This window comes from Magallana gigas, chromosome 10 (genome assembly GCF_963853765.1).
Source record: "Magallana gigas chromosome 10, xbMagGiga1.1, whole genome shotgun sequence".
Lineage (NCBI taxonomy): Eukaryota > Metazoa > Mollusca > Bivalvia > Ostreida > Ostreidae > Magallana > Magallana gigas.
In genome coordinates, this window is record NC_088862.1 from 16,436,723 (window position 1) to 16,580,901 (window position 144,179).

Below are 144,179 nucleotides of genomic sequence, written 5' to 3' on the forward strand. Positions count from 1 at the left end.
ATGCACCAAAAACATCATGTTTGGTTATAATATAAGAAAATCCAATGATGGTCATAAAATGTAATATTCTTACTGATTTTCTAAAGAAAATATTGCAAGAGATATTGCATTTATTCTTCACACAAACTCCAGATGACACAAAATTTCAAAATTTTGAAAATTTTCCAAAGCTTGTAGAGTTTACAAATTATTTTTACTAACAATTATTTACAGCTATATATTTTCTTATCAAAAAGAGCTCCCATAGTTTATAAAATTTGACCAGCTACTGTTATGTGATAGTGTCTTGCACATGTATACGCCCTATTGTTTGATTTAGTTTTACAAGTTTTTGTTTAAAAATATAAAACACAATTCTAATGTACCTAAAAAGACATAATCTACTCTATATTCGCTAAAAAGCACAAACTCATTCAAACTGTATATTATGACTATGTAATATTTAAATTTTGATCTTAGCTGGTAAATCTGCAAAAACAAGTGAAGTAGTACCCACTCAGCTTTTCCGGCAAGTAGTTTCGACACATCAATAGTTTTTCTCTCCTTCTGAAATAAATGAGTTATACATTTGTTCTGAAGCCACCGAACCATACATGTACAATATTTCAAATCAAATGCATGTCATTTAAAAATGATTAGTGATGTGCCCAAAACTATAACCGAAAAGTTAACATGCTGTAAAAAAAACCCACCGGATTCAAAAGCCACTGCAATAACCTTAAACACGTTTAAACCACGATGAAATAACCTTAAACACACTAAATAATGGCAAAATAAAACAGGGTTTTGGTTTATGAAGGTTCATTGTACACGTACATGTAGCTAGTAAAGCAACTAATCAGATTTTACAGTAGAATAAACAATTTAAACAGTGTGAGAGAAAAATAAAGCCAGAAATAAGCTATGTATTTTTCACAAAAAAATGGGTTGTTAAAAAGGTATTTTTCTATATTTGTATGTATAAGGTTAATTTGCATACATAACAACATGTAGAAAAGCCTATTTATTGCTTTTTCATCATTTGACATCAGTTTTGGCCAGTTTAGGACAAAACAAGCCAGTTCAAAAAATCTTAACATTTTTATTGTCAAATGTACAAGATGGCCGAGCATCCCACTTAAATATTTCTGCTTTCTTCCAAGGATATTTTGGCGTTTCGCAGAGTACAGGAGTAAGCCTTACTTGAATTAAGTTTGCATGAAGTGTTTTCTATAGAAATACTTGTACATTAAGGTCAGTTTTTCAAATTTTTGCCAGATTAAACTTTCAAGAGAATAGTACCTTTTGTAAAGGAAATTCACAGATGGTTAATTCTATTTTTTCAGTACCAATATGGAAGGTAAATATCACAATTATTCAATTGATCGGTGTAATGCCATGATGATGGAATTGATGAAAATTGAAAAACAGAGAATGGAAACTACGAACCAATATTTACCAATTACTATGTACAATGCCATTATGCTATTGATGCAAAATGAAAAACAAATTCATTTGGAAACTTTATGTAACAAGTTTCCATTTTTTCTGTACAACGCAAAGATGCTATTATTGGAATATGAAAAACATTTTAAGATGGAAACTACTTGTAACAATTTTTCAATTACTTTGAACAATTCCATGACGATATTGATGGGAAAAGAAAAACACATGAAAATGAGACGAACTGAAATCGACATCTATGACCAACTTTACAATGAGGCATGCAGGGGATATAAATGTCGTGTAAATACCGGGAGCAGAAAAGAAGGATTTATGAAATACTTTTTTAAGATTTAGATTTCTTCTTCTACCCGACAAGACACCGTGTTGTGTTGAGTTTAACAGAAATGCATAGTCATGACCCTCTCACTGAATCAGTCATTCTTGCGGAATTCCATCCATCCATTCCTGGAACGTTTTATCTCTGTTTGAAGGAATCATTTTCAGAAAGTGGTGACATATATAACCAATTTAAGTTATTTCAAAAACATTTTCGCGGGAAAAAGTATATTCGGCACTATGGGATATTTCAAATTGACAAATCAAAGTTGTTCAACTGTGGTGCTGTTTTTGCAGATGGCTTTGCATGTGGGCAATGGCCTCTGCAAACAGATGATTTCATGGCGAGATGTAGGAAATTTGAATGGCCTGCGAAAAATACTCTTGAAAACATGGTGTCCTCTGGCTGCTTCTTTGCACCGATTGGCAGCAGACAGTCACGCCATGACAATGACCCTAACAGTGATATAGAATGTTGTTTGTCGTTTGTACAAGCTGAACAGATATTAGTACGTGCAATGAATTACTGTCAGTTTCTTTGTTACGCGTTATTAAAAATGTTTCTTACCGATATTCTCAACAAAAACGTAAAAGAAGAAGAGAAACTTCTTTGTTCGTATTACATGACGACAGCAATGTTTTGGTGCATTCAAACAGATCCTGGGTATAAATGGTCAAAAGAAAACTTCTTTGAATGTTTCTGGAAATGTTACAAGTTGCTACTGACCTGGGTGTACGCAGGATATTGTCCGAACTTTTTTATTCCACAGAACAATCTGTTTGTGTGCAGAATTGTAGGATCTAATCAAGATAAACTTTTCACTGAAATGTACAAGCTCTACAATTTCTATCGTTCCAGAGAAAAGGTCTTGTCTATGTTCCCAATTTTAGAGCAGACAGTGGTATATGGTTCTAACTCCCAATTGACAAAACTAATATTTAAACAAGTGCACTTCACGGATCGTCTCATTGCAGAAGCAATTGATGATATCAACAGCCTCCAGGGCCAAGACATCATGTATTCTTGGAAATCATTATACTTGTACAAAATTTCACCCATAGATACCTCCAATATTAGGCAAATTTTAATTACAATGCATGTCTTTAATATTTTTCATGACATAGCATTGTCTAGGCAAAGCTCATGTAGCTGCAAAACAAAGTGCAAAAATAACAGACAGATTTATAAAAAGCATAAAAAAGTAGGAATGAGCCTACTAAAACATACATCAAAATATGGTCCTGCATCGGACCCTTTATATTTAGCATTACTTTGGTATATTGATGGAAATTATTCGCATTCACTTTATATTTTGGAAAAAACTAGTCGTAGACTTCATCAAAATCATGTCTTCTTTGCCGATAAAGATTATGTCGAGCAGCCTTATACAAGACAAATGCAAGGCAAAAGTATGTCTGTAAGAATAAATGAAGGTATGGCTTTTTGGATCTATGTTTATTCAAATTCAGCATTTTCTGAATTGAATATTGAAATTAGTTTGCTTAGGAAACAGGAATTTCCGGCATGTATAGTCATATCTCCGTTTGTTTTTACGGAGTTCTTAATATTTTTGTGTCACCATAGACTAAAAAGTTCGAGGGCTAATCGTTCCATCCAAATGCAAACATTACATTCTTTCCTCAAAAGAGACAGTGACCGATATGTTGGACCCGTCATGGGTATCGCCTGGGACATTCTGGGAATATGTCATCACCTGTCAGGGAATCTAGGACAGGCTTTAAGCGCATATGAAGAGTCAATAAAGAACAGTCACAATGACAATTTAACTAAAGCTGTAGAGAAAAGAATTGCACAGACAGTAAATGATATGCTTCTGATGCATGCGCTGATCTGGAGTTCGGGGTCCCGTTCTTCCCTAGTATTGTGTAATTCAAAACTTTCAAACACAATTTCCTTTTTAAAAATACCTTGAACAACCCCTCCTGCAAACACCATTTTCCTTCCCCTTCGCCTTGAAAAAAATTCCAGATCGGGGCATATTGTAATAAACGAAAAAGAGGGTTCAGAGTTTGGAGTTGGTTTTGAGTTAGTTGTAGAACAATTAAATCTAAAAACATGTTTCGAATGTGATAGTTTCTACTTCTGTCAATTTCGATTATATTCCTGTTGTAATAAACGATTTTATTATACTTTTATGTTAAATACTGAAATCTGATTGGTTTAGACGCAGTTGATAATCCGTTCTATTACCCTAAGCTTTAGCAACACACTTAGCAACGGGTAACACAACGAATTGTTACATGCGCGTAAACTATGCGCGTACGGTTCGCCAAAGAATTCACGTCATTCATATACAAAAGGAGAAAAGTTTTCTTTAAAATTAAGAAATTCAGTATAATAAAAAAATAGTGTCTGTTTAGGAGGGTAAGAGTTGAAATTGACACCCCTCGAAAACCATTGTAAACTTCCGCTTTGCGTCGGCTGACAATGGTTTCCTCGGGGTGTCAATTTTAACCTCCCAAACAGGCACTATTTATATAGTGTCACCTTATAAATGATTGTACATGCATACTGTTATTTATCCCTTTCATTCGTATTATATATGAAATGGTTCCAAGAAAGGTTTTTAGTTGACCCAATTTAGCAAGAGTATTAACACAGATAACATTACATAGTTAAGAAGTATTCCATTTTTAGAGCCTCTTTGAATAAGTTATTGGTATATTTTGGTATATATCTGCCTATCTCGTTGGAAGTAAATTACTCAAACAGAGTGAAATTATTCACAGTCTCTACTTATGATATGGAAAACCATCTATACAGAAACTAAATTTAATTCAGTTGAAAGTATAGTAATGTTGATATTCACATAATACGCACCAATATCAACATGGTGCTTTCAGTCAATAAGAGTAAAAATTGTTTTGGAAGATGTACAGCTTCTCGATTTGCGTTGGTACTCAACACTGGAAACCAACGTGGACAAGTCAATTTAGTGTCACCTCCATATAGCAATACTAGTATGAAATCCATCCAATTCACAAAAGTAAGCTTTGTGATTCAGACAACCTTCAGTTACCTCTCGGTCAAATTGCAGTTGACTTTAAGGCAGAACCTCATCATGTTTTTGCTCAATTATACTTTTCCCATAGAGGCCAATTTACAAATTCTACCATGGTTTGTAAAAACGGGATATTTTAATTTTAAAGTGCATAGTAATGTTTTTTTGTTTTTCACCTCATAGAAGATGTGATTTCAAACGAATATTTGTTCTTAATTTCGAAGGTGGCAGTTATTTCAAAGTACGATTTTGTGATGGTTGAAAAAAATCTTTTGAAACCTTACCTTGCATGAAATGGTTTTTGTATAATTGTTTTGTATAATCGTCGATCAATGTCAAATTGTACAGATTTGACAATCATGAGATTTTATTTGAAGATATAATTAATTTCATCTCTGAGCATAAATTATAATGTAATTTTTCTGTAAAAAGTTGTCAATTATACTGTACAAGGTAAAACACACAAAGTGAACTTCAGATACTTATCAGGTACTTTTAAGCAGTTACCACTAAGTCACCTGTCACTTACCTGTCAGCCACCTTCAAGCTGACTGAATGGCAGAGCTTTATCTTCGCGGAGGTGTTAAGGAAGCATGTGGGCAATTTAGCGTCTTATTTTGACTGTTAAATTCACAATCATAAGATTGAATAACTGTTTTGAATCAGATCAAAAGCAAAGTATTATCCTTTTTACGTACCGGTATGTTCCTTAACATAAAATGAGATAGAACAACACTACCCAGCAGTTTCCAAAATACAATAAACAAACGAAGTGAAGGCAATAAATCTCAGTTTGATCAAAACCACTGCTAGATACCTCTGTTCTTCTTTATTAAATATTCATTTTTCCGGTTCTCGAAAAACCTTCCCGAATTTTATACAGTTTGCACGTTAAACGGTATGTTGCATCAAAACAACACAAAACATAGCATTCCAGCAACACTTTTCAACTTAAACATTGATCAACCTATCGATAAGCGTAAAATTGGAAGTTCAATATATAAGGGGCAGTGTTGTTCTAGTCGGATTTTACATCGTAAACAACGACAAAGGAAAGCCTGGCCGAGAAATAAAAGCAAATTTACATACCTTTTAGCGAATGATTGATAAAATTAACATCTCTCCCAGCGTTCCTATGTTCAATGCTCAATATATCACACCAAAATACTTTAATAGAGGTCATAGATTACTTATATTTTGAATCTGTTTACAATGTTCTCCGATCAAGTTTAAGTTTCAGATATGATTTGTTCAGCTGAAAAACATTACTAAGGTAAATAAAAAAAACGCATACATTTTTTTTAGCTTTGAAATTTGAAAATGTTGATTTATCTTCATACAGAACTCTTCTTTTTATGAAGATTAATATAATTTAAAAAAAAAAGGCAACGACCATCCAGCCCTCTTAAGCAATTACGTATACTTTAGTATGTATATGATATTTTATTTTTACTTATTGGAAAAGACCAGGCTCCAGGATCATGAAACGGTCTTAAATTTAAGTTAGAACTTGTCTTAAATCTAAGATTTAGACTTAGTTAAGATTGCTTACTTAAGTGGATCACAAAACGATCTAAGAAAAAACTTAACTAAGATTTGTCTTAGCTAAACGTCATAGTAACTCGCGCGATTTTACGACAGAATTTGTTAAAAGTGGAAATCTTCTTCGTTTGAAGATTCCTATCGGCTGCATCGTAAACTTTATCATATATCACAAAGTTTAAAAAATTATATTTAAAAGATGCTTCACACAAATATTAGCATAGTTTCTTACTGGATAACATGTCAGTTATTATACAGACGTGTTTACACACTTTCACTTTAACAAAGGGAAATAACTTTAATAGCAAGTCCACAAAGGGGAAAACCTAGACTATAAATAGAAAACCCGAGGACGAGGAAGCCGCCTTCTTTGCTGATCATTTCTTCTTAAAAATCCAACGAGTGTCGCCATTTTGAACTTACTTAGTAACAATCTATAAACTTAAGTCTGCCTAATAGCAGTCTTAAGATTTAAGACAGTATTTCAGACTTAACCCCAAGTCATTTTTTTGTGATCCACTTTAAGAACAATCTTAAAATTTAAGTGCAAATTTATTGACTTAAGTCTGACTTAAGATTTAAAACAGTTTCATGATCCCGTAGCCTGATCCCAGTCATATTGAAACTGTCTTAGAACTTGTAAACTGTATTAAAGCTTCATTGTTTCCTAAAGGTATACAAAATCAAAAATACAACATTTAATCGGTTTTGCTATAATGTTAATATCAACCTTTAATACATAATTATATGGTAAATAAAGAGCTTTCATGATCTTTGGAATAAAAATAGTGTTACGTGTCACGTAAATTCAATTACATTTGAAATTTTGTTTTATGTTAAAAAAAAATGAGTTCACTTTGCAAACATACTGTTATTTTTCCGAGGAAAATGTTTAAATTGCGCCATTTTACCAAGCATATCGCAACAAAATAAGACAGGTTTAACTTTTTTCAATTCTGAAATGATGAACTTAAATTAGTAACAAGCTTTTTATATTTTCTTGATGACGACGACATTCCACTAGTTCTTTTCAAAATATTCTTACTTTTAATAACAGATGAACATCAAATTGAAACAAACACAAATTATATTTATGTATACAGAACATCTCTTTTTGATTGATATGTAATATACACTATAAGTAATATGTAGTAAAACATCATAACTCCCAATAACTTCAAATTTCGTGAAGTGATCCATGGAAAACTAAGGCATTCTGGACTTTTTTTTTTATATATCTAAACTACCTTAAATGCGTCCTTTAAAATCATTTTGAGGCTAAAATTAACCAAGTTATTCCCTCTTGTTAAATGATATTGATATTGAAAATTATTTTCTCAACATGCGTATGGTAAGTTACGAATTGTATGATATTTTCAAATTGGGGAAAGCCTATGCAACTTTCTTAGATGAGATTTGTCGTAAAATAATTAAACAGATAAGTTTATCTAAGTATATATTTAGTGAAGTTTAAACAGATAATTTAACCATTTTGTATATATTAAAGAAGAAAGGCTGGTTTAAACAGCAGGATTGCATATATTAAAATAACACTAGCTAGCACAGATGGTTGGTGGTTTTTTTTAATAACTAAAACAGTTAAACCAACAAAGAGATATGTGCCACTCTGTTGTTACCCCGTTGAATGCAGTGTAATGAATATAAGAAACCCGTAAATTCTAACACTGTAAAGATTCTCAGGTCATTCATTTCCTTTGAAAGAAGGAAATAAAATCTTACATTTGAAAATCAATGGGGGGAGGGTGTGCTGATTACAGCACCGCAATAGATCCGCCACTGTCTTGTTAAAAAAAATTAATCCAACTCCTCTGTTTGTTTGAAGAGTGTAGTTGTTGCTAGCGACAAGAAAATATAACACAAAGATAAACTGTAACAGGACTTTAAATATTCCATTTAAAAAACTTATTTTAGCTTCGTATCCTTCCTTGTCCACCTGGGTTTCAAGACAGGTAAGACGTTTTTGTTTGTTGAGTTTAATTATATTTATACATATAAATGCTTGTACTATTATTGTATTTACAATAATCGTCAGTTATAACTATAGTTTAAGTTAATGTCAGATATGCGTTGGTTTTGTTTTGATAATGATCAATAAGTTTTACCTGTCAAGTCAATGTATTCTGATCTCTAACTCTTGGGCACGGCCATTTTAAAATTCAAAGAGAATAATTTTTTTGTTATTAGGCTTGTTTTCCACAGAAACTTCCAAAGATTCACAGAATTTACTTTCGAAAGGAGGGGACATACGATTGTTTTACAAACATCTCTTGTTAATATGTATTACGGTGCGACCGTTGGGGCGAGCGCAGCATGTGATAAAATAATCAATTATGATAAAACAATAAAAATAAAAGTAGCGACGTAAAGTAAATGAATTTGAATGCAGAATAAAATAAGCATGCCTATTTTTTCCAGTAAATTTTCATCATTCATAATTCATAAGATTTTGTTATCCATTTATGTATAGAATTTATCATGGATAAATTTAAATGTTGTTGAATAATAAAGATGTTAACATAATGTACATTACAGTTTATTTCCTCTTTTCTTGCAGCAGACATTTTTCTTAAACTTACATGAAAAATTGACTTATCACAGAGCCCCCCCCCCCCTCCCCCGTTTAAAAAAAAATCAAATTTACGTATAAAAAAACTTGCTGATTATATAATGAAAATGGATCCCCCGGGAGCATGTAATAAATGAAAGTGAAAATAAAGATACTATTGTCTGAGTATTGAGCAGCTAAAGAGCTAAAGGCATACTACGCACTCCCAATTCTTCACCCGGATTAGAATTTTCCTGATTTTGAGAATATTTTTTCTTTTTGCTTGCGAAGAATTTTTAAATGATGTTGCCACGCCCCCTTTTAGAAAAAATTCCTGGAAATAACCGTAAATATAGTGAATAAAATAAATGTGAGCATTCATCCAAATGAGAGCAAGTTATAGTTGTTTCCTATATCTTTAAAGACATGTCCCTATTCGTTAGCTCTGCAAGATTTTGAGAAGATTTTGGTATTTATATTTTAGCAGTTTTACAATAACTACTTAGAGTAATTTCCCCTTATTGTGACGTCAAAGTTCACGTCGGTCAAGTGTCGTCTGTCTCTTTGAAAACATCCTAAAAGAAATAACTCCGCGAAATATACTGTTTTGTTTACTTAAAAGCATTATGTTCTTGAAATTACATAATTTATCAGTTTCTCAAAAGTTTTACTTTGATTCTCGCGAGATGGTATCCAGTCTAGTGAGATCGTCCGACATTGAGGAATTGCATTGTGGGTCGAAATTTACTGACTCCGAAAAATTCTGTCGGATCAATGTGTAAGAAACCCATTGTGACGTCACTCGAAAGGACGATAACTCTGTTAGTCTTATGTAATGGAATTTGCGTTGTGTCGGCAGTATATTTACAATGCATGTACATAGTCTTTTATCTTGTTCTCGTGAGAGTGTGAAATGGGAAACCATAATTACAGGGAACTACTGGGACGATTAAAACAAGGCATTACTGGTCCGATTTACTGACACCAAAAAAATTCGTTGAATGAATGTGCAAATAGTCCGAATTTTCTATTCACATACGCCTTGCCGGTAGAGCTCGCTGCGCTCGCTATTATTGCTCTTTGTGTCATTGCACATCAAACATTATATATTTTATAACCCCTTGGATACACCCTGACTTTCTAGAACTGGACATAATAATGTATTTTATCTAATTCATATGTAGTGTTTGACTCATGCGGGTAATTTGATCCTAGCCTAATGATGAACCTGCTTTGTAAGGAGACTTAACAACTGTCGCGAATACATATAACTTTTTTGTTTATCTTAGAAATCTAAAAAACAGTTTCCAAAATCTTAATGTGCATCTAGAGAAAAAAATAATCAAGAAATAATTAATAGTTTTCAACTGTACACATGTAAGAATAAAAGGAGAATCTTGAGCACCAGGTTTGATTTGGGGAGGGGGGTTGAGTTGGATGTGGAGGATTAACACTTAAGCTTAATCATTTATAGTTATCATTTTAACTTGAATATTAGTTATAGATCGCCAGGTAGAAAATAGGACTTCTGATCATATCTCAGTAGATCATTTGTCAATTATGCAAGGCGTAATGTGATTTTTTAAAACACTTTTTACAAGCTTATGAAACTTTTTTGACCCCAAATTATATTGATGTATTTCTTTAGAAAGTACGGGTATAACAAAGTAAAAACAAGCCAGTAAAATGATAATTTCTTCCACGGGACCAATCCTGCTCGTTTTTACAGTAATTTGAATTTAACCATAACCAACTAAAAAACATCAACCTCTGAGCAATCAAGTAATTTGTATTTATTTATTGTTATGGAAATATAATTTAATTTGCATCATGATATTTCCATATTAATAATTTACCTCACTTGTTTGTTCAGAGGTTGATATTTTATGAATGAGTTTATTTATTGTTGAATTGAAATTATTGTAAAACCGGGCTTGGCAACATGATATGAGTAAAGAATTTGAGTTAGTGAAGCTAATTTATTTTTTCCAATGCCAGTATGGAAGCTACATATCGCAATTGTTCAGTTGATTTGTGTAATGCCATTATGATGGAATTGATATATATATTATAATAATAATAATTATAATATAACATATTATAAAGGCTACACTAGACATCTACCTATTTCTCAGCACAATGCTATTATGCTATTGATGGAAAATGAAAAACAGGTGAATTTGGAAACCTTATGTAACAATTTTCCATATTATCTGTACAACGCCAACATGCTATTTATGGGAAATGAAGAACATTTTAATATGGAAACTACATGTAACAATTTTCCTTTTTTTCTCTACATTGCCATTATGCTAATGATGGAAAATGAAAAACAGGTGAATTTGGAAACTTTATGTAACAATTTTCCATTTTTTTCTGCACAAAGCCAGGATGCTATTGATTGGAAATGAAAAACATAATAATAAGGAAACTACATGTAACAATTTTTCCATTTCTCTGTACAATGCCATGATGCTATTGATGGGAAAAGAAAAGCACATTAAAATGAGACGAACTGAAATCGGATCTATGACCAACTTTACAATGAGGCATGCGGGGGACATAAATGCCGTATAAATACCGGGAGCAGAAAGGAAGGTTTTAGGAGATTCTTTTCAGATTTAGACTGTTTCGGCTACTTGACAAAGCATCGTGTTGTGTGGAGTTTAACAGATTTGCATAGTTATGATCAAGTTACAGATTCCTTCATTCTTTTGGAACACCACTCAACCATTCCAGGAACGGTTTATCTCAGTTTGAAAGAATCTTTTTCGAAAAATGGTGTCAAAATCAACAGAATTAAATTGGTTGAAAACTGTATTCAAAGGAACATGTATATTCGGCACTATGGAATAATTCATGGATTATCATTGCGTTTTAAACGTGATTTGGCAGTTGGATTTGCATGTGGCCAATGGCCTTTGCAAACAAATGACTTTATGGCAAGATGTAAGAAATTTGGATGGCCCGCGAAAAATACTCTTGAAAACATGGTGTCGTCTGGATGCTTCTTAGTACCGATTGGCAGCAGGCAGTCACGCCATGACAATGACCCTAACAGTGATATAGAATGGTGTTTGTCGTTTGTACAGGCGGAACAGATATTAGTACGTGCAATGAACAATTGTCAATTCCTTTGTTACGCATTATTAAAAGTGTTCATTAAGAAAGTTCTAAACAGAAAAGCAAAAGAAGAGGAGAAACTTCTTTGTTCTTATTACATAAAAACGGCAATGTTTTGGTGCATTCAAACAGATTCTGGGTATAAATGGTCAAAAGAAAACTTCTTTGAATGCTTCTGGAAATGTTACAAGTTGCTACTGTCTTGGGTGTATGCTGGATACTGTCCGAACATTTTTATTCCACAAAACAATCTGTTTGTGTGCAAGATTTTAGGAGCTGATCAAGAGAGACTTTTCACGGAAATGTACAATCTGTATTGTTCTGGAAACAGTGCTTGTCTACTATCACACGTTTACAGACGGCATTGAAATATGGTGCTAGGCCCAAAATGACTGAATTAATTTTCAATCAAGTACACTTCACGGATCGTCTTATTGCAGAAGCAATTGATGATGTTAACAGCCTTCAGTGTCAAGACATCATGTATGCGTTGAAAGCATTACCCTTGTACAAAGTTTTGCCCATAGATACCTCCAATTTTGAACAAATTTTAACTACAATGCATGTCTTTGATATTTTTCATGACATAGCTTTGTCTAAGCAAAGCAGGTGTCACTGCAAAACAAAATGCAAAAATAACAGACAGATTTTTAAAAAAACATAAAAAAGTAGGAATTAGACTCCTAAGGCTGACATCAAAGTATGGTCCTGCAACGCACCCTTTATATTTAGCACTATTTTGGTACATTGATGGAAATTACTCGCATTCACTTGATATTTTGAAAAAAAACTAGTCGTAGACTTTATCAAGATCATGTCTTCTTCTGGGATAATGATTATGTCGAGCAATCTTACACAAGAAAAATGCAAGGCAAACCTATGTCTGTAAGAATAAAACAAGGTATGGCTTTCTGGGTCTATATTTATTCAAATTCATCATTTTCTGAATTGGATATTGAAATTGGTTTGCTTAGGAAACAGGGGGTTCCGGCATGTTTAGTCATATCTCCGTTTGTTTTTACGGAGTTCTTAACATTTTTGTGTCACTACAAACTAGAAAGCCCTAATGCTTATCGTTCCATTCAGACGTTACATTCCTTCCTAAATACAGACATTGACCGATATGTCGGACACGCCAGAGACATCGCTTGGGACATTCTGGGAATATGTCATCAGCTGTCAGGGAATCTAGGACAGGCTTTAAGCGCATATGAGGAGTCACTAAAGCACAGCAACGATGACAATTTAGCTAAAGCTGTAAAGGAAAGAATTAAACACTGTAGATGATATGCTTCTTATGCATGCGCTGATCTGGAGTTTGGGGTCCCGTTCTTCCCTATTAATGTTAAATATATAACTTTCAGATTAGCTTTACCTTTAAAAAAAAAAAAGGGCCTTGGATCCTCCTGCTTAAACCAGAATCTGTCAGTCCTCCTCTAGAAAAAAAATTCTAGATCCACGCATATTGTTATAAATTAAAATGAGGGCTCAGAGTTTGGAGTTAGTTTGGAGTTAGTTGAGGAACAATTGAATCTGAAAACATGTTGCGAATGTGAAGCTTTTTACTACTGTAAATTCCTATTATATTCCTATGGTAATAAACGAATATTTAGCACTTTAGTTCGTATGATATACAGAATGGTTCCAGATCTTATAGATGGACACAATATGGTAAAAGTTACCTTCCGTCGGGTATTTAATTTTAATATAAAGGCTCATTGTTATTGTTTTATTGTTTTGATTTTTCCGTTAAATTTCTGCAATACTCGTTTTATTGTAGTTTTCCAAATAAAGTGGACCATGCACAGTCTTTACTTATAAAAAACCACATTGAAAACCATTTATACATAAACCAAAGTTGAATCAGTTAAAAAGATATGAATGTTGATGTTCATAGGATGCGCACCATGACTATATTGCTGGTTCCAGTCAATGCCAGTAAATATTGCAAGATGTACAGCTTCTCGGCATGCGTTGGTTTACATCCTCGTAAACCCAATTTACCATTTCTTCCATTTTGCAATATAAAATACATCCTGAACCTCGTCATGTTTTGAGGATTTATACTTTGAGATTTACCAATACAACCATAATTTGTGAAATAAGAAGTTTTTTTTAGATGTATAGTAGATATTTTTTGTAAAACTTTATGGAAGAGCATAGAGACAAATACAAAATAAAAATTTGGCAAAATGTATTTTAATTGTTTGTTCTTAATTCGAAAGGCGGTTTTACCGAAGAATAATTTTGTGATTGTTAAAAAAATGATGTGAAATACACGTCGTATTATGTAAAGTACATGTATATCAGTGTTAAATATGAGCACAATGCCAAAATCGGATAATGAATAAAAAAATTACACAATTCTAGTAGAGATTCCATGAAATTCTAAAATGATCACTTTGGAAATGAAAGGAAGCCTCAGGTAATTATTTTTTGTAAAAATTTCAATCTCGTTTCAAAACGTTACCTGCATGAACTGATTTTATATAACTGTTCTTTATAATCGCCAATCTACATATTACATGTCAAATTTTACAAAATAAAAAATGAAATTACAAGGTCAAAACAGACAGAATGAACAACTGCCATTTAGTCAACTAAATGTTACGTGAAACTGGAAGATTTGACAAAATGACAGAGGTATGCCACTCAGTCAAAATTACCTGTTAGTTACCTTTCAACTTTCAGTTACCAATCAATGATCTTTCAGTCACATGTTTGGTATCTGTCAATCAACTGTCAGTTACCTTTCAAACACCTTTCCGTCACATGCCAGTTACCTTTTAGTAACCTGTCAGTTACCTTTCAAACACCTTTCAGTCACATGTCAGTTACCTTTTAGTAACCTGTCTGTTACCTATAAGTAACCTTTCAGTCACATGTCAGATACGTATCAGAAACCTTTCAGTCGTCTTTCGGTACCTGTCACTTTAAGTTACCTGTTTCAGTAACATCTTAAAAAATTCTTATTCCTTTTTTCAATTCATTTTATTGGTACAATATCATTAAAATGTGTAAACCTTGCTCCATTATCAATTGCCTTAACAAAGAGACAGTGTGTCTGTCTATATAAACTGTACTCCTCCACGCGTTTTACTGCTATTTTCAGCCTGCACTATTTCGCGGATTTTCACCTGAGAGCTCTGACAGGAAGAAATAAGCCAGTATGTCGTCATCTCACCCTTTCCCTGTTTCAAGAAAAAAATCAATTATATATTAAAGGGACCTAAACACGATTGCATATGAAAATTTTATTTTTGATTTTTATGTATATAATAGGTCTTTTTTTTTGTATTTTGAATGATTCACAAAATTTTGAATGCTAGAAGTCTTGTTACAAGCGAGAACCAGGGGGAAGAAGTTGTTGGTATGTAAACAAAGCTCGAGTCTTATATTTGTTTACAAATTATGCTAAGTACAGAAATTACAATTTTTTTGACAAAATAATTTGCGAAATTAAGATAAACCAAATCAATATGTTCATTAATAATGTTATCAACAAAAAAAGCAACATTAAATTTAATTTCATACCAATACAACACATATGTAAACAATAAAAGAACTCGAGCTTTGTTTACAAAACATAGAATTTGATTCTCTGTAACTTGCTTGTAACTCGATATTTGACTTTCAAATTTTGTCAAAGCATTAAAACATCCATATTGAAAATTCTAGACATAAAATTGAAAAAATAAAGTTTGAAAAATTTGAGCTCAAATCGTTTCCAAGTCCCTTTAAAAATACCCCTCATACTTTCTGAGTTTAAAAAAATTGGGTTTTTTTTCGCGAACATCTAACATTTAAAATGTGTGGGCTTATTGTATCGACAAGGAGAAAATAATACTTTGTTGAAAGCGGCGTGGAAAATTCTAGGTCGTATTTTTGGGGATAATTGCAGCTTTGCATGTAATTGGCTGAAAGACATAGATTACCTTGACCGTAACAACACCTCTAAGCACTGTCGTAAATATCCCTGTCTGTTTGATAAGCTTGTACGTGTCTGAGCTCAAATGAATACGTCCGCCTGTGAAAAGAGATCAAAGAAAGAGTTGATGAACCAAACTTCAGAGTATTGGTTCGATTGCCAGTTAGGACTTACGTTTACCCAACTTTGGATCGCTCGCGAGAATTTTGAAAAGGATCACGATAGCCTCGTTATCGCTAATGTTTTTCGCCGCGAGCCAGACATCAAAAGTCTCTGGTATTTCTATTCCAGACATTGTGGAATCATTAGAATTCTTAATGGCTAAATTTTCGTGGCATTCATGGATAGCCCTCTTCCGCGAATTCAAATCCTCCACAAAAGATTTTTGAAAGAAAACGTTTTCTTACTAAAACTGAAACCCGACGCATCCACAAAATTACATTCCCACAATTAAGCAAAAAACCCACAATCCACGAAAGGTGACTCCCATGAATTTAAATGATTCCATAGTAATCTACAATTTTGTCGCGAATCAATGTCGCCGCAAAATAAAGTTAATTTACAGGACCTTGATCTAACTGGTGAAGATTCTTCCAATATCCTTGATTTACTGAGGACATTCCTAAGAAATTGAGATTAATTAATTAATATTGAATACAATAAACCACGGTTATATCGAAGTCCCTGGGATGGGCAATATTACTTCGTTATAAGCGTAATTTGTTATATCCGTCAAGTTTACAACTTGTTATTAAGTCACGCGGAAATGAAATTCACTTCGCTGTAAGCGTCAATTCATTATAAGCGTATTCGCTATAACCTTGTTTTACTGTATATCCACATTCAGTGTATATTTTTCGTTTCGCCAATAAAGTACTCGTAGCAACCTGGAAATGTTATTACATATAACACTTTTTTGGTCACACGACATGTCCGTCTTTATGATAAATTGTTTTCCGATAGGTTGTACTAAGATCCCTCTGTAATATGGTCACAGGTCCCGCACCGTGGGTTTCTAAACTTAGTAACCATGTGTTTGTTTTCAAAATGGGAGGTGCACAATATTCGTATAAATATTAGGCTGACGTCTGCTGTTAATGAGTTTCACATCTTTGTAAATTTTCTTTCGTGGATTGGCCGTTAATGAGGGTGTTATTTAGTTGATGAATTATTGTAGTTATGTTCTGATTTTTTGGATTAAAGGTATGCATATATGGAATAATATCACTGGTTTTTTTCCCGATGTTTACTGCCTAATAATTCCGATCTATCGTATTTCTTGGCTTTACGAATTCAATCGCTGATGAGACCTTCGGGATAACATTGTTGTATATTCAATTTTATCTCAATTTTTTTTTTGATGAATGACTTCCGTAAATCAAACATAATGAAAGAATCGCCACTAATAATGTCGACGTCCTATAAATAATCTTGTTTTGCGACAACATTGATACGCGACCAAAGTGTAAATTTATAAATTACACATTGTCTTGATGGGATCATTATCCACGGACTTAGGAATACGTGAACCTGTGATGTTTATTTAACCCACGAAAAATGAATGCCCACGAATACTGAAACAACCGCAGTTAAGATTAACAATTATTCTCGCTTTCAAGTGATTAACTACATGTAGCGGTGAGATAAACTCACGCAATGACGTCGGCAGATAATAGAAAAATTAATTTGTTTTCGTAGGCATAATACTTTTTTGTTTAGTCTGTCCCTGGTGCTAATTATATTTCTTTGGACTTAAAATAGAATAATACATAGCGTTAAACTAATAAATATGATTTTTAGTATCGTGATATGTTAATATGTTTTTATTACAATATATCACCGAGAACTTAATTTGTTTTCTAAAGCAAAATCGGGTCCTAATGTACCATACCTATTCTGACCAAAGAAATAAATCCCGATTAGAAATTAATAAAACCTCATAAAAAGACAAAGAAATGAATTGGCTGAACCCTAAATGTGAATGGCATATATCGACCAGCTATCAAACCATGGACATTAACGCACTTTGATTTAAGGAGTTGTTTTCTTTAGGGTATATGCATTAGAAGTGGGTTTAAAAAGTAGCACGGGGCGAGAAAAAGAACTGTTTCCAGCGTTATTTTCGCTGAGTGTTCTTTTCGCCCTTCTACACTTGTGAAAATTTTCATTCCGTCTTAAATTCGAACTGACACAGTTGTGTAAAAGAGAGTGAAAAAACTCTGCCACTTTTCAGTTCACTCAGTCTTAAAACCACCCGCGAAAGGTGCGAAAGTAAAACAGTGGCAAATATTTCCCTGCATACAGTATTTATTAACGCAACAGTTGTTCGATTTCTGTGGTATTAACTTGTATATATACTGTACATAAACTTTTATTCGCTTGTAGGAATTTTTTAACGAGGTTCACTTTGTCATCACAAATATTTCTCGATGGCGACTAGTCCTTGTAGCATGGTTGTTATAACACAGGCGTCTGGATAAGACCAATGTTAAATATACATGCAAATTAAAATTTTGGAATTTCGGAATTTTCTTTTTCTTGCAAAAGAAAAGTACTGACCTTGACCTGTGGATTCCATTCTAGAGGCGGTGTTAACGGTGTCCCCAAAAAGGCAATACCGCGGCATCTTCCGGCCGACGATTCCTGCGACACAGGGACCTTGAAACAAAATGGTCAATAACACAATGACAGGTTAGTGTACAGCTGTGTGCTGTTGATCTTAAAAGAAATATGTGATGTTGGTTTCAATATCTTAATTAAATATCCATTGAAAGGAAAATATCATAGGAATCTTGCGAACGTTTCCCTAATTAAATAAAAAAAAAAACCCTTTCTTTGTATTATTCACATAAGTTTAGTTCAGTTAAAATATTGTGATTAAACACACCATTTTTAAAAACAAAATTTCTTCATTTGTTTCAATTTAAGGTCAAGTATTCGAGTTACATCATTATGAAGTGGAGACATAATGTAAACCATATTATAATTGCGTGCAAGAATTTTTTTACGAGATTCACGACAACCTTTTCGTCGCGAATATTTTTCGCTTCGACTTTGTCGTTGTTGTACGAGTGTTATATCAAAGTCCCGAAAAATTGTCATCGCGAACAAGTTTATCTCCGGTAAATGGCAAAATAAAATGGTCGCGAAAAATAGTTGGTTTACAGTATAATTAACTGTTCACCTGAATGAATGCCGATCCTTATCTTCACTTCTTCTTTTCTTTGGAATGACCCTGGAACACGATACTCTTTCATCAATTGTTGAAGGTCAAGGGCAAGATTGCAGATGTGGGATGCATGCGCATTTCCATTCAGAACCGGAACTCCACTGGCCACCATGTAAGCATCTCCAATGGTTTCCACTTTGTAGACGTCGTACTTTTCGATATGGTCATCGAACAGACTACAACACAAACACATCAGTACCGATCAGAGCCAACCTAGCACCAGAGTAGACCCCAACTATACCCCGGGTTTACTTTTGGCGTTTACTTGGGGTTTACTCTGGGTTCGTTTTTTTTTAAACATTTGCGTCCACTCAGGATTTACTTTTGATCCAATCGAGGTTTACCTTGGGTTTACTTGGGTTTTGCTTTTGGGGTCCACTTAACGCGCTGAATTAAGTAAGAAGTAGACCCGTCTTTTATCTTACCATCTTGCTGCCTGTAATTCCTGACCCATGTATATTCCGAATACACATGTAACGTCTGCTTTCAGGGGTCTACTTTTAATTGGGTTTACTCTCTGTGTTCTCTCTTGGTTTTCATTTGGTTTCCTCTAGGTCTGCTCTAGTAAACCCAGAATAATCCAAAGTAAACCGCGAAAGTAAACCTATGGTTTAGTTGGGGTAAAGTTGGGTCTGATCAATACTATAATATACTGTGGTACATTCCTCTCTTTGCACTTAATCACTTGGGGTTTGCCATTTGAAAACCAAAATTACCCTCCCCCCTTTTCCCTCCTCTTTCTACATCTTTGGACAACATTAAAATGTTCTTTGAAGCCGTTGTTCTAAACAGCAGTTTGTATATAAATGAAAGTCAGCTCATCTGTTTATCATAAGATTCTTGCATTTTGAAACCAAAAGAATAAAAACGAATAAATGTCGACATAGTTTTACTAAACCAGTTCAAATTATATGCTTGTTCACACAAGGAACATTGCTGATGACTCAAATCTATGAGTTGAAAGAGAACAGGACAAATGACCTTAACCATCAACATAAAATGATAATATGAAAATGTTTAATTAGCACGAATGAACATTTGGGTGGTATGAAAATTTAATATGTGGGAATCTCATTTAATTTCTTTTGTTTTGCCAATTTTCTGCAAAGTAGAATTACATTAAAACATTTTTGTTTTCTCTTTTTTTTTTATTTCAAAGCTATCCCACCTCAAAAAAGTAGAAATCGAGACGTACCCATATAAATCATTAAGCAAATCAATGATCTGCATCGGGGTACTTCTGGACCCCATCTCTGTGAAGTTGACAATGTCGCTGAACAAAATCGTCACTTCCTGGAAACACTCGGCTGTAACCTCGCCCGTTTCTTTCAGTGTGGTTGCTATGTTCCTGGGTAGCATCTGGAATAGTAGTTTCTCAGACAGTCGCTTCTCCACCAAAAGCTCACGGCTCTGAGATTTAATTGTCAGTGCGTGCTTGGCAATTTTAAACGTCAGTTTATCGATGCAGATGATGTACCACGTGGTCAGAACGAAACACAAAATGGTGGCGACGATCTGCACCGAGAGGTATAGATTGAAATCATACGCTGCCTGAGACTTCCGTTTGAGCATCTTGGTAGTTAGGATTTCCGACTGCCGTTGTTTCACACCGAAAGCAAAATCGATGAATTTTGTAATGTTTTTAAACCACAGCAATCCTAATGACAATCGATCTTCTTTTGACAAAGACACGCAGTGCTTTCTAAATAAATCATCCCAAGCCGAGTTCTTGACTTCGTTCAGGTATTCCTCGGTGCTTTGCTCTTGTTTTGAGAATGCATCCTTCATCAGACTGCTGTAAGAAGTAAAAACTATCTTGTACGCAACAGCCTGACCCGAAAGGAACATATAATTCTGAAGCGTCTTGGTATCGAAGTCGCAAGTCGCGTACTGGAAAGCTATTCGAGCACGCAAGAGTCCAATAATATCTGTCCATCTTAAAATAGACGAGAACGCAACGATGTCAACAAAGTAGTTTTGATCTTTGGAAATATTTATGTCTCCGAACATAGAATTCATCAATATATTATTCAAATCCGTATAGAAGTTTAAATGATCTTCGACAAGAACGGAATCATTGCCTATCCTTTCTCGCGCGAAGTACACGCTTTCTCTGAGCATTAACATGGTGTATGGAGTCCCATTCATGTCGACAGTATTACCATGCTCTTGCACATCAACAAAGGCCAAGTCCGTATTTTCTCTCGCAGCAAACATTGCGTCCGATGCTTGACTTCTGTTTCCGTTGGCGCTCAGAAACGTGGCCGAAATACCCCTTTCTCGTTGTAACATCTGAATTAAATTCGCTAACTTCTTAGCGCTCGTGACTTCCGTAATTGCGCTAACAGTCGATTTTTTAACTTCAGAAGCCTTCAGGAGACTGTTAGTAGTAAGATACAGAAGAGCTAGGACTGGAATTAGAATTATCAAAATCATTTTCCAGTATTTTAATACCCTGTGGAATGAGGATTCTCTGGCGTTGTTCCGGACAATTTCCTGAAAATCCCGCAAGGACTCATGGGATAGGTACGAGCCCATGGACTTTGTTTCGTCCAGGGAATCCGGATAAATAACGTTACTCCTCATTGTTGCTTCAGTTTTGATTTTTTTTTTCAGAACCTGTGAGAGAAAAATCAACAATATAGCACTGTTTTTCCTACCGTTGAAAGAAAGCCGAATTGTTTTAGCCACATTTTGATTATATGTTGATCACCTTAGAAAAATCAGTTCTGTACAGAGATAAAGTAAAACGTCCAAATTTTAACGCTATATTCATCTTGATTTAATAATAATGTATGGCTTCAACAATCAAAAATAGGTTTTATAAGGTAGATCTGAATGCTACTTAGTTGTCCAGCCAGCTTCCTTGACAGACTGAATTCTACATATATATATACCACTCTAAATATTAATATTTCTAAAACTCAGAGATCAATTTTCTCAAATAGAAAGCAATTTTCTGTTCATCTATATAAGTTGTTGGTCCTCTTTAGATGTTTTTCTTTGATAAGGAAATAGAGCTAAGTAAACTAACAAAACAGACGTGTATAGAATATGCACATTCATCTGATGTATTTTTGATTAAAGGAGTCTTGGCAGGTCAACAAATATACTAGAAACTATCAGATCTACCTAAAATTTTAAGACATCATTTATTTAACTATAAACTATTATCTACAAAAGAAAAAGTCCATACATTTACACTTGTAAATTTGGATACTTTCCTCTATGTTTATATAACTCTTTCTCTAAAGGAGATCGATACAGTCTAAAAATGGTAAAAACCATCGCGTCCTCCCAATCCTTTCCATCTCCAGCCGTTCGCTTGTCACAAACAATGACTTTGGATATTAATTATATTTTACACAGAGTCATTTTAAGAGTACAACACAATTATAAAAGATTTTTGTTCATCGTATGACAAGTAATTATAATGGGAGATATCATTAAAGGAAAGAAGCATGCAGGTTCAATTATCATACGCGTAAATATGAGGATTATTGCACTGGCGATCTATTGTACACCTGAGGTGTAGTAAATTACATGTAACATTAGTTATATTTTATTACAACGGTTCTCATTTGATAAAGAGTAATATTCAAGAGCTATGAACGTTAATATGTGTCTATATAAGGGTTAGTTCTTATAATTATCCACAGTGTGGGGTATTTCGTTGTTTTTGCCCCATGGCGAATTGAGAGAATTACGCGTCAAGAAAATGTATATGTAATTTCAGAGTCTTTTCTAATAATCATTCACAGCGTGGGTATTTTGGTGTTTTTGTCCAATGATGAATAGATAAAATTACACTGTACGCATCTTGATAGTGTATATCATTTTTCTCCTTTTTTTTTTAAGAGGAAGCTGGATGATCCACAAATTGATCATCATATCTACCTAAAATTTTAAGATATGATTTGTTTAGCTATTGACTATTATTTTATGAAGAAAAATTCCATATATTTGAGGGCGGTAATATGGTTGATTTCAAGATGATTTTTGATTTAAAGATATCAATACTGTTTAAAAAATGGCCACAACCATCGAAGTAAAATCACAGTATTACTGTAATCACTCAAATATGGTGGCGGAATTTCGAACGTAACATTTATAAGGAGTGATTAGGGATTAGAAATAAATATTTGAAATATTTGAAAAAAAAAATTACCTGCACAATTTAAAAACAAACAATTTTCTAATTCCAGATGAAATTGATAAGTAGAATAGTTTATCAATTTGTCCTTTCCGATAGATAGTTAGAAAGCGCCCACTGTAAATGAAATCACCGAAAACATTCTAAATGAAAATGGAACGGTTCAAAAATATTTATAATCTTTATACATGTATGAACACTGCGCCAGATAATTAATTATCGTGCTTAATTAAATGCAAGGTGGCAATTTTGCACCCGGGTAATGGTCAACTGTCATGAGGGACATTGATCTTTATGAAATTATTTCCAACTGGAAACTTTCTCATGGGAAAAGTGAATTGATTTTAAGAATTTTCAACCAAAATTCGAATACTTCTTTTAATAATTCTAATACCCGAAGGATTGGAACAAACCTTCCATCAAAGTTCCGATCTGAAGTCGCAGAGGGGTTCGAAATTTGAAAACAAAGCGATTGATTGAATGTTGAGTTAGAGTCTACTTACTAGGCATTTTCAGGGGAAACTCTCGCAGAATCTGATTCAAGAGCATAAGGATTTTCTCCGACATCATAGAGGAAAGCAATTTTAACTTCGAAGTTCTTTTTACGGAACAAAACTGACAGATAAGCACAGAGAGTTAAATTTGACCGTGATCCTTGAATGGGCCTAAACACGAAAGGTCTGTGATATTGCGTTTGCAATTTTGATGCAGGTGTGTAATAAAGTCAGAAATGAATTTTAACTGAATTAACTCCTTTGAAAAATTGCGATTGTAATTTTCAAGAACGCCTCGTTACGATGTCGATACATAAACATTATTCTGTTTACAGGCCTAACGCGTGTTATCTAAAATGAATCATTTATCCCCCCCAAATTAATGTAAATGAATGAATAAAACTTCGTATAACAAAATACAGATACGATTATTTTTTCATGCCTAAATCATGTTTTCATTACGATATCTAATAAGGTGTGTTTCAGATCTAGAACAAGTTCAAGTCGGTGAGTTTGAGCACATGGAAAAAGTAGTGACCTAGATTATTCATGCGCTACTTTGACCTCTTGACCCATAACGATGTTATGCAGGAATAACAGCGGATTGCGCAAATAGTGTTATATATATATGGGAAAACATTTGCAAGTGTAAATATTTGCACATAAACCCTTTTCATAAAGAATTATTTCCCCTTTATGAAAAAAAGAAGAAAATTTCATCTTTTTTCTTCAAAATAAGAGCAGTAAATGAGCCCTATTTATTTCAGATCATAAAAAAAAGATTTAATAAACCAATTTTCTAAATTATTTTATTTTACAATAACTAAAAAAATCATCTAGACTTGCTCAAATCTTTTAAAAATTTATAATTTAAGTGTTCTCTTTAATACTTTCAATGATGCCAGTCATAAACGCTTGAAAACATGAGAGCAAAATTTGAAATTTGTGTGAATTTTGCAGTAAAGTTAAAAAAAAACATGAGCAAGTTTTATATTATTAATAATGCGCCGCCCATACAGTATGTTAATCAATTAGACAAAAATAAACATTTTGAAAATTCCTCAGGTGGAGTATTTTTTTCATCATACCTTCAAAATGATGCCAAGATAACCAGTATCAAATCATTAATTAGTTAAGTACAGAATAGGGTCGCTTTTTATATTGAACACCTTAATTGAATTCTGCTGCCAAATATACAATCTTTACATTCTCATTATCTTCTGAGACGGGAAAAGGTACTTATACAAACTATAATCCTTAAATACTAATTAATTACATTCTTACCTGGTAAATCTCACTGCTCTACTACAAGTCCTTACCGTGAATCCGCTAGAATGTGGTATTATAGGACTTAGTCTTCACGGTGGTATTTTTTTTTTTCATTTTCCCATCTGTGATGAATTCATCGATTTTTTGCATGTCGCTAGTTTTGAAAAAGATCTTCTTATGTCCGGTCTAATCAGCGTATGTAGATACTGTATATATATGCATGTAGGTAGAATGAGATCTGATATGTAATAATCACTCCCCCATTTTTAAAGGTTTGTGATAAATTAAATTCAAACAATATGAAGAGTAACTTGCGTTAACTTGGCATTTGAGAGAGAGAGAGAAAAAAAAGAGAGAGAGAGAGAGAGAGAAAAAAAGAGAGAGAGAGAGAGAGAGAGAGAGAGAGAGAGAGAGAGAGAGAGAGAGAGAGAGAGAGAGAGAGAGAGAGACTAATACTCAAACATGTATCTGTCAAGTTAAAATCTCCCACAGTCGATTCTTTGTACATTTATTACTATTAAGGTACATCCATGTTTTGTTGATTTATCATTATTGAATGAAAAGATTATGTTGCAATGTTTATCAAACATTTATTTTTGACATCATAAAACTCAAATTAAGCTTTTTTTTCATTGTTTGAATACATCTGTATAAAAATTTACGTACATGTACAGGTATAATCTTATAAATATTGTTATAGATTATACAAAAAAACCCCAAAAAGAAAAAAGAAATGTGTATCTTCAACAACCAATGAACGAATAATGAATGAATATATATAAATGTATAAAAATAAATAACCAAACGAACAAAAGGTTATCATTTAAAATATAGTAGTATAGATGACCCTAAAATCCCGCCCCTCAGTTGAAGGGGCATGGTCACGATTTTGGTTAAAAATTGTTTGTCCGATTTTAATATTAACAATGCTTCAGAAAGGCATTTTAATAGGCAACCGAAATTTGATTGTCATTTGTTGAGTTATAAGCGAGTTACAGAGCTTGAAATTCTTCGCTATGTAAACAAAGCGTTTGTTTACATTTTGAACGTTGAAGTAATAATTTCAGTTTTAATCCCAAAACGAATGTTTAAACGTTAAGACTGTTTATCAATGCTTAAAACAAATAAAAAGACAAATAGCTGGAAAAAGGATTTTTACTGGTATATTGAACCTATGTAAATAAAAACAGGGCACGAGCCTTGTTTACATGACAAAGAATTGTGAGCCCTGTATCTTGCTTATAACTCTACGAATGACTCTCAAATTTTATTTGATCATTAGAAATGCATTTCCAAAGCATTGTAAATAATGAAATCATAAAAATAGAATTTGATCAAAATCGTGACCATGCCCCTTTAAGTTGTCGATATTAATGTGGATTAAAGTACATTATAATTAAAATACTTTCACCGGACTAGAGTTTTCAAATTAACATTATCTAACAACAAAAAAATACGTTTTAAAAATTTTTGGCAAGGTAAAAATATTAAAATCTCACGCGGGATTCAAACTCATGACTTACAGATCAGTAGTGAACCATCTAACCCACTGCGCTACGCTGTCAGATGAAAATTTTGGGAAAGAAACTACCTTAAAATCAATGTTATCTTGATTTTATTTTTTATTTCGATAAATATAATACGTCCCGTACGACCTTAAAATTACAAAAATGAAAAAAAAATGCACAGTTCAATTTGGCGAAATTCTATCAACAGAATAAAATCAAAGCTATCTTTTTGGTTTCTGATCATGCTGCTAATCTGTAAAGTCGAGAGAAGTTTTTTTTTCTTCGATACTGGTTTTTATTAAATTTTCACTCAGCCGATATCTTTGTTTTCAAGTACGGTTTTATCAAATGTCTTGCTTTTCTATAGAAGCAAAAAAAAAAAAAAAAAAAAAAAGAACTCAAGATAAAAGGACGCGGTGATACTAATACAAGTTTATGGGTTGAATATTATTTCAAACCAGCTGCTACTCTCTGAACACTGAATTTACCCCAACTTCATATCAGTGACGGATCAAAGGAAGTAAGTTATCAATAAAAACACACGTTACATAATAAACACGTGACATAATTCTAGGAACAATGAAGAAAAATTGAAATTGAAAAACAAAAATTTATAACATATGATAAATAAATGATTCATTATTGGCGAAGGATGTGTAGTCTTGTAAGCAAATATTTACATCCCCTCGATTTTTTTTACGGAAATCTGTAGAAACTGACAGGACTGAAATCTAATTTGTCCTGTTCGAACCAGATTATCGATCGGTCGAAATCTTTACTAATCTAAAAAGTAAAACGTTTTTACCTGCATTGTCACTACCTTCATTTCCCGCCTGAACATGATGAATCGCCAAATAAAGCAATTTATTGTTTTAAAAACGTGCTTAGTTCTAGTTTTAGCAAGACTTTGTCCTTTGAAAAGTCATATTTTAGAGTTAGGTTAATATCGATTTATGTACTGAAATGTATTCGGATGACATCGGGAACCCATCAATAAAAAGACTTATCTTGAAAGTAAGAAGATTAACGTGATCAGTTTATGACGTAATAAGCAAGAAAATTAACGTAATAAGTTTATGACGTAATAAGCAAGAAAATTAATGTAATAAGTTTCCATGATTAGCTCTGTAATCTTTAAATCATAACTTTTTATAGCATTATATTGATTTTCACACTAGTAAATGAGTGGCATCAAGATATCTCGGTTATATAAAAAAAACCTGGAATTTCCCGTGACATAAAAAAATATGCCCGAGTTTCAAAGTAATCAGTTGTATTAGCAGTTACATAAGCGGTCTTGCCGAACGAGCGAATCGATGTAACGGAAAAGAGCATCGTATTGAAAAGCAAAATGGCACCCAAGGACTCTCATTGATATTTGGGTACCTTGGAGTAATTAGAGCAATCTGTCGTTTGATTTAAAAGATAGTTTTTAAAAAGCTCTTATCTACAGTTTACATGTCATGATTTGCAATCAATTCAAGTAATCTGAACATTAGACTTGAGTTGATTTGCAAGCATTCTACCGATAGTTTATTGAGTTTGGTTACAGATTTTGATGTTTTATGTTTTACAGAATCTCACTTAGACTCATGCATTACAGACCAAAATTTGCTTATTGATGGTTTTAATACAATTTTTCGCAAAGACAGGAACAGTTTTGGTGGTGGCATTATCATATATGTATCAAACTCATTACGAGTGAAAAGACGTACTGATCTAGAACCAACAAACATTGAGTGTATATGGATTAAAATAAGTGACCCTACCTGCAATATTTTGCTTTGTTGTACATATCGGCCCCCAAATAGCGATAATACCTTTTGGAGAAATTTATCCTGGTCCACGGAAAAAGCATCTGATGATTCTGATAAAATTATTTTAGTTTGTGATCTAAATGTTGATTTTCTAAATATCCCACACACTCACTCAGTCCTTGATTTACTCTCTAGCCACTTTTTAGAAAACACAATCACCGAACCGACAAGAGTCACACAAAACACGAGCACACTCATCGACCCAATTTTAGTAACACGTGACATCCCAGTTTTTGAGTCGGGTGTATTAAACGTGGATCATTCCGTTGGTGACCACAAAGCTACATATGTTTGTGTCAAAACTAATTTAAATCTTAACTGCGCTTACAAGCGCAAAGTTTGGCTGTATAAAAATGCTGATTTTGACAAACTTAATTCTCTTATTACCAATACCGACTGGGAAACATTAATAATGAGGACCGATAATGTACATAATGCTACGGTTAATTTTTCACATACATCTTTTTCTCATAATAGGGAATCCATTCCAGAAAAATTAATAACTATACGACCAAAGGATAAACCATGGTTCGACTCAGCTTTACGTAAAGAAATAAGTTTACGAAATCGTTTAAGGAAAATTGCAATGAAATCAAATAACGCTCTAGATATGCAAAAGTTTAAAAAATCACGCCATAAAGTAAACAATATGAAAAAGTATGCCATTAATAGTTACTATAATAATTTGGAACTCAGCTTATTAGATTCAAGTAAGAATAATCCAAAACTCTATTGGAGATTATTAAAGAACGTTTTTAATATTAAAATGTCTACTGAAATTCCTCCATTGCAATTTACCTTGAAAACGGGTGAACAATCGATAGCTTATTTCAATGCAGAAAAGGCTGAAGTTCTGAACGATTATTTTTCTTCTATTTCATTTTTAGATGACAATGAAGCTAAATTACCCAAATTTCACTCTGTATGCAATAATGTTATCTCTTATATATGTATTTCAGAACAAGAAGTTATAGATATTGTATCAATTCTTCAAGTTAACAAGGCCGTGGGGCCAGATAATATAAGTCATAAAATGTTAAAAGGTACTATGTATACTATTGCTAAACCCTTATTTATATTATTTAATCGCTCTTTAAGAGATTGTACGTTTCCAAGCTCCTGGAAAATATCCCATGTTCTTCCTATATATAAGAAAGGTGATTCATCTCAAATGTCAAATTATAGACCTGTTTCTTTGTTAAGTTGTGTATCAAAGATAATGGAGCGAATTATTTTCAAACATGTGTACAATTATTTTCATGACAATAATCTTTTTTATAAATATCAAGCTGGACTTTTTTACCTAGCCACTCAACTGTTTACCAGCTTATAGAAACATATGATCATATTTTAAAAGCAATTGATCAAGGCCAATCATGTTGCATGATATTTTGTGACTTGTCAAAAGCGTTTGACCGCGTCTGGCATAAAGGTTTATTGTTTAAACTCCATACTTATGGTATCACAGGGAATCTGTTTAAATGGTTTAATAGTTATCTTGTTAATAGAAAGCAAAAGGTTATGTATCGAGAAGTGTTGTCGTCAACAAAGCCTGCGAATGCCGGAGTGCATCAAGGCTCTATCCTTGGGCCATTGTTATTCCTTATTTATGTAAATGATATAGCAGATAATATGTTAACATTCTGTAGACTTTTTGCAGATGATAATAGTTTTCAACATGCTGCAATCAATGTACAAGATATAGAATTTAATCTAAATCAAGATCTTTTAAATCTGGAAATTTGGTCTAATAAATGGCTTTTGAGCTTCAATCCTTCAAAAACCAAAGCAGTTCATTTTAATATTAAAAAAAATACTGTAAATCCCTTGTTAAAATTTCAAGATCGTGATTTGGAATTCGTGTCTTCTCACAAACATTTAGGTGTTATTTTTTTCTGAGGATCTTTCATGGACAGTTTATATCAACTCTATTATAGCAAATGCTCAAAAGAAATTGGGACTAAACTCATGGCTAAATCGGGCGTGGATGTGTCTCGTGGCTTCGGGATCGCCATGTAGAAAATTCCTTCGGTGAGTATTCGTTCAGCTAACTTGTACCTGTGAGGGAAGACTCACGGCACAGTAAAGAAAAAACCCAGGACACATTCAATGGCTTCCTCGAATAGCCCGCCCCACAAAGGCGATGTTTCCACGTGCTCAGTTTGCTTTGAACGATACAAAAACCCTCGATACCTGCCGTGCCTTCATTCTTTTTGTCACTCCTGCTTGGAATCTTACATAGTGTCTACGTGCGTTGCTAAGGAAGCCCCTGTTGGATTCCGGTGCCCACTTTGTAGAGAGTTTGTAGCTGCCCCCGGCACGTTTAGCTCACCAGAAAAATGGGCCAAGCAACTGCCACTGAACGAGTCTTTGATCACGTATCTAAAAAGCGAAAAGCCTTCGGAGGACCATGAAACGTGCGAAGCGTGCAGAAGGACGCAAGAGGACCAACCGGCCTCGTTTTGGTGCAAATCGTGCATGGAATCTCTGTGCGATATGTGTACGAAATATCACCGGAAGAACATGATGACGCAAGATCACAAGCTCGTGCAACTCAGCGAAATAAAACTGTCTGGGTCGGCCATGATTGCCGAGAACGTGTGCACGAAACATAAAGGGGAGATAATGAAGATGTTTTGTGCCGACCACAAGGAGGCGTGCTGTACAACGTGTGTGAGCTTTGAACACAGGAAATGCAACAATGTCGACAGCATCGATAAGTGCCTTACTGAGCTTCAAGAGGGGAAACAGATGGAGCGGTTATTGAGGGAGATCGACAAGCTATCGCTCAAACTGAACAACATAGCGAGAGAAGAAGACGAGAATGTTTCACAGATAGATCGGCAATCAAGCGAACTTATCCAGTCGGCTGAGAAACTGCTACAAGAAACGCAAGCTCATCTCGAGGAACTGAAACAAATTTATCTGCGGGAATTGTCGAAGATCATGAAAGACAGAAAAGGGAAAGTGAACTCTTCTCTGGAAGCCATTAGCGAAAAGAAACACTATGTTGAACATTGCAAACAGCTGCTTTCTCAGGTAAAAGACAGTGGCTCAGATATCGCCTACGTTTGTAAGTTTTACGAAGTGAAGCACAAAATTGACGAAATAAAGAAGACCTATGTCAATAAAGTGTCATTCGATATCCAAGGGAAATTATCATCCAAAATCAAAGAACTGAAAAGCATTTCCAAGCTTTCCGAGCTCTCTGTATTCCAGAAGTCTTGTTCCATGGAGTTTGGGTTTGACGTGAAATCGGCGCGCATGACTTTGGAATCTGAATTCACCATCGAGAACAGTTGGATTTACGGGGGATGTTTTCTTCCGAGCGGGGGGATTCTGCTGGCGGATTATCCAAACTTCCGATTTATTTACCTGGACTGCGTCGGAAAATCGATTCTTCAGGGAAAACTTGTCGGACCAAAACCAAGGGACATAATCGTATCAGGATCAGACATATTGATCGCGCTTGAGGGCCTAAACGCCTTACAAAAAGTCGCCATGGGAAAATTCAGCCTTGGATCCACCATACCAACCGGCGAGTCTTGCTTGGGGATAGCAAAATTCCAAGAATACCTTTACGTTACACGGCCAACATCTATCATCAAACTAGACAAACAGGGTAATATTCTGAAAACCTATCCCACCCGGAAGTGGACCTACTCAGTGACCGTGACCGGAAGTGGAGACATCGTGCACTGCCATTACGGCGGAAATTCCGTCACTGCCATGCGCGATGACGGTCAGACACTCTGGGTATACAAACACCCGCAACTGATTGGCCCAGTAAGCGTGACTGTGGATTTCTTGGATAACATATACGTGGCGGGAGAACAATCCAACAATATCCACATCCTGTCAGGCAAAGGGAAGCTACTCCGAATTCTTTCCGACGTCCCCAAGCCGTTCTGTATGAGATTTAAGGAGGGTAGTCTCTCATTTCTTGTGGTTACGAACGGCAATTGCGTAAAGGTGTACAATCTGAAAACTGACTAAAAAAAAAACATCGCTGAAAATTATACCGAAAATATAACCCCCTAACGGAAGCGTGGATTGTGAAAGTGCTATGCTTATAGATTTACCTGTAAAGTTCATTTGACAATTATCTAAGGATTGAAATTTGTATAAACGTGTTTATGTTAACTTTATTAAATCACTTTGAAACTTTTTCTTTGCTATTATTTTTATTGCCAACACAATGAGGTATCTTAACTGACACGCTGCTTTGCGAATTTTTTCAATTTTCATTTGATCGAAGCAATATGTTGTCACAGTTGGGACGTAAATAGTTGTTTAAGAAGAAAATTTGCAATAATATTTAGACTGTAAATATTTTGAAGTACAATTAACTAATATTCTAAACGAAATAGAACTAAGTTCGATATTAAGCAAAACTCATTCACGTGAATTTAAAAAAAGATTTTCACGTGGGTATTTTAATAGTATACTTATTAGTGTATACCATACATAATTATGATTAAGTAGCAATAACATTAAGTTTATCAAAACGGGGGTACCAAGGTTATACATAAGTTCATGCGTGCACCCCAAAACTAAAATTTGTATTGTATAATTATACCCCGCCTCAAACAAAATTATCACTGACCCCTATCCCCTTCAAATAATTTGGATGCGCTTACAGTCTTTTTGTTTAATATAATGATAACTGGAAACTTAAATGACGAAATAGGAACAATATTGTAAAATAGAATGAGCTGTTTTGTATTAATATAAGAAAGATAACTCTAAAAGAGACGTGAGAAAAACTATTCTATCCTTTTATCAAGCGTAGGGCAGGAGAGAGGACAATTATGGTTCTTTTGGATATGAAAATTTACAACAATCAAATCTCAACCAATGTGTTTTTAAACTGTATGATAACTTACATTGTAGTCTTTACTCATTTTCTTAGAGATATAAAAATCATAAAAACGAAAAAAAAATCACTTAAAATATTTCAAAACGTGTCAACTAGTTTGTAAAAAAATTCCACATACAGTCTATCAAATTATTCTATTGAATTGGGATAGAATAATTTTCTCTAAAATTTCAGTATTCTCATGTAATTTAAATTTCCAATTCTTTTAAAATAGTTGTACATTGCAGTCATACGAAAATACAAAAGTTAGATCCCCTCCCAAAAGCTTTTGACCTCCCCCATCCGCGCGTGCCAGCTATTTACATTTGATTTAAATTTGCTGCGCAATAAATTCGTTCGGAGATGTAAATTAATGTTTCCTTTTCAATGGTGTAAGGACCTCTGAATACGCGAGAATCAGCTTCTTTCTGTACATTCACGCATGGGTCAGTATTGGTGTTTTTTTATTATGATGATTTTCATAAAGGTATAACATTCCTATTTCCCACTAAATCCATTTGTGAATTTACGTTGTATATATGTGATAGTACATACAAGAAGAATGTCGCACATATGAATGATCTAGAAAACTCTTTGAATTGACCAGTTTAAAAATATCGATTTTTAACGAACATTAAAATGCAATTTATAAATCCCTTCAATGTAATCATAAATAAAGAGAGATAACTCTATCGGAGATTAATGACTACCGTTCCATTATTTAATAATTGTCCAATCAAAAAACAATTTCTGTCAGATACTGCTGAATTATTTTCAATTAAGTACATGAAAACAGTTTTAAAGCAATTTTTAATTTACCAGTGAAACAAAATTTTATTATTTGATTGTGCAGGTGATAAAGTTGATCACATGCAAACATTCGAGCATCAATGCCTCATATCACGTGATATTTGTTAAATACGTGAGAAATTATTCATTTCCATCTTACTTTTAAGTCTCAACATATGTACATGAAAACGTAATTGTAGATCGGATCCTTTAATGTTCCATATTACACATATCCATGTTGATATCTGTACATTTTATATCAGAAAATTTTTGGATCATTTTTTGACGAATTTTGGGTTAATTTTTGGATAAAACATCCTGATTTATAGTTTTCTTTTTTAAAACTTCATTGAATTTTTACGATAATGTGAAAGAGACTTTATCAAAACATTTAGTACTCTTTTTATTTTTTAATGCTATAATATATTGGACTCATTAAAAATCTAATTCTTTTGAAAGAAATTTTAGAAATATTCGTGTAGTATTAAAATGTCATGTGATTACATTTTTATTCTATCACGTGATTTTATGCATTTCGGATCTTGCCATTTTAAATTGATAAATGAGCAAAAGAAGGAATTATATAAAAATGTCTTATGTCACCGATTTTCTACATTTATTACCGTTTGTAAAACTCATAAAACAGAGAGATTTGTCATATGCAGCGAGCCAATCGGCTGCGACCTTTCAATCAATTCGAAGACCATCCTCACATCGCTCATTTAACAAATCTCCATGATAACGATTTTTTTTCTGATGTATTCATTCACCGCCTAAAACATTATTTACCTCAGTAAAACTACTGAACATGTACACATATAATTTATTTTATTTCAACTTTATATTTCTCGCGGGTTTTATATTCATTTTGATTTTCTAAATGAAGATCTTCATTAAAATGTGCCAATAAAAAGGGGACTGTTATATATGTATTGTATTCTCATTGCCTCAAATAAGACAAATATCAACTTTAATAAAAAATATTGATCACGATTTCCAGTAAATTTGATAGGGTTCAATTAATATCACTATGAAATACTGTCTCTGGCCGTACATGCGGGTATGAGCGTAGGAAGCGGCCTCAGAATTGGCATTAAAAAAACCACAACCCGCTGAAGCGATTTATGATTATCGATAACCCGTATGAACCACTAAAGGAAAGCGTTTTGCTGTTGCAATTTACATCAATATAATGGATATATGCCGAAAACAGTTTCATACGAAAAAAAAAGTTTCGAGGCCCGTTATCAATGGCCGAGAACTCTCCGATATTTTTTTTTTCATACAGAACTTTTTTGTTTGTTTGATTTACCCGACACAGTCCGATTTTGAAGGATATCAGTACTGTAACCACTGGTAACGGTCTGATATTAAGAAGCTCACTAATATCTGACTGTCACAGGTACATGTAAAGTTTAAAGACTTCTGGAACAAAGGAATGACATCACAATAGTTTTTAACTCAAAATATCTGTTTAATCATCAATATAAAGTGAGTAATAAATAGGTAATTTGCATGGATGTATCGTTTTGGAATGATGCGTTTCTTAGAAGGAATAGCTAAATCTTCTATATATATATGGAAGTTTATTACTTAATCGTTTGAAAGTATGACGTCAGTCTGTTCTACCATGATGTTGTTAAAACAAGGACCAATGAATTACCTAATAAACCTGGGGCAGTATAGTTATGTTTTACAGTGTCAAAAAAGATTCATTCCCCATAAACCAAAACCATGCTTATTTACTTGTTATTCTTGGTATTTCAACTCGCATTTTTTTTTTCAAATATATGTGTTAAAATCTGCTCACATTCGATATCATCAACCGAAGTCTCGACATATAATCTGTGTCAGTCTAACTGATATACAATGACAGAATGTGATTACTGTCTTCCTTGGAAGACGGTATAAAGAGTTGAAATAATTTACAGTCTCCGGATTGTGCACTTCCTTTCCTTTGTGATTGGTTGAAAATACATGATGTGAAAATTTACATTTATTTCATTGGTTGACATACTGTTCGGCGCAAGGGAGATAATTTTCGGATGATCTTTTTCACGTACGACTTAACAAATTTCGTAGATTTCAAATCTTAAAAAGTGAAAAAACGAAAAAGCAAAACAAATTGCTATAAATGAAATTCAGCCTTTGGTTTTCAGGTCCAACTAGTTGAAAGTAACATTCTATAATATCCATTGAAATTATTTGTTTTTCTTTTAGAATTGTTTATTCAAATATTTATACAAAAATGAAAAAAAAAATGATGCGGTATGCCTAATATCGGTAAAGATATTTGCACCCTAGATAGATAAATGCAGTGGTATTACTTTGATTTTATCAAAATAATACGAGTCTACGACCCTACCTAAGATCTCTTTCACCCTATAGTCGATCTCAACTTACAAGCTCGGGTACGCAGTTCTCAATTTTAGACACGCAGGCTTAAACGACACATGACACAAAAATGTTTGGATAAATCAACTCACCATGCTATGAAGAGGAAGGTGACATTTATATAAAAAAGAGTTAAACTGTCTTTGATAACTAAGTGCTATTTAGGGTTTGTTCTAAAGACGGTAAGCTTTTTAAAAAAAGCTAAACTTATGTTGTATAGCAGTTTTCACAACTGATCATAAAATTAGTTTTTGTATGTCGTCACTGAACTAACCGACCCCGAGGGAAAAAATTTAAATAAACATGTAATTCAACAGTTTGCGTACAATTATGCCGTTTGCATACTAAAATATCATAAGAATCTTAAATTACTTGTTATTATATTTCCACAACAAAACGGAAGACTTTTTTAGGATAATCGTAAAGTACCGTATCTAAATCCTCCAGCTTGTACGTCATCAGTCTGTCACTCTTTTCTACAGGGATTAATCTAAAGGGTGTGTAATGTTCAGATAATTACAATCCGTTCAACACAAAATTAAAAAAAACAACTATAACACAGCAATTTTCTCCACAGTTGTGTTTTTAATTTGTTTTTTCTACAACTCAAAAAATATAAAGTATTGAATATCATAATCAATAAATATGAATGACCAGAAAAATGCAATTTTGTTTTATGATCACGTATGACGTAGTAACTTCTGAGTCAGACAGGGATGCTCAAATCTCCAATGGATTTACAACTGTTTTCGGAAAATACAGAGCACGAGAGCAAAGGTTGTGTTTCTTTAAAATTTTACAATTTCCTCTAATTTTATTGACAAAAATTGCGTGCCAGTTTCGTTGTCTCTTGGTTTTTTATGTTTTCAAATTAATAATGGTGTTTAAAACTCCAACAAAAAACACAACCAATAGAAGAACTCAATCGAATGCACAATGAAAAGAGGTTCATTAATTGAATGAACAAAAAAACCCCGCTGAAAACAAATAATGTTCCAAATAAAAATTAATATCAAAATAGCAATTAACATTTAAAAAAACATAGTAAAGGAAACAGTGATCAATTTATCAATGAACATAATCTTGAACGAATATTTCTATAGAAATATTATTTGAATGAGTGTTCAATTCAACCAAAAGCTTCCGAATCAATAACATCATCGAGAACCAATGAATTTTTATATCCCACAATCGGCTATCATGGCCAAAAAAATATACATTTAATATAGCACAAAAAAAAATGAAATAAGTTCGTAGTCTACTTGACATTTCTCAAAGAAAAATAGATTCTGAAACAAACTGAAGATTTAAACAGTTAAAGCTAATGCTTCTTAATATAGCCCAAAAATGAAACAAGCTCGTAGTCTTCTTGACATTTATCAAAGAAAAATAAAAGAAACAAACTGAAGAGACTAAAAGCTTGCTTCTTTGCTCTTTTATCCAGTTGAACTGTATATACTTAACTAACACAATGCAAAACACTGTATGAGATCATCGGGAGAATATTAAACCTTGTGACCATATATTAGACTTTCAAAATGAAAATGAAACAAGGGTTATCGAGATGAGGATGTTTGAAAGTGATTTCCTCGCATCACTTCTGCATCCGTCTTAACAGTACCCCCTTTGCATCCAAATCTTCAGAGGGTATTTGTTTTTGGTGTGGTGAAACTCCGCCATTTTGATTTTGTGTTCACGCGAGATCTCGGAATCCCTCTTTTACTTCCTTCTTTCCTCAAGAATTAACACCGGAAGTAGATATTCCCACACTACACGAATGTAGCCTCATACTTCTGAAAAAAAATAAGAGTTTATGAATAAATATGTTGATTCAATGCAATTTTTTTTTTATAGACAATGCAAAAATCTCTGACAAAACCGTCATCTTAACAGAAAATATTAAGAGAAATTTGAAATATAAAAAATAGTTTAAAAAACTAGAAACAAAAAACAAATAAAAAACAAATAAACCATCATAGCTCATCTCGAGTTACGTTAAAGCACAGCTGAATTTTGAAGTGGTTTCATTTTAAGCAGCGTCATTTATAAAACAATGGGTGTTGTTTTTCATTACTGGTTAATTGAGACATGAGCATTACACTAGCTTTTTCGTTTTTCCGATACGGAATCTGTCAGGAACAACACGTTTTATTTTAATAATTGAGTAGTACTATCATTCAAATACAAAGAAACTACTCTTGAATTCATGTCCGGCCGAATAGATTCTTTCAAATTTAGTGCCAACCTTTATAAAAAAAAAAACCCACAAAAAATCCCACCCATAATAAAATGGGCAAAAAAGGACCATCTTTTCAAAATAATGATTACATGTAATATTTTATAAAAAGTGTCTCGTCACTACCAATGACACCCAAAAATGATCACCAACAAGAAAATGTAGTCTAGCACCGCTGGAGTAAATTATGAATGATAGATGTACAATGTTCTCCAAGCTATATCAAGAACTCCTTCTCGCCTGACAGTTGCTGAACACCGCTGAGAAATGTCTCTTATGTTCACACTTTTCTCAATTACGTGATGTGCAATCACTAGAAACTGCCAAGAACGATTACACAAAGAAGCATCGAGAAACAAAGCTTAGATTTGTTGGCAATATGTCATCTTATTTCCTCGAACTGTTCTTTCTCTTCTGCCGCTGTCTACACGTAGTTGCTTCCACAGACAGTGTATAACTACATGTATCTAAACTCTCCGAGGACCTTTAAAAATCACGTGGTCCGTACTTTCTGTCACAAAACTATGACTTTTAACATTATAATTTATCGTACATAAATTCTCTAAATTTCTTTCTCACCTGGCGTTGTGTACATTTTCTCTGTTATATAACGCGTACAACTATCTGAACACTCTGATCGGTCTTTTAAAAACCAAATGATCTTTATAACCTGACTTTAACAAAGGCCCTTTAAGATCTCGTCGACTATTTTAAGACCTTTGTAAGATTCTTGCTCTGAACCCTACGACCAGTGTCGACCACTAAGATGAACTTTTCATATCACGAGCTCTTTACTCGCTGACCATTTTGAAGACTTTAAAATTAGTTTTATGTTCTCTTACCAAGCAACACTGATATCACGTGACATCTAAAACAATCACCGGTTTACGTACTCTGCGAGAACCTTTGAATGTTTTTTTTTGGTCCGTACTCTAAAACCAGTCATGGAGTCTCTTATCTGACCACTATAAAGTCTTACATAAAGAGGTCACTGTGGTTCGTACTTCTTGGCGGTAAAAAAGTACAACGGACCGAGTTCGCCTATACCTAATGCATTATTTAGACCCATTGCAGTGAAAAGGACATCGTGAGCCGAACTAGTTTATCCAGCAGAAAAAAATTAAATATTTAATAAAGCTGTGAGATGTCTAGGGCCTGTCATTCATACACACCTTTTCGCGTGCCTCTTGCCATATATGCATGTTTGTTATGAAATGTTCATACCTACAAACCTGCACAGAACGAGACTCAATGAATGAAGAACCTGAGAGAGTTCGCGTTTGTAAAAAAATGAGAGAGAAGAAGAAAAAAAACAAAAAAACGGAGTCATTAAGAGGAATACCAAAGTCGGGTGATAATGAAATATTAATACGATCTCCGATTGATTAAGGTAACCAGGAAAGAAAGGCGGCGAAGAGGAAGAGATTGGACGAATTCGATTTATAAAGAAGTAGCAAATGGGTCAGTTTTCCCCGCAATGCTTTGCGACCAATATATATGTACAAGACAAGCAGTGCAAGACACAAGTTTCCCGACATCCCTTGTCTTAACGTGTCAATGCATCGTCTTTATATAACATTACCCATTACAGATACCCACATTTTCTGTAAGTGCAATGGGTCTCAGGCATGCACAATAGGCATCAGTGACCGAGCTCTGGCATGATAAATGACGGGGTCTTAACATTGCTGGCGTACAAGACAAGCTCTAATCAGCTTACCGTTCGAAATTAAAAGGAGGCCCAGGTATCGAGCCTGCTGATTTATGTAGCGCCATTGTCTCTCCATGGAATGTCTTCTTCGAATGCAAGCCAGCGTCTTATAAAAACGACCAATAAAGATTCCAGAACAAGTGAGGATGGAAAGAAATAGACGGAAGATCATGTATATTGGGCCATTGGATCGATGATCGATGCTGTTTGAAACCACAGGAACACTAGGACTACATGGGTCATTCTTTTCAAAATTTGACGCCTGACCGAAATAGGAGACTTGGGGTTGATTGTTAATCTTAATTCACTATGGAGACCCGCTGTCTAAAAATGATTATAAATACTTTAGTCGCACAGTCCTCAATTGAATGAATTTCTGCCTAATTTTTAAGTATAAGGTATAGATACATATTTGATGAAAACGTCTCTCTCAAATATCGTTTTTCGTAAAAGAAGAAAGATAGCAAACAGACGCAATTTAATTAATTAATTGGCCGAAACGTCAGGCGTCGACAGTTTTTTGGGAATCTTCGGAGAACGTGTTGAAAGGGGCTATCAATTTCTGCTTATAGTTCAAGCAATTGGTGAGAAAAGAACAGTGCTATTTGAATAGGGGGCAACATTGAAAGATTACCGAGATCAAAAGGGCCCAACACATCATTAAAGATAAAACGCTCGGTTGACTTAGATGGTCCGATAGTTCAAGCTCATCGCTGTCCTTAATTATATGAAACAAGATTTAGGGAACCCACTCTATTGATTTTGTTTCGACGCTTCAAGATTAACAAACATTTCATATTGAGAGAGAGAGAGAGAGAGAGAGAGAGAGAGAGAGAGAGAGAGAGGGAGAGTGTACAAAGTATTTACTCGACCTATATGTCGTAATGATTTACACAATCTCAATCCAAAATATTTGTGATTAGATGTACGTTCGGAATGGTTTATAAGCTTGGGGTTTTTGTTTTAAACTACACAGTGTTTTATAAAAATACGTAGAAGCCCTGGACTCACTCGCTCAAAGACAGTATTTTATCATATCTACATTATTCATTTTATTCAATAATATCAATTACACAAACATAATCAATAATTTTAAGCATTTTTATTATGGTGTATTTTAAGAAAACGCGGGAATAAATAGTTTACTCTTGATAGTTTTTGACCATACACAGCGAGCAAGCCAAGAAATTATCAAACCGATGCATTTGATCCAAAAAATGAATGTTAGGTAAATATAGACTTCGTATCGAATAGCAATATTTCAAGAAAATAATAATCGCATGCAGTGGAACAAAAGTAGCCCTGCGTCTTAAAATAATAACATGCTACAGAATTTTAACGACAACCCGTTCCTCTTTTTGGCTGATTTACGACATGCCGTTAAGAGATTAATAGCTCTCAAGTTTGGACATTCTCGGAGCACGGTCCATCATTTAAGGCTAATACGGATCAATTTCCGAACACTTATGTCTATCATTTTCTCTTCTTTTCAGCGGCAAAAAACTTGGGAGGAAATGTGCGGGATATATATATCCAAAAATGAGATTGATGGCACAGGGGAAGAAAAGGGCGATTGATGGTAACACTCGGTGTTCTGTCATTTTCCAGTCACCCTTTATGACAAATCAAGCCATTAACGACAAAACAGGCAGAACAGATAGATATCTCATATCAATAAAGAAGGAGTAAATTAATAATCCCTTTGTTGCGAAACCCAACATTAACGAAAGAGAGCGGGCAAATTTTCGTACGAATACATAGCTTGGAAAATTACCACCCAGAGATTGCAGGGACGGCGTCTAGAGTAGCAAAGACGTTGCTTGAATTAACGTATAGCAAAATTAGGAAAACGCAGTTCAAAAGAATGGGAGTCATATACATGTAAAGTCTAAAACCACAAACTCCTCATCCCCACCGTACCCCTTCCAACAAAATCCATAACGGTCTAGTAGCCTAAAAGTCCTTCCGGATTTACAAATACGTTTGAAAACAATATATTTGAGGGCTAACCAAACAGACAAGTCTAGACGTAATATTTGAGACATTCTTTGATTAAAATTTGATGTATTTTTAATGACCACCATTACTTAAAGAGGCGATATCTGGGATCATATACAAATACGTAATATATCACATAGCGATTATTCTAACTTTTTTCACCAATATTGCTAGCCAACACGCTATCCAATGATCAGAGACATACATATACTAGTATAAATGTTCATGGATAGACCAAGCTATTAACAAATTTTAAGATCATTTATTACACTATCGATAAAAAAATCAGATTTTAAACAAAATTAACGCATTCTTTTTTAAAATCTCCTAATTATCGATTCCAAATGACGCTTGAAGGATAAAAGAGCTTTAAAATGTTTGTTGTCAAGTCGAGAAAACATTCAAGGTCTTGGAGACAGTATTTGAAAAATCGATCGCAATTTAACTTCCTATCGAGAACTTTTTTATATAAGGAAACGATGCATACAGCAAAACATAGCCGATACATAATTTCATGTAGTTGTACTCTTGTAAAATGTTATTTAAAAAAATGATATTCAAAAAATTATTCAAGAAAGGTTACATAACAATTTAAAAGTGATTCATGAATTTAATATGTCGTTGTGGTAAAATTGGTTACCTCAACAAGTGTATGACACAATGCAAACAATTACAAGAGTATTGATGGAATAGGCGAAAACAAGTCAATTTATACCCTTTTTCAAAAGACATAAAATTTTAACATTAATTTGATACTCCTTTCTCCTCTTTTGTAATTTTGTCGTTGAAGAATCAATGCAGGCTTATCATTTATTGATGTTCACAGCGCGAGTCAGAGTTACATTTACTTTGAACATTTAGAAGCTTTCGTATAGCATCTTCAGTTTTAATTTATAGAGCAGCTCAATTCGAAAAAAAAAAACATACAAACTACAGATAATTGGATTGGTATAATTAAATCCAACACCTACCATTTTTAACTGATAAAAAAGAAAAGAAAACTAATTTCCTATGGACCGAAACATAACACAGCAATCATGTACTATATGGAGATTATCCTAAAATATACGGCACCGGCCGCGGGTACATAAAACTTAGACCAGCTTACTATAAATTTCTGTCTCCCTGTCTCAAAATAATTATATATTTATATAAGGAAAAGGGAGACTGAGATCAAATGAGCTTGTCTTAGTTTTTAAGGCACCGGGACTTGTTATGGAAATTCATAAGATTATATGTTCCGAGATTCATAAAAACACTGTACAAAAGAAAGTGTTCGTCCCTATTTTTTCGCCACATTTAACATCAAATTAATGTCTTTTTAGATATACTTATAAAATCCTGTATACTCATAATTATTTATAAAGCAAATGTATATAGAACAATGCGAATTGAACTATAATATGACATGATAGTAAAAAGCGAGCGAATTCACTAATAAGAGTCATTGGGCGAAAACATCCATGTGTACAGTATAACTTATAAGAATAAAGTGAACTAACCTGGCGTCAATGGGCCAGACTGCTGGGTGCCGCCCTCATATTTTGGGACACGATGGGGTACGACACCAGGGGCGCCGAGGGGGGTCCCTGCAGATTCTGGGGCATCGTCTGCGTCATGGAGACGACCGGGGGAAGTGTCTGTTGCATAGAACCGGAAGTCAAGGAAACATTCTGTGGAAGAGAGACCGGAACTATATTTCCTGGGTTTATTGTGACGGAAGGGTTAAGGGTCGCCCCCGCCAACCCTCCAGCGGTCTGCTGACCTAGTTCTCTCGCCAGATGCTGCTGCAAAGCATGCTGGGATGCCAGTTCACTATTAAGCGCTATTTGCTGAGCGAGGCTGCTCACAGCTAGCTGATTAAGAGGTTGCGCCTGGTTTGCGGTTGCGCCGATGCCAGCTGTTAGTTGCTGACTGACCGGCACGCCCGCAGGGTTAAGGGACTGTACAGCACTTGCCCTACTGACGCGGTACCTAGCGTTCTGTTCCAGTAACACTTCATTAGTTGCGGTTAAATCCGCCACTTGCTTTTTGAGCTCTTCCACTTTCCGTCGCAACATAGAATTTTCCTCTTCTAACAACTGATAACTAAAAGGACGGCTTGACGAATACCTGCCTTCGAATCCCCCGAAACCATCAAACTCCCGGTCCGACCTCCTTCGCTTCACCCCGCCCGCCGTGTGACCGTATTCAAACGCTTCGAACGTATTGAAATCGTCCTCATACGGGTCGTACATTTGATTGTTGTTATTTCTGTGGTCGGATTTCCGAAGTTCAAAGTCATACTCCCCTTGAGTAATGTGTCGGAATTTGCACTTGGCTCCGCGTTTGCAGTTTCCTTTAAGGTAGTCCTTACAAATGGGGATCTCTCCCCTTAACAGCGGCACGTCCACGTTTGGCGTCACGCCAAGTCCAAGCGCCGCCGCCTGCTGCAACCGGACCGGAAGTTGCCCAGTCTGCTTGTAATGTTCCTCTTCCTCTCTCGTGCAGTGTAGGAACTTGCAGTTACCTCTCCTGCACCCCGTGTTTTGAAAGTCGTGACAGAACGTGATGTTCTGCCTGCCGAGATCTCGCGCCTCGTCTGTGTTTGGGTGACGGTATTTGCAACGCTTGCCCCGCTTACAAACATTTCGCAAGAAATCGCGGCAAATGTCGTCATCTTTTCCATTCTGTTTGGAGGCTAAGCTCTCCTCGCTGGATGTGTCACTGTTTTCAGACATAGTGTTTTTTGTATATGTTAATATAATCGCACGTTATAATAATGTTTTTGCGTCAAATAATGTGGCTTTTTATATCAAATCACATTGGAATACACATGCACCTAATAAATACTGTCAGTCGAGCACACGCTGATAATAATATCATCCAAAGCTCATCTCTGATTGGTCAATCCTCAAAGCGTCATCACCAAACGACAACTAGTAGCCATGATCTGGAAAATAAAACAAAAGTTGACAAATGATGCGGGTTTTGTTTTTAAGACTGCTCCATCGACGAACGAGTTAATATTGCTACAATGGCGGAAGGTGAAGGCAATGGTTCTCTGGCAATAATGGCTTTAGCTACCAAAACACAAAAAAGAAAAAAATTACCAAGATTAATAATCGCGCGAAATCCTCTTAATCTGCAATAAAAACAACCATCAACATTAAGAATGCTCCAAATAAGGTTGTACAATCTGCGGATAAAAATCTAAATTGATGGGCCTTTACAACCAAATGGGAAAAGTTCGTGCTCGGTGGTAATCGTCAAGGGAGTCTATTGCAGGGGAAAAAATCGCAGTTCCTTGTATATATATATCTGCATAGATTGATTATATCCCGCATAAAACCTGTACATTTTTTTTCAGGAACTCGCTGCTCTAAGGTAATTTAACCCAACCCTGTCATTATATTATCATATTCGGTAATATTGAGCTAAAAACATTCTAGAAAAAAAAACACCAAACCAGTCAGCTGAGTCACAAAACTTGTAGGTATTGATTTTATTACCGTGCTCAAATGAGAGGAAAAGACGGGCAATTACACGATACAAAAAGCACACAAACCCTTGAAACCCGTGATTGTCGCAATACCGACGCTTTCCCTTTCTTCTTCTTCCTCTTGAAGACAACTACTTCTGTTTTAAATGAAAGACAAAAAAGGTCACATTCCATTTGCTCTTTGAAACCTTGATTTTCAACCTACTTGATTTTTTTTTATTTGCCATTATGTAAACTTTTATTGCAACAAATTGCTTATTGAACCACAATAACCAAAGAGGAGACCTTGACTGCATCGTGTAACAATAAACGCACCATTTTTCCTGTACAAAAAAGTAACAGACAGAAAGGAGGAGGCTCTAAAAGTAAATTTTAGGGAGATGTCCAATTATTAAAGGCTGCTTGAAACAGACGAGAGAATATTAAGGGGGCTTGCGCTCTTCTTCTCAAGGAGATTAATAAAGTCTAAAAATGGCCACAATCATCCAAGTCTCTTAACATGAGGAATTTACTTTAGAACACACGTTTTGTGTCCATTAGCCACAATATGATTGTGAAGTCCACCCAGCCCAAAGTTAAAGAAAAATCGAAAATTGGTAAACAGTAATCAAGATTCTGGCTACTTTTTGAGACACTCCAAAAATAGATGGCTTAAATCCATTCTATATGCTACCTTAAGTTAAAAACATAACTAAACAATACTCATTTCATCCTTATCCTTGAACGACAAATTCTAGAACAGATCGACATTGAAACTGTAACGAGAGACATCCGAAACCAGCCCAAGTCAAAAGCACCAAACTCCCCTACACAAAATCTGCAAAATGAAAACCTACCCTAAAATCGTTCAATCCGTTTTAAAAAGGAAAAAAATAAAATAAGATAAAAGCTTGATACCAATGGGGCTCTCTCATTAGCCCTGTACAATTACCGCGACATAATTGATGAGTGTTTGCCGAAGTGAATTGGCCGTTTGAGGGACTTTCAAGATTATCCATTACCATCTGTCAAGCAAGTAGCCGGTGATAGATTTGTCAACGTTTCCTGCGACTAAGAGGGTCTTGACAATTGGTTTTAACTTTCTCTTTCAATGCACTAACTACATGTGACGTTTTTTTGCAGTCTATAGTTGGTTTCTTTTTTTCTTTTCCGTTTGGTCCGAGTTTTTTTTTTCTAATCTCTCGTTGAATCATACTTTTCTCGTTGAAATGTTTTTGTTTAAAATAAACGAACCTTTTTCTGTAAAGCCTCTGGTGAAAGACTTTTCCAAAATACCTTTGCTCATTCCGATACATTTTAGAAAAAGGAAGTCACTTTTTTCTAAAGAAATAATCTTTTAGTTTAAGATATCCACGCAAATTAAAGAGTTATGCGCCTTGCTCTAGTAGTATTTACAACAACTGCAATTACACTGTTTTCTTAGCCTATCATAGCTAATACCATTTCTATTATGCAATAGGTCATTTTGTCAAGAACAACATCTCAAATGCAAAACACACAATTTCCAAATTCATGCATTACCTTTCAAGATAAAATACATCGTTATCCTCAGGTTTTTAATTAAGAATATTGCAGTCCAGATAGGCAAATTCAAGCGCAGATTAAAGGGGGGAAAAGACGCAATAAAGACTACAGCGTATGGATTCTCCATTCAGGGCCCGTGCAATCTCTTCGCATCCGACAGAGGAATACCGACAACATTAAGATACGATCAATCAGATATCAAAGAATTCCAATACATTAATTGGTTTCACAATCACCAATTTACATGCGCTCGGCCAATGGAAATGTCAACACACGTGATAAAACAAAATGAGATTCCAAATTGAAAGACTCGAAGTAATGCAGGGACCGGGCTAGTGTTATCTTTTCCCCAGTTTTACCAAGAGCCTCAGATTATATCCGGGCTCTCGTCAGCAGACAAAAGTCCCTCCTTAATGAGTCGCAAAAAACAAAGCCGCTAATATTAATACAATTTATAATAACGAGCAACGCTGTATCAATATTCTCTTCACAACGATTACTAGTATGCACAACGTTGTATTAAACGCTTCTACCACCGCGTTGCTGCTTTCTTCTTCCTCTTCCAGAATCTGACTTTATAGAACAACAAAAGATCCAAACTCCTTGATTCTTAGTAGAACCTAACCTGCCAAGATGAACCTGGCGGCAGTAATGAACGAATTTCTCTATACCCCCCTGATGACTTTACCACAACACACAACGATTATGACAGGGGCCTTCTTTTTCCCTTTTGTTTTGAGTTTTCCTCTAATCACCCAGGAGTCAGAGGGGGGAAGTCTTAGAAAACAAGAGAGGCATTTTTTTTTTCTCTCGATACGGTGCTTCGCTTCCAGTGCCGAGTAGTGGTGCATGGTGGGGTGTTTTTTTTTTTTAGAGAAACACACGGAGAGGCATTAGAAGAGATACCAAGTTCTTTGTTATAATATTAATTATGTTTTGAACGTCAATAGTGATTAAACTCAGGAGGCTTTTAGAGATAGATTATTTTACACTTTCAGGAGCAGATGTTTACACTCATAGCGCTGGGAATGAAATTAGTTGTGTCTTCGGCGTGAAAAATACAGCGAAGCAAGCGCTTACGTGGGGGATGGAATTCTTCCTATGTTTTTGCTGTTGAGTATTTAAGAGATTTTTTCATTATCAATATAAACATTGAACTATTTCAAGAATCTTTAACCACCTCCATGAAACCAAAGACGGACTTCACAAGAAACCGAGGGGGCAAAGAGGACATCCAGCATCACGTGACATCGGCCTAATCTCACCGATATTAGCGTATTACAAAAACAAGAAAGATAAAATGCATTATTGATGCTTCACATGCTTAGACAAGCTTACCAAACCAAAGGCAAAACGGTCAGAAAAAATATTCCCAGATCCCGATAATATACATACAGTACTAGTTTCTCCTTTCGTGATCCTATAATAAATCTGAGCCGACGGTTTCCCCCTCATTAACCGCGATCTGCATCTAAATCGCCCGGTGATGCTCTAATGATGAGTAACAACACTTCTCCGACTTCCTAGATACACTGCTCACCTGTCAGCCCTTGTACTCTCCATCAGTACACACACACACACACACACACAAACCAGGCACTCACCCCAATATCTGTCACTACGTGTATCAATACATGTAATAGGAACAAAACGATCTGGTACCTTCCCCCAGTATATTATACACAATACGTACAGAAACCAAGCACTCACCCCAATATCTGTCACTAAGTGTATAATATCTGTCACAAAGTATAAAAACAATAGGAACAAAACTGTTTCTGCTCGCATTTCCTGAACTCGCGACCATCCGAGTTTTTTATTGGGGGGGGGGGGGGGGGGGGGTGTGCTTTTTTGGATTGTTAGGAAGAGCCAACCTCAACCTTATCTTCCAAACCAGAAATTAATCCCCCACAAAAAAGTACAGGGGTTAAAATGTGACTTCCAAAATCACTGGTATCTAGGAAATAACCCAACAATGAATATACTGGAGGGGTTGCAATCCAAGAATACAGAGGTTGAAATAGGATGCTGTGCCAGGTTCAATATAGAACTGATGTTATGTAAACTAACCTCGCGCACTTGTGACCCAAGAATGAAAATATATACACAACAGTGTCTTAATATCGGTTTTCATATCAAAGAAAATTAACATATGGCGGTGAGTAAATTGGTAATTGGCAATACAGAAGTATATACCCTTTATGATTCAGAAGGTTTGTGTCAAAGATTGTGATTATCAACCCAAGTAGCAGACTCTGCCATTATTAACTGGGGGAATATTGGCTAGACAGTTGTAAAAAATCATATTCACCTTCTTTGCATTTGTATGTTAATATACACCACTATTACTGCTTATGACACTGTTAATATTTTTTTTTCGAAAGACTGGTCATCCAACAGAAATCACCGAGACTCGCATTTTGAATTTTGGTTAAAAAAATAACAACTCATTGTACATGTAAGTCTAAAATTTGCTTTTGTTACATAAAGATCAAGAAAACAAAAACTTTCTTGAAAGCAGTAAAATACGTCTAAACATGCATGCACGTGCGAACTTATCTAGAAAAATCACTGTCTTTTCTGGGCAATATTTATTTTACATACGGAGGCTATTTACGGGATCCGTTCACACATCTGACAAGATATACGAGTTTCGCTACAATTATATAAACATTTTACCTCATTTTCAAACAGTTGGCCGTCATGTGAGCGGCTGTATGTCATATGGGTCATTCTCAAAAAAGGTGGATTTTTTCAAGTACCACTTGTTTAAAAACAAAGTACTTACAACCAGATTGAATTTATCATAGTTTGTATCGGGCATATCATGATGTTTGTTTGCTAAAATATGCCAACAGTACATCAAATGAAAATCTATAAAAATATGATATTTACAACCACATGAAAAGGAAACAGTCTTTGGTGTAACGCATAAGAAATATTCATAAATTTCATTAAATCTTATTGTTCATGCATTTGGTTTAGTGTTAAAGTTAAATTTTATGAAGTTTTTCTTGAACTTAATCATAAAACAAGAATTTGATAATGTATTTTCCTTAATTTTTCATATTTGGTTTGTGAATGAGAAATATGCATCTATCTCATGACATTGTATTGCACACTGAAAACTTCTTCTCCATTTAATGTCTGATTTTTTTTTGGGGAGACACTTGTAAGTGACATGAAAAATAATCTTAAGTGAAAAAACCTAAATATTTCTTGAAAAATCTTTGAAAATAAAAACAAAATAAGGGATGTTACACTAAGGACAATTATTGTTAGTCCAAATGTTATACCAAGGACAACCTTTATTTAAACACAAAAATATCAGATTTCAAAATAGAGACAACTGAATGTTTTCATAGCTATAACTTATGAATGCATATATTTAACAGTAATCATTATCAATGTGCATAATAGTGCCCCTAAAGTCAAATTATTTACACAATTTAGTTCCAGTATGTTTCACCAAGGACACTTATGCTACACCATGGACATTGTCTGTTATAAGAATCAAAGTTTTAATATTTCAATTTGTTTTGAAAGCTTGAATGTATTTTAAATGAATTCAAAATTACCAAATGCACTTTTCAGCGGATATATTATACATGTTACTGTTATTCTCTACAAGTTCAGGCGTAAAATTTAAGTTTGTTATACAAAAGACACAACATGTTACACCATGGACACCATTTTATCTAGTTGATGAATAATTTTAGTATTTTATTATACTACATTGCATAATCTGTCATAAAATGTATTTATACAATACTTGTTTTATTAATTTTTCTATCAGAAATACATGCATGGGAATTGAAATACTCTTTTGTGTAACATTAAAAGTCCTTGGTAACACATTTTGTTTAAAGTCAAATAATATTTTTTAGGGAAAATTTGGCTTAAGCTGTAAGTCCAATATCAAATTCAATATTAATTATACTTGAATTGATAAATTTGATTTGATTTGACAATGCTGAATTTTTTTAAAATGAATATTTTAGGTCATATGTCCTTGTTGTTAATTGTATGTGTCTTTGGAGTAACAAAATATTGCATGATTGAGAAATAATCTAGATCTACAGCAAACAGATGCTTCAACATTATATAAAAGCATAAACTAACAAATGTGATACATTGTGATATATTTATTGAATAATTTCATCATATCTTTCCCAAAAAAATAAAGTATGTAAATTATAGTCTCTGGGATAACAGTGATAGTCTATGGTGTAACTTTTTGTTCTTGTTACACCAAGGACTGTTACACAAAGGACATATTTATGAATTAACTTGTCTCTGCTAAATAATTACTGCTCCCTCAGAGTAAAAGAGCATATTATCTGCTACAACAACACATAGCAATAGTTTGTCTGTTTTCCAGAGTGTCTAAATATTTCTTTTTCCTAAGTATTTCCTGTTAGCCCAAAGACAATATAAAAAGTTACACATTTATTTCTACTTACTTATCATTAAAAAAATTGAGTAAATTTCATCTTCAGCTATTTTGTCTTCTATCATTGTTTAAAGCTATACGATGGGAATAAGGAGGCATCAATTATCTTTCAAATTACTAAGAATAGCAACTCTTACACACCAATATTTTGTTTCGTTACACCATGGACATAAAAACATGTACAGACAAACTTGATCTTGCTGAAAATTATTGTTCATATATTTTCTTCGTCTTTTTGTTTGAGAGAGGTATTTAACTTACCTTTTATCTCTTGACCCTATTATTTTAATAAAAAATGGTCTTACTACCTTACAAAACCTATTTAAAGTCGCAAACTCTGAGTGGGAACAGTCAAATAATGTGAAAAAATCAACTTATAAACTTTCTAAATTTTTAAGATTTTGTTCGAATTAACTGTTTATGTGCCAATATGTATGCTAATATATATCCAAAGGTAGCACAAAAGTGAAACTTGGCAAAAATCAAGGATTATACTTTCTAGTGCCCTTGAACAACCCAATACCACCTTTTTTGAGAATGACCCATATATCTAAACGAATCACCGTCAGCCTTATTACGCCGAAATACGTTAAACTACATGTAAAGAAAACCGTTCAACATGCAGGATGAAGCTTATACTTTTGTATCTAGATTTGGTAACCATATCGACTCTTTTAAATGCTTCCTATAATATGGCGATAGCATCTTTATTTCAGCAGACCCCTGCCACTGGGAGGAAATCGTTTCCCGCGCAATATATACTTTATATATATCTGCTGAACGGTGTGAAATCAATCGCCAGGTTAAATCCAATATTCATCCTTTCCATTATCCCTTTCCATAAAAAAAACACACCACAAGATGGGTCGTAAAAATCACCAGTTATCAACGTTTTCCAAAAAGCCCTCTCTTTACTTAACTCTAAAATCTGCCAAATTCAAACCTCCAGTCTTCCGAATTCTAAATGATGCAACGCAAGATCTTCTGCCAAAGGTGCATTAAGATTTGGCAAAAAAGACCCTTTCAATTTTGCAATTAGATGGAATGATCTCCTGTCGTTTTCGTGTAAAAAAAGACAGCAGACGTGAAATTGTAAGCAATCTGCTATTTTACAACCTCTCTCTCTCTCTCTCTCTCTCTCTCTCTCTCTCTCTCTCTCTCTCTCTCTCTCTCTCTCTCTCCACATATATAAGGAGGCAGCAGCCGGGGATTTGTAAGCAAACCTCAATTAAGCAAATACGAAGCTTTTGGTCAAAATTTCATTGCGATGAGAAGTAAACATGGAGGTTACAGAATTGTCCCGTTTCCCTGTAAATGTTCCTCGCTGGACGAGCTGTCGACATGCCGCATACGTGTCTCTCTTACAAATTTCTCAGAAACGGCAGAATGTTGATATTTTTCCTCGACGGAAATCTATGTTGAATCAAATAACACAGAAAAAGATGTCGAAGAGAACCCACCCAAGTTTAAAGCCACGGGAAAACATTCCTTAAAGAAAGATCAATTAGAACAGAAGATAAGAGTCTCTCTCTCTCTCTCTCTCTCTCTCTCTCTCTCTCTCTCTCTCTCTCTCTCTCTCTCTCTCTCTCTCTTAACATGCATGCACACAGTACGATTCTCTGTACCTTTCGCATGATGACCAAATTATTTTGCAAACTTTGGAATTCATTAATCAAAGACGACTACCCTTAATTAATAAAGACATTTGTTCATTCATTAGCAACACGTCAGACGTCACAGGACCGACATCTTCCGAGAACCAAAACCGGTGCATATTTATTATTGATACAAGATTTATATTCAGAACTCTGACCTTTTGAGGATTAGGGCATCTGATATCGACCCAATCTGATCTTGCACTTTAATACCAAGACAGTGTCTTAGATAAAGAACTGTTCTACACCAAGATGAGCACCAACAACTAATTAATCAAGATGTACTTAGCTAACACATCCGAGTTGGAAAAGAGCAAATCCCCCCCCCCCCTCTCTTAAAAAAAGTTCAAGCTTTCGTGCGATGTTTAACTTAAAAACATCTTTGCACAAACTAGCATTTTAATCTTCTTCACTATTCCAACACAGCAGCTCTCTCTCTCCTTTCTCTCTCTCTCTCTCTCTCAAAAATAAAGGCCAAATTAACGCTTTCGTGCGATTTTAAATCTTTGCGCAAACTAGCATAATATTCTCCTTTACTATTCCAACACAGCAGCTCTCTCTCTCTCTCTCTCTCTCTCTCTCTCTCTCTCTCTCTCTCTCTCTCTCTCTCTCTCTCTCTCTCTCTCTCTCTCTCTCTCTCAGAGAAATGAAGGTTAAAGCTTTCGTGTGATTTTTTACTTTTTAAAAAAAATCTGTGCACAAACTAGCATAATAATCTTCTTCACTATTCCAGCATAAATCAGTTTTGAGTGTATAACACTGTGGAAGTGGAGGACTCGTGGAACGAAGGCAGCAGCAAGGGAAGAAAAATCAATGGCCAATTCACTACTGGATAACTATGTTTCATGCCCAATAAATCCAGCGCGGGATAAAAACGACTATACCTCTTATTTATAGGAATTGTTTTGTTATCTTTCAACAATTATTACCTCTCCTAATTGATTTTTCAATGGACCAAATTTTACAGTTTAACAATTCTGCAATAAAATATACAATAGCAAGGACGCCGCGCGTTAACTCTTAATAAATTCTGGAACGCGATCGTTGCATACAAGATCTAGAATAAAAGATAATTTACATTATAAATTTTTTTCAATAGGGAAGTTTTCTTAACCTCTTATATACTTTTCTTCCCTCTGATAATTTTGTATGACAACAAGAGAGGGAAATTATGCGGTGTAATTTTGTTCCTTACGGAAGAATTTGAAGGGATCATCGACTTTCTTAATTTGTCAAGTAATTCAATCCGGCTACTGTTGAATCAAGCACCAGGTGAAAAATAACGCTCTAATTGACGAAATAACCCCTTTTCTTTACACGTACCTTATAATCCAATTTCCCCGTCCATCCAACTATAAGTTATTTAAATCCGTGTATTGTATATCCCCCGACCTCGAAGGCTTTTTTTTCACCGTGTTAATAAAAAAAAAAGGAAAAGAAGTGTCTCCAGCCGCCATTTTATATTAACACCAAAGTCTTAGGGACAATACACCTTTTCTCTTGACCTTCTTGTCCCAAATGGGCGGAGGAGTGTTTAAAAAATCCTTGACTAGAAATGCATGGGGCCTCAAAGCTTATCAATAAACAAAGTAGAGTAAATATTTAGAGGCTTCACGTCCACTTGTAGATGGAATGACAGGCTTTGATTATTTACGGGCTACCCTACGCTAGTACTTAGTGAAAAGGAAATAGGCGGCCGTGTAAACCCTCTACATTATACTAGAAGTGTTGTAACGGTATTGTCTGGTGCTCCCCTCTTTGGATAAGACAAATCTCTATAATTGAACTTGGTACAAGATTTTAAGGCTGCATGGACGGACATGTGTGTATTTGATTCTTGACTACAGACAACAAATTGCAGCATGTCACAACAAATATTAAGATGAAGAGGGTTGTGACATCAGAAGGCCCTTTTAGAAAGCTGGGTTTTATTCTTTAGTCTATACTTAGAGATGTACAGTAAGACAAAAAGCAAAAAATGTATACATGTAATATTTTTGAGAGAGAGAGAGAGAGAGAGAGAGAGAGAGAGAGAGAGAGAGAGAGAGAGAGAGAGAGAGTGTGTGTAACGTTTATAATTACTGATTCATCAAAAGAGAAAAATGATATATTAGTGAATATAATGCTTAGTGTATATAATGCTTGCTCCTGAAAGAGGATGAAGAGAGAAGGAAGTGAGAGAAGGGAGTGAGAGAAGGAGGGGATAGATCTGTGACATCATTTCGCCATGTGAAACAACTCGACTGACCACGTCAGCTTGATTATTACAGCCACTCTGTGATCCACTCTGCAATGCTATTAATCAGGACAGCGTATTGACCAACGATCGGGGATACCCATTCAAAACAAGTCGTAGGACACAATACCTACGACATCTATTCATTCTTGATTCCATTATTACCTTGATTGTAATCAGTACTCCCAAGACTCTTTGACGCACATTCTCCACACCATCGAACGAAAATAAAAGTCGAAGCAATCCCGGCCATTCTCCGGGTCAACGTCCGGAGAGAAACAATGGCGACAACATACTGTAAGTTCCATTTGCACAAAAGGAATCGCACACTTGTCGTTCTTCTCTCGAGAGAAACACACAGCCAATACCAACACAACAAAAAGTCCCTCGTGTCACAGTCAAAAACTGTCAACTACGCAGATTTACGTGAAAACGTTCACTTGGTTTACTCATTACCGGCAATAATGTTCATTTCTTTTTCCTTCCTCTATAGTATAGAAAACACTATTTTAGGTCATATGCTAGACAAAGTGGTTTATTAGTAAGTCGCAGAACCGCGAAGTTGCTTTTTTTTTAAGTTGTTGGTCTTACTGGTAATGGCTTTTCAAGGGTTTGTTTCAAGAAGCAGACAGTTGATATATGCGACCCTTGTGACCTTATAAACTGCAGGACCTGATGACAGGCGTGGAATATTTATGCGGCCCCAGCAAGAGATTTTACCTGTACATGTTTATCTATACTATTAAAAGAAGAAGAAAAAGAAACATTCCTGTTTTGGCCCAGTCGTTGCAGAGTAAAAGATGCATGAGAGACGACTTGATTTATCACACAACCAAATTCATGGCCGACGTTATACGTGTCTATGTCTGTATAACCACCATACGTATTTTCGAAATTATAATTAGAGCCAGCTCGATTAAGGGGACAAAATTACACCCTTTGTGACTGCTTAAAATTGAAAATCTCATTTAAAAGTTTCTCCAAGGTTTACGTTTACAAAGAAAGAAGATTACACATTTTAAAAACCCTGCAACTGTTTCTCATGGCAGATTAGAATAGAAACTTACTTCAAACAAAACAAACATTTAAAAGTATACCCCAACCCCCTTCAAACCGCACACTGTTCTGTATTGAAAAAAAAAAACATGCATGTAGTTTATATATACACAACGTATATATTCAATGATTGATATATAGTTTGAAAAAAAAAGAGAGAAAGAAAATCAATTTATGCTACGGCAAATCGCAACCGTCAATGACAGTATAATTAATTCGCCCCGGTGTCAAATCTCAAGGGACCAAATAGATAAAAGATACTTGAGATGATGAATTCCTACAAAGAAATGACACCCATTCAAGGAGACCATCTTAAGTCCGTATACTCACAAGGTTTTCCCCGCAATTCTAAAAGCCTTTAAGTTGGCCAACAACCCTGGGAATTATTTCCCGATAGCTCTCTCTAACCACAGTGAAACACGGAACAAATTAGACCAGCGTTTCGTTTACAATGTCGAAACTAAATTTGAAAAAAAAAATTAAAAAAAATTATACAAATGGCAGCGATGTTCATTACGTAAGATCGTCTTTCCCATTGAAATAAAATCTTTCCTCGAACCCACCATGATACAAACAATGAATCAGTTTAAAAATGAAAATTGAAGATTTCTTCATAATATCCAAGACGAAATACATCCGTATATAGCTGATAGTGCCTACATAATGACATAAGTTTGAATGTACTTTCTATACAGTATACAGTGGGAAGAAATCTTAATGAATCAATCATTTAAATGATAATTAACCTTTCTGTTGACCCCTCGCATGGTGCACTGTAAGTATGTATTGTCAAGCAACTCATGCGGAACTCGTTGTCTCACGTACAATAAGGACGAGATTCTTTGTAAAGGAGCGACAATATCAGTCCAATAAAGTTATCGTCTGTGTAAACTTTTCCTCCATGAGTGGTGACACACAATGATAAAGATTCGTGGCTGTCCAGTGGACGAGGCGCCGACCAGAACAGTGGAGAAATTAATTGGGGGGGGGGGGGGAGGGGGGCGCTAGCTAGGACCTACCCTATAGATGTACATGTAAGCCGCGATACATATACATGTGGCATGTAAAGCTGAAAGAGCGCACAAGTCGCAGCTACATGTAGACACGCATTCTGATATGTAAACATACAGATAAAATACGAAGTTAAGATATTGATATTTGAAATAAACAAGGACAAGATCAGCCTTCAGATATCTTCTTAAAAAAATCTTTAAAGCAAAGATACAATCCATTTGAAGCCCTATGTAGTTTTGCCAAGGCTTAGTTTCTGACCGAAGAAGAATCAATTGTTTATCCTTAGCTCGAATTTCCTCTTACCTGTGTGTTAGTCCTTGTTTGTAAGCCAATGATCACATCAACAATCGATCAACATATCCCAACTCTGTTTAAGAATTTCCTCACTGGCCGTGCACCGACAACAACAGTCCCAACGAACAAAGGTAGAACATCGTCCGTGGAATGACGCTAGCTTCTCTTTCTACAAAGACACAAACGATCTTGGGTCATTGTTTTGGGAAGAAGGGGGAGGGGAGATTTTTCCAAGTGCCACGCTCCCGTGTCTATGCCGTACCGGTCACCGAAGACGCACACACACAGAGAGACCGATACTGTCAGGTGTATACACTACACAATGCACGAGTCATTACAGCCCATTATCACACAACGATCGATACCTGCTCGCTAGTCATAGCCGCCCTATACCTTTAATCTGAACTGACTCTGCTATGCCGACGAACGACCTATACCAGCACATACTATTACACAGTACGCTTTGCCAGTGATCAACTAACTGCTACAGAGACTCAGACTACAACTCTGTGGTTATTCATCAAATACGCGTTTTAACTCTTTTTATCCGAAGTGACTCGACACAACAAGACGCCATTAGACAATTTCCTTTGGCGTACTCCTTTGAGGTTTTATGCAGTGTTTCTTTCTTTGCTCAGAAATTATAAAGTTCTCCTTGACACAAGGTACAATTAACTGGCTTTTTGTCAGCATACATCTGCCGGACCATTATCAAGGCCACGCTCGACGTGTCTGACTATGATCTTCACAACAGAAACATTTATTTTTCATATTACCCATGTAGTTGATCTCCCCCCTTTTTGTAATAAAAACTAGCTTTACTATACATGCAAGTCCCTCTTCCGCCACAAGTCATGGAATGTTTTCACTACCTTATATATCTCGTTTCTGTCTTTCCTACGTCATTAACATAATAATACGTAACAAGGACAAACGTATTTAAACGGGGCTTTTTAATAATGTTGCAATAAATTTTCGAGTAAATTCGCTCTAGATTGCATTAAACGATATACAGACCACCACCCACCCACCCATCCACCCCGACTACAAAGTTTCATAAGCAGCGAAAAAAATGGTCGTTATTTCGACTGTTGCTTCTTCAAATTGCAGCAAGTCTTCCTGCGTTGCATCTTTATTTGAAAACGCTGAGTGAGAGAGAGAAAGAGAGAGAGAGAGAGAGAGAGAGAGAAAGAGATCTTTTTTTTTTTCAATTTGGTGTTGTCAAACACGCCTTAGCATACAACAGACAACAATGGTGTGCAGACAACAAAAGACCATTCACAGAATCACAGAACGTTGGAGCCATTTTTCTCCAAGTCCCAGAGGAGGAGCTCCCCAAATCGCTGCCCTTCACTGAAGCCTCGTCTGCTGCCACTTGATACGGCAGAACTCTTCAATATTTATCCTTTTTATCTACCTCTGAGCACGCCTGCCATTTGTAACACTTCTGTTTACTCTAATTATAACAACTAAATTCTTTTCTGTTTTATCTGTGGAATGCCATACCGACTTTTCGACTCTCCGCTTACACCAACAAATGTTTAAGTTCCAGAGCAGCACAACATGACCAAAAACCAGAAGAAAAAAAAATGAGAGAGGGATCTGCCACGCCAGCGTGACAGCTTTAGCGAGATATTTTGTTAATTTCGTCACGATGCATGTCAGATTTAATTATATTACTTTTAATGCATTTTCATGCTATCATTTCACTCATATCCCGTCTTCGTATAAAAGAAAGAAAAATATTCGTTTTTGTTTTTCTCTACAAAAACTAAAAGCCTGAATAATTACTAGTATATCAAATTTCATTTTGAAAAAATGTTCTTCTATACAAATTAAAATTATTTTTAATATAAAACTAAAAAATTACAAGTTTTTTTGGGGGGTGAAAATGATTGGTACGATAAACAATCAATACGAAACACTCATTATTAATCACTCATCAATAAAACTGGGATTAAACAACCAAGCGAATAAAGATGAAAACGCCACGCAGCCACAGGGCTCAACTTGAGAATCACTGTGATCATTCCTGACACGCCGCCATTGAATTGATATAAATGCACAAGTTTTGAGGGAACATTAACACTTCAAAGTCACCAAAACGTTTATATAAAACCTGTCATCGTCTGACGAAATCAAACATATAATAAACTCGGATCTCATGGCTGGGTTACTCCTACTCTATAAAGCGTTTCAACAAAGCCATTAAAGAGTGTAAAGAATATATAATTTACACTTCTATACCAATGGGCCCCTTATGAGATTCGATTAATGCCTTAACACTTAATTTGCATTGGGTTATTTTCTCCTTTAAAAAAGCAAGGAGATTTTTGAGTAAGATTACACAGACACTGCTTGAGAGACAAGATTCCCCACTGCTTCTCGACTTCGCGTTTAATGGGGTGAATATACCCCCAAAACTATCAAATGATGAATATAATGTGATAAAAGGCAGCAAAGGAGGGGGATTCGGTACGATTTTTCCGTGCGAATGATTTTATCTTGCATCAAAATGGTTGATAAAACTTTAATACCCGTCTACTGCGGAAATGAGATCAGAAGTATCTACGCTTCAAAAATAATTTCCGAATTTTTGTTATTTAAAGAAACGGCATAATTATGTTAAAAGGAATTTGATTTCATTTTATTACGTTCCAATTTAATGAGTAAGATCCCGTTTTAAACTGACAATGAAAAATTCAAGAGAAAAAAAAATAAATTCTTGAAAGATATTTCAGAACAATAAAAGTACGTATATTATGGAAGAAGGATCATACAAGGTTTCAGAATATCAAAAAGTGCATGAACTATTATAAGGATCTTCCACGTAATGTTGTTGCCGAATAAAAAAAGAAGGTAAACATATATATATATTTTTAAAATCCTGCCAGATCATTATCATCTTCATTACTACTATAGAATTATTCATCAAAAAAAAAAGAAAAAAGATTAACAATATAAAAGCTACTTTGATTAGAATTATTCATCACACTTATATATAGATTAACTATGAAATTCAAGACAAGAAGCACTTACAGATGAAAGCTTAAATCTCCCGATAATCGAAGGAAAGTAAACAGTTTAAAAAAATACACAAGGAGTAAAAAATCTCAGTCCTCATAAATGATGGAATACAGATTTCAGTCGCCTGTCGTCCAATATCAATTTCAAGCTTAGCTGAACACCATCCGGGGCTCCGATCAACTCTCTGGTCTTATGCCTCCTTTCTTTACAGATAAGAAATTCAAGTACCATGAATAATAGATCGGGCTTCTTCTTCCGAATATATTTTTTTCTAGTTTACAAAATATGCAAATTACGTGGATATATTTTTTTCTTTTGGTTGAAAAAAAAAACGTTTTTGAGTAAGTGCAAAATGATATGTTTATTTTTTCGTGGTCATGAATCACCATTAAAATTCCGCCGCGGACGTTAAGGTGGATAATCAATTCTTTAAAAATGACGTCACAATCGATTGAAAACATACATTTTAAATATTTTTTTAAAATTTAAAACACCGCATAACGATTCAGTTTCATAGAATTTCACACGCACATGATTTAGAAATATACATACAATTATCAAATCTGCTTTCAGAGAAAGTTGAACTAAAGTTTAAAATCTGATTTTAAAATCATTCACAGCGTGAACCCTATGCTTTTGTTGCAATTGATAAACGGAACCAAAAATCAAGAAATCAAAATTTACATTTTCAGATAACCATTATAATTAGATAGGGTCTGAAGCCAGGTTACAGCAAGTCTTACCTCTGCAAGTCTTTAGAAGTTAAACAGTTTAAAGGTATTTTCTCGATCGTAAAAACGAATCAAAGCTTTCTAATCGTCGGTCGTAAAACTGATCATTACAGTAACGAGAAGACAAAACACAGGTATACATGTAACTACAAAAATAAACAGCTGTCAATTTCTCCTGGTCAGAATCAATCACCTGTGACTGATTGTACCTGTGCATGTACCTTAATTACCTCTGCCTACCTATACCAATGGACGATCAATCGAAAGCAGCAATAGACGTGTCACCAGGAACCTGTGATGATTGAGCGTAACATCTTATAAAGGACACACAATACAAACATCTCAATATCTATCAAGTTTTGCAGACGAATCAGGTGACACCTCGCTGGGCAGCGACGAGGGATGGTGATGTATACAGCCTGCCCCCTAAACACCCCACCGCATCAGTGGTTCCACCTGATTCGGCGTACAAATATAGATGACACGCTCATAAAGAGAGAGAGAGAGGGGGGAGAGAGACGTGACCGGCATTGCCCATCAATCGTCGACCAAGGAATGTATCTTGACAACAAGAGAGGCAGTACCATGAACGAGGAATCGTTTTTACCGTTCAGGGGAGGTAATGGTGGCGGACCGAACCCGATGCCATACCTGCCCGCGAGAGGCCGCAATGGCGGTCCGGTTTACCTGTTAATTATAGGTAAGTTAAGAGAATGATGACAATCGTCGCCTGTCAAAGTAGCCATTCCAACGGTGGCCGTAAAAGGATATTGATTGCAAAAATAACCTTCCTTACTGAGTATACATGTACCTCTGTTTGACAAGGAACTCTAGGAAAGTCATATGAGGATAATGTATAGGTTTATGTTTCGTAACAAAAACATATTTACCTAATAAGAACCTCTCACAAATCAATAAAAATGAAAAATGAGGGAGTTCTTGAAACTGTGCATCAATTATTTACAGCATTTTTCTCCTTTATAGCTTAAATTGTAAAATATTCATACATTTTTTTCCGATGTTATTTTAAAATGACCCGCACATAATGCGAAAATTGCATGTTGCTCTCTAAATTATGGAACTCTTTGACAAAAATGAAAGTGGAATGAGCATGTCTGACAATGTCTTTTGTTGTGAACTTCATTAATAATAGAAAGCTATTTTAAAGGGACCTTTTTCTCTTTTAAAACTATTTTATTCCTTTAAATGAAATAGTCAATTCAAAAACAACGTATGATACTTGGCATGTACAACATATGGACCAAACATACAAACTGATCATTAACACACTATATATATATATATATATATATATATATATATATATATATATATATATATATATATATATATATATATATATATATATATATATATATATATATATATATATATGAGTATTAAAAATTTTGCAACTTTAATTTATTGTATCATTAATTATCCAACGTAGCAGCCACTACCATTTCTAATTCTTTGTTAAAAATTTTCATAACTTGTTAAATATTTAGAGTAATTATTTCAAAATAGCAATACAGATCATTCATAAACCATCATCACACGCATGCTTTCCAGTTTCTCAGAACTTGCATTATTCAACTCAACATCAGTCCGTTACACCAGAGAATACCTTATTAAGCAAATGACACCAATCAAACAACCAAACACACCAATTACAAAATGGGGACAGGCACTTAAAACATTTTGATGATGCTTTTGAAATTCCCTATCTAGCAAAGGTAAGTCTACCTTAATTACAGGTATGACATAAGAAATTCCACCAAGGTTTCTCGCGTATTGATTCTTCTGTTCTTTTCTGTTTCAGATCTCTCTCTCTCTTTTTCCCCCCTTTTATTTGTCATTTTTAATAACGCGATGGAAACGGCTATCAAAGGGCTTAACAGTATCGATGTTTAAAGATTGAAGACTGGTATAATGGTAGCTTGAAAGCATACACTATGTTAATGGCGCTGAGCGCTCGTCGCGACATCGGGGACCCCAAAAGACCAATCTTGGATGGATTCCTGCAGGCGTGTGTACACAGCGCAACAGTATCCAGCAACTGGGCGAGAATGAACGCTCAATTAGCAGTTCCATCAACTATTTAATCACTGTCTGACAGAGGCAGAAAACAAGTTCTTCCTTCCCTTTTTTTTTGAAATCCACACCCAATAAAATTCTTTCCTCCTTTTGCCGCCAGCATCTTTTGAACCTCACGTGCTTTCAGCGTTCACGAATTACCAATGCATCTAAGAACCAAACAGCATAAATTTCTTACCTACATGTACATTTTCACCAAATCAATTTCTTCTGGGATCTTGTTGAATCTTTAAGGTACATGTATCTAATCTTTATCAGTTCCACGTGCCATGTTCACCGTTCAACTGGTTACAACACCCAAATCCCTTAATTGTTTACTCGTGTGTTAACAACACATTTTACCGAGCTATTACACGCATGCCAGGAATATACAGAATGTGTCAAATAAAAAAAAAGTCATGTGCTGGTGACATAACAACGAGAATGCCTTCAGGTATATGATAAAATCAAGGTCAAGAATCACTTTAAGGAAGACCATTCCATTGGCAGTGGAGAAGTCCTATGAAAACCAATTGCTCCCCAACGGCTATCTTTTTAACTTTTGAAAAGTTTCAAGAGAAAAGATGTTGTGTCGTAAAGTTACATTAATAAAGTCTACTGTCCAAAAGGTATATCAACTTTACGCCATTTTGGATCGTTTGATGTTTTTTTTTTTTTTTTGGCTATTTTTCTTTAATTTATTATTTCCCTTCTTGCAAACATCGCGCAAGTGACAGGTATTGGTCAGGAACAAAAAGCATTTCTCGGAAAAACCAAAGTAAAAGTGACATTTTGCACTACTTAGAAGAAACATAGTAAATGTTTTATAATAGCCCAACTGCCCTTCTTCTACCTTTTCACTTTTTTTTTTGTTAACATTAATATATTACTTTCTTTGAAGTTTAATCCTCTTCGTGTGAGATGTTTTCTTGTCTTCTAAACGATACATTTGACGCAAAAAAGACACCCTCTTTTTATTCCCAACTGCACGAACTGACAAAAAAATTGGAGCCAGGTGTTTTCTGAAACCTTCCCTGACGGCATGACTGCAATCTGGTTTCTCTGTTTACTACAAGGTATAGGGTAGGCGTAAAGGGCCAACATGAGTTTATTTACGCTATACTCCTGCTACTTTTATTTGCTAGTAGGAATAATCTTTTTTACACACATAGCTTTATCCACGAGAAAAACTCCCAAAGTCAACACTCCTGAAAAGTGAAACCAACGCAGGAAAAACTTTCCAAAAAACTTATAGCAATTGAAAAGAAAACGAGGTTTCAAATACTTCATAAAACAGATCTACAAAAAGGTTGAAATCAGAATCGCGTGTTGTTAAATACCCTTAAACCGTCAAATCCTACAAAAACAAGAATTACATAGAGATTCCTACTGTCTTCCAACTTATGCAATCTTGTAATTTAAGCTTTAAAAAAAAAAGAAATATTGAAGACTACAAACCATGAAACCTTTAATGATTTATTTTCTTGTTAATTTTTTTTTCTGTTCCAATATCCGACACTTGCAGACTGTCTAATAAACGCTTCAGATTTTTTCTTGACGTAACAAGATGGTTTTGCTGAATTAAAATGGTTCCAGTAATCCCCAGACGGATTAAAAGATAAATAGATAAATCTTCCCCATTCCCTATAACTAAATCGGTTTGAAACATGAAATCTTCGAAACGAAAAAAAAAATATAAATAAATACCACTTTTCTCCAATTACTAAATTAGCTGGTACAAAGAAATCTTCGAAACGAAACTGACAAAACTAATACGAACTATTTTTTTAATTGAGGAATGTGGCAACCGCCAGCAATAAACCATGAACAGCTATTGCCGTACATATGTACCGATTTGTAAACATAATTGAACATCATTTGAAACACGATACCGCCGGCCTTTACATATCAATCAAATCTGCCAGAGGAATGAAGCATGCTTCTATCATGTCTTCTTATATTGCCGCTATAGTATTTCTAAGAACTAATTATATATGTAAAAATAAAAATAAAATAAGAGTGAAAATTTAGTTGGATCGACTCGCTTCCAATTTTTTAGACCCATTTACCGATTTTTTGGCTGTTGGGCACACTTGAAAATTTTCGCAGATGTTGATGATCTTTTTAGGTTGATGGATAATTGAAAAATTTAAGATATATATTATGAAGTTACCAGTAAATATAGCTCAGTCGACATGCTTCCTAACTTTTTTGGGCCAATTAACTGATCTTTCGGCCGCTGGCCACACCTGACAACTTTGACATAATATGATTTTTTAGGTTGCTGGACAATTCATGTTGTTATAACCTCAAAGACATTGGAAACAGCTAAAGTCATTAATGATTACTGGACAAATTTGATATATCATCTGACAATGAAGGTTTAAAGCTCTCGTAACTTAATGAAATTTCAAGGCTGGAGAACACACACAGATGACATCCTGGTATCTTGACAAGCACTAGTTCTCAGAATACGTCAAATATTGGGCAAATTGAATATCTAACATTTTATTTACAATTCAAAAACGATTGTATTGTTGGACAAAAATTTGTCACTGTGAACACACTTTTATGACTTTAAGTTTGTCCAACAACTTAATAAATACGATTGTTCAACACCATTTAATTAGATAAATAATATAATGTAATGGTGTTCTAATTTTTTTCGTTTGAAAGAGACGCGTATGCTGGTTTAGAATCATTTTAACAAGATCTTGGACTTTCGGTTGGACGTAGCTATCTATTTCTTGCGTAAAAACAAGTTTAAAAAAATGACGCAGTTTCAAGCCAAATATGCACCGATTGCGTAGTCATAACTCAAAAGCCAGACAAATCTTGCTGATTTCAAAGAGTCATGGCTGAGAGGCCAGCAGTGAAATAGACAGGCCTACGTCACATTGCTGTTTGACACAACAACCCAAAATCCAAGGTCTTGCTAAAATGGTTCTATTTGCTGGACAGCATCATTTGGGGGAAAAACCCACCTGAAACAAGTACACACAAAATGAAATATAAAAGAAAGATTCATTGGACACACATGAAGGACCTCTTGAGTAAGAACTTTGACACACTTACCGACTAACTTTCAGTGTTTTCAGGTCACTGGACACACTTGAATGACTTTTGGGTTTTTTTGGTCATTGGGGACACTTGAATGACTTTTAAAGGATGATTGGCACACACAGTGACTCGTGTTGTCAGATGGACATTGGTGTGGTCATGTTTACTTTGTAAATACAGGTCCTGTCCTTCCCTGACACCTAGAGGTAAGCACCAAGAATCACTGTCAACAACTCGGACTAATGGGCTGACATCAGGTTAATAAGGAAACAGTCAGAAAGTATAAATGCCATACTGGTCACAGTAGGGTTTGGCTGGGCAGCATCAAAATATCAAGTTTGATTTATTCATGGCATCATGAAAGATTTCAACGTCAAAAGAATTATATATTTTAATCAATTAAAGTTTCTTTGACTTTTCTGATACACATGAAATTGTAGGCCATAATACTGACTTTCAAGAAAAATTCAAGCTTCATCTACTAGTGGTGTAGAAGATCTATTCATCGTAAGGAAGATTTCAAAGTAAAAACATCATATGCACACCAATAAAGTTCATTCGACTTTTCCATTACACTTTAAAAATTGTCATTACAGGTACCAGAAGTATTGACTTGATGTTCTAATTTTGAAGAAGAAATACCATAGCTTTAAAAAGCTAAATGGGTTTGATCCTTACTCTCAAAGAAATCACAGTCACAGACTTGGTAATTAGTGGATAAAAGTAGAGTATATTCTGAGTCATTACTCAAAAGGCTCTTCAAACAGTAAGTACTGCTTTTTGATATTAAAAGCACGGCTTTTGAAAATTGTCTCCAAGCCTAACCTTTTAAAGTATCCTTAATTACACTTTTTTGCAATGAGCCTTAAAAAAGCCTCTCTAAAATATTAGAAGTCTCTCTCTCTGTCTCTCTCTCATGCCATTGTGTTTCTTCCTCATTAGTAATTTTTAATTAAGTGATTGGAAACCGCCATCAAAGATCATAATATATGAAGTATATGAAGTAATATTGGCTCTGTGTTGGCGAGACCGTTCACCAAACTAAAATTATCCGTAATAACTGCCACAATCTTCAAACAGCTACGTTTGGGATTGACTGCACACAGACGATTGATACCATATCCGCAGGAAAGAAGAAGTCATTACTTGTGAGGTTGTTGCAGATATTAAAGATGGTGCTCTTTTTTGGTATATGTAACTATATATTTATTTAATAACTGGTATAATAGACAAAGCAAAGGGAAGGTAAAAGAAGATCGATGCTCTTTTTGTATACATGGTATGTATTATTTAGAATCATATCCAATAAAGCAAAAAGAAGGTTATGTGATGCTCAAATGATGCAGTGTCTATTTTTGTACCTCTTTTTTTCATTTGAAGATTGAAATGGTTTTTTTTAACCTTAAGTATTCAAGGAAAACCATACAGCAAATGTTTTGACAAAGGCTAAAATGAAAATATTCAATAAGAGCCCTATTTTCTTTTACTCTTCAAATATAAACCCTTTCTGTTGACATTTAAAGATTATCTAATTTATCATAATACAATTCTTATACAAAGAGTAAAGATTTTGAAAGAATAATTATTATGAAAGCACAAAAGACTAAATGCCTTTGCTATATTTGTGTTTGGTTATCAAAATAATGGAAGCCTCAATGAGACTCAATGAAAGCCATTTCTCTTAAGTTAATTGACTAATTATTGGATTGCCATCCCCATTGGTTTTTCAATGAAATTTACATCTTTCATAACATCTTGCATAAGTTTCATCAATGATTATCATATGTAACATACCACAGTGACTGACTTATACATGTACATCAGACCTTTTGTATATACTTTTAATCATTAAACCCCCCCCCCAAAAAAAAAATAAATAAAAAAATAAAAAAATAAAAAATATATAAATAAATAAATTAAAATAAATTTTAAAAAAAAATACAAAAATGAATTAACAAATATATAAAAGGAAAGAAAAATAGAAAAGTAAAAGGAATAAAATGAAAAAAAAAATATGATGTAATTATCATTGTGTCATATTCAGAGATCATGTCAATTCTTGGCAACAAATTGACAATAATGAGTTCTTATATAAGTATCCCTGATCGATCAATAATTCATAAGAGTGCTGTAACCGTGTGTCTGAAAACTATTAAATCCATCAAAATAAGAACAAGATATCTGTTAAGGTATAAATCATTAATATTATAACCCATAAGAACAAAATACATAGAGGCAAGAATTAATTTACAATTGGTTGTACATGTTAACACCTTTACACATGACTACATACTGTTATATGTACATATACAACTTTCTATGGGGTGTTTAAATATCATATCTCTACAATCTTATGTCAACTGAAGATGAAAGTTATGTTTAAAAATATTTTTTTAAAAACTTACATTTTTTGATATGAACATCTAGTGCTGCATATACACACAACTGTCAACGAATCACCGAATTTCACGGAATCCTTGCAAATTCTGAGACTCACTCAGAGAAATTAAACCAGTGCAGAGAGAGGATTAACACTGACTGCTATAATAGTACTTATTCAATAACTGCATTCCAAGAATACACAAACTGTGTGAACAATGACTTTGTATTGTTGACATGTAGATATTGCAGCCTGCAGCTATGGCTTGACCTTAGTTCAAAGTTCAGGTCAGGGTTCACCAGCAATTAACACATGACATGGAGTCATAATTTGTGTTAATTATGCAACTGCTAGCTGAAAGGTGCAATGTATTGCAAGTTGGAAGCGAGCATTTTTACTCCAAAGATTCATACAGGTGACAATTTTTTTTTGCATTTGAACTGCAAAATAGACAGTTTATGTAACTGTTGTAAGGCATTGCTTTGGCAACCATTAAAAAATCCAGCTTGAAAAATTGAAAACATTATAGTATTTTTTTTATCCTGTATTTTTTTTCCCCAAATTTTTTTTACAACAAATGTTTCAATCTTAGTAACTCTACAGGGTTTATTAAAACCAGGTGCATTTGAGATAAATTACCAATAAAAAAAAAAAATCTTGCGAAAACCACACATTAAAACCACACATCGCTTCTTCACGAAAATTCCTAGAGAGTACACATATTGACTCGATAATCTCTTTCACATATATTCTTAATGTACACTTAGTTTTTTGGCTTTTTACTACTGTAAACATTTGTGAATCATTCATAGAACATATGTATATATACAGTCTAATATAATGCAAGGAAACTGGATACTCTGCTCATATGAAAAACCAATGCTTTGAACTTGCCACTTCTATGTGTTGTATTAAAGTATGATGCGGGGGTTTTAAATGTAACTGAAAACCCTTGTTTTTTCATCAAGTTAAATGAAAGCTTTTGCTAACTTTGTATTAAGGTATTCAATGTATAATGAAGGGATATTGAACAATTTTGAATTGTTTTGAACTAGTTAAATATGTATTGCTAGATAACAATGATAGTGAAATGATCCAAATTCACGTGACTGACAACATATAAGAAGCCGGTCATTTTGCACCTTAAATTTTTTTAAAGAGTTAAAAAGAAAGTTTATGCATGTATCAATCAAGAGAGTTTTACAAATTTTAAGTTACTTTTTACAATATCTTATTAAAACATACGTTGCCCATAGACTTCAATACAAAATTCAAGGTGTAATTAGTTGGACCATAATTAATATATTGTGAAAATTCATTTGGTGGAGTATTTTTATTTGAAAACATCTTCAAAATGATATCATAATTAAGATTGTTATACTTTCATGTTAAATACTGAAATCTGATTGGTTAAGACGCAGTTCATAATCCTTTCTATTACCCTCAGCGTTAGCAACACACTTAGCAACGGGTAACATTAAGAATTGTTACATGCGCGAAAATTATGCGCGTACGGTTCGCTGTAGAATTCACGTTATTCCTATATAAAAGCAGTAAAATTTTCTTAGAAATTAAGACATTCAGTATAACAAAATAAAAATTGCCTGTTTGGTAGGATAACAGTTGAAATTGACACCCCTCGAAAACCATTGTCAACCTCCGCTTCGCGTCTGTTGACAATGGTTTTCTCGGGGTGTCAATTTCAACTGTTACCCTCCCAAAAAGGCACTATTTATATAATATCGGACCATTCATTTATTAGGTACAAAATGTGGTCGTTATACATCGAATACCTTAAATAATACATATGAATTTGAATTTTAGCAGATGGATTAAAAGAAGTTCTGAAAATTCAAAACAACTTTGCATTATTCAGTAAATTCTCCCCATAAATAATTTACATGCATAGAGCATACAAAATATTAAAGAACTCAATGAATGTCACCTTCTGAAAATTCTAGAAATATACGTGTACCTACATTTTCAAGCTTGCAATTCAAATCCTCAGTTCATGACAGCTTCAGCATTTATTGTCCATCTAAAAAAAAAGAAGAAAAAAAATGTTATGAAATTCTGACTCATACACTTAAGGAGGAGTATTTCTTAAGGTTTTTGCATGCATGATGACATGATTTTTAAGTAAGGTGACATGAATTCCTTAAGATTCATTAAGAATACATTTCATCACTTAAATTATTCACAGAATGAAGATGTAAAATTTGTGAGTAAGAGGTACCCCAAATTCAACAAAAATTTAGAGCCACTAAGATTTATAGTATGTGTTAATTACGTACTACCGTATCATTGTAATGAATTCAATGTTCGTTATGTAAATGGACATTAACCGTCCTTTAAAATAATTAATGTAAGAAGAATATACAGAGGCCGGCTTATAACCGTGGAATTAATAAAACAAAAATGTTCAGCCACTGCAAATTAATGATAAAATAATATATTGCATCCTTTCTTGTTAGCAACTGAGTTCAACTGCTGTTATGTAAGTAAATATATAGCCTACATTAATTAAAGTCCTTCTAATTAATTAAAAAAATCAAGAGCATAAACAGAAGAGACCAACGCAGACAGCTAGAGCATCTTATAGCCTGCAGTGGATGACAACAAAGTCACCTTAAACCAAAGGTGCATGTTTATAAATAGCAGATGAAAAATATACAGGTGACAAACGCGCTTAAACATTCTACTGATGCAGAAAACATGTCTTATGCTCCAGGGATATAATGTCTGCGTTTTCAAAGTAATCCCTCATTCTGTATATCCCAGTAGCCTTCTGAAATTTATACAGACGCAAAAAAGATAGGTGTTTTCAAAGTAATCCCTCAATTCATGCATGCCAATAGTCTTCCGGAATTATAGACGCAAAAAAAGGACTGTTTTCAAAGTAATCCCTCACTCTATGTATGCCAACTAGTAGTCTTCTGAATTTATAATTTACGCAATATAAAAAAAATATAAGTGCTGGATCCTCTCTTATTTTCTCAGCATTACAGCCCCTTGCTTCTACACAATCGGACCATTAATAGCTGGTAATTATTGGGTTTTTGTCCTGAGAGATTTAATCATTGTCTATCAGCCTCCTTCCTTTGGAGATTTGCCGATCATAAAACTGACTACAGCCAGCTCAGTTCTGCTTCCTTCCATAAATCACAGCTCCATGGAGAAGGCGTCATATTTTCCCTCCTTTTACAGTTTTTTCTCCCCTTTTTCTGTCATGATTGCATGATTATTTGATTTTTATATCAAAAAAGAAAAAAAAAATTAAGACGGCTGGATGGTCAAATCCATTTTTAGGCAGTATATATTATTTACCTCCTTTAGATGGAGAGCTGTGCATAAAAAATATAGAAAGATGTTCAAATTTTATATCTGAAATATTTGGATTTTCTCTTCATTAAATATGTTTTATGGCCACAAATATTTGTATTTTCTTCATTAAATATGTTTAATGGCCACAAATATTTGTATTTTCTTCATTAAATATGTTTTATGGCCACAAATATCATTTTTAAAAGTTTGAGACAGATCTAATGGATAATTTGTTGGTGATCTGCAGCCTCCCTGAATTCCATTCCTGAAATGTTTTCTGCTTATGATTCTTCAAAGGGTGGGGGTGATTAAGGTCCTCAAAGAGTGTCAGTTTTACATCACTAAATGTTATATATATTAAATCATCTGATACCATTCGAATACGTGTACATTATACAGATCTAATGCATCCAATTTTACACATATCATATTAAAAGTATAATACAACCCCACCCATTCTCCTCCCCCCCCCCCCAAAAAAAAAAAAAAGATATCATAATTATACTGAAAACACACACACAACCAAAATAAATGCATCAAATGCATCTTGAATTTCACTAGACTGATAACAATCATATACCTTGAAAATCTAAATGCAATCAATAGAAGGAAAAAAAACCCAAAAAACAAACTAAGTGACACCTACTTTAGGTCCATTAGAAGAATTCCAATCAATGATATCTTCGTCAATAATTAATAAGGAATACAACTCTACCTCAAACAAAAAGAAATCCACAAACGCAGAACCACAACGGAGCCCCCACAATTAAGTCTCTCTCTAAACTACATTAACAGTTTGATGAAATTTCCGACATCTCCATCCTTCTGTGTATAATATATCTGTACATTCACCTCAACAGCTTCAGATTTAAAACTTCTTTTAAAATCCTAGATCATTGGCGTGATCTTAAAGCACACTCTGGGAATTCTATTATGCTTTCTTGAGTATCAGTTTTCTTTCTGACTTTATAATCTCTCTCTCAATATTATACGATATCATATCATATATACACTGTATTTCTCCACATATTTCTATATGAATTCAATGCTGGAAAAGTTGTACAGGATTGAGATGTAACACTCTCGAGATCCTATTTTATACACTATTGTTTCAGTTTTCAAGAGATTATAGAGGAGAATTCTGTTAACATCTTCGAACTTATGACAATCATTTAGATGTACTGGAAACTAGATCAATAATTTTCATGTCATATCATATTTGTATTGTATGTATTTGACAACTACTTGGCATTAGTTCTCTCTCTCTCTCTCTCTCTCTCTCTCTCTCTCTCTCTCTCAGTAACTCTCTCCCTTTCTAACTAACATACAAACATTACATGCATTTCTTTTGTTGATTTACACAATAAATAAAATATTAAGTATCATCTGCCTGATCCAGACGGCAGGATATGCCGTGACTTCAAATATGTCATGTTTTATCTACTTGAAAAATGTAAACAGAAATACACAGAGTTATCAAAATGTTTGCTGAGAGACATATATCCCCTCTCCTTCAGATGAATAGAATTTCTAAAGGACATTTTAAGGGGCTTTGGTGACAGTGGTAATATTAACACCAACACCTGGAATTTCAAATATATCGTCGGACGGAGCAAATACGAAAAGATGAGTACATCCCCTTTTGCATTATCCGCCGGATTTCAACACGAATCCAGTTTCAGTTACATTAGCAATTTGAGCTTTAAAGTCTGAAATTCAATTACCTTCTTTTCAATTCCCGTCTCCAGTTTTTAATAAATTGGCACTTTTTGTGGTTTATAATCCCATTATAGGATTACCAGCTACAAAAATGTTTTATACAACTCTGACATGAATTGGTTGAAATTAGTTGGCTCAGCCTGCTCTGTAGCCTGAGCGATCGCAATAGCGGGTCTCCGACAGCTTTGAAAATCGTTGCAAGCCCAGAATCCTCCTCTCTTGTTTTATGTTCGTGTTTCCCAATCAATTATCTGAGGCTCAAAGGGATTACGCTATTTGGTAAAAAGTCCCTTTAATATTCAACAATGATCAAAATACCGATTCCAAACTGATTTATAACACCATTAACACCTCTTTTTTGTTCGTGGGATTTGCTCTTTTTTTTCAATGTCTACAATTACATGAATCAACCAAGTTGAGATCATCAACTCTAAATCTTATAAAATGCACAGAAAATGCAAATTCTTCACATGCCAAATTAATTTTAAGTATATGTTATTAAAATCTATTTTTAAAAATTGAATATATTACATACCTTTCCTTATACACATGCATATTACTGTACAATATATTTCAAGAAAAGTTGTATGTTATCTTATAAATTCTTTCAGCAATATTTTCATTAAACATTTCATTTAACAAAGAAAAATACAATTGCCACCATTTTATTTAAAATTTGCCTCTTATAAACATCAAGGGCAGATTCAAAATGGTACAAACTTAAATAAAATGTTAGATTGCACTGCAGTTTTTGAAGAACATAGTAAATGTTTATAATACAATGCAAATCTAAAACTTAAGCAAAATCTTTTTCCAACTTTAACCTTACATGAAAATTTAGTGTGCAGTACGTATGACAATGAAAAGGCTCGAGTATAAGCATACAATTACATATACATGTACATTAGATTTCAACTATGAGGCTTCCATTGAATCCTTACATGTTCATATACATGTACTGCATAAACTGATTAATGATGAAAGAAATGAATTATACCTCACTATTTTGCCTCGAATCAGCTTTTTCTACAATGATACCACCCCATTTACAAGCCAGGGGCACCCTCATCCAGCAATAAATCTTTGGCTGCCCATGAGACTCTTTTGAAGTTGGGGCCCACCCATGTAAAACTCTCTCTTCTTTACCAGTGAAATCTTCACATCCCTATCACAAATCCAGAGGATTTCTTGACAGCCAGCCTGATTTATCATATTTGTGATATCATAAACAAGAGCATGTTTTTAAATATAACCCAAATCATCCTTTAAATCAAACACAGGGTTCCATTTTTAGATAAAATGTGGCCAAGATATAATTCACAATATAAATCACAGTAGTGTAAATTTGAAAGCTATAACTGACATAATTTTTTATGTAATAATGGAATATAGTGGGACTCTCAAATTCATCAAAACATGATGAATTGTCATGTATTTTGACTTCTAAAAACTTAACTTTCAGGCACTGATGGCTTGATATCAGAGGGTTTTTACATGTAGTTGCTTGGCAAAGAATACCTAAATGGAGACTGAGGGGGCCCAGATTCATGACCCAAAGGGCCCAGATTCAAGATCCCGGTCTCTGAAGGGCAGCACTAGTGGTCCATCATTTTTTTTCACATCTCATTACATTTTGTACACACAATAACCACTGCAACCCTCGGATTGGTGGTACATGTATACTGCAAGTTTATAATACAAAGCTGATTAAGAAATTATAGGATGCAGAGATCTTTAATAGGGAAAGAATATGGCAACTGGAAGCAATCAGACAGCCCAGTTGGTATAGCCTATTTTACTGGTCTGAGATTGGATCTTGCTGCATCGATCAGGATATGAATTCTGTTCAGTGGTTTTAAAAGTGTCATGTTTTCTCGGGCAATCCAGTCACATTATAGATAAAATATATGATCAAATATTTACATCATTATTAACTAAAGGTAAAAATATGGTCAAATAGAATATGAATTATAATTATGCTCCCTTCGTTATATACTCAACCTTACCTATATAACAGCCACCATGCTGGCATTGCCATAATTAGCAAGACTCTATTATTGTGATAATCATAATGGGAAGGGAAAAGCCCAGGATTATGAAGCCCATTTGTCAACATGGAGAACTTTCCCTTAGGAAGGGCATGCTGCTCAGGAAACACTTCAGTTTATTTGCTCTGTCGGTAATCATTACAAAATGATATTTTTTCCCATTGTGCACCTGAGGAGCTGTCTGTTTACGCAATCAATTATTAACTAATTACAATGGTAGCACTGGAAACCCAATAGAACCCCCCAGGCTCCCGACAGAAATTAAATGCATGACATGCAATCAATGGTTTAATTTCCTTTTCTGTTATATGCGCTATCAACTCAATGTTTACATGTGGTTAATTAATTATTTATATATTTTTTCCTGTCTTATTATCCTACAAGAATAAAAATGGCACCTCACTGTTAAATGCAATACAGCTATTATAATAAACCTATGCATGAACATGCATTTCTAGAACATCAATTGTTGCAAATTCAACATTGCTAATCATTTTTGGCTATATTAGCAATTATTTATTATTCAACTTTCCAATATACAAGCTAGGTGCTCAGCCATTTTAAATAATGAATGAAGTGTTGGATAAAATGAATTAAAAAGCTGATACCTGCATTTTTTTTTTTTTTAATATACTTTAAATCAAGCAGCAGCTGTTAGAATATTTGGGGCATTTTTTTGGTGTCATTTTATCTATACATGTGTTTTATTGACATTGACATTTGTTGACATAAAATAATAAATATTTATTTCAAACCTATAATATATATTGATATGCTCATAAATATATACATGTATAACTGCACAAAAAGTACAAGTTTCATACACTAAAATACTTTTGTAATGTTTGTCTGTTGATAGCTGTGCAAATTCTATAAATTTTTTTCACTTAACTAAACAGGATAAAATCTTTCACCAGTGATGAGGAAACTTAATTTTCAAAAACAGTACCATTAACAAACCCAGTCATTTTGTTTTTCAAATTAAGCAGTTTCCATGTTATTTGTACTACCAAATTATCTTACAGGCACATCAAATTTGCAATGCAATCAAAACCAATTTGTTGCTATATGTGGTACACAAAGGAAACCAGGATTGATATGAAAAATTGGGCTAACATATCAAAAATCTGGTTTTAATCATACAGATACTATATACTGTGTTAAAGATATGATTCATGTATTAATAGAATAGTACATCAAAAATTTGATCATGTTTGTCTCAATATGCAGAGCAGCAGTAGATAGATAACTTGTATAATTAATATTTCTGATGTTATATTCACCTTATACTTGTGATGATATACCACAGTACATGCAGTTTTCCATCAAACTTGACTTGTGTCTCCAGACTCCTCACCGAGGCCATCTTCACTAGCCAAGGGTTTTCAGTCCATTTCGCTCCCCATAGCGAAGTGGACCGAAAAACCTTGGCTGGCGAAGATGCACCGAGGCTCAAGAATAGGGAATACCCAACTCATTGGAAAAATACCCCATATACTATCATAAATCAAGAGAAATACATAAATGAAATTCAATGTTATCCCCAGCGTTTCCTCTGGCTATATCATAGCTACATTTGTACATGAATTGAAAGTCTATCATAAATGGCTGACACATGTAAAACAACCAAAAAATATTTACCTCTTGGAGAAGATTAAAAAAAATACAAAGACTACAGACTCCGTGAAACACAGACAAAAAGTTGTACTTTTAATGGAACTGAATGCGTAAACATTCCACAATTCCGTGTTTACAGATAGGCTTATCTGCTCCTGAACATCGTGATAACATCACAAACAGCGTAGATACATCTTGGTTTTGACAAGGCAACATGAGATGCCTATCTCCCAACACAATCTGCTCCCAGTGGCTATATATCTATTGTGTACAAAACGTAATCTTTATTTTTCGGTTGTCTGGATCTCGAAAAATTAAAGATTTTTTTAATGCATGCAAATTTACACCCTGTATTGCCGCGTCTTACATATGCCAAGGTGACTATAAATATTAGTTGAAGAAGGAAATTTTATACTTCATTTTTAAGTTCATGCTTCTGAGAGCACCTTGAGCAGTTAACTTGGCCGTGAAAAATATGAGTCATTAAAAATATACATTTAAACAAATTGTGCAGTGTGTATAATGCATTATTAAGCTTGGTATGAAATAAAGATCTTCAAATTGTCAATAAACATCTGTCAGTGACATTATGTCAAAGAGAAACAAGTACAAAGTGAAACAATTGCATGCCATCAATGCCTTCATACAAGCAGAGAAATTATTACAATACTTATAGAGCCTAATAATACATGAACTTGCTACTTGAACATGTGTTTTTTGTTTATTTATACAATAGAAATAGATTGCTCATTTAATGAGTCAGTATAAGCATTATCTGATGCCAATCCTTTTTAAGATTTCTGCACAATACACATTCCAGTATGCAGACATTTATCAACCCTTCTAATACAACTCTGTGCCAATGCATTAACAAAGACAAACCTGATGATTAAGTCACTTGCATACTGTATTTATAAGCTAGATGCTGCCTTGTCTGAAGAAAAAAAACTTCAATCTTAATTTCCTCCTCTTCACTTTGTGACCTAATTGCCCGTCCACTTCTCTAAATTAACAATATCCATGACCCAAATTTTTCTGGTAGATCTTCATTAATTTCAACAATTTTTTTCCCTTCATGACACTTTGATAATCTTTTTACAATAAATTTCAACCAGAATCTGAGCACAGATATCAAAAAGTAATTCTTTTCTGCCTGATAAACCGACAAAAACAACAGAATTAATTAGACTTAGCATGCTAATAGATTAAAATGTTTACAGTTCTTTGAGGTGGGCTTCTTTAATTAGACACTTTATCCCGCATTCAAAACCCAAATGTAATTTTTCTTTGATAAACAAAAATATACATGCATCTCTGTCATTTTGTAAGCAGACTAGCTGTTGAGGAATGAGGAACTGAAAAATGTCTTTTTCTGGTAAACATGATCGTCAAGATTCGCGGAATTACATACATTACTTTAATTGTCTGAAAGAACAGTTCATTGCACATTGCTGATGTCTGCAGCAATTACAGTGTATGGAAAGTGTTATTGCCTCGTTATATCTTCTTGTTTTCTGGAAGAAAATCTTTTTTCAAATCAAGTGTTTTTTTTGGTAGATTATTCAAAACTTGTTTATCAATTACCTATGAATTATTTAAAACTACAGAGCCAATTATTTAATTAACTGTACAACGATAATGGGTAATGGTTGATAAAGAAAATGTGGTAGTCTGTGGTATTTTGTGGTGGTTGTTGTGGTAGGTGGTGGTTTACTAAAACATTTATCATGATCAAGTACTGTGTGCTATATTAATTAATTTGCTTTACTGGGAAAAGACCTTTGGGCTACTCTAGTGGTACATCAATATTATGAACTTATGAACTTTTCTTTTACTGTTAAATAGATATTGCGGTTGGTATATGTGCTGAAACACTGAATTCTATCTCACTGTGTTTTGACCATAAACTCTGAATATGAAGTGGTTTATCAGGATTGAATTGTTACATGTATGTATCACTATGGATAAAAACAATGTGACTTTAAACTAAACAACTGATTTTTAAAAAAAAACCTAATTGTCTTATTAAAGCACCTGGAAAACAGCTGCAAAATGGAAAAGTCAACAGGAAATAAAAAACTCCTTTTTTATTAATTGCAAAATTAATCATGATAATCAGCTAGAATTACAAGGAATGTATCATATCTATCAATTTCAAGGAACATAAAAATCTAATATGAATTGAATGTCAAACACCATTATAACATTATCTCTTTTTCAGTTGTTTCGATTGTTTGTATCAATAATATCATATTTCTAATTTCATTTTCTTCCAGCTGATCGTATAACAATAATGTACTATTATCAATAGCTAGGTAGAACACATTAATACATCTTTATATATAAGTGCATCAGAACTAATTTTAACCTAATTTATAAAACTTATAAATCCATAAAGATCTTAAGAAATGCTGCAATTCTGCTAATAATTTTTCTGTGTCTCAGACTCGATATATTGCAAATCATGAAAATATCTCAAAACCTTACAATAACCCAAAAGCAAATTATACAATGAAAGAGAAACTTGACTTAAAGCCTTGCAGTAATAACTTACCAAGACTGTAAGAGTTGAACAAAAATTGACCAAGAACATTGACATTTTCTTTGACAAAGCCTTACGGGACAGGAAATAGTTCAACAGCTCGGAACAAAGCTTGAACTGGACAGCAGATTTCCTAGAGCTGGAAGATATTACCAACTGGAAACTCCCGTGTTTGAACAAAGGATGCCATTGAAACAGGACCACATCTGTGACGACCAATCGCATTAGGACGTCATTGTAATACGATTACCAGGCGAGAATTTAGGGAAATTCTCTTGTTGCCTGATGACCACAGTGTGATATTAACATCACAATCTGGATTTGTCCAGCGGAGACGAAATATGTTGCCGTATTGATACAAAGTCTTGTACAAACATAAACTAAGAGAATTTCAGCATTAAGGAATATCAGATCTTGTACAAATATGATACTGAATCTAAACTTTCAGAATAGCAGATCATATTATACTCTCAGCAGATGAAATTCTGTTGCAAATTTTGACAAAAAATTGCTCATCTGTTTTCCTTGTCTTTGAAAGTTCACGCAGTTCTTACATTTATTTTTTCATCTGTGAATGTTCATTTCTATATATATAAACCTATTTCCTTATTTTTATAATTTAGTGACTACTATGTTGGATTAGAAGAAAAAAAATCACAATTTTTGTATGAAATCATAAACTTTTATGTAATTTATAAGAAAGTTAAGTGCATGTATAATACAGACTACTGATTCAAAAAAGCTAACCATTGTTCATCTTAGCTACTACAGAAAACGATAACTTCATAAGACCGCTAAGTTTAATTTTTTCGTGAGATCTGACATCATGGACATCAGTATAGCTTAAATTATCTTATCTGAGTACTACTCATGTCCACTTTCATACTTGTTTCCTTTCATATTATATAACCTTCATAATTTTCTGCTACCAGTATATCTATGTCAACAACCTTCATTATAATTCTGTATAAAACAGCAAGGAAAATATCTATGTCAAAACTATCATATTTTGTATAAAACAGCAAAGGAAAATTTGTCTAGACAACTCTTTTGAAATAGAGTAGTGCTTCGGAAGGTTTCATTATTAGTTTCACTAATATCAAAAACTGAATTCCAAGTTTTATGAATTCGTCAGACATAAAATGTATGATAAAAAATTGTCAGACATAAAATCCATGTGCCGGGTATGCAATTAAGGTTACTTAAAGTATGGGACACCTGTTAATATCAATGCATGTGTATAAAAGAACACAATGATCAAAATACTTTCACAGTTTTAGAATTTCAAATTTCACAATATTTGACCCCAAAATTTTTTTTTAAAAATTTTGGAAAGGTAAAAATAATAAAAAACCCTGCAGCTGGATTCGAACTCATCACTAACAGATTCATAGTTAACGCTCGAAACAACTGTGCTACACTGTTAGGTAACAATTTCGTGAAAGAAAAGATTTTCAAAATTATACTTGACTTTTTTGTTTATTTCGATCGGAAACATGTTACAATATGGAGGTGTTCTATACTGTCCACCTTAAAATTAAGACATAAGATATTAATTATAACTTAATCAATGTTATGAAATCAGAAACATCCCAATGAAATTGACACTATAAATATGTCAAGAGCCTTGAAAGTTTAATAAGTCGCACTGCACTTTAAGTATAATGTACTTAGCTAAGCTTACGGAAACTTCCTGCATCTCAAAGGGTTGACTGTACGTTAAGACACTTATCTGACACAATGCCGGCATGTTCCCCACATTTATGCATAATCTGGATGCATGGTTGTAATTAAAAGCTGCATGGGACAAACTCTATGCAAAGGAAACTATTGCCTTCATGTGTGAAGAAAATGCTTGCAGATGACACTACTTTAATACGGTAGTTAAAATAGTTTCATCACAGTTATGCATAATCTCGATGCACGGTTGCAATTAAAAACTGCACAGGACAAACTCTATGCAAAGGAAACTATTGCCTTCATGTGCCAAGAAAATGCTTGCAGATGACATCAAGTTAAATAATTTTCTTCATAGTCAGTAACACTGGAAATACCTATTTGCAGTAATGCCATATCTATACCTAATGAGATTTAAAAATAAAAGCTTCAAAATGATTACAGTGTTTATAAAAAAACGTTTTTTTTATAGCTATTGAACATTTTTGATGCTCAGAAACAGCTGAAAATTGAGTTTATATAAGCAAGAAGGAATCCTCTAATATTTACCTAAAAAGGTTGTTCTAACATGATAATTACAGATCAATAATTTACACGACATCATTTATTTAACAAACCCTTTTTTTGTATCGTAATGGCAACAAATGTTTTCCAATTCCCATTTTAAAAAAAATAAATGTCTTGCAAAAGCTATTACACCAGCAACTAATTGTTTACATACAGTGTACCTTTCAAGGACAAAAGAATTCGAAGTGACTAGCAAATTAAATTGTTTTCAAAATTTAGAAAAAAATATCGCAAAAAGCCGCTGTTGCAGTACATGTATGTAGCAGAAACTTATCTCTACTGGACAGGTATATAAATACCTACCGTCACGACAACAAAAATCTTCCGCCTTCAAATTGTCGCAAGTGAATAATTTTCACCGCAGAGGACCATTTGACTGAAGAAGAGGCTGTCGACACTGTATACAAAGCCGAGTGAAATCCTATTTAGAAAGTAGCAGGAAGCCAGCTAACAGTCAGGGAAATTGTGACGGAGTAATGCAATGACAACTGTAATTATTAAACTTAACTCTCCATTCAGCCATTACCTAATGGCTGCTTCTTACACGGTTTTCATCTTATTATGACCAATTTTCTGGGAAGAGAGAAAGAGACATCACTTTGATTAAGTGGGAGTTTCATGTTCATCACACGTTCTCTTCCTGTTGTTATCTCTCTCTCCTTCTGTCTGTCTGTCTGTCTCTCTTTCTCTGTTTCCGACTCTCTCTCTTTGACTCTCTGAGTCATCACATGTTCTCAATTCTTAACTGATATTATAACTCTCTCTCTCTCTCTCTCTCTCTCTCATTTCTATTAATACAATGTAATAAAGCTTTCAATTTAATCACAATAATTTTACCAAATTGTATAACTGCATGAGCTGGAAGTTTACTTATATCAACAAATTTGGGAGGAGTTGTGAAACATTCTTTGAAATGAAATAATATTTAATTTTAAAAAATCAATATATCAACGTTTCCAGTAATATATATTATGCAATTTCTAAATGTACTAGCATTAACTAAGTATCAATTAAAAGGACTTTCAGTTAACATTTATCATTAACTCCAATATTGTTAAGATAATGTTAGTCTGGGTTAAACTGATCGAAATCTTTTTTCAAAGATCTGTATATGCAATAAAGGTGGTTAGTTGTATTATCTGAGCGATATGTTACAAGTAATTCTTAAAACATTATACGAGCAACAACTTCAGCCCAGACAGAAGACTTATACAGTATTCATTCTTCAGTACATAACACCAAACTCTTAAGAGGGTCGAATATTATATCAAAGCTGCATCAGAGTGTGCAATTGAAAAACAAAAGAACCTCTAATTTGCTTATAACCATCCAGCATAGCTGTCAAATCTATTGAAACAATTATGATAATATTGAACACAATTAATGTTATCTCATTACCATTTTTATTTACTCTCTTCATAGAATTAATTAGAACATTTCTCTCAATGAAAATTGTACAATATAACCATAACAAGAATATTTTAATGAAGAAAGAATATTTCAAATACTTTAAGGCAAACTTTTGTTCACAGAATATAAAATTAAATCTAAAAAGAAAGAAAGAAATCCTCCAATCTGTATGTTATTTAACTGCTCCAGAAAGATACTTCTGTACATGTACATTAAGGAGACTGGCGAGCATATAATCTTTCATACTGACAGCTATAATGGCAGAGAACAAAGTCTCTCTCCTCTCTATCTCTCTCTCTCTCTCTCTCTCTCTCTCTCTCTCTCTCTCTCTCTCTGATTTTCCAGCTCCACCTCTATTATTCCATCTTTCTTCATTCTTTCTTCTTTCTATATGTCTTTAAATAAATCCTTACTTGACATCATTCTTTAGACTCTCTCTCTCTCTCTCTCTCTCTCTCTCTCTCTCTCTCTCTCTCTCTCACATCATCTGTCGCCTTGGTAGCATGTGCTCCGCTTTATCCCTAACATTGATTACATAGACCCCCAATGTACCACCCATTGTACACCTTTGAACAGGCAATAGATATATAACATCATTTCTACCTTCCTGTCGAACAAAAGACATGAATTATCATTACAGTGATACATTCATCATAAGCTTAACACTGACTTCAACTGAATCGCTAGATTCCACACAACATGTGGTAGCTGTACAAGGGGAGAAATATAAATCCCTCTCTGTTCCGCACAATAAATTCTGCAGCTAACCAGATGACGCATATTAATACGAGAGGACCTGGTATTCATAGAAAAGAAGAATCCATAAAATGCATGTCATAAGAATTCCGCACAAAAACAACAATACACAAAACGACCCTCAACATGGAACTACAGCAGTCACCACTAGAAATCCTTTGTCAAAACTTTTTCTCTTCTTGTTTTATGCCCTATTCTAGTTTTTATTTTTCACTCATAATCCAAAAATACATTTATCCAGAAGACTCGTAACTTTTCTTCATATTGAATCTGTTCTATCATTGCTTATATTAATAATTAGGTAAGTGATAGCAAAAATCGTGAAGTATAAATAACCTGATAGAACATCTGTGAGGATCTATGTGGATTTTCTTTTTTAAACTTATGCTGGCTGAAGTCCATTATTATGACATAACACTACTATGACATATTGCAGTATTTTCTTTCATTTTTTTTTTATATCAATAGTGAGACCCCTTCATGGCCAGGCCTTTTCTTGCATGTCAATCTCCCATCAAGTAACTTAAACTGGGGACATTCAATAGAAATGTGACATAAGGATGTTTTGCATTAAGAGGGCTGAATAGTTGTGGCCAATTTTAGACCAAACTGATCTTCTATATATGAAGAGCTCTGTATTAACACATTTGAAAATGCTCAAAATTTAAAGCTGAATTTTTTTTTCACATAATAGAGTATAGCTTAGAATATCAATATTTAAAAGTTTCTGACAAATCTGATGGTGAATTTGTTGACTTATATTTCCATCCGTAAGCTCAGGTCAGTAACATACCTGGTCAACTTAAAATTAGAAATACAAGCTCTTACTAAGCACTCCTGCAGTAGACATCAAAGTCTCAATAGCCACTTTGGTGAGATCTTCAAAATCAAAGTCCTGAATTGCAGCATAGGTACAGGAACATGATAAGAATTCCTTTCATTATACTTATTGGTCCCAAGAATCAAGTATTCCTTTATTTCTTCATAAAAAAAAGCTTATGGATAATAAAGATTGATAAACAACCTCTGATAAAAACAACTCTAAATTAATTTTCAAATGCAATTGCAAAGAAAATTTTTCTGCAATGTCAGCAACCTTTATAACAATGCCAATCAACAGGGATTTCTTAAAATGTTTAAATAAACTCTTCTCATGTAAATTTCTGGGTTTTTTGAAATGATTTGAATAACCCATTATTGTTTGGGAGTGTGGGGGGGGGGGGGGGGGGGGGGACATGACTTCGAATGTTTAATTTTCATCTCATATTGCCTCATATCTAATCCATTACCACGTCAACTTTATTACATCTGGTCGCTACAGAATAATGCCTTTTTTACGAAGCATTAATGCCAAGTTTCATTATTCTTCGATTAAAAATTGATAGAAAAAGACTTTGGGGATCATGGATATCGTCGCTTGTACAAATGCAATATGCATTCAAAAATAATGTAGTGTGGAAGGCAGTCTTGAAATAATGTCTTCGTGCACAGTATTATGGTGCATACCGTCCCCGGGGATAAAAGATTTGACAATATCACTCAGAAAATACGATATTCTCAGGGTTGCCACAGCTGTATTGAGCTGTAACTGTAAAAGAGGACGCACAGCCTATTACACACAAATGAACACTATCGAATAATGATCATGCAGAAAAAATTAATTAATAATTAAATGTACATGACTACACAAACCTTGGATCTTTTTCTCTGCAGCATACGGTTCAGTAATGTTAATTGCCGTTTGCAGTAAAATTTCCTGAAAGACAAAAGTAAAACTATATTATATGATTAAGCTTTTATTGACCTTATTAAGTGAGAATTCCCAATCGGTGCATTTTCAGATAGGTCATGAGAAAGTTTCCTTCGATTGGCCGTTTTCCCAGCTGGCTTGGAATTCAAAATCTTTTTCAATCTCGTTAAACACCCATTTTCACACAGTGACTTACTTCTTCATTAATTTCCAGAGCCTTAACAGTCACACAGTAATTAAACCCTCAAGTGAAAAATGAAATAAATCTTTTAACCTCTGTTTGTTGTTCTATAATCTCTTTACTTTAAAAAATCACCATTTGTTTCTCACTTTATTATGGGATTAATCAGTTAAACCCTTGGGACCCATTTAAAAGCATTTAGCATACCAATTACTTTTAACTACTGTAAATATGGCCATAATACAGTGTATTTGAAGGAATTTCACTACATACTCTTATCAAAATGTTTCAAATCGTTCATTAATCTTTTAATGGTTAAATTCATTAAGCAAACTTCTAAGATTTCATCAAACTACAAAGTAAAATTGCAAAGCAACACTACATGCTAATTCTCTATCATTGATATTGGTACATGTGCTTCAAATTAACTTATAAGCAGCTATTTGAATTCATATATTTTTTGGCTGCAGATCTGTAGAATGTTATGGAATGAAATTCATAATTCTCTATTGTTTCTCTGTAAATAAACTAGATGATACTTACGGTAGGTAAGGATATCAGTAAATTTGTATCATCGGACATCCTATATCATTATAAGGATAATGGTTAGGATTACATCCTATCCATTCCCTACAAGGTTTAGGATACACGCAGCAGTTGGATCTCATATTCCCTAATGAGAGTAACCTCCCTCAATTATTCCTTACATATAAGGATATTTATAATCACAAATATCTAAATAATGTTGGATTCTTTTCATATATATCAACTATAAGTAATGCTCAAAAATTGATCTCCTGCCTTAAAACTTTCCCCAAAAATATGATGTACCGGTACATGCATGATCATAAAGCTATTTTGAAGACATATAATAAGTTTATACAGGATTTTAATCTCTGTACTGATATAAATAGAATTAATTACAAGTATCCTTTTTCATTACCATTACTTAATTGACTTAATTTTATATTACTTTGTTTTATTACATTTTATCACTATTCTCTAAATAATAAAACCTTTAATTTTAGAAATAATCATCACCGACATCATTTAATTTCAAAATTCTGATTTTAATGAGAGTATCAAAATTTCTTATAACATCAATTTTTAAATAATTATTACCCCCTCCCCCCCCCCCCCCCCCCCCCAAAAAAAAAACCCCCAAAAAAGTTTATGAAATGATAAGTCTGAAGTCTGATGTTGACATTATAATATATGACATTAATATTATAAATAAAACTTATATAAATTGCAGGGAAAAAAAAAGATGTACAACTTTGTTTAAACAATTAACATTATAGCATAATCACTAATTCACTCAACATATAGGACTCTTCATTAAAGTCCAGAATTTTAAAGATGGGTTTGTTTATTGAAGTGGTATTTGAATTGTTTAGATTGAATATCATTAGTATGTTGATTTATACAAGATGTCATATATGTTAAATATTCGACTATTTTGTCCACCAACAAAGTGAAATTTTGATTGTTTGTTTCATTATATTGTCATGTTAATTTAAAAGACAATGGACTCTATCAGACAGATTTGTATTGCATGGGTTTAAAATGGTTTCAGTATATCCGAGCAGTAAAAATTATTTTATTATCAATTTAATAGACTATAAAGGTTTTATATAATCCTTAATGGCAAAATAAAAAGTGCATCAAACATGATCTAACTTCATCATAGTCGTTTAAATACTTGATCAGCAGATCTTTGCTGAGCTTAAAACAAAATGCATTACCTTTGATTAAATGGGATCCAGATTTTAATTAGCCAATTATCTAATTTTAGATTCTTCATTCTCGAGTTGAGTAATATATCTTGAATTAACCAAAAATATATCCACCATCAGTGGTTTGAAGAAGTGCACCCATTAATGCTCCAGTTTTTTGACAAGCAGTGCGTGACAAAATCAAGAACACCAATATGGAAACACTCTGCTTATTTTTAGTAACTAACGCAAAAAAAAAAATATGGCAACAACTCAATGAATGAAAAAAAAAACCCTATTAAAAGTCCATGCATTTTTCATCATGCTTGTTGCTGAAGTCTAAACAACAACTGAGTCCCATTGTGTATGGGGAGGCTTTCTCTTATATACAATACAATATGATATTACAGCAATTCAAGTATCGGAGTATGGAATTGTCTTGTTCAATTACATCACAATTTCATACACATTATTGACCAATTATCTTTTGGTATGCTCTTCCATTTCAGTTAATTAATAATTTCATTGACAAATTCCTGGGATCCTAGCTGCGACATGAATCTCGATGGTGCCATCAAATAAATATATAAAATACTAGTGAAGCCAATCAGAATGGAATGCTACTCCATGAAAACATCACATTAGCTATAGCTGGCTCTACAACTATGCGCCCTAGAAACACAAATTACAACAAAGTCGCACAGCTAAGTTCCACTTTGTACATTGCCATGTAGGAACATCAGAGTCGTCTCCCATTAAAATCACTCACCTGAAGAACTTTGTTTTACAGCTCTCCTTCCGTTTTCACAGGTATAAATATGTCTGCAAGGTAAGCTATCCCTCTGGGGACAGTGACACAGTCCCACGGTGAGAATCCAGTGGCCTCGATTGTTTTCCCTGGAGTCTGCCTTATTAGTGCTTTGCGCTGTCACCGTTTAAGAAGAATCTGACTAATAGCTAATGTGAGGGGGAGAGAGAGAGAGAGAGGGAAAAAAATCAATACGCCACCAGCTATCTACACTGAAATAAATATCAAACGGCGCTGCAAAGGACATCCCATCTCTCCCGATTTGACGAAATATAACTCCTTTGATTGCTGGTAGACTTCGATAGATCAGCGCACTTGAGCTAGCTGCTGAGATTTTTTTGTGTCCGTTATGTATACAGCGAGTTATTAATAACTTGACAATCTGTCACTTATGTGTGTGTGTCCTTTAAGATTGTCTTCCTTCACACAGATGAGTGCATTATTTTTCAATACGGCCAGCATTAGACTGAATTTTTAATTGGGTCTTATTATGCAAACTCGGTTTTTAATTAAAATTCATTTTTTTTTTTAAACTGAAGGTCTTCAAGTCATTTAGATATTCTTCGACTAGCTGCTATATGATCTCTACAAGCACAATGGATTGCACCAATCTTCACTGCATGGATTTCACCCTATATAAAGAAAGAATAGATAATAAAACACAGGATCTACCTATATTTTTTTAATCCCCAAAACATACATCTATAAGTAATTCTGTCTTCCATAATATTCAAAATCAAAAAATCATTTAATGGTGATGCATTGAAGAAATAGGTTACAGTATACAGGTAAATATTTGCCCCCACATTATTTTTGTCCCTTTCCCCCTCATTGTCAAGGGGCGAATTTCAGACTGGGCAAATTCCATTGTTCCAAATAATACACGTATTAACACAACTGCATCTGGGTGAATTTAAGACGGGATGAAGTCGTTTGCAAGTGTAGAAAGGCGAAAATAACATAGGGGAAAGAAAAACCATGTGTACACTAGCTAGTTCATTTAACATTTACGCATTACATTTAATACACACTGAATTATATCTTACAGAACAAAATATTTACTCACATTGTAAAATATGTGGGATAATCATGATAATAAAATTAAGATGTAAACTAAATACCATTTTGGAAACAATTTATTAATAAATGATATTTATAGCTTTAGCAAGGCTTAATACTTACAGTTTAAATTCTGCTTATTTGGACATCCCCTAAAACCACAATGTCGGAATATCAATGAATAGTCACCTGGAAAAGAATATATTATATTAAAGACACAGATACAAAACATTAGAAGGCATATTACTTAGATTTAACAGTTCATATACTGAATTAAAAGTAAGTTGAAAATATGTATGTACCGTTAGGTATATCAATGAAAACAAAGTAAAATGGCTGCATGTAAAATGATTGAATGAAATGCTCAAAATTGCCACTTTAGGTCCCAAAGAAATAATTTTATTCAAATTTTATTATTCACCAAATGTAGACGTTTAGGATTTCCATATTTAATACTATATGCAAGGCAATTTGGGCAAAATTGTATAATGAGAGATAATGATAAAATATCCTGCATCTGCAATAAAACCAGACCTTGGTCTTTAAGCTCAGAGCTTATCCAAAGGACTCAAAAGTTTCACTTCTAGTTTGAAGCATTTCAAAACCAAAATAACTTGGATATGATGCTCAAAGCTTTGTACGAAATTTGATCTATTTGCGTGACAGCAGCTAATACCATACTGAGGCTTCTGAGACAAAAGTAAAGTCCTGAGAAAGGCTACGTGTTGTAGCGAACTAAATCTGGATTTACGCCAGCGACTGACACATTAATGTCTCAAAGTATTCCTGTGCATGTTCGCTAATTCTCTTTCAGTTCGTGAGTGAGAGCTACACTTCAGGTAAAATCTGATGCATTATTAACCCTAATCTTTTCTCTGTAGCTCTTTCCATTACAAAGCTATATGTAAACTTTACAGATGATACGTTTTTCGAGTTAAAAAAAATCTCATCCATTTCCACAAAGCCTAAAGAAAAGTATGATTCGGACTCATTAGGGAGTTTCATAATTCCTGAAACCCAATCAGAACAGCGACAACAACTAAAATAAAGATGCGATAAATTGGTGATTACAGCGGTTTTATTACAGATTTTTGCCATAAGATTTCTATTGATTTAAGTTTTCTCAAATCATCTGCTGTTTCATTAGGCGAAGTTATGGCTTTACAATTTCCTGGAAAGTTTCCGCAGAAATGTTCGAACTTTTCCTATTTTCCTCTCCTTAAAGTAACGATTACCATCTTGAAGTAGACCACAAAGTTTTGATTTTTTTCAGCGTTTCAAAAATCAATGCTTTTACAACCTCCATTATAAAGTCTTTTATTAAAAGCATTTAATGATTTTTCGTTACTAAGCTGTCTCAATATATTGATAACAATTAGATTTCTTTATTGCATGGATTCAGCAAGTCTCGATTGATTTTCTAAATACATTTTGTTAAAAATATGATTTAATGGGAATAATGACAAATTTCAATTTTTTTTGGAAAAAGAGAAAACTCTAAGTAGTATAGACCTGAAACTTCATACTATTTTCATCATTATCATGGTACTGGTATATCAATTTTATAAATAAAAAAGCTGGTACGATCAATAAAAGTTTGAAGCAAAATATAATACTTTCAGATTTAAATCTTTTTTTTATTAATTCCTATATGCTTTTGAATTCTCCCAAAATTTACAAACCATATTTTAAAATAAAACTTAGATAGAATGACGAAGCAATTTTAACACTACAGTACTGCAAAATTCTCGAGTTTTTTTGCATGTCCATATTTGATATCAAACGTCATACTATCGCACACTGAGGATCAACAGTTATATCATTAGATAAATTCAAACAACATTCAAAGAAAAACAAAGCAAACAGAAAATATCATGAAAATAATCCATCCAAAACCTAAAGAAAAAATGATCAATCCTACACATTTTTTTCTGAAAGCCCATCATCAAAAACTAAGGCATCATAACAAATGCCAAATTAGATAAATTTAAGTGATAGCAATGTCCACATTCTGTCTCGATCCTCGTACAAATCTTTATGGCTCTCAGATTAGTAGACATGCGATTCCTTTCGAATATTCCACTAATGACTGTGATATCCGACGTCTCTCTCTAACGATTGTGATATCCGACAACGGGCAATTAAGGTTGTCTTGTCCTTGAGGCTTAGTAATCATCGGGCGATAAAACTGTAGTCTGGTACGGAGAATCTACCTGGAATGGCTAAATGATGCGTCTGTAATTTGAGCTTACTATTCCGGAGAATCGCCTTAATAAACACGCTAACAAGCTCTTGATATCAGCCAAACACAGGAGTTGTCAATTAAATCCTTAGTTGCAACAAGTAAAAATTTAACAGTTGCATATCCCCTAGCTATCATGTCAATTCTAATATCTTTGAATTATCAACACTTGATGTCATTTTTCAAAATAAGATTCACATATTTTATTTATTTATAGTCAATCAATTCCATAAAGTTTAACCTTTGATGATAAATAACAATGCATTTCCTGCATTTCACGAAATGAGTATCTATACGATTTAGATGATTATGTACTGTATTTTACTGTACATGTTACTGTCTAGTAAGAATTCTAGTAAGAATTAATGAAATGGGAAAACTTTAGTATTAGTAATTTCAATAGCATATTTTCTAAAACCATTTTAAAGTGACAATTTTATGGAAATAAATCTGATTTTTTTAAAATTCTTACCTTACTATTTAAATGTTTCTAACTTTATAGCTAAATAACATAAACTTTTAAAATATCAATCATGTTTTATTAATAAATGTCACTCTTGATCATATTTTTGGAGATGCTTTTTTATCCAAATTGATACATAAAAGTGTCCCATTCCCATTAATAATAGGAATATATCCCATATCCAGTATTTTTTGCTTTTCTCTAATTTTCACTTTTCCCCTGATTACATTTAACATTATATAGAAATTATATCTGGTATGTTGTTTGCTATAAGAAACTTTAAAAAGTCGGGGAAAAAAACTATCGCAAATAAAAAATTCAGTAGACACACATTTTCCCCATTCCGCAAATTTTGTGACAAACGAAAAAAAATACAGAGTATCAGATTTACTCATTCAGTTAATCTGTTAAATTAAGTGTAGACTCTAACACATCTTTAGTCATATGTATATAACATGGACCACTTTACAAATTGCATTTATTTTTAATTCGGACCAATCGTTTCGCTTCATTTCACCCGTTACCAGTGAGTTAACCAATCAGTCACCATCAGCAATGTGACAAATTTTCTAGAAACCTTCCAATTTCTTCCTGTTCTCTGGAGAGACAGGAGAAGGAAGAGAAGCCATGCGAGCATAACTTTTCCCAGAGTGCACTTCTAGACATAAAAGGCTAATGTTGATTGCCAGGGACTCAAAAAAAGACTTCCATGAATAATCAAGAGAATGGAGCGTTTGGAACAGCTGATCCCAACGCTAAAACAGACTCTGCCTCTGGATTGTTAGCAAAAAATCATTGCTGAAATTGAATTAAACTTCCACTTCATTTTCTGCTTTCCGACTTCTCTGTGGTATTTATGATAGAGAATTTGATAAATGAAGGCTCTTGTCATTACTGATGAAAATAACTGTCCCTTCAGTGTTTTATTACAGAATTTTTTGTTTCATTTATTATATTTCACATAGATAATGATGAAGAAGTGGTCAGAAAGAACTAAACTGCAGACAAAAAAAATGAAATTTAAAGAACATGATGAAAGTATTTTAATGATTTACCGGTATTCATTTTCGATAAAGCTTTAACACTTCACAATAACTAACTTTGCAAATTCTAGTAATATAATTTAATTACTCTAAAGAAAATATACATGTTCATATAATTTATAAATGAATAAATATACCTGTATATATTAATTGGTTTATCATGTTTATCATGTTTATCATAAATAAGATAAACATTGAACTTCATTTGACATAACATTTAAATTTATATATAATGACGTCAAATTGTTTCTTGAAAAATACAGGAGGAACAGCAAAGGCCTGCAGACTTCTATGATCTGTAACAACTGGGCACTTTTCTGTAGAACCAACAACCAGCTATAACATGCAACCTTTTAAGTGTTTTGCTTAGTTTTAGGAGAATAATTAGAACTTGTTTGTATATTAAATAAACATAAAGAAGTAAATATAATGAAAAACATTACTGCTGCTACGTTGGGATTATTCTATGCATGATTCTGTATGAACAGCAATCATGCGAAACATTTTATCTTAAATTGGTATGATGGAGGCAGCCAAATGTATGTTTTGCTTTTGGTATGAGTGGTTCCATATTAGCGAGTTTGTATTTGAAACCATATTCAATTGTATAGACAAAACAAATGAACATAACTTAAAGGAAAAATAAAAACCCTGGCTATGATTTTTATCATGTAAATGCAAAAAAAAAAAACCAAACAAATTCTAAAGCAACTTCATAATTTTAACATTATAATTCTTTTCAATATTTACCCTAAATATGAAGCATACTTATGAATGTGTAATTAATTAATATGTTAACAGAAATCTACTGGTAAACATTTCTCATGAAAATAAATATTTGTGTTTCTTGTTACCTTGAAAGTTTTAATGAAAAAAAAAACAAGGTTAATATTCACTGCTTAGTATGAGCAATACTTGCAATCAATTAATTGCTGTTGATAGCTAGAGGACTGAATAAACACTGCCCTGATTGCAGGGGGATATCCAGTGCTAATGATAGACCAAAAAAAAAATCCTACAATATTCATGATATTAGTGTAGCAATCAGAAAAATTAAATTACCGGCACCTAGGGATGGTTAATAAAAGTTTTCAGTATCAGAACAACAGGAAAAATACTGATAATGTCGATGAGCTCTCGATAGTAGGGATGAGAAAAGTAAGGGGGGGGGGGTTAAGAAATATTTCCGTGTAATTCATATTTCAAGTACAAATTCTTCGGTTAATGTATATTATCTATGAGTAACTCATTCAACAAATATCTTAGAGATAAATATATTCGTTGTTCTAAGAGTGGGGACAATGTCATTCGCAACAAGCTTAGGGTACCAAAAAAAAATAGACCAAAAAAGATAATTACCTTGATTACCGTATTTTGCTATTACAAATTACATTGTTTTTGTCGACTTAAACAATCTTTAAACATTGAACTTAATTTTTCTTACAGTTAACTTAAAGACCGACTTACTTTCTTGTTGAAATAGTGAGGATAAATGTGCATAATTCTGCTTTGTCGTCCAAAGCGCGCAGCAGAGAGGAAAGTGAAAGTAGCTACATGTATACATATATTTACACAACGAGCCCGATGTTAATTAAAAAAGAGGCCCGTTGCCCGCAATGCTAACATTAAAATACAATTCATGTTTGTTGCTCTTCACACATGGTCATAATTTAGAAATAAACAAATAGGAAAAACTGACACTTTATCACCAATATAGATCAATCTAGAAATTATAGAAACAAAAGAAAAATCTGAAACTTTACAAACAGCAAAACTGGAAAAGGGTTGACAGATGAAAGAGCTACGGTTCCATCATAACAAAAAAAAACTGCATATTAATTGCTCACCGTTTGGATTATTATATTCATATTAGATTAATTCTGTAAATATTTTTATACCAATAAATTTCTGAGAGATTTTTAACTACTGATTCACCAGTTTATTTGCCTTTAAAGTTTTCCCAAACTCCCTTTTAAGGGGAATCAGGACACATATCACGTGACTATCATTGCAATGATGCTTTAATGTGCAAACTCAATTATGACATCATGATTAATTTGATTGTATATTACTATGATGTCATTTATTCATTATGATGTCATACAGGATTTGATAGATCTTTTTCCCGTACTAAACGGCTCTGAAGTGCAGTCATTGTCAAAATTGAGCTGGTGGAAATTTAACATTTTGAATTTTAAAAATGTAAATGTACAAAATCATAATTAAGCAGTTAATATAATTACATATAGATTCTAATAATGATCTGTTCATGTTTATTGATAAATCTAAATAATGCATTACTTTTTTGATGGTTCCAAACAGAATTTGTCACAAAAGGTCATAATTCCAAAATAAGGGGATCGTAGGAGTGATTCCTATTGCAGTATCTCTCTTAAATGCCAAGAAAGTTGTCATGAAAATTTTATTAGTTATAAAGCACATGCTAAGGTTAATACATGAATTTTTTTTTTTTAAATTCATTGACAATTTTTGATTTCAGCAATATTTTGATAAAATTATGATATTGCTATGTACATGTAAAAAAGCCAATGTTGTAAACAATTTTGAAAATTGTTTTCGTTCTTAAAATTAATATGATTTTCAAATGAATTCCATCAAATAAAATAAATATTGCAGAAAATTGAAATTGTTTTAAAAAATTCATAACAGTCATGAAAATGATATATGTTGCAGTGGGCATCTTAATGTAAATGTGTTTAAAAAAGCAAAAAAAAAAAATAAATCATTGACAAATAATTTTACACTGCAACCCCCTGTTCCCCCTTAAGCAACTTCGAAAAGTTTATTATATTTATATCCTGATCAAGAGTCGTCATTTTTACCTCTAAACAAATCAAATCATTTCCCTTTGCGGGGCTAGTGAAGGTGTTTAAAAGATATATTCAGAGGCAAGTAAAGATATGACATCTAAAGTAAAATGTCCAGGAAATTTTTGGCATCAAAATGTACAGATTTTGTTCTATGTGTATCTATGGGAAAATAGATTCTTAGAGAACTGTCATTTACTAATATCACAACCCTATGACCCAAATTTTCACCCATGTGTCATTAATTTCCATAATTAGGGGGGGGGGGGGATTTTTTAATCACCTTCATGGTAAAGACCAATTATTAAGTTTATTTGAAAAAAAAACTACAAATGATGAATAATTTTTTTTCAGCTGAACTTGTAAACAAGTATATATGTTTTTAAAAGGTTATCTTTATTCCCAAGTGACTCGGGTGAACTAAAAATGATGTTGTAACAGTAATTCTTGAATGTATATATACATATAAAAAGAACAACATAAGCAAATAACTCCATTTATTAATTATTATTCATTCATTATTGGTTCATTATTAGCCATAAGGTAAAAAAAAATCCATTCAATAAAGACTTAGTCTTATAAAAAAAACAACTTTTTTTCAATAATAAATCTCTACATTTTTATCAAAATATGTTTTTTCTCTCTGTGAATTCAAACTGTTAATGCAAGTACATGTATCTCTGGGTTTTTGCTTTGTAGAATCTGATAATCCAGGGCCTTTTAATGTACACAGTAACATTATCAAGTAACAAACAAAGGAAACAGTAATTATAAACACACATGCATAGACAAATTTATTTCAAAAGTTTCAAATTTAGAGTACTAATTATTGATTTAAAAGATGCATGCCCAACCTAGAATTAAAAAAAATTTACACAGCCAACTTATTCATAGGCATACATGTAATTTACATACATGTAGGTACATGTAATTTACATAGGTACATGTAATTTACATAGGTACATGTAATTTACATAATCACAGAGAACACGAGAGCAGCACACATAAACATGTAATTGTCTATTGAAATAAACAAAACATAATTTCTTTAGCACTTAGCATCATGGCAAAAAAGGAACACACAGTAGAAATGAACTCTATGATAATCTGATATTTTTGAAACAATATTATTAAAAAAATGACTTTGACAGTTAAAAATGAACACAGATGAATGAATGGACTAATTAGATTCAGCATTTGAGCAGCTGCATATGTAAACTGTCTATATTTTCAGCTGCACATGTAAATGTCTATATTTTCAATTTAATTCTAATGAAGATCTGTTACTTCTTGCCATGGAGTCAACCATCACTGGACCTTATCATACCACCTGCTTGTTTGGGCTCCATCACTGTTTCTCATTCAAAATTCACACAAAAGATTCAGACACTGGAAAAGTGCAGTGAGCTGTGAGCCACATGTATAAATATTAAACTGGTGTTTTTCTTGGTGTTGCACTGTTTATGGCCTAGTTCCATACTGCATGCTCTGGGTGTTGTTTCATGCTGCTTTTGGTTTGGTTCCAAATGCTATGCTGGACTTGGCCTAGTTTTCAACAGTTTTCTCAAATGACCTAGTTACAGTACATGTGTATAAATGGTGCAGAAATCGGTGCTAATTCCATCGACTTTTCTTCTTTCTACTACTGCTGTTAATGGGATTATAAACACCGGGTTCTACCTTTGGCATGCTTGTTGACTCAGCAGCGACAAAGTTGGATTTAAACTGGGCCTGGGAGAAGACATTAAAAACAGATTACAGTTTTAATCTTCTTTTCCACTAATAAGAGAGTCATAAAATTTACAATGCTATAGAAAAAAAAATACATGCCCAAAAATGGTGTTAAATGAATAAAGATGAAACCATTGTAATATAAGAAGGCGAAGCTTACAGGCTTTTACTGGTGTTTTATTGATATTTCTGGGCATCAAATCTTAAGAATTTAGACACAGTTTTTGAGGATGCGGTAGATTCCTTATTAAATGCAAGGAATTAATATTCATGTAAAATTGTGAGAAGTAAACAATGCAGTTTTCAAAATCTGGCTAATATTTCATAGACAATTTTCAACTACCAGAGTATGAAATTATTAAAAAAAAAACAAAAAAAATTGTAGCTGGCAATTTTAAATTTTCGCGATTTGATACAAAACAGCTAAATTGCAGAATTAAGTACTTGCGTAAAATATGGCGTAAACCTATGAATTTAATGACATTTTCCATGAAATCAGCAACAAATTCCAAATATAGTGTACATTGAATAACAATGAAAACACAGTAACTAAGACAGATGAAGCTTACAGTGAAGGCAGCCTTCATGGCGGACAGTCGGTCACTCTGGGGTCCTGCTGATGTACCGATTCCTCTGTAGCTACTAAGACTTGAGGAGTCCTGTACTTTGGTACTCTGAAAAACAATCAACTTGTTACAAAAATCAGGCCTTTAAGTGACTTAATACAAGACACTAGATAGCAGTTAGTCATTGATAGATAAATGTGTGGCAGGGCCATCATTCTCCCTGATCTGGGTCATATAAAGGGGCCCCTCCCAATATGGAAAGTACTGTGGATTGTTACTTTTTTGCTTTTTCATGGGGATATAATTTTGTGGATGCGTCGGTTACTGTTTCATAACTCTTTCAAAAATTGTATTCATTGAGGATCAAAATTCGTGGGGGAGGGTTACCCACGAATACCACAAAAATTTGAGCCACCACGAATTCTAATGATTCCATAGTAAGTTAAAAGAGGCAAACCTTTGACCTTTGACCTAGATACTCACACTCTCTGCCCCGAGGCCAGGTCTCTCCTTGAACCCGAGACCTTTACCCCCAAGGTTTAATTTCTTCCCTTTTCCACCCTGCTTTCCTCGGATTTTCTTGAACCATGGATTCTAAATATAGAACAGAAATATTATAGCTTAACTTTGCTGTTAAAAGGAAAATGATATTTAATGGATATCCATTGATCATCAAGATCATCATCTAGAAAATATTAAAAAAATATGTATATATATATTTTTCAATTTTTACTTTCAGAATCTATCATCTGAAGAACCTTCTCGGTACATTATTTTTAAAATTTTCCAAGAAGTATAAAAATCTACAGACATGTCAGTATGATTATCAACAACATAATCATATACAATCCTTTGTCAAATTAAATGTACACATTTGCAATAAATGTTTCTAAAATGATATCCTTCATGAGTAAAAATAGTCAACCTTTTCCGCTAGCTCCAGTAGAGCGTGGGGAACGTGCTGTCCTGCCGTCTCCAAGTTACGAACAAGATGTCCTGCGAAATCTTTATCCTTCTCTGTGACCAGTGTGTATGCAAAACCTTTCTCTCCTAATAAAACAACAAAGAGGTCAACAGTTTAAGTCATTACTAATACATGTACTGCTTCTCTCCTGTTAAGTTAAAACAAAGAGTTTCAACAGTTTAATTCATCACTGTTACTGCTTCATATTTAAATAAAATTCTGTTTAATATGGAGTTTATTTTCATCTCAAGATATATTGTATCATAAATAAACCAGTGTGTACGCGAAACCTTTCTCTCCTGTTAAAACACAACACAAAGGGATCAACAGTTTAAGTCTTCACTGATACTGCTTCATAGTTCAAATAAAATATTGTTTAATATGGAGTTCATTTTCATCTCAAGATCGTATAATAAATAAATATGAAAGATAAAAATGTTCACCCTGTATTGATATCAATCCAATTTCAAAGCAATAAACAACATACACCTTCATAAATTTCTGCGTTGATGAGAATTTTAACTTTTATCATGTGCATCTGTGCACGTACATTTATGTATACAAAACACCCCATCATTTTTATATATACATACCTGCACGTCCCGTTCTGCCTATTCTGTGTGTATGTGTGTCTATATCCCTAGCTACATCATAGTTAACAACCGTCTTAATGGAGGGAATATCCAGACCTCGAGCTGAAATGTTATTTAAAACATTAGGAGAACTTTACATCAAATCCAATTATATATCATTGTGCATTTTTATAGTAAAGTGTATCATCATTCCGCTACATCCAATCACAGTTCTGATACTGTACACAGGGAAATATTTTCCTTGTTTCATTTTTCGCTCCTTTTGCCCTGGTTGTCAGCAGGCAAATTTAAGACTAAATGAATTGTTAACAATTTTTAAACAACTTTCAAGAAAGTGTATCTATCAAGCAACTGTGACTTGGCAAATTTCAAGACGGAGCAAAAAAAAGCAACTGTAGAAGGGCGTAAAAAAACATGGAGCAAAAATAACTCCGAGTACAGTACCTGCTACATCGGTGGCCACTAATATTGGAATCTCTTTCTTCTTGAATGTGGTGATGACGTCATTTCTCTCCATCTGAGACATATCACCATGCAGGAGACCAACTGAAACGAGATGATAAATGCTAGAGTAACTGTTACAGAAGCTGTCTTATTGTATCAAAATAAAGAGGACCAAACAAGATACGATCCCAATGATTATCAGTAACCAGCCAGATATATAGAGGATATCTATATTGTGTGATTTTATATTTGCTTTATCTAACGAGTTGAAATGGTGTATATATTCGCGAGGCTTGCCGAGCGAATATAACCATTTCAACGAGTTGGATAAAGCAAATATAAAATCACACAATATAGATGTTCTATTTATCTCATACAATTTGATTTATATTATGAAGCTTTTGAGACAGTCCCTTGTGTGACCCAAATTGGTTTTTTTTTCAAAGATAAAAAATGATGATGCAAAGTTGTGTTATGCGGCTATTGTGACCTTGCGCAATACAATTTAGTACGTCATTCCTGAGATAAATCTAACTGTTTTAATGTAAAGTTTCACTGAAATAAACCTTAAAATAATTTTTTAGCTCTAGATAATTTTTCTTAGAGCTTATTCACTTGATTAAATGGAAATTCAGATTAGAAGACTTGACATCATCAAAGTTGCGAATGCTCGTTAGTTTGAATTGACTCGAACGAGGAACAGTTGTTGATGCATGATGTTTAATAAAACAAACACTAGGCTAGCCTTATGATTCAAAATTGAAAATAGTGAATAAGGATGCTTACTGGTGGTGGAATAAAAGTCTCATGAAACATTATTTCGGTAAGTTCTTGTATATAAACACAACCAGAGGCAGAGCGCTCTGTTTTCATCGCGTCGTCAGGATGAACTCCTTGATAGTTCACGTAATTTGTAGTTTTATAAACTTCACAAAGCAAATTGAAAGTTGGAAGTGGGCTAAATTTATCAAAAACCTTGACAAACAAGAAAAAAGGGTCTTGTGGTTACGGTTATGAATAACTTTGCAAAAAAAGGGGGGGGGGGCGGTTAGCCCCTCACAATAGCCCCCCGGTTCCGACGCCTGTGCTACGCAGTTATGTGTTTTCCTTCATATTTGTAATTTAAATCTTTGACAAAATCAATTTTATATTAATTTTTGTAGTAGATATAGTTATGTTGAAAGTACTAGCAAATCACTGAAGCGTTGAAGCGAGGGGCTGTGTCAAAAGTAGTTCCGACCAGAAGTATTTGATATAGCATCACCCGTGTGATATAGCAAAGGTTTATCACACGGGTAATATACACCACACGTATGAGATAAATTATGAGGATACCGATATGTGAACAATCTACATTTTTCTGATGTGAATACTTTCATGTTACCCAATCTAATATGAATATGCATTCATTAGTGGCATTGTTTGCCTCACTTTTGGATCATAATCTTACTAGTTAATATATTGATATCAGATTATGAATCAGATTGAGACAAGTTTTCAGTGATATGTAACAGTGATGCTTTAACTCACTTTTAAAATCCCTGGCTCTGAGGTTGGTAGCCAACTCTTCAGCATTAGCTTTCCTTGTAACAAATATCAACACACTCCCAACTGAAATGATAAGGAAAAAAATATTTGTTACATAAATTTAGATTGTCTTCAAGTCAGTATGTTAAGTAAATGTACCAGGCTACATGAAAGGGTACATTTGGTATGAGATTTTTGAGAATACAATCTTTTAAAAGTCATGTTTTACATACATATCATAAAAAAGACAAAGTGAAACTAACTTTTTGTAAACTCCACCAGACGCTTTACATACATATTATAATAAGACAAAGTGAACTAACTTGTTGTAAACTCCACCAGACGTTTGATTAACCACGTCCATTTGGCCGGACCCAGAGGGAGAACTTCTACTACTTGAGTGATGTCTTCATTTGCCTAATGATACACATTGAAACAGATTTCAAATAATTATATCTTTAGAAAATTTACAGAATTTTTTTCACAGAAATGCCAAACGGAAGAAAATCAAGGTGATGCAATTACTATGGGGACTGAATAAATTATGCGATCAATAGAATTTCATTTTTTTTTTATAGATTTACATGATAACAAAAATATATGAGAGAAGTGGTAGCATGGCAACTGACATGTATAACTTGACAAAGAAATGCATTACAAAAAATGTTTGTTGATCTTGTGAAAATTTGATAATAATGTAAAGTGGTTGCTATGGTAACTAATTGCCAAACAACGACCCCTTTATTACCTCGCCTGCCTCCCCCTGTACTACTCGGACAGGATCCAGTAAGATGTCCCTGGCCAACTTTTCCACTTTCTTCCTGAATGTTGCGCTGAACAGCATAGCTAAAATTATAAAATATTTTATGAGTATAAATGATTTTCTAACGATTGTACAAAGAAGAAACAACACTGAATTTTATAAGTGATCATAAACTGGTGCCTCTACTGAGTCAATGTACAATGAATTGCTACAAACAGGTTATTGAGAATACATGTAAAAGCTTCCTTTGTGGTACATTAATATAAAAAAATCCATTGTCCTCTATGTATCAAGCAAGCACATTGTACCTTACGAGTCCCCTATTTTTTTTTCTTCCTTATTATAGGACACTATTAAAACTTTCTCTTGTCTGCGTTTATATGTACATGAGTGCATTAAACTTTTTTTTTTTATTGCTTATCCCTTATTGCTTTAATTAATTCTACTAAATGTCAAAGACTTTATAAGTGTAAGTAAATACAAGTGCCGTGTATATACAGGTACTCACTTTGCCTGTCTGGTCTCACGTGGTTAGCAATGGACCGAACCTGAGGCTCTGAATAGGAAAGTAAAATAATCATAAACAAAACAGCAAACACAAAGCACAATAGTTTCAGATCAGTCCTGGCTCTTTGTGGCATTAACATGACTAATTCATTATCTTTTCTTAAAGTTCATGACAAGTTTCAAGACTACAATAATGTAGGCAATTTTATTTTTGTAATGGATAAAAAATTACTCAACAGGACATTAAACAAAATAAAAATTAAGTACAAAGAGAAATTCAGTCATCAAATCTAACAATGCATAAAACTACACATCTTTGGTAGTCAAGGTCCACTAAAAACGCTCCGCTAAGCAAAGTGGTTCGAAAACCTTTGGCTAGCAAAGATAAAAGCTACATGTAACAATTTGTTTTGATTAACAACTGGGTACTCTGTTTCATTTGAACTCTCTCTAACATAAAAGAACTAGGACAAAACTCACATCATCATTTCAGTGCAATATATACTTTATAAAAGAGCATGCAAAAACCAAAATATTATTTAAATCCATAAGAACACACCAAATCCCATGTCAAACATTCGGTCAGCTTCATCAAACACCAGGTACGTCACTCTCTCTAGATTGGTGGCACGTTTCTTTACTAGATCAATCAGTCGACCCTACAAATCAGTATCAGTCTATTAAATACTTCACAGCCTTATACCTTGCCACAATGCTTTACCATAACATAGGTTCTACTTTAAGGGTGGATTACAAAGCAGATCTTGTAATCAAAAACTTTATTTCATTTCTTTAACTACATGTAATAATTACTCATGTAATAATATTAATTTCTCACAGATGAAATAGCTTTCTCTAGATTTATCTTTATCTGGACATTTCACAAATTGAATCAATGCATGTCAACATAAAGGCTCTGGGAGCCAGAAGAGACAAAAGGAGGAGATCTATAAGAGTTCATGAGTACTTACGGGCGTGGCCACAATAATCTCCGCCCCCTCCTGGCATGCCTTGGTCTGCTCCCACATGCTGCCCCCACCGTACGCACACACCACATTGATGTTGTACACCTTCCCAAACTTCTTGGCTTCGTGGTATATCTGCAAAAGAAATTTGACACCCATCAATACTCTTTTGAAAATAAAATGCATTTCATATTGCTAATTTTTTTTTTTTTTTTTTGGGGGGGGGGGGGGGGGGCATATCTATAATAAGATGCCTGGGCCTTAAGGTGGGACTTTCAAAGCAAATAAACATTCAGCAATTGCATGACATTTTAACTACTGGAACAAGTAAGTGCTGCAATTCGTATTTTATTAGATATTATTCAATGTTTAAAAATAAATAGCAAGTGAAGTTAATGTTACATGTACATTATGCAGTTGCTTAATTGTTAAGTGAAAGTAATGTTGGTTTTCCTACTTCAAAAGTAAGAAAAAAAACACCACCAAGTATTTTCAGAGAAAATTTTTTTACTTATATAAATAAACAAGACTGGGTCACTAATACAGACAGAGTACCTGCTGAGACAATTCTCTGGTTGGGGCAAGAATCAATCCTACTGGTCCCTCTCCCTCTTCAAGTTCTCGCTAAAAAAACAAAATTGGAAAAATTATCAAAAAAAAATGAATGCACAAAAAATGTGTCTCTATTCATATTTCTCATTTTCCTTTATTTCTGTATAGATTGAATATATTAAATATCTGACAAACAAAATTTCTAAAATAATGATAATATGTCATTTCTATGATTTGGAAAAAAAGTATAATAGAAAGGTATATCAAATTTACCTGGTCCATGATATGAACGAGCAAGGGCCACAAAAATGCCGCCGTTTTACCACTTCCTGTCTTTGCTATACCTATGATGTCACGACCATTAAGAGCCAGTGGAATTCCCTGTAACACATCAAATCTTTCTAAAACCATTGTGAATGATTAGACTTCAGTAATTTGGATTCACAACACAGAAAAATGGTAATTAATTTTCCTGTATTCCTCAGAATTCATTTCATAGACTACTACCAGTAATTGTATATTTAAATTACAGACAGTTGCACTTAATCTGATAGTGTTAAACTAATATTTCTTGTTCTGAATCAAAACAAATACATTGTACTAAATTAAATTCATGGTCCTTAAATTACTTGTATCATTAACATAAGAACCTGCATTTCTATCTGAGGTTCTAAAATTGCACAAAATGTTAACAAGCTAGTCATTTCTTCAAGAGATATGCCAGTTAATGTTTAAAGTTTTTTCTTCCAATTCAATTTAATTTAATAAGTAAAATAGTACAAACCTGGGCTTGTATAGGTGTGGGCTGAGAAAACTCCGATTTTCTGATTGCGCTCATCAAATTTTCATCAAAACCAAAGTGGGCAAAACTAGACACTGGCTTTGGAGGATTGAAGCCCGATACCTGTAATTAAATTGACGGAAATTCTTTTTATTTGATTTATTTGACTATAGGAAAGCAGATCATTAATCATAGATGAAATTGACATTTTTTTGGACATATTTTTTATTATCTTTAGATATCTGGTGACTGGAATTTTTTCTTGAGAAAAAACTGCAATATTCATAAAAATTAGGCAAACAAGATACAGCAAAACTCGGTTATAACGAAGTCACTGGGACCTAAGAAATTACTTCGTTATATATGTAATTTGTTATAACCGTATAAGAAATTCATTTAATTTACATAGCTAGGGATCCAAGATGACTTCGCTATATCCGTGAATTCGCAATATCCATGTTTGTACTAAACGAGTTTTACTGTATTACCCTTATCCCCAGTTTTTTACGCAGTTCATCTACTTCATTTGGTTGTAACTTGGCAATGTCTTCATGTTCTACGTAAAAGTTTTTCACAAACGGTCCGTAGTCAATATCACTGTGATCCACTGGAGGCAGGGGGTCAATTATCTAAAACAGAAACCAAAACAAAATAACGCCTGGCTCTATAACATATACTGTTTCATGGGCTATTTATAATGCATGTTAATAACAGTCAAGTGTAGAGAATCGATCATTTGAAACATGTACAATGAGAATGGCCTTCAAAGACCTATGAATAACATAAAATATGTATCAACTAAAAGTTTTTCTTGCAAATTTGAAATCACATGAGTTTTATCATTTATGATTCTGTCACTAAATATTAATAGAGAAAACATTGTAACGCTTGAAACTTTAAGCCTAAATGATCATTTGAATGTAACCTAATTTTCAGGAAAGATATTCAAAAGAGGTATTTGGACACATACCGTGATTACTTCATTTTGACAAAAAAAAATGAATTTATAGGATATAGAACTATTTTTTCGAAACCAATCTTAGTCTAAATTCTTTAAATGTTTGTCATTTTGAGGACAAATGCAAGCACACAAACTCACAATACAAAGTTAGATGGACTATGACTACTTACTTTATTTTTCTCGGGTATAATGGGATTACCCTCAGCATCGTATTCTATGACAGTTTCATCATCATCAAACACGACACCTGCTAGCGGATTTTCCTCCATGTACCGGAAAAATGATTCTTGGTCATCTTCCTGATCAATGTCATCACGAACACCTCTGTAAATTACATCAATCTTAATTGTTGATTTTCTTTTTATCGACTCCTAATAATTACTGTAGATTCCCGATTAACCACAAGAAATTTCTATCAATGTAAATTCGGAGAAGTTTGTTCTCACATTTGATGCAAAACATTTGAATTTCAGAATTGAGAATTCGCATAAAATAGGGACTCTACAGAATACAGGGAAGGAGGGACAACATGATAAGCCTACTTGTCTTTTTTCTTTTCTTTGGGTTTTTCTTTGATTGTTGATTCCTTTGGTTGTTGACACTTCACTTCAGTCTACAAAAACAAAAATTCAAAACATCAAATCACATCCATCTTTATTTTTAAAATCAGATTAGATAGTGATTTATGCAAAGCTTGAAAGATTTGAGTCAAGAACATATAAACTTACATGTATATCCCTAACAAAAAAAAAACATCCGATCAAAACGTCAATCAAGTTATCTTTCCATCAAGAACCTTTTTCATTAGAACTTTGCATTGATTCAATTTGATTGATCTGTTCAATCAAATTTCACATTGTGTGTTGAACACACAATGTGAAATAATGGTACAGAATAAAAATCATATTTTTTTTTTATCATTATAAACTCTGCAAATATTAAAGGAAAATAAATGGGAGACAACTTATGTCCTCAAATTTTTGAAGTGAAATACTTGTCAATACAAAAAAGGTATTTCTAGTACCAGCCTTTCCAATATTGCCTATGTTGGGAATCCATAAAATTCAGATTTTTAAAAAAAATTCAGAATCTCACTTCAAGGCCAAAAAAGCAGTGAAATATTCAATTGGCAATCATAGAGCCACTGGATAATCGTACAATTCACAAGTAATTAATATTTTCAGGTTTTACTTCAATATCTGCCATGAATGCATCCAGTGGGTCTTCTTCCTCGCTCTCTTCATTCTTCTCTTCGCCTGGACTTCCAGGAGCAGGCTGGTAGGCCATGTTGTCTTCTTCATCCTCCTCCTCAAAATACCTGCACATTTATTCATTGTGAGAATCAAATATATCAATGAATTCTAGTAGACTAGTTTATCATTTCAATGGTATTCTTTTAAAAATGACTTCTAATCTAGTCCAAAAACATTTTATTACTTCACTCGAAACCCATTTCCTACATCATGTACAAAGGTAAACCTTTGATGGCAATGAATATTAGTGTTATCATTATTCAATAGATGTTTTAAAGCAACTTATTGCTTACTCGTCTTCATTTCTTGCTCTCTTCTTGCCAATGTTTGTGTGGTAACCAAATGATCGACCAGGCATGAATTTTGATCCTCCACTGGGCATTCCCCCTAAACCTGACTGGCTTGCTGTTGAATCTTCTTTCTTGGAAATGGTGAAACCAGAAAATCCAAACCCTTTCGTCTTATTTTCACTTCCCCTGCTGGACATGGTGAAATAATTTCTACAAACAAATCATTAAAAGTACTGGTATTAGTTCTAGGACTTTTACAAATATTGATCATTTCCCAAGATTGCAAACTTTGAAGCATGAACAGAAATCAGTTAAGTTAATATATGACAAGAAAAGAATTGATTTCTTAAGAAATCATTGTAAACTTTAAAATCACCTTCTTATATGAAAGATATATACAGCTGTAAAACGTTATCTGGTTATTCCATGAATAATTCTTTGAATTCTAAAAATGATAGTTAGTCGTTAAATCTGTAATATTATGATACCTACCGAATTTATTTGTTATGCTGCAACTTATGCACGGTCAGGAACATACAACAGTGTACAAGACACCAACCAGCCAAACATGAAAGTAGTTCTACAAAGTGCAATGTACGGCGATTAGGCGAAGCGTATGAGAATTATGAAAGAAACTGCCATGTTTATAATTCCATATTTAGTATTCTTACTTTCCAAATAGCATAAATATCTGCAAGAATCGTTTACACGCAGATATTTTTTACTAAAACGCTCTGCACAGTGTATTGATGCTTACTTTTTTATCTCCATTCGCTAGAGAGTACCGACCAGTCTAAATACCGGAATGATAATGGTCAACTTTAGATTTCCGTTAATCATGAAAGAAATACATGAACAGAGTTAATCTAAACGTGATATAGTATTTTTTTTCACTCATTCTTACTGATATGTACGAAAGACGAATAGGGCCACATTAAAAAATATTTTTATCTCGTAATTATGGGAAAAGATCTCGTTATTAGAGTTAGTTATCATGTTATAACGAGAAAAGATCTCGTAATAACGAGTTTATTATCTCGTAATTACGAGAAAAGATCTCGTTATTACGAGAAAAGATCTCGTTATTACGAGATAAGATCTCGTCATAACGAGTTAATTATCTCGTTATTACGAGAAAAGATCTCGTTATTTCGAGAAAAGATCTATTTAAAATGGCGCATTTCATTGTTCTTTCCCTTTATGTAAAGTGTATGAACTACTGCAATGTCTATTATGATACACATCCTTAGCGTAATCATCCTTTAAAAGCGTACACATAATTTGATATAAAATCAGACCAAGCAGTTTTAAAGAAATTTCAGAAGAAGTAGCAAAGCATATTGATTAATAAATTCATTGAACTGTTTATTAAGGGTGTTGTTTACTCAGGGTTTGAGTTCTCGATCGGATTGTTATAAAGTTCAATGTCGTGAGTAAAATTTGTTCTAAACACAAAAAGAATCTGTGATATGAATTATTATTGACATAACATTTGATATTTCTACTACATTATGGAATTATGCCAAAACAAAAACAGACTTTTAGCCAAACAGAGAAAATTCGGACTAAATTTTGCAGATTTTGTTTTCTGCTAAAACATTTTTGGAAGTACTCTAATATTAAAAGTTTAGATATTTTAGTATATATAATTTTGCATATTTTCTGGTAGTTTTTCCTCATTTATTCATTATAATAACCGTATGGCATGAATTTAAAAAATATTGAAATATGCTAAAAAACGAGAAAAGACACCATATCTCAAAATTTTGATCATTGACCTCATATAAATTATATGCCAGCAGAATAAGATCAATATAAATAGTTTAATACTATAAATGTTTCTGTATTATCATCATTCAATTTTTTGTAAAATTGGATCAAAAATTGGTAGGAATTTGAAAAGTGATAGAGGAAATTCGGACTGGAATATTTATAAAAAGTCTGAAGGAAAACTTAATACTTTGTATGTATTTAGTGTCACTGCCATTCATAAATTGTATTTCATTTTCAAAAGTGTTGAGCAATTTGTATAATTTTCACAATTAAGAAAATCTCAATCATAGTATAAAATTTTAAGTGATTTTCCTTTAATTTTCCAAAAATATACAATGGCCATTAACTCAAAAAGTAGGTCATTTACCTACTTTTTTGAAAATGAAAAATAACACTACAATAAAAGGTCTATAACACACAATAGTTGGTTTTTCATTATCATCAGTGGATTTTTTTTTCATTCTGAGTAAACGTCATCCTTAATAAAAAGGATATATTTAATTTGTTTTCAGACTCCAAAATGTTAATATACAAAATCAGTTATTTTCAATATGCATGTAGGTTGAACAATTAAAACACAAATCGGGTAAATCCTATATATATCCATTATTAAAACTATATAGTCATTTATAAAGTCATCTGTAACGAATAGAATTGTGTTTTTACGACTAAAGGTTTACCTGGTATTTACTTCGGAGTGGAATTATTATATAAGCTAGAACTCTTTCCAGGTATTCATATAAGATAAAATGTCAAATCCGATCATTTTATGTAGAAAATAATGAATAATGAACGTTGTAATTTAAAAACATTAATCAAAATCAAATCAACGCTTCTGGAAAGAAAAAGATAGACTGAAATAGCGATCCAGTCGACTAGGTCTTTTCAGAAACGCAACATTTTATATAAATCTTTTCTTGTAATAACGAGATCTTTTTTCGTAATTCCAAGATAATTAACTCATAATAACGAGATCTTTTCTCGTAATAACGAGAAAATTATCTCGTAATAACGAGATCTTTTCTCGTTATAACGAGATAATTAACTCGTAATAACGAGATAATTAACTCGTAATAACGAGATAATTAACTCGTAATAACGAAATAATTAACTCGTAATAACTAGATCTTTTCTCGTATTTATGAGATAATTAACTCGTAATAACGAGGTCTTTTATCGTAATTACGAAATAAAAATATTCTTTTATGTGGCCCTATTCGTCTTTCGTAGATATGACCCCATCTCATTAAAAGGCAAATGAAGCAGTCCCTAGTTCAGCTTGTGCAATTACGCTTTGAACATGTTAACTTTGGTTGTGTTCAAATACATGTACTAGTATTTTCTTCATAGTCAACACATTTGCCGAGTCAGAACTTATGCACCATACAGGACGTATCTTCATGTTTATAATAAATAGATAAATATATGTAAAATATTTTTTTGCCCCATCAGCTCCTTTAGAAATTACATACATATAAGACACCAAGCAGAATTAAGTTCAAGTGAACGTTCGTGGGTTTGATACAGATCTACATGTACAAGTATACGGGAAAAAAGAGAAGTCTTTTCATAACACTTTTTAAAATACTTGAACTAAATAAGTCCCCTTTTCCCATTTAGTTTTCTATTACTGATTTTATTTATTTATATAATATTATTTTTTCAAATCAAAAATGACTGATATAAGCTACAAATAACATATGACCGTTTGACGAGGAAATGCGAGAAGTAGGGGCTTCCTTTTTTCATGAAAAGGGTTGCTTTTTTTCTTTAGCTTTTCTTCAAATTACTAAAAAACGATTCAGCAGTAAGTCCGAAAATGTACGTATATGTATATATTTCTACAGAAGTTGACATCCATAGAGTGTTTTATATGCTATATGCAAGTAATTTTTTTATGTGGAAAATTTAATGGATAAAGCAAAGTTGCTTTGATTTTTTAAGCGGATTTTTCCAAAAAAAAAATCTGGTTATTGAAATGGTAAAAATGGCGGGCGGGCAGGCGTCTTGCCAAAAAGGTACCTCGATCTATTGTACGGGTAACTCCTCCTACAGTTTTCAAGATAGGAAGTTGTTGTTTTGCAGATTAATTGTACACATATCAGAGCTGTGCATGGATTTTGATTTTTGATTATTTATAAAAAAAAAATACCAACTGTTGAACTTAGTCATTTTTTTGCAGAATATTGCATAATTATAGGGTACTCTTATTGTACGGATAATCCTCCTACAGTTTTCAAGATTGGAAGTTGTTGTTTTGCAGATTAATTGTACATATTATATCAGAAATATGCATATGACTTGGATTTTGACTTTTGATGATATATGAAAAATTTGCCACCTGTTGAACTTATAGTTATTTTCACAAAGAATATTGCATGCAGGATATTCCGTTTCACTGAATGGGTTGTGTTTATCAATTCAGGTTTGACAAATGGATTATATGGATACTGTTCACACAAAAGAAAACCCGGTTTTCTATTACATTGACAGTTTTTCTCTTGTTTTCATTGTTGTTGGGCTTTCCACACATCACCACAATGTTTTCAGATATTGTAATAATGGAGCTGAATACTGACTGTCAATGCATCCCCTGGCACATAGCATCAGTGAGGGATGAGAGCTGCCATCCCTATATATTAAGATAATAGACTCGATATATTGTTTTATATATTTTAAACATTATTGGTACTTGAAGATTACCAATTTGTTTTTATTTTTTCTCAATCAAGCTTCGCTAATTAATGATTAACGAAAATTCCTTTAAAAAATCCGGAAATTATCTGTTTTTTTTGGTTTTTACAATCTTGCGCATGCGCATTACATTCACGCTAAATCACGGGAAGCTCTTTAGTTTATGTTTCCACAACATCGCATTTGCATGGATAAACTCAGAAACTATATTACAAATACATGAATGAATGTCATATATCATGTTCATCAAAGGAAATACGGGAGATAACTCTAACTCAGTGCATTTAATATGAAAAATCCCGAGAGTTCCGAATGTCAACCTGATGCGATTAAAAATCGTCGGTGAAAAAGTGATGAATTCTCCATTAATATGAAATAAATTTTTAGTTGAAAGATATTGCCCTGAAATGGTTTGTTATGAATAATTTGACTGTTATTTTCAATGCAGCTTCATTATTTTCTCAAAAATCGTTTCGGAGCGATTCTGCATTTTTTTGCAACATTACGGGTATATGGGAGGCATTTCAACTGTGGTGAAGGCCTGTCCAGAGACACAGTTAGATTATTCCAACTAAGCAGAGTGTAGTAAAATTAATAGCATTATTGTAGGCTTAAAGCTTAATTATGTAAATGTCAACAATACGGTGTGTCGATGTATCTATTTCGTAAATAGATACAATAGATCTACATCATATGCAATGTCAACCCGTGCACGCACGGATCAAAGTCTAGTAATTGTTTCTTACAATAAATCTTTTTCTTAGAACATATAAAAATGATTTTTTGGGAGCGTGTACAATTTTTATTTTGCTTTGAATTAAAATCAATCAAACTTGACACAGAGCAAGTATCTATGAGTGAAGTATAGTTTTGAAAAAACGTGATGACTGTAATTTTTTGTAAAACAAATAAAGAATCAAGCTTTTCTATAGAACTCTGAGTTTGGAAATTAACGGTACATATACCTCTTTTAATAATAAAGATACTGTGTGTGTGTGTGTGTGTTTGGGTGGGTGGGTGGGTGGAGGGTGGTGGATGTTATATAAATATTGACTTTAGTTCTTTTGCAGAACAACTTGGCAAATTTTCAACAAAACCTGGCACAAATCATCCTTGGGTAAAGACTTTCAAGTAAATGATTGACCAGACTTACTTCCACGGAAAAATAGTTAAAAAATGAAAAATAGTGTTGGTTTTTATAAAACAATGCATCTCATCGAAAACCAAATAGCGTGTAATATCAGAAATAATCACATACTAAGCTTCGGAACCCGGCTTGATGGTAAATTGAATATATTGTTCAAACCATGCCCCCCTGGAATCAGAAGGAAAACGTTCTGTTGGTTCACGGTTCATCACACCAGTGAATGAAAAAAAAAACCCAACAACAAGCATTTGAAATACTTTCATTAAAAACAAAGATACCCCACCTTGTATTCTTTTGGAAGCAACCAAATACATGGATGTTTCAAGTTTGTCTTACGTGAACCAGTATTTTAAATATACTTTTTACTATACAAGAGTGGTCCCTAACCAAGAGACATGGGTTCCAAGTTACAAGTACGAGTATATACATGTAGTTATGTAGAAAAAGAAGACTTTTATTTGTAAGATGCACTAATTACATTGTAAGAAGCAAGATAATATTTTAAAGAAATTTCAAGTTTAGCTCAAGTATAGTCCCTGGGAGTTACAGAGGGGAAACAACTCTGGTGGAGTTGAGTTAAACTTTTAATTACATAGTAATAAATCCCAATTGAAAACATCAATTAAAAAATGGAAGAACAAAAACAGATGCCTAATAACAATGTTTTGACATGTTTGACATCTGAGATGAAGTCCGTTTATTTATAAGTAGAAGTCCGTTTACTTATAATGTTGTATATTTTTCACTATACCCGTTGGCTGTTCCATATTTAGTCACCAAGAGGTTTTCTCTAGAGTCTACACATATCACCCCTGCGAATGTGTTCGGAATGTTTCCTTTATCGTTGCTAAGTAAGTAATAAATCCAGAGGTGCTCGAATGAAAGTTCACGAGACTTCACCGATATTTGTTCAGTTCCTGTGAAATTTCGAGCGGAAGTATGAGTGTTCGGATAATATTCTCAAAATACGTAAGTACTGGTCGTTTTTCATATCATATCCTACTTTGATTTATGTTAAAACGGGAAAAGCTTTCAAGATGTATGTCTTATTCAACCATCTAGCAGTTATTTATATTAAACGATAATATTCAGAACAGAGTTATCGTTCGTGTTCAAACACGTGTAGAGTGGTTGAAAATATTAACATTGGGTTGCTTAATAAAATCATAGCCATGTTTGATGCTTGTGGTGTGCAATACCATGTTTTTAAAAAAAATAATGGGTCTCTGTTTTGCATTAAAACTTAGTATATCGAGCCATTTTCAAGGAACATTCTGCATAAAATGGTATAGTCTGTTTCACTATTGATGTTATTACTAGGTCAGGCGCGGATCGAAAATTAATCCTCAGGAGGGATCTCTTTTAAGCATGTTAGTTGTTGCAACAGCAGACAAAAACTAATTTTTGTATAGTCACATTTATTTCTAGAACACATTTTATTCACCAATTAATGAAAATAAAGTTTAAAATCAATAAACCTCTAGATTTTATATTTGACTGTAAGAACCTAGATACTGTGAAATAGACTTTATACACGAGGTACGATTTTTACTGCGAAACTGAACGGGTCAAATAAAACCACGTGGTCTAAAATTTGAATGACAATAACATTCGCAGGGGTGCATATATACCGTATGGATATCGTGAATGTAGCGATGAAACTGTCCGTTCTGATCTAGGATGTGTACGATGCAATTGTATCAGTCTGATATCAAGATCCGCCCTGGCTGTCTGAAGTGATGCCGACTGAATCAAATAACTTGTTGGTAGTATAATAGAAAAAAGTCTTGTATATGTGAATCTTAGTTTGAAAACAGACAGTGTCGTTTTGTTATCGTTTATCCGTTTATTTTTTTTTTTAGATATGTATTATTTGTTGCAAGTGGTAAATATTATCATGATCTAAAATGAATTTGAAAGTTATTGGAGGTCAACTCTTGATATGAAAACAATATAATTTTGTCATCTTTAATCAGATTCAGTCAAAATTAATTGTATGTTTTACTAAGCTGCTTAATGTAAACCTCAAGCCTCAAATTTCCTACTGAGTATATGTTTCAAGAGTATTCAATGAAATCAATTCCATTTACAAATCAGCAAAATGAATTATATTTTGGATTTTTTAGAACTAAAATGGGACATTTTACGTGTTTTTAGCATCAAACGAAGTGGTACAATACCACAAAAAGCAAAGGAAATAATCTAAGCGCGATAATTTACAAAGCTAGCCCAAATACTGAAAACTAGAAAGCAATGTTGTGCTTCAAAATGAGTATAAACTCATTTTACAGATACATGTAAAAGAGCATGCATGAACTAAATTTTCATAGAGAATATTAACGCTTGTATTATTAATGACCAGTGAAATCCAAGGCCGTTTGATCTGGATATTGATTTCAGGTTCCAGTGTGACAATAATATTATTTAAAGGTTTGTTGTCAAAGTGGTGATTATTCCTGTTGTGATTATAAAGTCTGTAACATTTCAATTTCATATATTCAAGGAAGATTTTAAGTTTTAAAATAGATATTAACATGAATAAATGTACGTTTAAAATGGTGAAAGAAAGTTTACAACAACGTCTCAAGCCCTCTCTCTCCCCACCCACCCACCCTTCTTTCTCTCTCTCTCTCTCTCTCTCTCTCTAGCCTCTCTCTCTCTCTCTCTCTCTATTTTATGTTGCTGACTCATTAATCTTATCATTCGCAACTTCTCGGGCCTTTCCGACAGGCTCGGAAAAACACCTCGAATGTATTAACATTACCGGATGTTAGAATTTTATACAAAATGGAGGCGCTTCCCATTAAAATAAGTATCGGCTAGACAGTCTTTTAAGTCGCTTCTGTGTTATATTTTAGGGTAAACTATATCATTTATTTTAATGAAGGTTAGCTTACATCTCAACAGATCGTAAAATGTGTTGTGTTTATATCAAGTTTTACAAAAAGGGGTGTTGTCATGGAGGCCTAAGTAATACATTCGATGTGTTTTTCCGAGCCTGCCGGAAAGGCCTGATAAGTTGCGATTGTAATCTAATGAGTGCACAGGTTAACATCACTTTCGGTGATTGATAGAGGAGTCTGTTAATCGAAAAAAATCACCACCACCCCCCCCCCCCCCAAAAAAAAGCAGCGCAAAGTGATGCAAACTAGGTGCGATTTCATATTTTGTGACCTATAGTATGTTTGAGCTAATCAAAATATGGAGTATTAAATCTCGAATAAACAATCCGTGGAGGTGAAATTACAAAAGAAATGGTGCGTCTTAAATTAATTAAACCAATCTCACATACACAAAATATTTAATCTGTAATCATAGAAAGAGTTAGGTTTTTTTTGTTTATTGTTCACAACATATATACTCGCAATAGGGGGAAAAGGGGATACATCCAAATGCTTTAGTTTTGAGAAATCAACAATTCTGATTTTCAGACACAGTGTACATGTTCATGTTTATTTGACAGGCAATGCTTTGTTATTACTGTACTACATGTAACATGTTTATATTATTTTTGACAGGTTGTAAATGAATGTAAGACATGAGCCTTATTCACGCAAACTTAGTTTAGGAAAACAGATTTAAACACTTCACATTATAAAAATTATCTCTTTTTTATTAATATATAATATAATTAAACATCAAATAAAAAATATTACATAAATATTGCAATTTTTATTTCAAAGTTTGTGGTTATAATTCAAGGAATGAAATGGTTGCTCTGTAATTCCTGTATTCTCTGTATGGCAACAGTATGTAAAACAGAATCATTGTCTTCACTCTTACACAGTGCCATTTGGTATGAGTACAGGGCAGCCTGGATGTTTCCTGCAATCTGTTGACAGATCCCCAGAATCTCCCATGAAATAGCATCGCCTAATACACCTTGTACCACGACCTGTAGAGAATCTAGGGATTCTCGAGCCCTCAATGAGTCAACATGTCTAAAACACAGAAATTCTAACATGTGTAAGATAACTGAACCTGGTATATTCAGTGTGCCTTTTAGAATTTTCTTTGCAAACTCTTGTTCTAGTATCAATTCATCAATGTAAGAAATGTCAGTTTGAAGAAAGACAAATATTATCAGAGTATTTCTGAACAGTGATGATAGAGAGTGTCCCCTTGTGGTCTCGGCATTGTTTTTTTAAAGTCAAAATATACTATATCATTGATGAGATTTGCCATCTGTAAAACAAATAAAGCTTTTCTGTATCTGAATGTTTTGTAATAATACATACTTAAATACAAGACATCATTACCAACCCCAAACTTGGCTGCCAGTTTCAGCAGGTGACAGGCTATTTTGTCAGCAATATACAGACTTCTGTTCGATGCTGTATTTTTGTATGTGTGATATAAGTTAAAAGCAGTATCCTGAAAATATTTACACCCCATTTTTTGTAACCATGCTAATTGAAACCAAGTCAGAGGTAATCCAATGAACTGTTCTACAACTTGTAAGTCGTTAATGCATCTTAATAAGCCTGTCTCAAGATGGGACCATAAATGAGTTTCAATTTCAAGAAGCAATTTGGAATTAAATTCATTGCCAGACATCAATGCAGTTTCAGCAGCACAAACCGTTGTCCCGGGATTACATAGGATATCAACTATATAAGACCTGATAGAAGGGCTGTGAAGCAATAATGCTATACCCTTCTTATACAACTCATAAAGTTGTTTGAATAAATCTGTTCTCGCTCCACCATGGATTTTGCCCAAAAACATGTTGTTTAATGGAATAAAAAAATTAGGACAAACCCCATCATACACACATTTAAGAAGAAGTTTAAAGCAGACCCAGAAACATGCTAAAATATTTTGTGACCCCCAATGAGACAGTACATTTTGTTGAATGGCCCAAAAAACGACTGTCTTCATGTGGTAAGAACACAGTAGTTTGTCTTCCTCTCTCAACCCCTTGTTGATTATTTCCTTTAAGAACAATTTCAATAAACCATAAGTTAAGAATTGTGTGTGATTCATTGAGTACACAAGTCTGTTTTCAGCTTGAGAAAACGATATTCTCCATTCAGCGTCTGCATGGTTTCCTAGTCTGTGTCCTATTGCTACAAAGTGGCATCCGTTACTGACAATTTCGTTGACAACATGGACTGGGGGCCATTGGTGACATCTATATATCCACGGGATTGCAGAAGGAGGCCAAAAATCACTAGCAAAACATTTGGCAAAATCGAATTCTACATCTTCGTATCTAACAGAACTACATGGTCCATGTATTGTACAACCGCGCGATAGGGTCATTTCTCTGTGTTTGGAACTTGATATGTAAAGTCTCCCATTTATCTTAACACGAAATGGCAAAAAATAACCATTACTTTCTTCCGTTGGTAACAAAAGTAAAGTGAATCCTGGTGGACTCTCTGAACTGTCACAGAGGATCACCTCCTGTCTTTGTATGTTGTAAAACTGGGACAGAGTAAAATTCCAAATCACTTGAGAGTTATAACAGAGCATAAAATCAATATCTGATCCATTTAATCTGAATCCTTCTCTATGACTTCCAGTAACTACGATTTTGTTCACACCATTACCGCTAAGATAATCGTCATCACCGAATCTTTTTTGAACTTGATTCAGGAACAAATCGGATACGTAGGAAATCTCTCTTCTGAAGGCAACCTCTTGTGGAGTCCCTACCTTGTCACAAAGTCCAACATAGACTGACTCAGAAATGTTTTTGACCGCCATTTTACTGTAAAGCACCATGGATGCAATAAGTGATATTGTCAAGTAAAAGAAAAGGGAAATAACTATTTGCACTCATCCGTGATTCGTTGCACTATTGTCAAATTTACGTGTAATCTGAATTGGTAACTAAATAAATTTTGAATAAATACTGGGAAATTAAATTCCAAGACTTTTTCATTAATACACCGAGTAAAAGCTGAAAAAAAAATGATTATGCTTTTAATAAATATTTAGATGTGACTTTCAATCAAAACCCCTTTTCCCATATCTTGGAACTTTTCAATGTGTAAGTTATACTTTGGTGTAAAATAATTATCTTTTAAAGAAATGAACTCTTTAGAAAGCCGAAAAAGAATAGTTTAAAGAGACAGTACGGCTCATCTATTAAAATTTTTTAACCGACTTGAAAATTTTTCCGATCGGGCTCGGAATTTTTGTACTATTCATATATGTATAAACTTTCAGAAAATTACAAATTTCTCCATGAAATCAATCTAATTATTTCATTTTAATTAATAATCATTTATAACCCATAAATATATATATCGCAGCGTGTTACAGGGTTCCGCCTTCTATACTACTACGCATGCGTATCTACTATAAACAAATCACATGCAGGGCTTACGAAGATTCTCCTATTATAGACAGATTTGTAGATAGAAATGTCTTTTCCACTTCTTCAAGATAAAAATTGTTCAAATTTTTAAAATAACCAGAATTATTATTTTGTAAAGATGTATTTTGCGTTTTTATCACAGGAGTTGCTACATGTAGAGCCGAAATTCATTTTTTAAGTGAGGCCCTTGAGGGGTTATAAATTTGACATATCTGTGTCTTTTCATATCTAAAATTAACTGAAATTGGTAAACCATTTATGAATTATCGAGAAAGTGATGATGTGTTCCGTTTCATTGGCGTTGGAACGGGGGGGGGAGGGGGGGGGTTAAGAGGGTATGGCGGGCTTAGCCCACCCCCACTTTTTTTGCAAGGTTAGACCTGACCCCTTTTATCTCGCAGCAAACATAATAGTTCTTAGATCTATATGTAAAAAATTGAAGTATCAGGAAGGTGCCGCCCCCGCCCCCACATTACGAGTAAAATGTTAGGAATTGAAATGAACTTGAAATAAGGAAAATTAATAATAAGAGTGAAAAAGAAAATTGCAGTTACAGGTATACTACGCTACCCCCCCCCCCCCCACACACACACACACACACAGGTTAAGAAATTCTTGATTTTGGGAATTAGCCTTTTTTTTGCTTGTCAAGATTTCTGATGATTAGGTCTAGCCCCCCCCCCCTTTCAATTTGTTTCCGACGCCACTGCGTTTAGAGAGTCACTTTTTCCTCGTATTCCATGATGGCTGTAATCGAGCGAAGATCTTGTAGTATTCAGCGCGTGTAAATTACTGTCAATCAAAATCACGTGGAACAAATAAGCGATATAAGATATAAGAAAGGTTTGTACGACTCTTAAATCTTCGGAAACTCATAATTACATTAATTAGGTATGTGAAAAGGATTTTGATGTACTTCAAATGTCACAATCAACGTTATTTCTTATTCCCTAATGATACAATGGGTAAATCTCAAGTTAAACACACGTGTTTTCAGCTGTACTGTCTCTTTAAACGTTAAGATCTGACTTGATATCCCTAGCAAATTAAAACTTGTTTTGCTAATTGACTACATGTATTTAAGCGTTATACAGTATTAACATTTTATTGTTAATCAATTCTAATATATTCTAATAAGTAAATAACGTCTTCTTTGAGATTTGAAAATGATAGTGTAAAATTGTCCTATACCTTGTGCGATTTCAACAGACTTCTTTCCTCTTCAATTTTTTGTATGAATCTTGCTGATATGAGATTACAGCCACTATTTATATGCTATTTCGCATCACGTGCAGCGATTGTCTACTCTCATTGGCTTCCAAGGCTGTCTCAATTTATGTTGACTGACTCTTCCCTATCACCGATTGGTCGAAACCTACAGTGACCTAACAAAAAACACGGACTGCACGAAATAATCATAAACATGTCTGACTCAATTTCACATAGGAGACAATTTGACTATTTCTTTAAGCTAATGTACCGATGTTCATTAACAGTATTTAGTCAATTTAACTTACTTTTTAAAATCAATTTATTAATTTGTAAATATTAACAATAAAATGCTTTATTTTGGTTATTCATGCGGGATATGAAGGTAACGATCATTGCATAAAAAATTACATTTTTTTCTGCAATGTCGCTACCTTCATATCCCGCATGAATCACAAAAGAAATCATTTTAATGTTCAAATATATATAACGTTCGTTCCATGTTTTCATAATAGATAAATATACCTCTGTGTAGTTTTTCAATGTAAAATTGTCACAACCTGACGTTAGCGTAATTTTAAAAGGAACACAAAAATAAACTTGAAGTGCTGTATTTCGTACAATGGCTTAATTAGGAACGGAAGTAATGGAAATATCCTTGCTTTATCGCAATATGCACTCGTATTATACACAAAAGTTTTATTACTCGGAACTGTCCAGAGTTAAAAGAATGAACTATTTCTTTGATGACGGAAAGTCCAGTACATCTAAATCACGTCCGGGAATCTCTACGGTGGAATTCAAACTGACTCTTTCACACAACACGCATCTTTCACTCAAACATTCAACACTGTTCAATCAACACAATTAAAGAATCATAACACTTTCACACCGGTGACTCTTTGATGGGAGGAATGACACAAATCTTAGACAAAATTAACAACACCTATACTCTTTAGTTTTGTTCCCGGCCCTTGGGGGATTTGAAGTAAATGTTTTTCATTAACAAAGAATAAAATTAGAGAAAGAAAATGTCATGTTGGAAATTGAGTTTTTTATTAAATCATTTCATGTGACAAAATTAAGGCAAATAAACATTTGACGTATTTTTCTTTAATGAAAGTTTAAACATGCATTAATTTTGTGGACCAAAATTTATATATGGTTAACGCTTCTTAAATAATTATGCTGTACTTTTCTCCATTTAATTAATGGTAATTTATGATACAAAGTATTAAATTGATTTTCAGATTTTTAAATGCAAATGTGATGATGATCATTTATCGAAATTTTATTGACCTCTTAAAGGGGCATGGTCACGATTTTGGCCAAAATTATTTTCCCGATTTTAATGTTTACAAATCCTAATTACGGTAAGGCATTTTAAATCAGGAACCAAAATTTGAGTGTCATTCATTGAATTATAAGCGAGTTACAGAGCTCACAATTCTTTACTATGTAAACACAGCGTTTGTTTACATTTTGAATGTAGAAGTGAAAATTCCAGTCACAGACTTAAAATATGTGTGTTAAACATTAGGAACTGTTTATTTATGCTTAAAGTGAATAAGAAAGTAGACTAATCAGCTTAAAAAGTTTTTTTTACTAGTACATGTATATTGAACCTACGTTAACAAAAACAGGACACGAGCCTTGCTTACATTACAAAAAATTGTGAGCCCTGTATCTTGCTAAAAACTCAACGACTGACTATCAGATTTCATTTGACATTTAGAAATGCATTGCTAAAGCATTTTAGATAATAAAAACAGAAAATAAAATTTGACCAAAATCGTGACCATGCCCCTTTAATTTAATACATATTAATTAAAAACTCACTATTTACACAAATATTTGATACTCAGTATAAACGAAAATATCTTTTTGTACCATACTGTGACAATACCTAAAGGGCAAAACAATGTAGGCGAATATTTTTTTTTCTTTATAAAAACTTAAATGTAACAAAACATTCTTTTTATATTTCTATTCTAGTTGTAATGGTTAGCTCACATATCGATTTATACAAGGAACACGCTGATACAGGGAAGTTCATAAAGAATCAATTTGTAACATATAGTCCTATAATAAGTGATAACAATTTCATTTTAAATAAAAGTGATTTAATTAAAAATTATTCATGATGTCAGCAAACTGTTAAATTAATTATAGCCCTATCCTTTACAAGGAAAAAACAAATACCAGAATGCCTTTAAGTTTAAAATGTGAGGTAGTACAGTTGTTGTTTTTTTTTATAAATTTATTGTAGCATGATGGGGCATATACATACACATGCTACTTTATTTTTTAAAAAAATATGCAGAATGTTATTTCTAATGTCCTTCGCTTTATCATCTGACATTTGTAAAACTCACAATCGAATTTTCTTGATAGCTAATTCTGAGATAAACTCTTTTTTTGAAAACTGCAGTCTTGTAAGCTGAAAAAACCATTAACGTGTTGCTATTGTTTGACTGCTTATCTAAAGGCAATATTTGAATGAATTTCATTTACATTTCTTAGAATTTTAACAACTTAAACAGGTATTACAGGAGATGTTGACGACTTTGGTAAAAAACTGAAAACTGTTAAGAAGTTAAAAAAGGAACACAATTCTAGGTTAAAGTTTAAACTCTGGTTACAATTACTGTGATGATGTATGTATTGCAAACATCTATGAAAACTATCTTATGAATAAACTAAATTTAAACGTCGCGATGCGATTGTATCATATAAATGCATTTAACGAACAAGACATTCAAAGAATTTTAATAAGAATGCGCAAATATAGTTAAGGTTTTGATAGCTTTGTCATAATATATATCTCTATAACAGTAAGCTTAATAAAATCGAGCTTTTAGCCATTGCATTCATTTATTTAATAAATTTAATGTTTACAATATCAAAAGGAAATTAGCTTGATAACTTTGGAACTAAATACAAAGATGTACTAACACCGCACTAGTACCAGGAAGAAAAAAAGAAACAAAAAGGAAAAAGAAAAACACGAATGAAAAAAGAACGAAAATATCTCGTTGTACCACATTGCTACTTTACTTGTAGAAAAAAAAAACATGACATTTTTCGGGGTCTTTAAACGCAAAAAAATAAAACATTTTTAATTAACGTGATTCTTTATTTATCAGTACGTATCGATTTTGTACTTTACAGTCCAATAAATTAAAATGAAGTATATTTGGGGCGCACGCGTGGTTTGTTTATTTCAATTTAAATATTTAATCGTTAAATATCTGAAATTACATAAATGTAAGTAATAAGGAATCATTCTTTGAATATAATGTGATGATAATTTCGATCGGGGCGTGATCAAATCTATCATAAAACCATTCGGTCTTTTTTGGATTTGATCATGCCCCGACCAAAATTATCACCTCATAATAATCAAAGAATGATTCCCTATTCCGTGATTAGACCAAATTTTGAAATACAATTTTTTTCTAGTGGAAGCTAAACAGAGCTGTACAATGACATAGTTTTATTCAACTTTGTACGTTGACTGCTCTCGACCGACCAATATAAAACTGTAGTTACAATGTCGGAAAGTATGTTGTCTATTACATCGTACAAAAATCATTAATTACCTAATCCCGAGTAGTAATTTTATAGTATGATATGATTCGCTATGCTGAGTAGAAGTAAATGCTATGCTAAGAAATTTAAATGTTGTGGTGTTAAACAATTGTTTAAATTTACTGTAAAATACCCAACTACTCCGACAATAATGTTTAATAATGCAGGTCCAGTGCGCTAAACATGCTCCTATTTAACATCTGAGACACAGAAACATTTTACTATTAAATATTACGAGGGCGTTTAATTCCTGAACATTGCTGTAAATGTATTACATTTGGCTTTGTACTCTATTAAGCTCTTTTGGCAAAATGCGACTTCCGCTAAATCAAGTACATCGCTAAATACCATGCATATATGTCACATTCAGGAATACGCTAATTCAAATCCACACTCACTTCTTCAAAATCTAATTTCCGCCAAATATCTTAAACGCCAAATATAATATTTTACAGTTTTTTATCTGATTTCGATTTAAAACTTTTTTGTTTTTAATGTAATTTAATGTACATATTCTCTAATACAATATTATTAATTTGATTTCATTTAGTGCATGCATATGCCAACTAAAGAGAATTGAAATCGGTTAAATGCGTGTATCTGAATGTTATATTATAATTTGAAGATATGTCAAAGCTTTTTTAGAAATAAATGTACAGTTTAAGAAAATTTAGGTTTTAATGTTGTTATACAGTAATAGTAAACAATTTGTACTATAAATTCAAATTTCTTGTAACATTCCCCTCCTTAAATGGCACATCACATACATTACAAACAATGATTAACAATCATTCATGATCAATATCAAATGATGATAGAGTGGCCTCATGGTATAACGAGATGCTGGGACACCATTTTCTTACTTATCATAAACGATACTTCTTATATTCGAGGTTGGTATTTCCCAAGGTGACGCTAGTTTTTTGGGGTTTTTTTAAATTTCACATTTCACAACGAATAACGTTTTTAAGCGAGTTATAATGATATGAATATAATTCATTTAAACTTGTTCAAAAGTAACTTGCTACCAACATCTTCATGTAAATGGCCATGGGACAGTTATATTTATAAACACAAGAAAAAAAAACTATGTGATTGACAGGTTTTTATTTTTTTATCTATTAATTCTTTGATAAGTTTCAATTATAATCAGTTTTTGTAATATACCAATTGTGGAATTTTTGTTGTCTGTTTTCTGCATAGAGAAAGCTTGTTAAATCATGACTAACGCATCTTTTGCAGAAATTCTAGAGTTTCTGAAGTATCTGCCGACACACCGATATCTTCACTATTTTTTCGGTTTCTGTCTCGTCATCATCTTCAATTTCACACCGAATTTACTAACAATGTTGTCATCCGTTAGTATCTCTGTCGAAATAATATTTGAATCAACTCCGACACAATCGGTAAATGACATGCCATGATTCATTTCGATGTTAGGTGATCGTTTTGATACTCAAATAAAAATGACAATAACAAACTGTTAACCATCTTAAAATCCATAAAACGAAATACAAATTCAAAGCAGAGCATTTTCTTGCATATATTGCATATAGGGTACCCTTTTTTTACGGATTATCCTCTTACAGTTTTCAAGATAGGAAGTTGTTGTTTTATAGATTAATTGTACATATATCAGAAATATGCACTAGTATTAGAGATATGCATATGACTTGGTTTTTGATTTTTGATAATATATGAAAAAATTGCCACCTGTTGAAATCATTGTTATTTTCACACAGAATATTGCATGTAGGGTATTCCATTTCTCTGGATGGGTTGTGTTTATCAATTCAGGGTTGACAAATGGATTATGGATACTGTTCACACAAAAGAAAACCCGGTTTGCTGTCACATTGACAACTTTATTCTTGTTTTCATATGTTGTGGGGCCTTCCAAACATCACCACAATGTTTTCAGATATTGTAATAATGGAGCTGAACACTGTCTGTCGATGCATTCCTATGCCCGTAGCATTAAGGAGGGGTGAGAGCTGGCAGCCCTATAATTGTTTTTTTCTTAAACCATATTTAGAATTATTTTTTGTGAGCGTGTACATCTTTTATTTTGCCTTGAATCAATATATATCAATCAAATTTGACACAGAGCAGGTATCTATGAGTGAAGTATTGTTCTGAAAAAAAAAACCCCCAAAAAACAAAAAAATCCGTGATGACTGTAACTTTTTGTATAACTAATAAAGAATCAAGCTTTTCAATAAAACTCTGTGTTTGGAAATTAACGTTACATATACCTCTTTGGATCATAAAGATACTCGGTGTGGGTGGGTTGGGGGTGTTATATAATTATCGACTTCAGTTCTTTTCCAGAACAACTTGGCAAATTTTCAACAAAACCTGGCACAAAGCATCCTTGGGTAAAAACCTTTAAGTAAATAATTCATCTAACCCACTTCCACGGAAAAATAATGAACAAAATAGTGCTTTTTTTTTTTTTATAAAACCATGCATCTCATCGAAAACCAAATAGCTTGTTATATTAGAAATAATCAAACAGGCTTCGGAATCCGTGTTTATGGTAAATTGAATTTTGTTCAAACCATGGCCCCCTGGAATCAGAAAGGAACCGTAATATTGGCTCACAGTTCATTACACCAGTAAATAAAAAAAACACAACAATAAGCATTTGATATATACTTTTATTAAGAACAAAGATACCCCACCTTGTAAAGTTATTTTGGAAACAACCAAAGAGATGGATGTTTCAAGTTTGTCTTACGTGACACCAGTTTTTATTTTTAGTTTTTCCTATTCAAGAGTGGTCTCTAATCAAGAGACCAGGATTCCAATTTATAGGTATATGTAGTTATGTAGAAAAAGGAGGCTATTTTTTGTGAAATGCACTAATTACATTGTAAGAAGCAAGATAGTATTTTTAAGAAATTCCAAGTTTACCTCAAGTCTAGCCCCTGGGAGTTACAGAGGGGAAACAACTGACTGTGGTGGAGTTGAGTTGAACTTTACATAGTAATAAATCAACATTGAAAATATCTATTTAAAATGTAAAAAAAAAACAACCCCAAAAAACAGATGCATGATACATAAGATTTTTTTGACATCTTTGAACTCTGAGATGAAGTCTGTTTATTTTTATAAGTAGAAGTCCGTTCACTTATAATATAGAATCTTCTTCATTATACCTGTTGGCTGTTCCATATTCAGCCACCAATAGTGTTGTCTCTAGAGCCTACAAAAATATGTCGTATGGATATCGTAAGTCACATTTGTCAATGTTGCGACGAAACTGTCCGTTCTGATCTAGGATGTGTACGATGCAATTGTACAAGTCTGATATCGAGATCCACCCCTGACTGTCTGACGTGATGCCGACTAGATCAAGTAATTTGTTGGTAGTATAATAGAAAAAAGTCTCGTATAAGTGAATCTGAGATGGAAAACAGGCCGTGTAGTTTTGTTATCGTTTATCTGTTTATTTTTTTAGATATGCATTATTTGTTTCAAGTGGTAAATATTATCATAATCTAAAATGAATTTGAAAGTTATTGGAGGTCAACTCTTGATATGAAAAAAAACCATAATTTTGTCATCTTTTGATTCAGTCAAAATTAATTGTATGCTTTACAAACCTGCTTAATGTAAACCTCAAACTCAAAATTTTCTACTGAGTATGTGTTTGAAGAGTATTCAATAAAACCAATTCCATTTACAAATCAGAAAAATGAGTAATATATATTTTGGATATTTTAGAACTAAAATGGGACATTTTACGTGTTTTTAGCATCAAACAAAGTTGTAAAATGCCACAAAAAAGCAATAGAAATAATCTATACTACTATATTAAAATAATAGACTCGAATTTTTGGTCTTTAATACCGAAAAATCGGAAGAATATTGTCTTTTGTTTTATATATTTAAAACATTATTGGTACTTGAAGATAACCAATTTGTTTTTATTTTTCTCAGTTAAGCTTCGCTAATTAATAATTAACGAAAATTCCTAAATAAAAATCCCGGAAATCACCTGAATTTTTTGGATTTTACAATCTTGCGCTTGCGCAATACATTAATGCTAACAGGATCTCTGGTTTATGTTTCCACAATATCATATCTGCATGAATAAACTCAGAAATGATAATACAAATGCAGGTACATTTTTATTGGACTTTTGCTATATATTCTGTTCTTATATATGATTTCTCATGAGAGAAAGTATAAAATAACAAATATACATTTCAACTAAATACTTACTTTTGTCTTCGTGATGACAAAAAATATTTGATAATGTGCAAAAAAGTTACATTATATTTGTTAGGAGAGTGAATATAGAATAATTTTTATCGTAAAAATGAATAATAACCTAAAGACCCAGTTTTACAAAGAAAAAAACGCGTCTGTTGGTGAAAAGGTGTGGAATTCTTCCATTCTGTGGATTAAAATATTAAGTTGAAAGGTATTTGCGGTCTTAAAAAGGTTTGTTGCGATGATTTTAACTGTTATTTTCAAGGCAACTTCATTAACTTTCTACAAAATCGTTTCGGAGCGATTCTGCAATTTTCTGCTACATTACGGGTATAAGGGAGGCATTCTTACTGTGGTGAGGGCCTTTCCCGATACACAGTTAGATTATTCAACCTAAGGAAAGTGTAGTAAAATTAATAGCATTATTGTAGGTTTATAGCTTTATGTAAATTTCAATAATAATTACAGTGTTCTGATGTACCTATCTCATAAATGTCCGATTAGCAATGTCAACCCGTGCACGCACGGGTCAAAGTCTAGTAATAAATAAACACGATAACTTACAAAGCTAGTTCAAGTACTGAACACTAGACCAGCAATGTTAAGCTTCAAAATTAGTTTAAACTAAGAGACATTTAATGTTATCGTTTTACGAAAATTTCATATACGTGAATAAAAATTATCAATTATACCTTTTAGACGAGTTAAATCAATTTATCTTTTCATTTCATATTACAGACATAAGAACGTGAACTAAATTTTCAAAGAAAAAATAATCGCTTGCATTAATGACCAGTGGAATCAAGGCCTTTGATTTGGATATTGGTTTCAGGTTCCAGTGTGACAATTATATTAATTAAAGGTATGTTGTCCAAGTTTTGATAATTCCTGTTGTGATTATAAAGGCTGTAACATTTCAATTTCATATATTCAAGGAAGATTTTAAGTTTTAAAATAGATATGAACATGAATACGTTTAAAATGGCGAATGAACAGTTTACAACATCCTTCTCTCTCTCACTCTCTCTCTCTCTATCTTAAGAGAACTATTTTATGTAGCTGACTCATTAATCTAATAAGTGCACAGGTTAACACCACTTCCGGTGGGATTGATTGACAGAGGAGTCGATTAAAAAAAATCAACCCCCCCCCCCCAAAAAAAATAGCCGCTCGGAGTGATGCCAACTAATTGAATGGGTGCAAGTTGATATTTTGTGGCCTATAGTATGTTTGAGCTAATCAGAATATTGAGTATTAAATCTCGAATAAACAATTTTCTAACAATCCGTGTATCGGAAAATTGAGGTAAAACAACAAAAGAAATAATGTCTTTTCTTAAAATAAACAGTAGATTAACTAGACACTCGTTGCGAGCAACATGAAATCACCTTAAAAAGACTATCGGGACAGTTTTTTTTTATTTCTCAACACTTTCTCAATTCCAGTATAAGCCTCTCTAAGGATTTTAACAGACATATCTTCATACTAGGAAAAGGTGATGTTACTGTGATCTTTGATAAAATTCAAACAAAAATAATTAAAATCCATCATTTAAGAGACAACATTCTGAATCAAAGCACAATTGATTTCTGGTGACGACCGAAAGTGACGGCGGACGTTCGGATTTGCGAAGTGCACCGCAGCTGAAGAATAACAATCATCATTGAAATTTTGATACAAAGAGAGAGAGAGAGAGAAAGAAAGAGAGAGAGAGAGAGAAACTGGGTAGTATGGTTACTGATTTTAATTCCAAATATATTCCCAAAAAATGACTTACATTGTCTGACATTTACTGTACATTAACTGTACCTCACTGTATCTTTCACTGACTACCACTGTACCCCACTTGAGTTGCGTCCCTTGCATATTTACATTTTAATCGAATTAAACAACGGGATATATACACACTACGGCATTAATACAACTTGAAAACATTTTGACTATCGAATATCTGAACATAATTGATGATGCTATTAAATACGAATTAAGTTATAACCTAGGGAAAGCACGGAATGTTTTATTCATAGTGTTTTGTAAGGACCTGTACCGGGAGCGAAAAAGTCGCCGATTTATATGAAAACTTTCATGCCATAAAACCAGGTATCGTTGTTGTGAATATTGCGAACCAAAGAAATTAAATAAAACAGAGCTCATTTAACCTTTAAAAGCAATAACCATAAGCAGGAACGTATATACTAACGGGATAGGCAACTTCTACATTCGCCCTGTTTACTTCCCATGCTATCACGCGAGCCTTGACAAGTTTTTAGAACTCTGTGTAATCCCAGTAAAATATACAGTTTTTTAAAGCGACCTGGTTAGACCATCGTTGGGGAGGCACTGTACTCGAGAACTTGAGCCTCAACATGTTAAAAGCACCGAATGTTTTACCAAAGATCACATATGTGTTTTCTTTTAAAGTTTATATTTACACGCACTGCGATTGGATCAGCTACTCGCAGCTGCAGCCAATCATATAACGGAGCTTGTCACCGAGTTTTCGTAATGAAATCCGCCAAGGGTTTATGGGGAGCAAAGTGGACCGAAAACCCTTGGCTAGCGAAGATGCGCGGACCCTCGCTTCAGGACTTTGGAGTCCAAAATCTCAAGAATGCATGGATCAATATTAAAACAAATTTCATATTCAGAAATTTTGAGAGCGTCTCTATCAAATGAAAAAAAAAATCCAAAAAATAAAAATTAAGGTTTCTCTTTTACTCCTGGTGACGACCGGAAGTGACGACGGACGTTCGGATATGCAAATGGCACTGCGTCCGTTCATTTACTACCTTCTCTGAAAATTTAAAATCCTATCTTTAATACTTTTTGAGAAAAATCGCTAACAATCAAAAACATTAAATATTTAATATCTCGGTACCGGAGGTGACGGCCAAAAAAATTTCGTGTACTTTTCTTACAAATATTGTCATGAATAGGATCTGAAAGTTTCATGATAATCGCCTGAAGTATTTTTGAGAAAACGTGACAGAAAAAAAATTAATGATAATAATTAGGAAAAAGAAACAAAGCAATAACAAGAAGGTCTTCCAATGAAAACGAAAGACCTTAATTAAACCAATCTCACAGACACAAAATACTTATTAAATATATAAAGAGGTTTTTTTGTTTATTGTTCACGACATACTCGCAATAGGGGAAAAAGGTGAAAAATCCAAATGCTTTAGTTTCGAGAAATCAACAATTCTGATTTTCAGACACAGTGTACATGTTCATGTTTATTTGACAGGCAATGCTTTGTTATTACTGTACTACATGTAACATGTTTATATTATTTTTGAAAGGTTGTAAATAAATATAAGACATGAGCCTTATTCTGACAAATTCAGTTTAAGAAAACAGATTACAACACTTTACATTATAAACGTATCTTTTTTATTATAAATATATGATATATATAATTTAACATCACATAAAACCAAATGACATCATTATTGCAATTTTTATTCTGAAGTTTGTGTTTATAACTCAAGGAATGTAATGGTTGTTCTGTAATTCCTGTATTCTCTGTATGGCAACAGTTTGTAAAAAAGAATCACTGTCATCACTCTTACACAGTGCCATTTGGTATGAGTACTGGGCAGTCTGGATGTTCCCTGCAATCTGTTGACAGATCCCCAGAATCTCCCATGAAAAAGCATCGCCTAATACACCTTGTACCACGACCTTTAGAGAATCTAGGGATTCTCGAGCCCTCACTGAGTCAACATGTCTAAAGCACAGAAATTCTAACATGTGTAAGAGAACTGATGCTGGTATATACAGTGAGAAAATTCCAGTTTTCTTCGCAAACTCTTGTTCTAGTATTAATTCATCAATGAAAGAAATGTCAGAAGTAAGAAAGACATTTTTACTTATAGTATTTCTGAACAGTGATAACAGAGATTGTCCTCTTGTGGTCTCGGCATCGTTTTCTAAGTCAAAATATACTATATTCTTTATGAGCTTTGCCTGCTGTAAAACAAATAAAGCTTTTCTGTATCTGAATGTCTTGTAATAATACATACTTATATACAAGACATCATTAGCAACCCCAAACTTGGCTGCCAGTTTCAGCATGTGACAGGCTATTTTGTCAGCAATATACATACTTCTGTTCGATGCTGTATTTTTGTATGTGTGATATAAGATAAAAGCAGTACTCTGAAATACTTCACACCCCATTCTTTGTAAATAGGCTAATTGATACCAAGTCAGAGGTAATCCAAAAAACTGTTCTAAAACTTTTAAGCAATTAACACATCCCAATAGGCCTGCGTTGTCATCGGACAATGACTGAACTTTAATTTCAAGAAGCAAGTTAGAATTAAATTCACTGCCAGATATCAATGCACTTTCAGCAGTACAAACCGTTGTCCCGGGATTACATAGGATATCAATTATGTAGGACCTGATAGAACGGCTGTGAAGCAATAATGCTATACCTTTCTTATACAACACATATAGTTGTTTGAATAAATCTGTTCTCGCTCCACCATGGATTTTGCCCAAAAACATGTTGTTTAATGGAATAAAAAAATTAGGACAAACCCCATCATACACACATTTAAGAAGAAGTTTAAAGCAGACCCAGAAACATGCTAAAATATTTTGTGACCCCCAATGAGATAGTACATTTTGTTGAATGGCCCAGAAAACGACTGTCTTCATGTGGTAAGAACACAGTAGTTTGTCTTCCTCTCTCAACCCTTCGTTGATTATTTCCTTTAAGAACAATTTCAATAAACCATAAGTTAAGAATTGTGTGTGATTCATTGAGTATACAAGTTTGTTTTCAGCTTGAGAAAAAGATATTCTCCATTCATCGTCTGCATGGTTTCCTAGTCTGTGTCCTATTGCTACAAAGTGGCATCCGTTACTGACAATTTCGTTGACAACATGGACTGGGGGCCATTGGTGACATCTATATATCCACGAAGTTGCAGAAGGAGGCCAAAAATCGCTTGCAAAACAAATTGCATTATCGAATTCAACATTTCCTTTTCTAGAAGCACTACATGGTCCATGTATTGTACAACCGCGGAAATGGAACATTTCTCTGAATTTGGAACTTGATATGTAAATTCTTCCATTTATCTTAACACAACCTGGGATTAAAGAACAATTACTTTCTTCCGTTGGTAACAAAAGTAAAGTGAATCCTGGTGGACTCTCTGAACTGTCACAGAGGATCACTATCTGTCTTTGTATGTTGTAAAACTGGGACTGAACAAAATTCCAAATCACTCGAAAGTTATCACACCAGGACATGTTATCAATATCTGATCCATTTAATCTAAAACCTTCTCTATGACTTCCACTAACCATTACTTTAACCTTATTGCGTAGGTCACCGATATCTTGGAATCTATTCATAACTTGATTCATGAACAAATCGGCTACGTCGGTAATATCTCTTCTGAAGGCAACTTCTTGTGGAGTCCCTATCTTGTGACAAAGTCCCACATAGACTGACTCAGACATAGTTTTGACCGCCACTTTACTGTGAAGCACCATGACTGTAATTAGTGATATTGTTACATCTATTCAAGTTAAAGAAAAGGAAAATAACTATATCTACTCATTCGTGATTCGTTGCAATATGGTCGATTTTACGTGTGGTCTGAATTGTTAACTGAACATATATCAAATAAAACTTGGCAACTTAAAATCCAAGTTTTCTTCAATCAATGCACCAAGTAAAGACTCAAAATGAAAAAAAAATGATTATGCTTTTAATAAATATTTCAATGTGACAATCAATCGAAAACCCATTTCCCATTTTTGGAACTTTTCAATATGTAAGTTATACTTTGGTGTAAAAGAATTATCTTTTAATGAAATGAATTCTTTAGAAAGCCGACATTAAAAAAAAAATTTACTTTAAAGAGACAGTACGGCGCATCTTATTAAAAAAAGACTTGAAAATTTTTCCGATCGGGCCCGGAATTTTTGTATTACTCATATATGTATAAACTTTCAGAAAATTACAACTTTCTCCATGAAATCAATCTAATTATTTCATTAAAACTAATAATCATTTATAACCTATAAATATGTACATCGCAACGTGTTTACAGGGTTCCCGCCTTCTTTACAATTATCCATGCGTATCTACTATAAACAAATCACATGCAGGGCTTACGAAGATTCAGCTAGACAGGTTTGTTGATGGAAATATGTCTTTTCCACTTCTTCAAAGTAACAATTTAAAAAAAAAAAAAAAAAAAACAACACCAAAATTATGATTTTGTAAGGATGTATTTTGTGTTTTTATCACAGGAGTTGCTACATGTAAAACCAAAATTCATTTTGTAAGCGAGGCCCCTTGAGGGTTTTTTTGACAAATCTTTATCTGTTTATATTTAAAATAAACTGAAATTAATAAACCATTGATAAATTATCGAGAAAGTGATGATGTGTTCCGTTTCTTTTGCGTTGGAACGGGGAGGGGGGCTAGGGGGTATGGCGGGCTTAGCCCTCCCCCACTTCTTTTGCAGGGTCAGGCCTGACCATCAGACATATAGCATCATGGAGGGGCCAGTCCCTTTTTTTCACAACAAACATAATAGTTCATAGATCTACATGTAAAAAATTGAAGTATCAGGAAGGTGCCGCCCCCGCCCCCATATTACGAGTAGAATGTAAGGAATTGAAATAAAAACAAGTAAAATTAATATTAAGAGTGATATAGAAAATCGCAGTAACAGGTATAGTACGCTACCCCCCCCCCCCCCCCCCCATATTAAGAATTTCATGATTTGGGGTTTTGGGAAATGGCCCTTTTTTCAAGTTAAACACACATATGTTTTCAGCTCCACTGTCTCTTTAAACGATAAGATCTGACTTGATATCCCTAGCAAATTAAAACTTGTTTTGCTAATTGACTATTTAAGCGTTATATAGTATTGAAATTTTATTGTTAAATAATTCTAATATATTCTAATAAGTAAATAACGTCTTCTTTGAGATATGAAAATGATAGTGTAAAATTTTCCTATACCTTGTTTGATTTTAACAGACGTCTTTCCTCTTCAATGTTTGTTATGAATCTTGCTGATATGAAATTAACAGCCACTATTTATATGCTATTTCGCATCACGTGCAGCGATTTCCTACTCTAATTGGCTTTCAAGGCTGTCTAAATTTATGCTGACTGACTCTTCCCGTTCACCGATTGGTCGAAACCTACAGCGACCTAAAAATCACGGAGTGCACGAAATAATCATGATGATGTCTGACTCAAATTCACATAGGAGACAATTTGGCTGTTTCTTAATGTTAATGCACTGATGTTCATTACCAGTATTTAGTTAATTTAACTTATTAGCTCACCTGAGCTAAAAGCTAAACCAAATTCAACCAAATTTAGCTCAATGCATTCTTATGGAAAGATGAATATAAATTGCAGAAATGAAAGAAAAATTTCATTGAAAGCGGAGAGAACCTCAAAACTGTAAAAAAGGGGGGTGCATTTTAAAAAATCTTCTTCTCAAGAACTACTGAGGCAAATTCAACGTAATTTAGCATGAATATTCCTTATGGGAAGGAAAATATAAATTGCAAAAATTATGGGCTAATTCTGTTTCTGTTACGAAAGAAAGAAAGAAAAGTCGTGTTTCAAGTAATTTATAGCATCCATGAGTCTTGGTAAAATGGGTAGGCATGTCCGGGCCAGGGCAAAACAAAAGATTGACAGTTATAAATCTGCAAATCTCATTAAAATTTCAAAATATTTACTGACCAGTATATTTGTATTCGCTGTAAATATTGCTGCAAAATAATGCGTAATTGGAATTGATGATTGCCAATCTGCCCGGCTTTTATTTTGCCCCGGCTCGGGTTTGCTTACCCATTTTACCAAGACTCGTATTCCATAATTCTAAAACGAGGTTCTTTGTTTAAAGCAGCCATGACACTATATGATAAACGAGTCGATCTGACAATGATGAATTTGTTTGTTGTGCAGCAGTTCGTGTACGGAAGGAATCTTTGAAACATGCAAAATACATTGGTGCCGATTTTGTGAAGTAAATTGAGGCTAAATATTTCAATGCGTTGACAGTTTTCACATATGACGGTGGTGTTAGCTTGTTGTGATTTTCGTTTTTTCGTTTTCATTTATGCTTTGCGTTAACTTGGGAACTGTGGCTTGTATTTCCTAATTTTTACGTATCAAATCAAACAGAGACTTCGGTAAATCAAACAGTTTACTGTTTACCTGCGCAAATTAAGCAACATCTGATGTATTAAGAAAGAACTAAAAATAATGCAATTCATTCAGGCTATCGGTAATTCGGTATCATCTTTTGCGTAACGGTAGAATAATGCAATATGTTTTGTTGAGATGCTCGGCATTTTTTTGAGTTTATTCAGTTTAAATAAAGTTTAATATCGCTGACGGAAATATGTATGTATATAATTCATTTTGAAAAATAAGTTGTGTTCTTTATTTGTTATAGTGCATGTTTCTTGTGCTTAATTGTTTATAATTTCTATTTACTTACCATATTTGAGTGTTTAGCTTCGAATTATAAGCAAGATATAGAGATTTGCTCACAATTCTAAGCTTGTACGCAGATCTGAGGCCATTCATTTTTTTCCATTTTAAATGCCGAATAGGAAATACCAAGGTAAAAATCTTAAGCTGAATGTAATAAACTCATGTGAACAAAATATGACTCAAACCTAGCAAAATTTTGAGCTCATCTTGCTTATAATTCTACGATTGACACTGAAATTTTGGTTGATCATTAGAAATTCTATATGAGTTAGAGTATGTAAAATACTTGTACACAAACAAAATTAAAGAATGATATGCTGTATATATCTACTACTCTCTGGGGCCCCGTCTTTATACAATGAATAATGTGAAATGTGACTAAATAAAAACAACATCGTTAAAACAGTTTCCATAGTTCTGACACATTTCTGTTGCGGGGATAAAAGAATTATCGCTATTCCTAAGAAAATATTACAGCAAAAAATTATCCTGGTTTGTAGCCATTTGTTATTTTTGAATTAAAATGAAAATAATGGGTGGGCCATAGTAAATTAGAGTGATGTGCCTGTCAATCATTGATTTTTATAGCTCTTTAACATGTCACGTGACAACATTTTTCATTCCAGTGTATTCATCAATCAAGTGTGAGTAAAGTTATAAAAGTCACGAGTTTACGCGAGGTAAACAACAGTCATTTAATTATAATGGAGAAGACAAATTAAATTGTTGAATATTTTTAATTTGAGAAATTGAGCGCATTGAGGTGCAATTTTCTTCTTCACATATATACAATGTATATACATGTAGGATTTGAAAATGTACAGTTATGCTCTCATATATTTTGATCGGTTTATAAAGTGGGGGAGGGGGGCGGAACTAAAATACAGGGAATTATAAGTTATATAACAGTGTAACCCTACCAAATATTTAGTTCTATATTTTGCGTAGGATTTTCTTATTCTGTGTAAAAACAGTATTTCATGAAGGTACAATGTCAAAGATTACGTGTATGCAAAAATAAGTGTAAAATTCGAATGTTTTACAATATTCATTTTCTTGTTATTCTACCGAGGGCCATATGGCACAATATTTTTTGAACGCCCATTGTTGTTCAGGTGAGCGATGTGGCCCCATAGGCCTCTTGTTTTTAAAATCATTTTTTAATTTGTTAAAAAAAAGATGTAAATATAAACAATAAAATGCTTTTTTGGTTATTCATGCGGGATATGAAGGTATGTTTTCATAATTTATAGATATAGCCGGATAGAAAAGTATACCTCTGTGTAGTTTTTCAATGTAAAATTGTCACAACCTGACTTAAGCGTAATTTTAAAAGGAACACAAACATATACTTGAAGTGATGTTTTTCGTACAATGGCTTAATTAGGAACAGAAGTAATGGAACTATCCTCGCTTTATCGCAATATGCACTCGTACTATACACAAACGTTTTATTACTCAGAAATGTCCAGAGTTAAAAGACTAAATTATTACTTTGATGATGAAAAGTCCAGTACATCTAAATCACGTCCGGGAATCTCTACGGTGGAATTCAAATTGACTCTTTCACACAACGCGCACCTTTCACTCAAACATTCAACACTGTTCAATTAACACAATTAAGGAATTATAACACTGTCAAACCGGTGACTCTTTGATGGGAGGAATGACACAAATCTTTGACAAAACAAACAACACCTACACTCTTTAGCATTGTTCCCGGACCTTAGGGGCTTTGAAGTAAATGTTTTCAATTAACAAAGAATTAAAATTAAAGAAAGAAAATGTCATGTTGGAAATTGAGTTTTTCATTAAATCCATAATGTGACAAAATTAATGCAATTAAACATTTTATCCAGACGTTTGACGTATTTTTCTTTATTGAAAGTTTAAACATGCATCAATTTTTACGGCTCTTAAATAATTATGTGTACTTTTCTTCATTTAATTAATGGTATTTAATTGTGGGTATAATGATGTACAAATGATACAAAGTATTAAATTGATTTTCAGATTTTTTAATGCAAATGTAATGATTATTATTTATCAAAGTTTTATCAACCTCTTAATTTAACACATATTAATCAAAAATCATAATTAAAACTAGTATTAAATATCTAATACAAAACGAAAATATTTTTTGTACCATACTGTGACAATACCTAAAGGACAAAACAATGTAGGCGAATGTTTTTTTTTCTTTATAAAAACTTAAATATAACAAAACATTTTTTTTTTATTTCTATTCTAGTTGAAATGGCTAGCTCACATATCGATTTATACAAGGAACACGCTGATACAGGGAAGTTTATAAAGAATAAAAATGTAACATATAGTCCTAAAATAAGTGATAACAACTTCATTTTAAATAAAAGAGATTTAATTAAAAACTATTCATGATGTCAGCAAACTGTTAAATTAATTATAGCCCTATCCTTTACAAGGAAAAACAATACCCGAATGATCTTAAGTTTTAAAATGTGAGGTAGTACAGCTTTTTCATTAACTTATATTGTAGCATGATTGGGTAGTATGGTTTTGCCCCTACATGTCACCTTGTTTAAAAAAAAAAGCAGAATGTTATTTTAAATGTCCTTTGGTTTATTAGGCGTAGTATATAACTTCAATTTCACTTCTCCTTTTCATAACATTTTTTTTACATACCCCCCCCCCCCAAAAAAAGCGGGGGGGGGGGGGGAACTCAATGATAATTCAATTTTTTATATGTAAATTAAAAAAAATCTGTTGCTGCAAAAAGTGCCCACCCCCCCCCCCTGCCGACCCCCTCCCCCCCTCCTGATGCTACGTGCCTGAAATTAGCTTGATAACTTTGAACCTAAATATAAAGATGTACAAGCACTGCACTAGTACCAGAAAGAAAAAAAGAAACAAAAAGGAAAAAGAAAAAGACAAATGAAGTAAAAAAGAACGAAAATATCTCGTTGTACCACATTGCAACGTTACTTGTAGAAAAAAACCCATGACATTTGTGGGGGTCTTTTAACACAAAAAATAAAACATTTTTAATTAGCTTGATTCTTTACTTAAATCGTAATATTTGCATTTTTAAGTGTCTTTGCCTGTGATATCAGTACGTATCGATTTAGTACTATACAGTCCAATAAATTAAAATGACGTATAATTGGGGCGCATGCGGGTTTTTTTTTATTTCAATTTAAATATTTAATCGTTAAATATCTGAAATTACATAAATATAAGTAATAAGGAATCATTCTTTGAATATAATGAGATGATAATTTCGACCGAAGCGTGATCAAATCTATCATAATTCCGTAATTAGACCAAATTTTGAAATACAATATTATTTTTTTTTCTAGTGGAAGCTTAACAGAGCTGTACAATGACAGAGTTTTATTCAACTTTGTACGTTGACTGCTCTCGTCCGATCAATATAAAACTGTAGTTACAGTGTAGAAAAGTATGTTGTGCATTACATCGGACAAAATCATTAGTTACTATATCCCCAGTAGTAATTTTATAGTATGATGTGATTCGCTTTACTGAAGGCAAGCAAAGGCTATGCTAAGAAATTTAAATGTTGTGATGTTAAAAAAATTGTTTGAATTTACTGTAAAATTTTCAACTACTCCGACAATAATGTTTAATAATGCAGCTCCAGTGCGCTAAACATGCTCCTATTTAACATCTGAGACACACAAACATTTTACTATTCAGCATTAAGAGCGCTTTTAATTCCTTAACATTACTAGTATTTTATCTGATTACGATTTAAAACTTTTGGTTTTAATGTAAGTACATGTATATATTCTCTAATTTAATACAATATTATTAATTTGATTTCAATCAGTGCATACATATGCCAACCAAAGAGAAATGAAATCGGTTAAATACGTGTATCTTATTAGTATAATATATAGTTCGAAGACATGTCAAAGCCTTTTGAGGGTTAAAATGTATAGTTTAATAAAATTTAGTTTTTGATATTGTTATATGCAGTTAAAGTAAACAATTTGTACTCTAGATTCAAATTTCTTGTAACATTCCCCTTCTTCAATGGCACATCAAATACATTACAAACAATGATTAATAATCATTCATGATCAATATCAAATGATGATAAAGTGACCTCATGGTATAACGAGATGCTGGGGACATCATTTTCTTACTTATCATAAACGATACTTCTCATATTCGAGGTTGGTATTTCCCAAGGTGACGCTAGTGGGTTTTTTAACTTCACATTTCACAACGAATAACGTTTTTAAGCAAGTTATAATGGTATGAATATAATTCATTCAAACTTGTTCAAATTTAAAGTAACATGCTACCAACATCTTCATGTAAATGGCCATGGAACAGTTATATTTGTAAACACAAGTTATTTTTACTTCACGAGAGAAAAAAAAAAACTGTGTGATTGACAGGTTCATTTTTTTTATCTATTAATTCTTTGATAAGTTTCAATTATTATCAGTTTTTGTAATATACCAAATGTGGAATTTTCGGTGTCTGTTTTCTGCATAAAGAACGTTTGTTAAATATAACTAACGCATCTTTTGCAGAAATTCTAGAATTTCTGAAGTATCTGCCGACACACCGATATCTTCACTATTTCTTCGGTTTCTGTCTCGTCATCAGCTTCAATTTCATCCCGAATTTACTAACATTGTCATCCGTTAGTATCTCTATCGAAATAATATTTGAATCAACTCCGACACAATCGGTAAATGAACATGCCATGGTTCAGTTGGAAGTAAGGTGATAGTTTTGATACTCAAATAAAAAATGACAATAACAAACTGTTAACCATCTTAAAAATCCATAAAACGAAATACAAATTCAAAACAGAGCATTTTCTTGGACATATTGCATATAGGGTACCCTTATTTTACGGATTATCCTCTTACAGTTTTCAAGATAGGAAGTTGTTGTTTTATAGATTAATTGTACATATATCAGAAATATGCACTAGTATTAGAGATATGCATATGACTTGGGTTTTGATTTTTGATAATATATAAAAACATTGCCACCTGTTGAACTTATAGTTATTTTCACACATAATATTGCATGTAGGGTATTCCATTTCTCTGGATGGGTTGTGTTTATCAATTCAGGGTTGACAAATGGATATGGATACTGTTCACACAAAAAAAAAAGGTTTGCTGGCACATTGACAACTTTTTTCTTGTTTTCATTGTTGTGGGCCTTCAAAACATCACCACAATGTTTTCAGATATAGTAATAATGGAGCTGAACACTGTCGATGGATCAGGGAGGGGGTGAAACCTGGCATCTCTATATTTGTTTCTCACAACAAATCTTTTTCCTAAACCATAACTAAATTTTTTTTTGTGAGCGTGTACATCTTTTATCTTGCCTTGAATAAATGTATATCAATCAAATTTGACACAAAGCAGGTATCTATGAGTGAAGAATTGTTCTGAAAAAAAAACCCCAAAACCAAAAATCCGTGATGACTCTTTTTTTTTTGTAAAACTAATAAAGAATCAAGCTTTTCAATAAAACTCTGAGTTTGGAAATTAACGTTACATATACCTCTTTGGATCACTCTGAAGATATTCTGTATGGGTGGGTGGGGTGTGTTAATTATTTAATTGTCGACTTCAGTTCCAGAACAACTTGGCAAATTTTCAACAAAACCTGGCACAAAGCATCCTTGGGTAAATACCTTCAAGTAA

General features: G+C 33.4%; 4 protein-coding genes across 14 annotated transcripts; 1 reads left to right on the top strand and 3 right to left on the bottom strand.

Annotated features, from left to right (window-relative positions):
• Positions 1 to 14,997: 14,997 nt before the first annotated feature.
• Positions 14,998 to 27,532, bottom strand: LOC105317877 (receptor-type guanylate cyclase gcy-7). Its single transcript, XM_066073825.1, has 7 exons — positions 27,402 to 27,532; positions 25,104 to 25,294; positions 20,368 to 21,791; positions 19,128 to 19,348; positions 18,503 to 18,601; positions 15,951 to 16,042; positions 14,998 to 15,206 (listed from the first exon to the last, which is right to left on the bottom strand). The coding sequence occupies exons 3-7, from the start codon at positions 21,756 to 21,758 to the stop codon at positions 15,084 to 15,086; spliced, it is 1,926 nt and encodes a 641-aa protein (XP_065929897.1). The 5' UTR covers positions 21,759 to 21,791; positions 25,104 to 25,294; positions 27,402 to 27,532; the 3' UTR covers positions 14,998 to 15,083.
• Positions 27,533 to 30,437: 2,905 nt separating this feature from the next.
• LOC117686453 (tripartite motif-containing protein 59-like) lies at positions 30,438 to 32,582 on the top strand. Its single transcript, XM_034461322.2, has one exon. The coding sequence runs from the start codon at positions 30,523 to 30,525 to the stop codon at positions 32,407 to 32,409; it is 1,887 nt and encodes a 628-aa protein (XP_034317213.2). The 5' UTR covers positions 30,438 to 30,522; the 3' UTR covers positions 32,410 to 32,582.
• Positions 32,583 to 37,019: 4,437 nt separating this feature from the next.
• Positions 37,020 to 95,857, bottom strand: LOC105317875 (zinc finger CCCH domain-containing protein 10). 10 transcript variants are annotated; one of them, XM_011414658.4, is made up of 8 exons: positions 95,775 to 95,857; positions 90,683 to 90,748; positions 89,462 to 90,132; positions 86,739 to 86,802; positions 71,366 to 71,424; positions 58,122 to 58,281; positions 43,902 to 45,331; positions 37,020 to 38,247 (listed from the first exon to the last, which is right to left on the bottom strand). In XM_011414658.4, the coding sequence occupies exon 7, from the start codon at positions 45,117 to 45,119 to the stop codon at positions 43,908 to 43,910; it is 1,212 nt and encodes a 403-aa protein (XP_011412960.1). In that variant the 5' UTR covers positions 45,120 to 45,331; positions 58,122 to 58,281; positions 71,366 to 71,424; positions 86,739 to 86,802; positions 89,462 to 90,132; positions 90,683 to 90,748; positions 95,775 to 95,857; the 3' UTR covers positions 37,020 to 38,247; positions 43,902 to 43,907. The 10 variants fall into 10 exon arrangements, with proteins under 10 accessions (XP_011412960.1, XP_011412970.1, XP_011412961.1 ...); XM_011414668.4 differs by lacking the exon at positions 58,122 to 58,281; XM_011414659.4 differs by lacking the exons at positions 86,739 to 86,802; positions 89,462 to 90,132; positions 90,683 to 90,748; positions 95,775 to 95,857 and adding an exon at positions 83,184 to 83,330.
• A 1,766-nt stretch (positions 95,858 to 97,623) lies between these two features.
• On the bottom strand, positions 97,624 to 109,809 carry LOC105317874 (ATP-dependent RNA helicase DDX42). 2 transcript variants are annotated; one of them, XM_066073191.1, is made up of 22 exons: positions 109,704 to 109,809; positions 109,525 to 109,612; positions 109,036 to 109,242; positions 108,681 to 108,807; positions 108,032 to 108,102; positions 107,660 to 107,813; positions 107,017 to 107,157; positions 106,532 to 106,651; positions 106,021 to 106,128; positions 105,751 to 105,819; positions 105,202 to 105,330; positions 104,790 to 104,889; positions 104,232 to 104,279; positions 103,709 to 103,806; positions 103,284 to 103,377; positions 102,964 to 103,044; positions 101,434 to 101,535; positions 100,990 to 101,091; positions 100,358 to 100,482; positions 99,916 to 100,026; positions 99,436 to 99,540; positions 97,624 to 98,866 (listed from the first exon to the last, which is right to left on the bottom strand). In XM_066073191.1, the coding sequence occupies exons 3-22, from the start codon at positions 109,227 to 109,229 to the stop codon at positions 98,750 to 98,752; spliced, it is 2,196 nt and encodes a 731-aa protein (XP_065929263.1). In that variant the 5' UTR covers positions 109,230 to 109,242; positions 109,525 to 109,612; positions 109,704 to 109,809; the 3' UTR covers positions 97,624 to 98,749. The 2 variants fall into 2 exon arrangements, with proteins under 2 accessions (XP_065929263.1, XP_065929264.1); XM_066073192.1 differs by lacking the exons at positions 97,624 to 98,866; positions 99,436 to 99,540; positions 99,916 to 100,026; positions 100,358 to 100,482 and adding an exon at positions 100,643 to 100,695.
• Between the last annotated feature and the right edge of the window lie 34,370 nt (positions 109,810 to 144,179).

Coding starts and splice junctions, on each gene's coding strand:
- LOC105317874 (XM_066073191.1), bottom strand. CDS start 109,229: ATGTCCAGCAGGGGAAGTGAAAATAAGACGAAAGGGTTTGGATTTTCT. Junction 104,890..105,201: donor AGATTATTGTGGCCACGCCC/GTAAGTACTCAT, acceptor ACTGATTTGTAG/GGTCGACTGATTGATCTAGT. Junction 104,280..104,789: donor AATGTTTGACATGGGATTTG/GTGTGTTCTTAT, acceptor TTTCCTATTCAG/AGCCTCAGGTTCGGTCCATT.
- LOC117686453 (XM_034461322.2), top strand. CDS start 30,523: ATGGCTTCCTCGAATAGCCCGCCCCACAAAGGCGATGTTTCCACGTGC.
- LOC105317877 (XM_066073825.1), bottom strand. CDS start 21,758: ATGAGGAGTAACGTTATTTATCCGGATTCCCTGGACGAAACAAAGTCC. Junction 16,043..18,502: donor AATGGAATCCACAGGTCAAG/GTCAGTACTTTT, acceptor CTCTTTTCACAG/GCGGACGTATTCATTTGAGC. Junction 15,207..15,950: donor GAGGTGTTGTTACGGTCAAG/GTAATCTATGTC, acceptor TTCTTGAAACAG/GGAAAGGGTGAGATGACGAC.
- LOC105317875 (XM_011414668.4), bottom strand. CDS start 45,119: ATGTCTGAAAACAGTGACACATCCAGCGAGGAGAGCTTAGCCTCCAAA.